At 39.5% G+C, this 144,179-nt stretch overlaps 1 protein-coding gene across 7 annotated transcripts; it reads right to left on the minus strand.

The window, feature by feature from the left end:
* Positions 1–5,577: 5,577 nt before the first annotated feature.
* On the minus strand, positions 5,578–103,423 carry ARMC3 (armadillo repeat containing 3). Of its 7 annotated transcripts, XR_005057946.2 has the most exons (20): positions 103,230–103,415; positions 93,798–93,914; positions 86,077–86,194; positions 83,612–83,737; positions 78,391–78,459; positions 77,997–78,172; positions 75,465–75,659; positions 74,141–74,324; positions 54,738–54,890; positions 54,534–54,639; positions 36,841–37,090; positions 18,789–18,925; positions 17,700–17,868; positions 15,209–15,309; positions 14,433–14,531; positions 13,913–14,008; positions 10,419–10,619; positions 8,392–8,554; positions 6,897–7,044; positions 6,703–6,819 (listed from the first exon to the last, which is right to left on the minus strand). XR_005057946.2 is itself a non-coding variant. In XM_037006041.2 (19 exons), the coding sequence occupies exons 2-19, from the start codon at positions 93,843–93,845 to the stop codon at positions 6,610–6,612; spliced, it is 2,499 nt and encodes an 832-aa protein (XP_036861936.2). In that variant the 5' UTR covers positions 93,846–93,914; positions 103,230–103,416; the 3' UTR covers positions 5,578–6,609. The 7 variants fall into 7 exon arrangements, 5 of the variants coding, with proteins under 5 accessions (XP_036861936.2, XP_036861935.2, XP_036861937.2 ...); XM_037006041.2 differs by lacking the exon at positions 6,897–7,044 and having other exon boundaries at positions 5,578–6,819; positions 10,521–10,619; positions 103,230–103,416; XM_037006040.2 differs by lacking the exon at positions 6,897–7,044 and having other exon boundaries at positions 5,578–6,819; positions 103,230–103,414.
* Between the last annotated feature and the right edge of the window lie 40,756 nt (positions 103,424–144,179).

Genomic DNA, 144,179 nt, shown 5'->3' on the forward strand with positions numbered 1-144,179 from the left:
AAGGAAACCAGCACTTAATCAGAGACAGCAGTGATTTTCTTTACCACACAACTCTTTAAAAAGCATCCAAATGAAAATGGAAATTAATGAAAATCCCCCTTTTGTCTTTAAAGTCAGTTAGTTGAAGGCATAAACACAGTCCACAAATATTTCTCATGCTATATCTGGGCTAGTAACTGCCAGCAAGGTGTATGTCAGACCTGAAATAGCTTTCCATCCTACTGGGGGAGATGAAAGCATAATAGCTAACAGTTGTTAACTAACTTACTATGTTTGGCCCTGCACTGAGCACATTATATGCACTATGCTACTGCTTGCTTCCAGCAATGTGACAAGGTTGTTATTACTGTATCCCATCTTAGAGACAAGGAAACCAAGACATTTGCTCAACGTCCCACAGTTAAGAATGGTGGAAGCAAGACTCAAACCCAGGTCTCTCAAGACTCCAAGGACCGTGTGTGCTCTGAACCACTGCATGATATTTATGTGCAGGCAGTGAGCATATGGAAAACTGCCAAAATGAGCGTCTAAGATGGTGTTGTAGAGGTCTTCAGGAGAGCAACAGGCATCTAGGGAAGCTTAGGGAAGAAGGTGAGGCTTGATCTGAATCTGGATTTGAACTTGTAGATAAAAGATTCATGTAGGATGATACTGAGGACAATTTCCCTACTTTCTCACCAATATACTTTTGTGCTGCCAGAGACAGAAAATTGGCCTCATGAGTCATTGAGCTGATCTACTGTAAACTTTCTTACGTAATTATAATTATAGATACATATAATTATACATGTAATAAATCTTTATATATTTATGTAAGTTTATATAAATATGTATTTTTTAAAGTATACATATAATTATAGGGATACTGGCTCTGGCAAGTTTCCATACTATTTTAGAGGTGAGAAGCTCCATAGAGCCTTGAATATTGTAAGAACTGATGATGCTATTGAGGAGACAAACCTCCACGAGTTTGTCTCGTTTCTGGATGTCTTACAAACAGAGGTTTCCTGACTGCCCTTTGTTCTAGACTGTTTCAATGATGTTAGCGAACAGACTTCTGCGATAGAGACCGTAGCTCCCTCTGGTGGAAAGGGTAGGCAACCTTTCACTGCATCATAAAAGGTTGGGTTCCCTAAGCCTGGCGTTCCTCTCCTGCATCCCAGCCTGCTGCACTTGCAGGCTCCATCTGGGTTGTCCCCGTGAGACTTGGGAGTAAGAAGAACTGGCACGCTATGCTGGCCATGCTGTGTGCTATGTCTCTGACCCAGGAGTCTCATGTCTGTGCCAGCAACTATGGAACTGTAGCAGTAAGCTTGCAACTGAGGCAAAACCTTTGACCCTTCCCACTTCAGAAGACAGGGAAGTTTTTTAGATAGGTCAAATTTGTCCTCGTCCTTATGGAAAAATAAGACATTTGCTCTGGCATCCATTGAATTAATATCGAGTAGATCCATTTTAGAGGCTGAGGAAGCCAAGGAAGAAAAATGCCTGTGTGAGTCTCCCTTACATGCTTAGACAAGGCTAAGTACAGCCCTTTCCATCTCCATACCCTCAAAATGCTCATCACCTGGAGCAAGTGTTGGCCCATGAGAAAATCTGACCCACACCGGTTTTAGTAAATGTGGTTTTATTGTCTGGGCATTTTCTATGGCTCCTTTTGTGCTATGATAGCAGAACTGAGTGGTTGCAACTGACACTCCATGGTCTGAGAAGCCTAAAAGTTTATTATGTGACCCTTTACAGAGACATTTGTTGCCCTGTGATCTGAAGGGAGAAACAGGTACACGAAGAATAAAGAATTGCCTCAAAACATGCTAAAGGCAGAGGTATGCAAAGAACATCATGTGAGCATAGAGAGCTATAAACACACATGTGCACTCACGCACATCACACATGTACCTCCCCACCCCAAATCATACACGTCTGTCCTTTGCATGCATGGTCCTATTTCATCCTCACAGAGGTTATGTTAGGCAAACAGATTGGGAACCTCTGGAGACAAACTATGTTCAAATTGAAAGCTTTGCCACTTACAGAGTGATTTTTGGGTAAGTTACTTCTCTGTGCCTCAGTTATGTAACTTGCTAAACATGGGTAAATACTACCTGTAAGTCTGAGGAGAGGAAATCCTGGGGCAAAATATCTCTAAAAACCGAAATCAGTCCAAGGGAGAAATAAAGTTTAAAACCCATTTATTGCTTACAAATGGCAGTCCAGGCCGTCTCTCTCTCCTGCTCCAGCAGAGGCAAGCAAGCAAGGACCTCCCCCTAACTTCTCAGTTACAGATAAGCCCAGGTAATTACCCACTGATATGGAGATGAACTTCTCTCCACCCCCAGGACATGCAAATGTACTAAAGCCAGGCGAGATATTCTGGAAATACTACAATTTTACCCGTACTACCTGTACATCACAAGGTTAACAGAAGGATTGGACAAAGGCATAGAATACCTAGGCTATAGTAAACAGTATGTAAATGCTTGTTACTGTTTCTCTGCATTTTCCAGAAGAGCACACTGGGGGACGGGGAGGTTGAGTTGTCTGGTCAAACTGAATCTCAGCTCTGACTCCTAAACCTGGGCCTTTTCCCACTCTTATTATATTGCCTCTCAATAATAAAGGCTTATTGAATTTGTAAGTGAAATCACCACAATAAAATTTCTTAACCTTTTCCAGCAATGCTTTTTATTTTTTAAATTGTGACTTGTCTGTTTATTGGCAAATAGTGCAGGTCTCTTGTACTGGGTGATTCCTGCAAGAGCGTTATTTGAATTCATTATATTAATATATTCACACCTGATACTTTGATGGCTATCTTTTGAAGTCAAGTCCATTTTTATTATTAAAATAATTATATTCATGGTTTTAAAAGCATAAGCTTATGCAAAGCTTTTGCTAGTGACATATATGACAATATTTAGGTAATTTTAATAAAGAATTGTGTTTTTAAATACCTAGCTCTAGGTAAGTTATTTAATACTGTTGTGTTAAAAGCATACCAGAAAATGGTGGTATTTTCCATATAGTGTTCAGAGTCAGTTTATCCTACTGTTAGTATTCAGTTGAGTTAAAAAAAACAATATGAGGATTACAGCCTCTTAATGGTTCTAAGGGACAATAAAATGCATCATCTCTTGAAACCCCCTGTGTCTTATCTCCAGATTACTGCCTTGGGCAGAGGAATAGAATGGTAATATCTTGCTGAGAAACAAGTTACTATTTAAAGAATTCTGTGTCAATAAAGAGAAAAGGTCAGTATTCATTTGATTTTACATATTATCTGGAGCTTCTAGAAAAGTATTTTCCATGAATGACAATGCTCCTTCTTTGACAAGGAAATAATACATTTGAAATCTGATGTGTACTTAATAAAAGTACAGCGTAAACTTGAATCCTTATTTATGATATCCACTCAAAGGCTGGAAGCCTGTGAAAAAGATTCTCTTTAACTGTCCATTTCTCCATTTTATTAACACCTGCATTTGAAAGTTAGGTATTAATTTTAATTAAATGTTTTGCTCTCCAGAAGAGAAACTATAGCTTTTAATTCTGACAGAATAATGTTACTTTATATAAATAATTTTGAAATCTCACAACTGCAACAGTTGCCAGAGTTTCCACAGTTTTCAAGTGATGAGTCAGGATTCTAACTCAGATCTCTTTAGTTCCAGATATTACCCCATATTTCTTGAGGGTTCTGACTATATAACATGTTATTCCAGCCCAAAGTTTGTAATTCCTGGAGGAGATCCTTAGCATTTTCTCCTTCTACTGTAGTGACTGAGAACGTCATGTATTTCAAATAGTGCAGCTACAAAATGGGGGAGCTGCTGTCAGCCTGAGTCTTTGAGTGGACTGTCTTTGAGCTGAGCCCCCTCTACTGACCTGTGTTTGACATGTAATGTGATTAAAGATTCTCTTAAACTACTGAGATCTGGGGGGTTATTACCACTGTGTAGATTTCCTGTTCAGATAATATTGAATTTGCCTGTTCTCCAAATGGATTATCTTTTTTTATTGATTTATCAAAGCTCTTTGTTTAAGGATGTGAACATTTTTGTCAGTTACATATGCTGCAGTTTTTTCCTCCCTGCCTAAAATTTTGCTTGTATTTTATTTTGTTGAACAGAAATATTTTTGCTTATGCTGTATTTTTCTGAATGGGAATTTAATACTTTTATGTGGCCAAACTTGCCACATATGTTCCTCTATGACTTCTAGTGTTTCTGTCATAAATAGAAAATATCTCCCCTTGGCAAGATTACAATGTTCCCATTGTCATTTTCTGAATAGTCTATCATTTCCTCATTGGACAGGAAAACTGCTTTTATGAACACTAAATCTCCACACCTATATATGAGTCTGTATGAGTCTGTTTTTTTCTATTTTTCTATTTTTATGCCTGTTCCATACTAATTTATTATTTTTCTATTTTTATGCCTGTTCCATACTAATTTATTATTGCTTTTGAACATACGTTCTGATACATAATGAAACAAATGCCTCTTTTTCTATTTAAAAATACTATTGGCATTAATATATATTCATTGTTCTTTATAAATTGTGCTATGTGTTGAGTTCCAGAAAAGAAGATGTATTGGGATTCTAACTAAGATCGTTCTCAATGTATATATTAATATGAGGAGCACCAAAATCTTTAAGTTACTGAGTTTTCCATCACGGAACATAGTGTGTTTACATCTATTCAGATTTCATTAAAATTTTATACTTTTTTTTGTATATTTTTTTTTAAATCTATTTCTAGGCATTTTGTAATTTTTGTTGCTATGGTGGATGTGTTTTCTTTTAACAATAGGTTGACTTATTATTACTAAGCTTTATGACTGTATGTTTAACTGGTAATACAGAATGAATAAACTTGAAAGAACTGTCAGAAATACAATTTAAACTCATTCCTGGTCAGTAATTAGCTAGAACCTACCTGAGACCTTATCCATAAGTGTCCCAAAGATGCAAAAGAATAAAAAGGGAGGAGGGGGACCATGCTAAAAAAAACATTGTGTTTACCTGGACCATATCACAATGGAATACCTCATGGAACTTTTGCCTCATTCTTTTGATATTAGACCACTGATCTATGAAAACTTTTTCCAGAACTTACTAGGGGGTTGTTTTTCAAAGACATGTCATTTTCTGTATTAAATTTGTCATTTGTATGAAGCTCCCATAGAGGAATTCCTCTGGTCTTTGTTCCTCTTGAGAAACTGCTTTGTGCTTTTATCTAGTGGATGCTATTATAAATCATGTAACTGATAGCATTTCCCTCTGCATTGTCTGCTAGAGAGCTTAGTGTCAAAATCTCACCCACCTCTAACAAATGCATAGGATTTTCATGGTATTTGAGTTCTAAGTTTATTCCTAGCCTTGTTGAACTTTCTTTCCTACAGTTATGCCTGTTACTCATTAATTTTTATCTTGTTGCATCATATACATCTTTGTAATCCACTTTAAATGTTTTCTGTATCAGAACAGACTTGAAAATGCTTAGACAGGTTTATATCCTATTATCCATGCTCTTGTTCATGAAATTGCACGATAAATATCATTTGCACACCATTTGATATAAAGAACTTTATTTTGAAATGAGGAAATACACATTCTTTGAAACTACAGATTGGTTAATACAGAATAATCTTAGCCTTAATTTCTAAAACCAAGCTCACTTTTAAAAACCCTCTAGAGAAATGGTTTCACAGGTAAACTTTAGACTTAAAACTTGACTAGGAAATACTTCATGAGACTCAGCATTTTACTAGGTTTTATTCGTTTTATTATTTGAAATGTGTTTGTTCCTTGTTTTGTGCTCAATATTGAAAACAATTCCTCAGCAAAGAATTTTCTCTAAATTCTACATTTCAAAATTTTCCAAAAAATGAGAATTTTTAAGTTTTATAAACTTAAAAATACTATTTTTGAGTCCCAGCATTAAAATGTGTAAAAGCAAATCAGAATTGTTTTCAACTGAAAGCAGATTTTCAAGTCGACATAGATAAGACAAAGACTAATACTGTTTACGGAAGTAGTTTTTAGAAATATTTTAGTTAAGATGAATTATATTAAATGATGTGCTTAAGGAGGCATTTTTAAAAACATGAACAAAAAATTTTTAGAGAGGGCTTTTAATACTAAAATCTATAATTATTCAAACTATTAGTAATCTTATTTTATAAAAGTGAGACAAGGTGACTGAAGATGTTCAAAACCATTGAACTTATTTAGCCAAGTGTTCCTGAAGCATTCTGGGCATGAAGAATGGCAGTCATGAGGTACCGTCCTGGGAGCAGCAGCTGGTATGTTTACATGACTCCCAAAGGGCAGGGCTGTTCCTTAGAGAACAGTGGGATGAATTAATTTTGACAATAATAAGCTTTACATGAGGGACAGTGAGCCGGATATAATCTAATCAGACTGAGCTCTTGCCAGAAGCCTGAAATCAGAACCATGACCAAGTTCAAACCAAGTGTTCTCATTTCTATACAGAGAGAACATCTCTAATACTTTTATTTAAAGAATAAAATCAATCGGTGAATTTCATTAAAAGAGCCTAAAATGATTTTGTTTGAATCCCTTTTGTATTCATTCAGTAGTTTAGAGAAATCTGTAAAGATCTGCCTCTCTACTACTTAGCTTCATCAGTCCTCCGGGGTGGAACATGAGGTCAACTATGTACGCTTCAGGGGCAGAGAACGCCCCCAGCACTCCCTCACGGGACTCATTCATCAGCTTCACTTCATTCCAAGCCCTGCCATACTCCCCACGAACCAGAGAGCATCCGATGCCAATTTTATCAGCCAGAGCCTGTGGGAGAAAACATGAGATCAACCAACAGTGAGGAGGGAGACAGATGGGGAAAACCCCTTAGTTGTAAGACCTACCTTAGTTGAAGGTGAAATATGCAACTCTTGCAAAGACATGCTTAGAAGGAAGCTGAAAACATATGGATTATTGTGAAAGGAGCCAATAAAATGTGATAAATTCCCTTGTTCCTCAAGATTCTGTAGACTCACAATCTCTGTGCAGGTTCTGCAGGGAAGTGACATTTTTCAGGCAGTTACACTGCATTGTAACAGTACAAGATTGATAATGTCATTGGAAAAAAGCTATTCCACTGGCTTTCAGCACTAGAGCATCTATCAATCTTTCCATGCTTCTAGGCTGCTCTTTGGGTGTGATATGCAGTGGGATTGAATGAAGGGATCAAATTAGTGGGGACCTCTTTCTAGCCGATTTATTTTGGGTGCTGTGGAGCAGGAGGAGCAGAATTGTGAGTGGCCGGTCCTTCTTGAGCTGCATGAGAAGGACAAAGTAATTTCAACATTCTGGGCAGGGCCACTGGTAACGATGGCATTGTTCACTCAGACGGGGGACACTAGAGAGGAATCAGGTTTAAGAGAAGGGATGATTTTTTTTGCACTCGATTGTATCCAGTGTCTGGATATATACCAGGAACTGAGAAAATGGTTTCTGAACAATAGACTGAATGTATAAAATCCCCGCCTTTTCCCAAATACCTATAAACCTCATTGCATCCATGTACATCTTGCCTCCAGTTTTAAGCTAATTCTATTTATAATCCAAATGCCAGTCCTCCCTATTTTCTTGGCTTTGTTGCTCTCTCCATATTTCTCTCCTGTCTTAAATCTATTAATTCAATACGGGTCATCCATACTTCTTACCCCAGCAATCTTCCAGTAGCTCTTCCTGTCTCCTGTCTGGCCCCTGTTTTAACTCATTCCCAATTCCGCTGCCTGAATGGTCTCTCAAAATCAGGTTACCGCTTTCCTCTTAAGAAATTTCAGTGGCTCCGCACAAATTTTAGGCTCAAGGAAACTCACATGGTGCTTTTGACCTGGTGCTTTAGCTTTCTCTCACCCCTGCTCTTTTCTTCATTCAGAGGAACTACGGTCCTTTCCTACAATGGACTGCTGACTCTCACACCTGTTATTCTGTACAAAATGTTTGCTTTACTTCAAATACTCTCGTCTTCCTTCTCACTGGCTGAAATCCTATGCAGTCTTTAATGCTCAGGCTACATATCACTTCTTTCCCTGAAATTTCCCTGACATCTCCTGGAAACCCACAAGTCTGGCTCAGGAACCCATGGCATGCAGCAGCTGTCATTTCCGTATGCTGTATTCCCGAACCAGGAAGAGGCCCTGGCCTAAGTACGTAAAGGATAAATGTTGAATGAATGTGCTTTGCATAGTCTGGTGAAAATGTATACACACACACATATATATCTCAAATATAAGTAAATCTAAGTGGTAGGATTAATATTATCCAGTTAAAGGTTAGGAACTGGCTCACTCCATTACAAAAAAGACAAAGCATTTTTACCTATTGGGGAATGAGGCAAAACTTCTTATATACCTTGAAAAGCAAAGCTCGGTGGTAGAAGATTCCTTTTTTGATCAGTCCAATTGGTACAACATTGGACTTCAGTTGAAATTTTAGTTCACTTACATGAAGTTCCCAGCTGAAATCATACAGTTTGTCTTTTGGAATTTTACCGCCCATTTTTTCTGCCACATACCTGTTGAATTACATTGACACCAAATCAGTCAAGCTTAATATCTCATTTTGGATGTTTTTAGTGTAACTACAGGTATGATTATAGGTGTGAAAACTATATTCCCTCTGATTTCTATTATTTCTTTATTATTAAAAATGCACTTACTATAAGTAGGTTAACATTATGCTACTGCATTCAAACCATCATATATGAACTGAAATTCTAACAATTTCATTCAACACAGAGAAAGATAGAAATTTTAGTTTTCCCAATATTTAAAACAAGATACAAATCAATATCACACTAAATTTGAATCAATGAAGTTTTAAAATTTTGTCTTACTCTTGAAACGTATTTCTAAATGTTTTAGTCTGAAGTCCAAGGCATTGTACTAACATATGGTCCTTCTTTTAAGTAATTCAAACTCACAGACAAGACAAACACATAGGAAGTCTTCCCATTAGATTCACAAATGCTTTCAAATTTTGTTATATTTTTCTTTTAATTTTTATTATATTTTTAACTTAAAGAAAAACATGGCATTATGTAACACTGAACTTAGAGGGGAGAAAGACAAAGAGGCAACAAGACAAAAGGTGAGGAGGCAGGGTGGATGCAGTGTCCTCTGCCTGGGGTTTCTCCTAATATTAGGCTCTTCCTGAAGAAGTCAGTGCACATACCTGCAAAATTCCTCTACTGTGTCTTGGAGTAAAGGCAGAATTGAAAATGTTAAAGAAAGAATTTCCTCTTGCTTTATGTGGAACTCAGCAAAGAAGAACAAGGGCGGGAAATGAGAAGAAGGGCAGGGGAGAAAGCCCTGGACTGACCCAGCCAAGAGTACGTGCTGGATGCATGGAACTGAAGGTGTGCAGACACATCTCCATATCTCTATCTTGGTTGCAGGCTCAGGTTAAAAAACCAATCATTTGGGAATGATGAAAAGCATTTCTGATAGGAACGAAGCATGATGAAATCTGCCAAATGTTGAAATGAGCTAAACCGGAGCTCTGCTTGAGTCATCACTTCTCAAGGACACCAGGAAAGCTTCCGTAGCCAAAAGTGCTCTCTTCCAGGTCTGACTGACAAGCAGTCAATGATCTGGCGGCTATGTTTCTTGCAGTTGTCACATCCAGGTTTGACGAGTGCAACTAACTTCTATTTGGAGTAGAGACAGGCTTCCACGGAGACAGCAGCTGTTGCACCTTCCAGGAGCTCACCTACTGGTTGGTGTCAATCACCAAGGCTATCCCCCCACTGCCAGTGATGCCTAATTCCTTACAGCTACCATGTCAAGGTCTCAGCTTTCTCTTAGTGCAATCAGATTAAATGCCCTAATTAAGAAGGCAACTTCGCTGGCTCCTGCAGAACGCTGAGCCTGCCCAAACCGCCATCTCTTGGAATACTCACTCCCCTGTTTCAGGACAACATGAAACACAAAGCGTCACACATACAAAATCAAAACAGGGGATGGGTGCTTGTATTAGAAAATAATTTGTGACTTTACAGATAATCAGCAGGAGGGCTCCTTTAAATAGTGTGCACCCCATATATCTAAGGAGCAATCGAATTTTTAAACTTTTGATTCATTCATAACTTCTTCAGAGTCACACTGAAAGATGCTTTTAATGGTTTAGCTGGAGAATGCATTTTTCTGTAAGCAATTTCCAGCTCCTAGCTGTGATTCTGGGTGGAAATATGACCTAAGACAGAAATTGAGAATTTTCTTCAATTCATTGTGTTTCTGCTTCAGAGCCAGAGCTGGAGTGCTGTAAAGTTCACTTTTGTTATGGTGTAGTTGTCTGAAAATTGGCTAAAAAATCGAAACCACTGAGATCCAAAGATATTTTCAGAAACTAAAAATGTGTATGTATATTAGACAACTTACTTGGCAAGAACCTCAATCTGTTCCTTAATATTGATAATGGGAAGTATTGTTTTAGTCACGTCAGACACATAAACACAGAAGTCAGGATCACAGGGAGGGTACCATTCTTTATCAGGGCTTTCTTCTCCAGTATATTTTGGTAATGCAGTAATCTCTTCTTCTTCCTTTACTTTTTCTTCTTCTTTTTTTCCTCTGCCTTTCCTTTGAGAATAAACAACAACAATAAAATTCATAAAATGAATGAGCATTAACTGTGCTCTGAGTTAATCTGAGGAGCATTACAGAAATAGAGTATGTTATACCTCAGTAGCCTTGTCATATGCAGTTTTCAAAATTTCAGTGACAGTGATAGAGTCTTATAGTCTCTATGTTATTCAGGAGAAATTTATTTTTAAGATAACACTACAAGGATTGACATATATTATGAAAATCATACATTGGCTTTCTGCACAATTGCTTAGCAAGATGTCTGGCACATCTAGGAATGTAATAAATATTTATTGAATTAGGAAAGAATAGGTTGACTCCTCAAGGAGCCAAGCCAGTCTCATATCATCTCTTGCTTTAGTTAAGGTTTTCTATTTTAAAGAAAAATTATCCAAAACACGGAAAAAAGCAAATCAAAATAAGGATGGCATGGAAGACTTTTCTAAAGTTTATCTAGGGAAATGTACTTAGTTCCATGTTTAGGAAAAATGAAATGTACTTAGTAAGCAGTAAAGATACTATTTAGTTAAAAGATACTCTTAGCTGAAATTTCCATACTTAAGTGGGGTTACTAGTTAACATGTAGATTTTTGTTTGGTAGAGATGCAAATTATTTCTGTCCAATGGAAAGATACACCCAGAGATTATAGTTTACTGTCCTGCAGGATGTTAACTAGTTTTTTTTTTTATGTAACTCAGTAAACAAAGCAGGTGAATTTCTCACTGAATGTGCTTTGCCTTAAATAAGAATCATTCGGCGTATAGAAGATGGTATCCAGTACACTGGGCTAAGCACATGAGGGCGGGCAATCATATTGCATGATTAAAAAGAGACAAGTTACTGGAACTCCTGAACTGTACTCTCCCACTGCTATAAATAAAAGTATTTCATTTGGAATTCTTTCCCATGAAGGCTGCCAAGTTGTGTTAATAAGGGCTTCCATACTTAGATGAATTTCAGTTCTAATGCAGAAACAAACACTTGGAAATTATAAAATTAACTCCTGTAAAATTAATCTCCAGAAAGAACATCAATTTATGAGTAAAGACAGCATAATTTTTACTTTTTTTGCAGTCTTTAGCAAAACCACCTTAGAAAAACAGGGATTTACTGTGGGGAGACAAACAGTAAGAATATTTTCTGTCTTCAAAGGTAGAGATAGGTAGGTAGGAAAGTGGAGAGAGATACTTGTCTGGCACCAGACTGTGTATTGGCATTTTCAAAGTTTAATCACTTGCTTTTTTTTGTACCATCAACTATTTGAATATATAAAGTATAGGGCAAGACTGGTAGGAAAAAAACAAGTCATGAATCTAGCCCATTTGGGGTTTCTGAGTAGCAGAAATGTTAAAGTATAAATATCAAAAATCTCCGGAGATGAACCAACTAGAAGGATATGAAATAGGAGATAGAAAAACAGTAAACTTTTACATGTGTATAATAAACTCATGTGCAATCAACCAAATATTTGTGAAAACTGGTCTGAATGAAAAAACTATAGTACTAATAGAACTTACAATGTAGTTCACAAGTAAGTATAGTAACTATTTAGTAAAGAGGAATAAAAATGCTTTGTAGCCTCTCACAAATACGTACTAAGAGACACAGATGTACTTGACAGCAGTTGGGCTTTAGAGCTGAAGTGTTGCTTGGAATTGGGGCCAGACTGGGTCCCATGGCAAGCCAAAGTCACATATAAGCTACAGTAATGGGTGAGGCAGTAACTGAAAGAAAGTCAAGAAGATAGCAAAGCAATTATAAATGAGATACATGCATGTGGAGAGAGAGAGAGAAAAAGAGAAAGGGAGAGCAAGAGACAGACCCTGCAAGTACCACCTCATCCCAGCTTCTGTCCCTTTGAGGATGGCTGCATTTCCTGCATTGGATTCTGGGAGATCCCTCTGTATCCCTGCAAGGGTTGTGTAGGTTTTGGCTCCTTGCAAGTGCATTTGTTGAGCATTTAGTCCGTGCCAGGCACTGTTCTATGTTCTTTCATGTCCTGACTTGTTTAATACCCTCAACTCCCTATGAGGGAAGGACTATTGTTATTTTTATTTTGCTGATGCTGATGATGGGAACTCAGGCAAAGAGAAGGTAACCAATTCGCTCAAGATACACAGTTTATAATTGTGGACCTTGCCAACAAAAACTTTACTGCACAAGTTGTTTCTGTTCTTTCGAATTAACATGAATGCCTACATGTACCAGCCGAGCACTGTGCTAAGTACTGGGGATGAAAAAAGAAATTATTCAAATGAGAGCATATTCTTATCCTCAAGGAGCTCTCAGTCCAGTAGAGGGGAAGCACAGAGAAGCCAAGTGAAGACAGGAAGGGAAGGAGGCAAGGGGAGGGAAGGGCAAGAAGTATCAGGGCTGGGATAAGAGAAGCAGATTAGAAGCAGAGATCAGAACTATGAGCAACAGGGACTGATGGCAGAAAATAGTCAGAAATAGAAAATAAACAGCTCTGAGGTCTGAGGAGGAGTACAAACCATTACTTACAGCTTAGGAGACTAGGGGACAGTTCAGAGGTGGATGTTTAATATGGGTGCCGTATAGCCTCTGACACCACAGTGGTTCTGAAGGGCTTAAGTCAACAAGAACTAGAGGGTCATGATGTGTGGCAGGAGGTCCAGATGGTTTTTTGAAGAATCCAGGAAAGTGCTCACAAGAGAAATAACGCATTTAAAAATACGTAAACATGTAGAAAGCACGTTTAAAATATGCTAGGCCTAAAAAGCATGAAACCACATTATAACTGTTTCTTTGAGTTCTGTCGAGCTCTATGTCTCCTTCCTCTTTCTCACTGCTTCCTGTAAGCAAGGTGGGGAAGGGATGCAGCGGCTTCAGGCGGGAGGGGACAACACTGTCCTCCTGCATGTGGCTCTGCCTGCAAAGGTGACCGCTGGAGGAGGCAGAGAAGTTCATTTTAAGTTGATCACTATGTGGGCTGGACTTCAAAATGATGGACAAGAGATTGCTGTTTCTGTTGTCGTTTTTTAATTAAAATGATTGTAGGACTTTATGGTGATCAAAGTCACCTCTGAGTTCTCACCCAAAGGCAGGAGAAGAAATTCCCTCTGGGTAGGTTTTAAAGAGACAGTGAGAGACAAAAATAAAGTTACTTTTTAATTACATTTCATGAGTCTTGCCTGATTCAACACACTGATTCCGTAAGAAAACCTTCCTATTTAAAAGCCATCTCTTCCCTTCCACCAACTTTATGGGGTTATTAAAATTTTATGTGATCACAGTTAGGAGAAGAATACAGTAATACGGTTCCTACCTGGATCCTTTCTCTTTAGTAGCACTTTTGCTAAGAGCAGTATTTCGTCCAGAGGTTGGTTCTGATTTCTCTTCCGTGGGAGATCCAAACCCAGCACTAAAATGATAACGATTTTTTCTTGTCATTTGAAAAAAACCAAACCAATTTCAATCACACAGAAAATAACAATATATTACATTTGCAAGGCATTTTGTAATTTATAAGGCATTTTCATTTCCATTATATCTTTGACTTTATGTTATGAGGCAGGGCACCAGGCATTATTCCATCTACAGATGAGGAAGCTAAGGGAGCTCACAGATGCCAAGTCATGTGCTCAAGATGTCACTGCAGAGTCACAGGCGACAGAAGGTAAAACCAGGCTTGCTGGCTCCACAGCCATTTAAAAAAGAAATTACGAAATCATGCTACTGTAAGAATATTAAGAATTAAATTGCCAAAAACTAAAACCTGATTGTTTTTTTTACTCCAAAATTTAGGAAAGAATTATTTGAGTACAGATGAAATATCATTTTCTTACTTGGCTTTTTCTTTACTTGCTGTTTTTAAGGAAGATGCAGAAGAAATACTTCGTCTATAACCAGCGTCTGATTTATCTTCCGTAGATGGAGGTGGAGAACTAAAATTTTATGTATTTGAAATTAGGAACAAATTAAAATTATTTGTCAATATTGGCAAATAAAACAGATTTTCTTCCTGAGAATTGTATTTGGGGCTGACTTTTAACAGTGACATATTATTTTAAAAGCACAAAGGAGAAGTTAAGACAAAAGAAGTATTATAAAACTTCTCATGGGCTAGGACAGGAAATATTTTTATCAAGTATGTTACATACAATGCATTATACAGATATATAAGGTATGCCCGACCATTTTAAAGAAAAATATTGAAGCATTAAGTTTTAGCTCTGCTATTTACTTATTTTATAAAAAAAATATTGGGCAGCAGTTGTACTCTCGCATACAGTTTTGGAAACTTGTAAACAGAATGCATCTTGGTTTATTTCTATCTACTTTACTTTCTTCAATTACTTCGTATCACCAGAAGGGTAAGAAGCACTGACAGCAGAACTACACATGGGACTGGCCAGTATCAGGGGGTCGAAGGAAAAGCCGTGATGGTGGTCACTCCGTGGTCTTTACTGGGTCAGGCTGTTTATGAGTCAATGTTTATTTTCACGGTGGCTCTAAATACAGGGGAGAAAGTTACCATACTGGGAATCTTTACATATTCATGATGAAGAGAGACAAAAAAGTTTGTGCTTCCCTGTATCCCTTCCCCCTGCAAAAGACTCACACATCAGAAGATTTACTGTTAACCAAGAGTACAGCACGTAGATCACTTGGTTCTTGTAAGCAGAGATCCTTCAAAGGCAAAAGTTTGGTGCCAGGATTTATCTGTAGATAATTTAGGGACCGAAAAATAATATCTACATGGGTTATATTTTTTAAAATGTCTAACTTCACACACACACACACACACACACACACACAGAGGAGAAACAGGAACCTCAAGTTTGTGGACTTCTTACCTTTGGGCAGCACCTATCCCTCCAGTTCCCCCACAATCTCTATTGCTGTATATTCAGCTTTTTCACACCATAATAATCAGTTTGGCCACTAAAAGTGTTTGAGTTTGCAAATCCACATATACACATAAGGTAGAACTTTTTGTCTATAGAAGTAACTTAGGTAAACCGATCACTAAAAATGTGAAGATACCTACAATTAGGCCAGACAGAGCCCTACACCAGGAGGGTTAGACCACATCACCTTCTGGGTTGGAAAAGATTTTTTCCAGTCACATTATAGTTAGATCCCTCTCCCACCCAGGATACTTTTCATGATCCTTTTAAAGTAAGACAGATCATGTCATGCTTCTGCCCAGAACCCAGCTACGGCTTCCCACTCCAATCAGACTGAAGGGCTAAATCCTTCCCCTGGTGTCTACCGCTTACACACTCTCTCTTTACCTCTTTGACTCAGTCTTTACTCCTCTGCGCCTTGGTTCACTCAGCTCCAGCTACATGGACTTTTCTGACTCTTAAATATGCCGAGCCTGCTCACCCCTTATGGCTTTGCACTAGTCACGTCCTCTGCCCAGACAGCTCTTCTCCCAGCCATCCCCACGGCTAAGGCCTCCCCTTCTTCAAGTCTTCGCTTGGGCATTGAGGCCTATCTGACTATAATTTCTAAAATTACAGTCACCAAGCCCAGTACTCCCCAGCACTGTGGAGCCCCTTATCCTGCCTCTTCTATACTCCCTGACCTCCCACAGCACTTATCATTTTGATCATGTGACATAATTTATTTTTTTGTGATATTTATTGTTTATTGTCTGTTTCCTCTCACAGGTACCACAGTAGTAGACATCTTTGTCTCTTGTTTACTGACCTATACAAAGCCTACACTACTAGAAACTTAACATTTACTGGATGAATGGATAGGATATTCTCCTTTATAAAGGATTTGTCTCATTAAATTTTCTTAAAACTCATGAACAAATACACTTAGTCACAATATTTCATCTGATATGTGGCAACATTTTTCTGATATGTCATCAGTTGTTCTGTTCTTCTCCTCATTTTTCTTAAGGCTTTATACCAATAATGTGCCAGTTGTTTTTCAATTTAAATGACTCGTGGTTGAATGAGAAGGGCTTTCTCAAAGTAGCGATTTCTCAGTGCTGTGTGTGCTGTGGAGGGTGGTGGCGGTGCCCAAGGAAGCAGAAGGAAGAAGCAGAGTAAGTTGACACTAGCTGTTCTCATTTTCCAAAATGTCCCTAATTCTGGTACCATGACAGAGTGTTCCGACAGGGATGGCTCAGCTCCGCGATTCTTTTACGGCCCTGTCTCCTCTGCTTCTGTGAAGCAAAGTGGTCAAGAGGGCTTGTACTGCCAGCCCTGCTCCTCCAGTTCCTTGGGTCCTGCACCTGCCGGCAAAAAGCGCCCCTGGCTTTACACTTCCAAGCGTGTCACCCATCAGGTGTGTCTCTTTGACAGTGCTTCCTGGGCGCTGTCGCCACTAGCTCCCCTGTGCTTCTCTGTAATTCTATTTGCTGCTTTTCATCCTTCCTCCAGCTCAGCTTCTGCCTGATCTCAGGGACTTTTAGGAACTCAAAGCTTTTTTGAAGTGTGTGGATCATACCTATTTCCCAGTTTTGCTTAAAATGGGACTTGTGGAGTCTTAAAATTTTCCCCGTTCTCCTTATTGCTTTTGGTTTCCAGAAGAAAGGAAGAAAATGCTGATTGAAACAGCAATGTCACAAAGTTCTTAAGATTCTAATTTTTAGCTTCCCATTTCTCTCAACATTAACACTGAGTTACACTATACAGTATATTGTTTTTAAAATCATGATCAGAAATGCAGGTAAGTAAAATATATTCTTCTACATTGTGTTTTTAAGTCCAGTATTAGAATTTGGTTACTTTCAATGAGGTTATAATTAATAAAGTGAAAGATGTTTACTTCTTATCATTAACACTGAGCCCTAGATGAAACAGAACCTCCAAAATGAAAATGTCCCTTCCTTTATATCTTCTGTGAAACTTGAGACTAGCATTAGTGAGCTGATTTAAGTACAAGTAATCTGGTTCTAGTTAAAACTGTACACAAGCCCAAAATCTTACAGCCAGACAAGTTAAGGATGAAGTTCTGATTCTCAAGTTATTGTCTATAAAAATATATATATTAGATGGTTATAAATAAATTTGCAATGTGATGGCATCATGACTGAAGAAGAAATCATTATCATACATACTAATATACAAATTTGTGTCTCCACTTACCTGGCCATAATCATAGAATCCATCACTAATTATGTTACTGGATGACAAACAGCCAGTCCGGCTATATTTCAGAGACAAGTGGTTGTTGAGCAATTTGTTATAAGCTGCCTCACTGAATTTATTTTTTCGACTTACTGATAGATTAATTTCTTCAAGGATATCCAAAGCCCTGTCAATAAAAGCAAAAACCATTATTTGCTTTATACAACCAATCCAATTTTAAGTTCCCATTTATATACCTAGCTAAGAGCCTGAATGAAGAATTGATATGGAAAAGTTAAAGCCATCTAGCCCTTTTAGGTGAAGTAATACTGACAGAATTATGAAGACAGATCAGTCCTTCTGAGAACATATGTGCCAGGTAATAATTCATATCCAAACAGTTGGAAAAAACACTTTCAGAAAAAAGTTCATTAACAGAAAAAGTAGCATTGGCCTCCAACTTTTTCAGCTAGCCAGGTGATACAAAGAATAAAAATAGTTAGAAATAGGTTAAATTAAAATCTGTCCTTAATCACATCAGCAAAACCCCTTCCAGGGACAAGGACATCTTTGGGGGATCTGTTATTACGGGCCCAAATGAACCTGCTGTGTTCATTTGAAAACCTGTCTGCAGAAACCAAAAACCCTATTTGCTGAATATGCTAAAGGCAACTAACTCACCTGCTGCTAGTAAGCAGAATAGACTTGGTGAGGTTGGTTTGGGGAAGGAGAGAAATGCAGATGGTAGTCATGCTTCACCCACTTCACTTTAGCTTTGCAAGTTGAGAGACAAATAGGATTGTGTTTAGCAATAGCAGAGGAAAGACAAAGAGAAGCATTTATCAAGATGAATAAGTAGAAAAGGAAATGGGGAAGATAATTTTGTTGACAGTGGTGAGGGAAATCTATAGGTAGGAGGGGTGGGGAATGATGTCCCTTCCCCTGGGCAGTCCCCACAGAGGTCAGACCCTTCCGTGGTGTGCACAGCTCCTGGGGGCTCTGCAGCCTGAAAGTGAAGTATAGACTCTGTTTGACCTTCCCTGGGCCTGAGGAGTGTGCTTCTAAATCTTCCATCTGAGCCAGAAATGTAACACAGCCCCTACTCACCCGAGCCGGCACAATTCCACAGCCGTGGGCTCATCACCAGCACACACCATGACTGCCCAGCTGACGTGCCTTCTCACTTCAACGTTCTTTGAGCGCAGGAGCTCTACAAGGGGCTCCAGTCCCCCTGAATTTCTTAACTGAAAGTAGAAACCAAAAATTTACACATTAAAAGTACATAATAGAGAGGCAGAGCCAGGATGGTGGCGTGAGTAGAGCAGGGGAAATCTCTTCTCAAAACCACATATATCTATGAAAATATAACAAAGACAACTCTTCCTAGAATAAAGACCAGAGGACACAGGACAACATCCAGACCACATCAACACCTGCGAGAACCCAGTGCCTCACAAAGGGGGTAAGATACAAGCCCTGGTCCAGCGGGTACTGAGTGCCCCTCCCCCCAGCTCCCGGCAGGAGGAGAGAGGTCTGAGCAGGAGGGAGAAGGAGCCCAGGACTGCTGAACACCCAGCCCCAGCCATCCGGACCAGAGTGCAGACACAGTGCATGCATGGGGCCCTGGATACTAGGGAAACAGGGCAGCAAGAACGGTGAGTGGGTGTCTGAGGCTGACGCAGGAGAACAAAAGAAAAGCGAACATCCATCTTTTTTTGTGGTTGTTGTTATTGTTGTTGTTGTTTTGTTGTGGTGAGTGCTTTTTGGAAGTCTTAAAGGGACAGGGACCCCAGTACTAGGGAAACAGGGCAGCAAGACTGGTGAGCGGGTGCCCAAGGCTGGCGCTGGAGAATAAAGAAAAATGAGATGCCATTTTTTTTTTTGTGTGTGTGTGTGTGGTCATTGTTTTGTTTTGGTGGGTGCTTTTTGGAAGTTTTAGAGGGGCAGGGTGGGACACTTAGTCCAGAGGTAGGGAATCCCAGGATATCTGGGCACTCTAATCCCCTGGGCTGCAGGGAGCATGGAGGCCCCTTATGGAGATAAATAGCCTCCCAGCCACTCCCCCTCCAATGCAACTCCACCACTTTGGAGCAGCAGCCTGACCCAGGCCACACCCACAGCAACAGCGGAGATAAACTCCATAGCAGCCGGGCACGAAGCAGAAGCCCTGTCTGCGTGCAGCTATCCAGCACAAGCCACTAGAGGTCGTTATTCTCCCAGGAGAGGAAGGCCACAAACCAACAAGAAGGGAAGTTCTTCCAGCCGTCACTAGTCCCAGCTCTGCAAACTATTCCTATCACCATGAAAAGACAAATTACAGGCAAACCAAGATCACAGAGACCAGAGAAGGAGACAGACCTAACCAGTATTCCTGACAAAGAATTCAAAATAAAAATCATAATGCTGACAGAGATGCAGAGAAATATGCAAGAGAAATGGGATGAAGTCCAGAGGGAGATCACAGAAATGAAACAAACTCTGGAAGGATTTATAAGCAGAATGGATAAGATGCAAGAGGCCATTGATGGAACTGAAACCAGAGAACAGGAACGCATAGAAGCTGACATAGAGAGAGATAAAAGGATCTCCAGGAATGAAACAATATTAAGAGAACTATGTGACCAATCCAAAAGGAACAATATCCGTATTATAGAGGTACCAGAAGAAGAAGAGAGAGGAAAAGGGATGGAAAGTATCTTGGAAGAAATAATTGCTGAAAACTTCCCCAAACAGGGGGAGGAAATAATCAAACAGACCATGGAAATACACAGAACCCCCAACAGAAAAGATCCAAGGAGAACAACACCAAGACACATAATAATTAAAATGGCAAAGATCAAGGACAAGGAAAGAGTTTTAAAGGCAGCTAGAGAGAAAAAGGTCACCTATAAAGGAAAAACCATCAGGCTAATATCAGACTTCTCAACAGAAACCCTACAGGCCAGAAGAGAATGGCATGATATATTTAATGCAATGAAACAGAAGGGCCTTGAACCAAGGATACTGTATCCAGCACGACTATCATTTAAATATGATGGCGGGATTAAACAATACCCAGACAAGCAAAAGCTGAGGGAATTTGCTTCCCACAAACCACCTCTACAGGGCATCTTACAGGGACTGCTCTAGATGGGAGCACTCCTAGAAAGAGCACAGAACAAAACACCCAACATATGAAGAATGGAGGAGGAGGAATAAGAAGGGAGAGAAGAAAAGAATCTCCAGACAGTGTTTATAACAGCTCAATAAGCGAGCTAAGATAGGCAGTAAGATACTAAAGAGGCTAACCTTGAACCTTTGTTAACCTCGAATTTAAAACCTGCAATGGCAATAAGTACATATCTTTCAATAGTGACCCTAAATGTAAATGGACTGAATGCACCAATCAAAAGACACAGAGTAATAGAATGGATAAAAAAGCAAGACCCATCTATACGCTGCTTACAAGAAACTCACCTCAAACCCAAAGACATGCACAGACTAAAAGTCAAGGGATGGAAAAACATATTTCAGGCAAACAACAGCGAGAAGAAAGCAGGGGTTGCAGTACTAATATCAGACAAAATAGACTTCAAAACAAAGAAAGTAACAAGAGATAAAGAAGGACACTACATAATGATAAAGGGTTCAGTCCAACAAGAGGATATAACCATTCTAAATATATATGCACCCAACACAGGAGCACCAGCATTTGTGAAACAAATACTAAAAGAACTAAAGGGGGAAATAGACTGCAATGCATTCATTTTAGGAGACTTCAACATACCACTAACCCCAAAAGATAGATCCACCGGGCATAAAATAAGTAAGGACATGGAAGCACTGAACAACACAGTAGAGCAGATGGACCTAATAGACATCTATAGAACTCTACATCCAAAAGCAACAGGATATACATTCTTCTCAAGTGCACATGGAACATTCTCCAGAGTAGACCACATACTAGCCCACAAAAGAGCCTCAGCAAAATCCAAAATATTGAAATTCTACCAACCAATTTTTTAGACCACAAAGGTATAAAAGTAGAAATAAATTCTACAAAGAAAACAAAAAGGCTCACAAACACATGGAGGCTTAACAACATGCTCCTAAATAATCAATGGATCAACAAACAAATTAAAATAAAGATCAAGGAATATATAGAAACAAATGACAACAACAACACAATGCCTCAACTTCTGAAAACGAAGACTGCCAGGGCATTCCTGAACACTATAGAGAATCATGCCCCATGGTTCTTAGATGAAGGAAAAATCACCAGCCCTTTATGGGACAGGCTGGGGGATGACCTACGCTGGGCAGACAAGAGGGAGCCCCTTCCGCCAGGGACAATCCCTATTTGGGGTCGAGTAAAAAATTGCCTGAAGGGACAGAAGCCAAGCTGCCGAGAGGCCATCCAAGAGGGGGAGGAAATATTAGAGGAAGTACGAGAAGAGCGTGCCTTCGCAAAGGCATCAGAAGGGGGATCTGAACAGGGACTGCCATCTGATGAGGATGAAGACGGGGAACTTTCGGGGGACGAGCTAGAGAACAGGTTTAATAGCAGAGTTAAACTAACCACAGAGACTCTTTACAGTGAGCAGTCTAATGCCATAATGAAAAAACAGGGGTACGCGGGCACTAGAGGACTAGGGAAGGATCTCCAAGGGAAAGAACAACCAATCCTTTTAGCAGGGAGACCGCCAAAGAGCCCGGAGGACCAGGATTGGGTTTTTCTTCAGGGCCACTGAGGGAAAACAGCCTATAGAAATAACATGGCAGTCAAAAAGGCCCGTGTGGGTACCTCAGTGGCTCCTCACCAAAGAAAAGAAGGAAGCAGCCCACACTTTAGTCCATGGAACACACCTATTTTTGTAATTAGGAAAAAGTCTGGCAAGTGGAGATTACTCCATAATCTCAGGGCAGTGAACAGACAGATGGAGCTTATGGGACCTGTACAATTAGGCCTTCCTCTCCCTGTGGCCCTGCCCAGAGGATGGAATTCAATAGTGATAGATATCAAAGACTGTTTCTGTCAAAGGTTTATTGCCACAGGGCATGGCTAATAGCCCCACCATGTGTATGTAAAGAAGGCCTTACAAACTGTCAGGAAACAGTTTCCCCTGATAATCATCTATCATTATATGGATGACATCCTTTTGTGTCATGAGAGCAGCAGGGAGCTAGAGACAACCCTCAGGGTCAGGGTATGGTGGAACGCACCCACCTCACCCTCAAGAATGCCTTATATAAACAAAAAGGGGGAATAGGAGAAGATTTTAGAACACTGGACAAAAATGGCCGCAGTGCAGCAGAGTGGCACAGCCAACAATCCAATCCAAAACACATGCCTAAAGTTTTGTGGAAGGATGTATTGGAAGGAACATGGAAAGGCCCGGACCCAGTGATAATCTGGACCCGAGGCTCGGTTTGTGTTTTTCCACAGGACCAGCAGAACCCCGTTTGGGTGCCTGAACGTCTGATACGCAGAGTGGAAAACCCCAGAGCAGAGGTACAAGATGATCGCACTGCTTCTGCTCCTGCCATGGATCCTACAGCAGGCGATGGCAGAGCCGAGCTGCAGCTGCAGCCACTGCCGCGCTGACTATCACCATTCCTACGGCAGAGACGCTGAATGGTCTGTCCCAGGCCACTGCCTCGGCAATGACAACGCAGAACGTCATCAACAGCCATTTTAAGAATGGGATGGCCTTGCTCAACCAATGCATGAACCTTCTTCAAGAACAATTGGACCTCTTGGGGGAGGTTTTGTCTGTGGGCTGCGTCCATTCTTATACAGGGGTGTATTACTGATATTCCTTTTCATAATTATTCTAAAGCTGCCAACTTGTCCAGACAGTTAGACAAGAACCACAAATTGGTCCAGTGAGCTTGACGAGCTCACCACTCAGCTACGGTTAGAAATTTTGAATGTTAGCTCCAAGAAGGTAGAGATGCTCTCTGTAGCTCAAATAGCTGAAGCTGTGTTAAACGCCACCAAAGCCTGGTCAGGTGTAGGTGTCATAGGAATATTGCTAATTGTGGGCCTCCTCCTGGTTGGGAGGAAAGTCTGTTCCATACAAAAACAGCAACGGGGAGAACGGAAGGTCCTGTTGCAGGCCATGGCAGCGCTAGAGGAAGGCATCTCCCCTAGAGTATGACTTAATATGCTGGATCAGTAGTCAAGGACGGGTAAGATCGGGAGCTGCGCATATCAACCTAAGACAGGGCGCAGACCTAAGCTGTCTGTTGCCTGAGGACGGGTAAGAATGCCGCAGACTCCGGATGACCTAAGACAGGCATGATCCCGACAGCCCTTTGGTTATAAAACAATAAAGGGGGAGATGTGGGGGCCCGGCCTATGGCCGAGGCTGAGCCCCACTCTAGCTGGACAACGCCCTAAAGATGGCGCCTGCTTCCTGCTCACCACCCTTTCCCCTCTTCCCTGTTGGGGATTGGCCCAGTAGACTTCCGTACCCGTGCACAGCTCGTGCTGCCCGCTTAGAGTGGCGTGTGACACCTATCCGCTTAAAGGTCACGCATGATACTGTCCCGGATTGGTTGGGTGACTGAATATAAGGGAGCCCCCAGGAGGGAGAGGAGCTTCCCGACAACTGCTGTAACCGCCGCGAGAGATTAGACAATAAAGCCTAGAGAAGAATCAAGACCTTGGGCATGTTGCTTCGGCCCCTGGAGGGTCGCGACAGTAAATATATATATTTGTGGGGTCAGAGGATCCTGAAATGGGTGAAGGTGGTCAAAAAGCACAAATTCCCAATTATCAGCTAAATAAGTCCTAAAGGATGGGGACTATAGTTAAACCACACTGTATTGTATATCTGAAAGTTGCTAAGAGAGTGGATCTTAAAAGTTCTCATCACAAAAAAAAATTTGTAACTGTAATGATGGATGCTAACTAAACTTATTCTTGTAATTATTTCCCATATATACATGTCAAATCATTATGTTGTATACCTTTAAGTAATACAATGTTGTATGTCAATTACATCTCAATAAACAATATTAACTAAAAAAAAGAATATTATTTAACCTTAAAAAAAAAGTACATAGGCGGGAGCCAAGATGGCGGCGTGAGTAGAGCAGTGGAAATCTCCTCCCAAAAACACATAGAGCTATGAAAATATAACAAAGAAAAATCTTCCTAAAATAGAGACCACAGGACACAGGACAACATCCAGACCACATCCACACCTGCAAGAACCCAGCGCCTTGTGAAGGGGGTAAGATACAAGCCCCAGCCCGGCGGGACCCGAGCGCCCCTCCCCCCGGCTCCCGGCGGGTGGAGAGAAACCGGAGCAGTTTTTTTTTTTGGTGAGCGCTTTTTGGAAGCCTTAGAGGGACGGGCCCCCGTTGCTGGGGAGGCAGGGTGGCGGGACCGGTGAGGAGGTGCCTGGGAACAGCGCCGGAGGACAAAGAATATCCCGCGTTTCTCCCTGCGAGACCTGGGGGCGGGTGCCTGAGACCGGTGCCTGAGGACGGAGGAGGTCGCGCGTTTTTCCCCTTTTTTTTTTTCTCTTTATGGCAAGCGCTTTTTGGAAGCCTTGAAGGGACGGGGACCCCAGTGCTAGGGAGGCACGGTGGCGGGACTGGTGAGCGGGTGGCTGGGACCGGCGCCTGAGGACAAAGAATATCCCCCGTTTTTCCCTGCGGGACCGGTGGGCGGGTGCCTGAGACCGGCACTTGAGGACAGAGGAAATCGCGCGTTTTTCCCCTTTTTTTTTTCTCTTTTCTGCGAGTGCTTTTTGGAAGCCTAAAAGGGACAGGGACCCCGGTGCTAGGGAGGCAGGGCGGCGGGACTGGTGAGCGGGTGCCTGGGACCGGCACCTGAGGACAAAGAATATCCCGCATTTTTCCCTGTGGGACCGGTGGGTGGGTGCCTGAGACCAGCACCTGAGGACGGAAGAAATCGCGCGTTTTTCCCCTTTTTTTTCTCTCTTTTTGCCAAGTGCTTTTTGGAAGCCTTGAAGGGACAGGGACCCCGGTGCTAGGGAGGCAGGGCGGCAGGACTGGTGAGCGGGTGCGTGGGACCAGTGCCTGAGGACAAAGAATATTGAGCGTTCCTTCCCTGCGGGACCGGTGGGTGGGTGCTTTTTGGAAGCCTTGAAAGGACAGGGACCCTGGTGCTAGGGAGACAGGGCAGCAGGACCAGTGCGCGGGTGCCTGGGACCGGCACCTGAGGAAAAAAAAAAAAAATCACGTGTTTTTTCTTTTTTTTTCCTTTCTGTTCCCTCTCTCATTGTTGCTGTTGTTGTTTTGGTTTGGAGAGTGCTTTTTGGAAATCTTAAAGGGGCAGGACAGGTCACTTAGACCAGAAGCAGGGAATCTGGGGATCTCTGGGCACTCTAACCCCCTGGGCAGCAGGGAGCACAGAGGCCCCTTACGGAGATAAATAGTCTCCTGGCTGCTCCCCCTCTAACGGGGCTCCACCATTTTGGAGGAACAGCCCCAGCCAGGCCAAGCCCACAGCAACAGTGGAGATAAACCCCAAAGCAACTGGGCAGGAAGCAGAAGCCCTGTCTGCGCACAGCTGCCCAGCACAAGCCACTAGAGGTCGCTATTCTCCCCGGAAAAGGCTACAAACCAACAGGAAGGGAAGCTCTTCCAGCGGTCACTTGTACCAGCTCTGCAGACTATCTCTATCACCATGAAAAGGCAAAACTACAGGCAGACAAAGATCACAGAGACAACACCTGAGAAGGAGACAGACCTAACTAGTCCTCCTGAAAAAGAATTCAAAATAAAAATCATGAACATGCTGACAGAGATGCAGAAAAAAATGCAAGAGCAATGGGATGAGATGCAGAGAAAAATGCAAGAGCAGTGGGATGAGATGCAGAGAAAAATGCAAGAGCAGTGGGATGAAGTCCGGAAGGAGATCACAGATGTCAGGAAAGAGATCACAGAAGTGAAACAATCCCTGGAAGGATTTATAAGCAGAATGGATAAGATGCAAGAGGCCATTGAAGGAATAGAAGCCAGAGAACAGGAACGTATAGAAGCTGACATAGAGAGAGATAAAAGGATCTCCAGGAATGAAACAACACTAAGAGAAATATGTGACCAATACAAAAGGAAAAACATTCGTATTATAGGGATACCAGAAGAGGAAGAAAGAGGAAAAGGGATAGAAAGGGTCTTTGAAGAAATAATTGCTGAAAACTTCCCCAAACTGGGGGAGGAAATAATCGAACAGACCATGGAATTATACAGAACCCCCAACAGAAAGGATCCAAGGAGGACAACACCAAGACACATAATAATTAAAATGGCAAGGATCAAGGACAAGGAAAGAGTTTTAAAGGCAGCTAGAGAGAAAAAGGTCACCTATAAAGGAAAACCAATCAGGCTAACATCAGAATTCTCAACAGAAACCCTACAGGCCAGAAGAGAATGGCATGATATACTTAATGCAATGAAACAGAAGGGCCTTGAACCAAGGATACTGTATCCAGCACGACTATCATTTAAATATGATGGTGGGATCAAACAATTCCCAGACAAGCAAAAGCTGAGGGAATTTGCTTCCCACAAACCACCTCTACAGGGCATCCTACAGGGACTGCTCTAGATGGGAGCACCCCTAAAAAGAGCACAGAACAAAACACACAACATATGAAGAAGGGAGGAGGAGGAATAAGAAGGGAGAGAAGAAAAGACTCTCCAGACAGTGTATATAACAGCTCAATAAGCGAGCTAAGTTAGGCAGTAAGATACTAAAGAAGCTAACCTTGAACCTTTGGTAACCACGAATCTAAAGCCTGCAATGGCAATAAGTACATATCTTTCAATAGTCACCCTAAATGTAAATGGACTTAATGCACCAATCAAAAGACATAGAGTAATAGAATGGATAAAAAAGCAAGACCCATCTATATGCTGCTTACAAGAAACTCACCTTAAACCCAAAGGTAAGCATAGACTAAAAGTCAAGGGATGGAAAAACATATTTCAGGCAAACAACAGTGAGAAGAAAGCAGGGGTTGCAGTACTAATATCAGACAAAATAGACTTCAAAACAAAGAAAGTAACAAGAGATAAAGAAGGCCACTACATAATGATAAAGGGCTTAGTCCAACAAGAGGATATAACCATTCTAAATATATATGCACCCAATACAGGAGCACCAGCATATGTGAAGCAAATACTAACAGAACTAAAGAGGGAAATAGACTGCAATGCATTCATTGTAGGAGACTTCAACACACCACTCACCCCAAAGGATAGATCCACCGGGCAGAAAATAAGTAAAGACACACAGGCACTGAACAACACACTAGAACAGATGGACCTAATAGACATCTATAGAACTTTACATCCAAAAGCAACAGGATATACATTCTTCTCAAGTGCACATGGAACATTCTCTAGAATAGACCACATACTAGCTCACAAAAAGAGCCTCAGTAAATTCCACAATATTGAAATTCTACCAACCAATTTTTCAGACCACAAAGGTATGAAAGTAGAAATAAATTCTACAAAGAAAACAAAAAGGCTCACAAACACATGGAGGCTTAACAACATGCTACTAAATAATCAATGGATCAATGAACAAATCAAAATAGAGATCAAGGAATATATAGAAACAAATGACAACAACAACACTAAGCCCCAACTTCTGTGGGATGCAGCGAAAGCAGTCTTAAGAGGAAAGTATATAGCAATCCAGGCACACTTGAAGAAGGAAGAACAATCCCAAATGAATAGTCTAACATCACAATTATTAAAACTGGAAAAAGAAGAACAAATGAGGCCTAAAGTCAGCAGAAGGAGGGACATAATAAAGATCAGAGAAGAAATAAACAAAATTGAGAAGAATAAAACAATAGCAAAAATCAACGAAACCAAGAGCTGGTTCTTTGAGAAAATAAACAAAATAGATAAGCCTCTAGCCCAACTTATTAAGAGAAAAAGAGAGTCAACACAAATCAACATAATCAGAAATGAGAATGGAAAAATCACGACAGACTCCACAGAAATACAAAGAATTATTAAAGACTACTATGAAAACCTATATGCCAACAAGCTGGAAAACCTAGAAGAAATGGACAACTTCCTAGAAAAATACAACCTCCCAAGACTGACCAAGGAAGAAACACAAAAGTTAAACAAACCAATTACAAGCAAAGAAATTGAAACAGTAATCAAAAAACTACCCAAGAACAAAACCCCCGGGCCGGACGGATTTACCTCGGAATTTTATCAGACACACAGAGAAGACATAATACCCATTCTCCTTAAAGTGTTCCACAAAATAGAAGAAGAGGGAATACTCCCAAACTCATTCTATGAAGCCAACATCACCCTAATACCAAAACCAGGCAAAGACCCCACCAAAAAAGAAAATTACAGACCAATATCCCTGATGAACGTAGATGCAAAAATACTCAATAAAATATTAGCAAACAGAATTCAACAGTATATCAAAAGGATCATACACCATGACCAAGTGGGGTTCATCCCAGGGATGCAAGGATGGTACAACATTCGAAAATCCATCAACATCATCCACCACATCAACAAAAAGAAAGACAAAAACCACATGATCATCTCCATAGATGCTGAAAAAGCATTTGACAAAATTCAACATCCATTCATGATAAAAACTCTCAGCAAAATGGGAATAGAGGGCAAGTACCTCAACATAATAAAGGCCATATATGATAAACCCACAGCCAGCATTATACTGAACAGCGAGAAGCTGAAAGCATTTCCACTGAGATCGGGAACCAGACAGGGATGCCCACTCTCCCCACTGTTATTTAACATAGTACTGGAGGTCCTAGCCACGGCAATCAGACAAAACAAAGAAATACAAGGAATCCAGATTGGTAAAGAAGAAGTTAAACTGTCACTATTTGCAGATGATATGATACTGTACATAAAAAACCCTAAAGACTCCACTCCAAAACTACTAGAACTGATATCGGAATACAGCAAAGTTGCAGGATACAAAATCAACACACAGAAATCTGTAGCTTTCCTATACACTAACAACGAATCAATAGAAAGAGAAATCAGGAAAACAATTCCATTCACCATTGCATCAAAAAGAATAAAATACCTAGGAATAAACCTAACCAAGGAAGTGAAAGACTTATACTCTGAAAACTACAAGTCACTCTTAAGAGAAATTAAAGGGGACACTAATAAATGGAAACTCATCCCATGCTCATGGCTAGGAAGAATTAATATCGTCAAAATGGCCATCCTGCCAAAAGCAATATACAAATTTGATGCAATCCCTCTCAAATTACCAGCAACATTCTTCAATGAATTGGAACAAATAATTCAAAAATTCATATGGAAACACCAAAGACCCCGAATAGCCAAAGCAATCCTGAAAAAGAAGAATAAAGTAGGGGGGATCTCACTCCCCAACTTCAAGCTCTACTACAAAGCCATAGTAATCAAGACAATTTGGTACTGGCACAAGAACAGAGCCACAGACCAGTGGAACAGATTAGAGACCCCAGAAATTAACCCAAACATATATGGTGAATTAATATTTGATAAAGGAGCCATGGACATACAATGGCAAAATGACAGTCTCTTCAACAGATGGTGCTGGCAAAACTGGACAGCTACATGTAGGAGAATGAAACTGGACCATTGTCTAACCCCATATACAAAGGTAAACTCAAAATGGATCAAAGACCTGAATGTAAGTCACGAAACCATTAAACTCTTGGAAAAAAACATAGGCAAAAACCTCTTAGACATAAACATGAGTGATCTCTTCTTGAACATATCTCCCCGGGCAAGGAAAACAACAGCAAAAATGAGCAAGTGGGACTACATTAAGCTGAAAAGCTTCTGTACAGCGAAAGACACCATCAATAGAACAAAAAGGAACCCTACAGTATGGGAGAATATATTTGAAAATGACAGATCTGATAAAGGCTTGACGTCCAGAATATATAAAGAGCTCACACGCCTCAACAAACAAAAAACAAATAACCCAATTAAAAAATGGGCAGAGGAACTGAACAGACAGTTCTCCAAAAAAGAAATACAGATGGCCAAGAGACACATGAAAAGATGCTCCACATCGCTAATTATCAGAGAAATGCAAATTAAAACTACAATGAGGTATCACCTCACACCAGTAAGGATAGCTGCCATCCAAAAGACAAACAACAACAAATGTTGGCGAGGCTGTGGAGAAAGGGGAACCCTCCTACACTGCTGGTGGGAATGTAAATTAGTTCAACCATTGTGGAAAGCAGTATGGAGGTGCATCAAAATGCTCAAAACAGACCTACCATTTGACCCAGGAATTCCACTCCTAGGAATTTACCCTAAGAACGCAGCAATCAAGTTTGAGAAAGACAGATGCACTCCTATGTTTATCGCAGCACTATTTACAATAGCCAAGAATTGGAAGCAACCTAAATGTCCATCTGTAGATGAATGGATAAAGAAGATGTGGTACATATACACAATGGAATACTACTCAGCCATAAGAAGTGGAAAAATCCAACCATTTGCAGCAACATGGATGGAGCTGGAGAGTATTATGCTCAGTGAAATAAGCCAAGCGGAGAAAGAGAAATACCAAATGATTTCACTCATCTGAGGAGTATAGGAACAAAGGAAAAACTGAAGGAACAAAACAGCAGCAGAATTACAGAACCCAAAAATGGACTAACAGGTACCAAAGGGAAAGGAACTGGGGAGGATGGGTGGGCAGGGAGGGATAAGGGGGGGGAAGAAGAAGGGGGATATGAAGATTAGCATGCATGGGGGGGAGGGAGAAAGGGGAGGGTGGGCTGCACAACACAGAGAGGACAAGTAGTGACTCTACAACATTTTGCTAAGCTGATGGACAGTAACCGTAATGTGGTTGTTAGGGGGGACCTGATATAGGGGAGAGCATAGTAAACATAGTATTCTTCAGGTAAGTGTAGATTAAAAATTTAAAAAAAAAAAAAAAAGAAAGAAAGAAAGAAAAGGGGGATTACTCCTTAACAGGATAAAACTATTGGTAAATCAAAGATCAACGCATGCTTTAAATATCCTTAATGTTGATCACTTAAAGGGTGTCAGATGATCAGCTATGGAGGTACTCTTTTCTGATAATATTCCTTTCTCTTAATTAAAAAAAAAAAAAAAAAAGCAGTTACTGTGTGCTGACCTCCAATGAGTTCTGCACAGTGGTATAGAGGGCATGTCAAAGTGTGGGCAAAGGGTCTGTTTGTTTCTACGCAGAAGATCAAGGCCTAGCTTGGATACCCAGAAAATGAACTAAGATACGATATGAGGAGGAGCTTCCGGCATCAGCACTCTCTGGAGGACTCGTGCCGGGGGATGATCATCAAAAAGCCTCCACAGGGATCCGGACGATGCTGCGGTTGTGGCTGCATCCAGCCCACCATCTCCTGGACTTGCCATGAGAAGGAGGAGGGAGATGTCTAGGCTGGCATGTGCATACAGTGAGACAACGAATTTGACCGGATCTGTCTGTTGGAACTCAACCAGGAGTTGGGAGGGGTGCAAGTTGTAGCACCCCAAAATCTCATGACTATAGACTATCTATGGTTAAAAGAACATATGGGATGTGAACAGATCCCAGAAATGGGCTGCTTTAATTTGTCTGATGGTTCAAGTACAGTTGGAAAATATCCATCATATCATAGATAAATTTTCACAAATGCCTAGGGTGCCTAAATGGTTTTCTTGGCTTCACTGGAGATGGCTGGTAATTATAGATTTGCTTTGTTTATGTCACCGTATTCCTATTATGTCAATATGTGTGTGCAAATTAGTTAGTAGTTTAAAACCTATACATACTTAAGGTACTATACAAGAAGATATGTCAAAGAAATAATCAATCCTCCCAAGTTTCCTTCATATGCTACATCTATAGCTTTTCTTCTTCCTTCCTAATTACAAACTTTAAATAGAATTCGTGCCTCATATCGAATTTACCGAGTATCATAATTCCTCCAGGTGGTAAAGATACCTCGAGACAAGTGCTGGGCATAGAAGCCACAGGGCATAAATCTGCAAAGAAGTAAAAAGCTAACCTTTGCAAACAATATGGCTTCTCTCTCACTTACCAACTTTACATTTCCCTGTATGGCCCCGGAAGATGACTGGTTAGCCAGAGACGGGTAAGATTCCTCAAGGGAGGAACAACCTAAGACAGGCACAGTCGCAGGGGGGCCATCAGGTGAGAATTTGGGGATCAACAGAGGTGAGGCTCAGAACCTCACCCCCCCTGTTTTGAGAGAAATCTTCTGCATCCGTGGATGTTTTGCTGCCCTTGTCTAGCCTGGATTAATACTTAGTCCATAGGCACACACCTGATCATCTGATCATCTACATTTGCCTTCTTACAGCACTAAACTATGTTTTCTACCTTTATCTTGCATCTACCTACCACTTCAGCATTTTATTAAAAATAAAAATAATAATAATAATAGGAGAAATGTGGGATCAACATATAAATCAAGTACAAAAATCAAATGAATATTCATATTTGACCTGATGGTTTATAGGTCATATTGCATGATCAAAACCGAAAGTTTCTGTGATGACTGCCCTTGTACTGTTCACCATGTAAGAATTTATTCACTCTGTAAGAATTCGTTCACCATGTAAGAACTTGTTCGTTATGCTTCAGAAGATTGGAGACTGACGAGAATTAGGCTTGAGATGGATTAATGATTGTACATTGAGCATTGACCCCCCTATACTGAATTTTATTGTTGTTAACAACCATTTGATCAATAAATATGAGAGATGCCCTCTCAAAAAAAAATAAAATAAAATAAATAAAAAAAAATAAAATAATAAAATAAAAAGTCAGATACCCAAAAAAAAAAAAAAAAAAAAAAAGTACATAATATAAACATTTGCACTTTTTAAAAAGTCTCATAATTTGATTGTTAAAAGGCTTTTTGTAAAAACATTTTAGGATGTCTCTACATCTAGATTCATTAAATTCAGAGGGAAAAAAATCTATCTTAAAACCTTACAGAAAGAATCCCAGGTCTCTGTTCAAAGTCATGAAGAGGTCACGATTTGACACAGGCAGGAGCCAGGAAGAGCCTCTCACTGCCTGCAAAGGGGGATGCCCCATGTTCTCAACACTGCAGGGTCACTTGGGCCCGTGGGGGCCAGAAGAATGGTCCCCCAAAGATGTCCTTGCTTCTGGAAGGGATTTTGCTGATGAAATTAAACTAAGGGTTTTGAGATGGGGGAGATGGTCTCAGATTATCAGGCGAGCCCAATGTACTCAAAAGCATCCTTGTAAGCTGGAGATTAAATGCCAGGAGCAGAGAAAGGAGGCGAGAGAGCAGAGGTGGGGGTGACACACTTTGAAGAGGGAGGAAAGGGCCACAGGCAAGGGATGCCTCGGGTGGTGAAAGCTAGACAGGGCCAGGAAACAGATTCCCCCCTGAAGTCTCCAGAGGAACACAGCGCTGCCAACACCTTGATTTTTCACCCCTAGGACCTATTTTTCAGACTTCTGACCTCCCACACTGTAAGATGACAGATTTGTATTGTTTTAAGCCACTAAATTGTGGTGATTTGTTACAGCAGCAATGGGAAACCAATGCATTCCCCAAGGCTCGGCAGGAGGGTGCAGGCAAGTGGCACCCGTGTCACTGGATAGTGCCGCTAAGTCAGCAGTGTGGTCAAAGTAATACTGAAGCAATTGCCTAGAGACACACCCATTTTGTCATCACTGAAATATGTCCTCTCTTCTTGTCTCCAAGGAGTGAAAAAGAGATGAAAAAGAACAAGTAAAGAATTGGACTGAACTACATTAATTATATTATTAAAAGAAATTACTCAAGTATAAAATTACTCCAATCAGAGAAAAAACAGGATTTGACAGAGCTCTTGTCTCACTGTCTGAAATGCAATGCTGTATTTGCTGAGCCTGGAGGACAAAAAAGAATATTCTATCAGTTTCTGCATATAGTATCTGAAGATGAGAGTTCTTATGGGATATGATCCACTTTCAGGCATTTTCTTTTCAAACACAGGGACCCTAGTAGGGATTATACTTTAGCACATGTAAATTGGACAGCTTGAAAAGTTTACTTGAAGCATATTATGTTTAGCAAGTCAAATTTCTGAACATCTTTATTTCTGAGTGTAATATAAGAGAGTGATCTAACTCCATGTGTTCTTTCAGCAAAAATCTAAGTTATTTCTTAATTCCTTCATTCATTTAACAACTGTTTATTAAGCATACACCGTGTGCCAGGAGTATATTAATGACATGGACACAGGGAAAAACTTCAGTTCCCATCCCTAAAGCCTCAAGGAGCCCCCAGTCTTTCCTCCAAAAACCATATGATGCAAAACACAGGGCAAGAGAGACATGTACAGGGTGTAACAGGACCATAGGGAAGGATGCACCCAAGTTTGAGGACCCAAGAAAGGCCTTGTGGAGGACAGGATGGCTGAGCTGGGTTCTGAAGGAGGAACAGTATTTTATCAGGCAGACAAAAGGGAGACTAGTTTTCCAAGCAGAGAAATTAGGGAAGTGTAAGTGACAGAACAAGAGAAAACTGACAGAAGTGCAGAGAGTATGGTCTTTCGGAAGTGCAACGTCACACTGGGAAGAAACTCTAGGCTTAGGGAGGCGAGTGTGGATCACGAAGAGCCCTGGCATATCATACTAAGCAGCCTAACTTTTACCGTGAGGCAATGGTGCACTGCTGGGGACTTGCAATAACATGATGAGGACCATATATTTGAAAGGTCAATCTGGAGGCAGGGTGGGGAGTAGGAGGTGACACAGGCTGGGAGAGCAGTAAAGAGTAAGCTGCCATATTCTGGGAAATAAACCGACTACTCTGCAAACTGCACAGGTGTTTGACAAAGACACTGTTATTTGTCACTGTGTTGCTGATGCTTAGAACAGTGCCTGGCACACAGTACTTGGTAAAGAAATATTTAGTGACTATCGTTCTGGCTTAATGGATGAATACCAATGAATTCAGTCAAGGGGAACAAAGAATGGGGAGAGACTAGACACCTCAGAGACAAAAAAGGTTTGTTAGTTGTCTGAGCAGATAGTGTAAGCCTGGGACATGGGCTCTGAACTCAGAAAGATGCATTCTCAAATTTCTGATCTACCAACTTATCAACTCCACTTTAAGCACATTATTTCTTAAGTTTCATTTTTCTCATCTATAAAATGGGGATTACAAACATATCTATTTCACATGGCACTAATTGCATGTTAACGAGCTTAGCACAGCAACTGGTGCATAGTAAGTGCTGAATAAATGTTAGCTACTGTTATTTATATTGAGGAGGGAGGAGCAAAGTCCCAGGCTGTTTGAATGAGTGACAAATATACATGAGAAAAGTGAGAGAAGAAGGGATATTTGAAGGTTTATACAAAATCTTTTCTAATAGGACCAATCACACTGTTATATGATGGACTTGTACAAAATGCAACTCTTTGTTTTAAAACTTTGAAATACAAAAGAAACCCAAGAGTATGTGCAACCCATATGTATAACTTAAGGCATCATAGTAGAAGGCACACCTGTTTGTCTACCACTCAGCTTAAATGGCACATTTCAGTGACCTCGAAGCCCTCTCCATCACATTCACCCCCTTTCATCACCAAGAGGCAACCATTTCCTTGAATTTGTGGTTAATCCTTCTCTTGCTTTTCTTGATACTTCTTACTTGTGTATACGTACGTATGTCTAAACAGCATATTGCTTAGCTTTGCCTATTTTTGAATGTTTGTATGTATTCTCCTGCAACTTGGTTTTGCTTAGTATTATGCTTGTTGAGATTCATCTCTATTGATGTCTGTAGCTCTGTTTGTTCATTTTCACTGATGTGAAATTCCATCTTATGAATATACCAGAAACTTATTTACCCATTCTCTTAACAGTTGGACAATCGGTTTGTTTCCAGTTGAGTAGATATTATAAACAATGCTTCCTGGTGCACAGAGGTAAAAGAGTGTCTTAGGAACATACTTAGAATTACCAGATTACGAGGTATGCTCATCTTCTTTGCTCGATAATGCCAAATTGTATTCCAAAATTTGCACCAATTTTTAAGGACTTAAATGATGGTAGTTTCAAACACTTGAAAATGTTTCAAATTAATCTACCAATAGGGGGGATTCTCAGAGAGATGAGAGAACAGACGTGACTAAAACGCTCACCTTTCTGCGGGCTTCAGCATCACACATGATGGCAGCCACCGTGAGAGCAGCTTTGCTCTGCACGACCGTGTTGGCAGAATGCAGTGGGTTGATGAGGGCATGTATGATGTCGTGACTCTGTATGTTCCCGCGCAGAGGCTCCTGCATCGCCATATTCATTAATACTGTAGCAGCATTCACAATGGCTCCATCTCGTTTACTGTACAATGTGTTTATTAATGGATCAATACCATCAGCTTCAGCAGTGGCACTGGGTAAATGAAGAAGAGATGAATGTCACTCATTTGAGTTCAAGAAATTTTCTTTGGAGCATACAACTGAGCTTATAAAACAAATGAGCACATAAGCACTATTTTAGAAATAAATTAATTTACAGTGTAATGAAACCAACAATGAGGTTCTGGTGATTTAAATGGAATCTGGGAAAATGCCAGGTAACAATTAATTAAAATAATCCTTTTCCACTTCTACAGCTTTTGGTTATAGAAAAATGTATGACTGTTTCTTAAATACCCCACTACAGCTGTTCACTTTTTAATGCAGTGATATTATAAGACCAGGACATTCTATACAAAGAAAGTTTATTAAAATATTCCCAACCAGTAGGAAACAGAATCTGAACCAGGACAAATGCATGAGCATGGGAACTCCTGATGAAAGCTGTAGCTCTTCAGCTCACCTTCTTTTTAAAAAGGGGCTGTTAATTTCAGGCAGAGGTTAACACATTTGAAGCCAGCAAATCATTTTGGATGTGAATGTTGCCTTTACAAATTAAACATCAAAGATCAAAGCCATGATATGGACATAAATAGATAATTTTAGAAATGTCAGAATATTCAGTTGTTAAATTTCCTATTTCTAGTATACAAAAACTAGTTATCTATTAACACATTAACATTTTCTCATAATTAAAAAGCCTAAATCTCCTAAGAACACCATCATTTCTATAAGTCCTTTTTTGGTAATCACCCAAAAAGCTCATAAAATAATAAAAATTAAAACGAAATCATTTTAACAAATGGAAGACAATTTACATTCTTTAATGTTTGGAAGTGCTTCCAGAAAGAGATGTTCTAAGCAAGAAGACATATAGAGTATTGTGGTTTTAAAGAAAGATCTAAAATCATGCATTACAAATTCATTTAAATTCTCATGGGAATAGAGTTACTCAAGACAATAAAACATACTTGAGACTCCAATAAGTTTATATTTGACACATTTTTTTTATTTAGGATCATATTAATAACGAACATTGAAAAAAACAAGTGATGTAATACGATTTACCCATAACCCTGTATTCTGATGAATTGAATTGAATTTGGTAGTCACTTAAATTTGCTGATTGTGAAGGAGAAGTGACAACTTCAAGAATGGAAGTTATCACAATCATCCATCAGAGAGAAGAATACAAATACAACCTCAGTATAGAGATTGGTAGCTCTCTGTGGAAGGAAGCTGTGACTGTCACACAGCCAGCTCTGAAGCACACCGAACAGCAGCAATCACGTGGGAATGAAATGACTACGGGGGCAGCTTTGGAGAATGAAGGACTCAACTGGTGTTAACCCTATAGGCATCCCCCACCTCTGGCTTATATAAATCTGTCTAGAAAACACACCATTGCTGATAACAAGGCAAAATCATTATGTTATTCTGTTTTTGCCCACATCCCAATCCTTGGTGTACATTTAACACTTCTGGTTCTGTCTCCCATTCTTTCTCTGAGAAGGCATTCCTTCTCACTAAACTTTGGTTAGATGATATCATCAAAATTTATTTATACACAAATATTGGAAGGAAGGCCCAGCATCTCACTATGAGAATCTGACTATAGCTTCTGATTTCCTTTCCTAGGAGATAAAATAAACACTCTCAAGATAATTTCACTCTCTTATGATTAAGTGACATGGTGGTCATTTGATTTTATGAATTAGGGAAAATTTGGAGGCTCTAATAGTTTATTAGAAACATCTCATTTGTTGAGAAGTTGAGATATTAACAATTTTTTTTAAACTGCCAGCAAGAAATTTAAATAATGCATAGATTAATTAATACATACTTAAACCTTTTCAAAGAAGTTTTTTGACTTATTTTTCAGACATTTAATCTAATTAGCTCCGTAAATCAAATACTTTGTTTTTTAATCATTATAAATATACCTTGACTAAAACTGCACAATTCCTTTGCCACTAAGTAGTTTATCCCTTTGAAAAGGTTCACTTTTTAATACATCTTGGAGAGTAAAGAAAAGGATACAATGGAGGTATTTAAATGGCATCCATCAAAGAAACCAGAAGTATTATAAGTAACTGTATACCAGCAAATTCTCAAAGGCTTTGTCTTTTGTCTGTCTCAGGGGGTTGGGGAAAATTTAAGTGAATATGTAGGACCATACTCCGTTGTTTTAGTTTCTCCCATTTATAAAAAAAACTTGGGTCATGGAAAAACAGGAATTTCCAGCAGATGTATCTCTGTTCACAGCCTTTCTGCTTGGGTTTTCCTGTGCAAAGGCATATTTTGCCTTTGTTCATTTATATCTTTACCTGGCACTCTTTTCTTTTATCTTTATGGAGGCAGTAATGAGAAGAACATAAAAACCTAGCTGTTTAAAAATCCTAAAATTTGAGTACACAGTAGAACATAGCTTTTACTAAATTGAACATAACTGACAGCAAACACTGAAAGAGAAATCATATATGCACAGCTGGGAGAACAACTTGCATTATGTGTATGTATCTGCCCATAATTTGCTATGTGCAGCTCTGTTTAAGTGTAAAAAGCATAAATGAGATTAAATTATTATGGTGGAAAAAACCCAGCTATTATTCTTACCTAAAAAAATCTAATTTCGGGCTCTCTTGTCCCCTCCTGGCGTGAGCCGGGAGCTCTGTCCTTTCACTGTATCTCTAAATAAAAGCCTGTACCTTGCTCTCCTAAAAAAAAAAAAAAATCTAATTTCATTTACAGAAATAGAGTGCAGAAAAAAAATCTTTTTTAAAAAAAGAATTGCATTAATTCCGTTTCAAATCCAAGACATTCTGTTTTATTTTCCCCTGTGTCTAATACATACACAAGCTGAAGCCTGTCATATTTTAAAAACACATTTCAGTTTCCTAGATAGTATAGCATTATCCAAATGAATGAGACAGAAGTCAAACTGCTTTGTTACAAAATCCAGAATTTTAGGGCCATATGTCATCACAATAATCTGAAAATATTTTGATATTTACTGTCATTAGCCTCTATCCAGTTGGAATTTAATCAAGTAAGAGTTTAAAATGTGAATTAAAAAAAAAACTAAGAACTAAATATGGGAATGTATAAAAATATGTTTATGTCATTTGGTATATGTAAATAGAAGTGTGATTTGACATGTCACGTGTATCCAATTTGTTACCAAGTCCTATTTTCCTCTTCCATGCCTCTCAGATCTCTCTCTTTTTTCCATTGCCATTTCTCCCAGTGAATCTAACCCAACATCCTCTCTTGTGAATTGATACACTCTCCTAACAGGGCTCTCTTCTCCTCTGATCCTTTTTCCATCTTACAGCTAAAGTGATCTCTTAAAATAATAAGTGTAATCATATTTCTTCCCTACATAAAACATTGGTGGTTTTGCATTGCTCGGGATGAAGCCCCAGATTTCTCCCATGGCCTCCAAGGCCCTGCAAGGGTCAACCCTGCCTGCATCCCCAGTCCACATGCCCCACTGCCTCTCCCTACTGCTCTGTGCTCTTTGCCTCTCCGGCAAGCAGCACTACGCCAGGCTCTGGCTTCCTAAAGGTATTCCCGTGTGCTATTTCCACTTCCCCAGGTTCCCTTCCCCCTGGATAATTCCCACTCACCTTTCAATGTTTGGCACAAGTATCTCTTCCTCAAGAAAGCATTATCTTGACTCCAAAGCTATTTTACCATTTGTTCCATTGGGTTCCACATATCACCCTATGTGTGGGCTCTGTTAAACAGATTTCTGCCCACGAAACCTTGATTCGTGTAACCAGCCTTTGCAGATGGATTAAGTGGGGACCTCCATAGTGCAGCAGAGATGAATTCTAAGAGGTTCCATCCCCCAAGAGACCATGGTATCTCTTTTTTAAATTAGCTTCAAGAATTTCTTTGCTAAAGATATATACAGTTCTTTTTGTTTTAAAAAAGTTTATATTTTGGCACAAATGTTCACAGCCAGAGAAAAGTAACAATCTTGAAATACTATTTTATAGTGTTTGTTATGGAAAGGAACTCAGCACAGAGTTTCTCATTTAAATCCCCAAGTCCTACAGTGAAAAAGCACATACAGCATGGGCACTAAGCTCACTGACAAGGAAAAACTTAATTACTGTATACAACTAGTTTCTATTTATGGCTCACTGAAAATACTATGCTACTTCACATCTGTGTGTCTTTGCATTTATGATCTATTTGCCCAAAACACCCTTCCTTACTCTCCGCATACCTCTGCCTGAGAAACTCAAGCTCACCCTTCAAATCTGCTCAAGGGTTCCTTCCTATACAAAATCATTCATGGCCATCACTGCCCCTCTATGTCAATCACTCCCTCCTGTCTGCTGTGTCCACACTTGGTACTGACTTGAGTAGATGCATGAGTCTTATTTATAGCCTCTAGTCCTGAGAAGATCAATATATTATAGTTGTCTTGAATCAAATCAAGGGGAGCGATGGAAAAAAACATTGGCTGGTGTCAAGAAGGGGTGAGAGAAAAGTACTCAGCTGAGCTTATGTTTGCAAAAAGGAATGGGACCCAAGAAATTTGGGATCTCCATGTGAATCACTTAGAGCTGCTCTTGAAATCAGCTTATTTCCTCCCCACCCCCAATGCTTTTCTAATTATATAGTTTCTAATATTCTAATTATATATAATATATTATACATAAGTCATTTTTATGTGGAGTTTAATAAATGAACTCTCACACTTTAGCCCACTTCTTGGGGAATCTATCTATTTCATCAATCAAAGGATGTCCATATTTTATCTTTGCTGACATCGTTGACTCTGTTTCTTTGGGTCATGTCATCAGATGACACTACTTGGAACCTCTCAGAATTCATCCCTGCTGCACTATGGAGGTCCCCATTTAATCCATCTGCAAAGGCTGATTACACGAATTAAGGGTGACCTTGGGCAGTACAGAAATCTGTTTAACCGAGCCCACACACAGGGTAATATGTGGAACCCAATGGAACAGATGGTAATATTGGCAATCAGAACCTTGTTTGTTAACAGTGATTACAACCATTCCCACCAGCATGACTTTTCATGTGTCTCCATGAGGTCTGTCACACCAAGGAAGACATATTGACAGCAGACACACTATAAGTGGTCAGGAGAGGTGTGTATGTGGCAGACTCGGGGCTGGCGTGTTCAAAGCTTGCAGGCTCCTGGTGAGGCTATACTGTTGCTCAGGGGTGGGACACTAGCCAGTATGATAAACGGGTCCCCTGCCTGTCACAGCCAGATTTGGAATGCTGGGAACAGGATTCCTCACTCTCCTTCCAGCCAGCTTCTCAACAAAGGTAATGATCCAAGAAGTTGAGTGTGTTTGTTAAATTGATCAATTTCTGAGTCCAAAACAACTACGACCAGGCTCCAGCTCCACAGCTGCAGAAGGCTGGGATATGTGCCCTCAAACTCTGGCCAAACTCCAGCATTGACAAAAGTAGCCAAGAATTTTCTCCTTTTAAAGAAATATTGTTTAAAGAAGCTTATCAGCAGTAAGGGAGTCACAATTAACTGCAGGCAAATACTTAAAATGAAGGGTTTTTAAGTATCATATAATCATTAAAATAAAATCCATCCACAGAAACAAATGTGTGAAGCTTTGCTTCCTATAGCAAAATAAGAAAAATGCAAAAGCACATTTAAAAGTATGTTAGACCAAATTGTTTCTATCATATTCATGTGTCTTAGGAGGCACGATTTTGAGACTGTCAGAGTGTGTTTTCTGCTACAGTTACCTTGACATCATGGCTTCTCACGAGAAAGCTGCTAGTTGAATGAGACTAGTACATGCTAACCCAGTGACTCCACCAATGGCGTATAAGGTTTTGTTACCAATTATGAGGCAGTTGCTCAAATGTAATTCTCTAACAGGTGACAATCCTTATTGACCTATCTGTTTCATATATCACTTCCATACGGCCCACCTTCTGTTTCAAAAGCCAGAATGCCTCCCAGTAACAATTAGGGCTGCTATCGGGAAAGAACAACTGTCTTCATCTCACATGGCTGACTTGTCTCTTGGTAAAATAGGAACAATGGTCAAGGTATTGGGATGTTTACAATAAATGGCTTCTGTGGTCACCAGCTATTTCTATATAGCCTGGAAATCAGTCTATTTCCATTTCTGTATATGACAAGGGACACAGTCCCAAAGGAGTTAGAGATACCGTGTGGATGATTTTAAATAATAAGGTTCCTGAACACTCCAGAGTGACAGCATGTCAAAGCCACGGCACTCGCCAAGACTGCCTTATTCTCACCAGCTCTAATGTTGCTGCCGCAGAGGGGGGCCCTCTTTGACAAGCTCTCTGTCATCCCCTGGCCCCTTTCAGAACCCCCGTGTCACGTGTGCTCCTCTCTATGACACCATGCTGTTTTATTTCATCTGTGCTGTTATCACTTCTGAAATCGCCTTCCTAAAATGACTCATGTATCATCTCTCTCCCTGTCTCCAATGTAAGTTTCATTGAAAGCAGTTTCATGGAACCTTTGTCACTCTCCCTGTGGTATCCCTACAGCCTAGAACACTGCTGAACACATAAGGAACGGCCAACTAATGGCAAAATAATTACAAAACCTTAAATTCATAGGTAATGACTTCCTTAACCTCTTGGATAAAATGATAAAAGTGGTAAAAGGGTGATCGCATCTAGTTCCTAGTGGGGATCTACCTAGTTCTAATTCCTTATGCTCCAGGCTCCCTATGATATTGAGAAACGGGTAGTCACGTAGACACACAAAATATCATAGATAATTAGATCCACTTTTTTCTTTTGCAAGTTATGAAAGATAAAATTTGGAGAGACTAAGACTTGCTCACAAAGCAAGTCAATCAACAGACCCAGGATTCAAACCACAGTATTTTGACGGTTAGTCCATTACCTCTTTTATACTTATCAACCTGAAGCTTTAAAAAATACAGTATTTTCTAGAAAAGCAAAAAGTCAGAATCTACTGGGTTCGCTTTATCATTCCTCAGAGAATGAAAGACGAGGCAGACCATTATGACATGTAGCCTAGTGGGAAATTCTTACTAACTGTTGGATACATTTTTTTTTTCTGTTTCTTATTCTCTTTATAGAAGGAGGGGGAAGAGGAAGAAAAGGACCAGGAGGAAGGAAAGAGGCAGGAGGAGGGATAACAGGGAAAGAAACCTGGGAGAAGGTGGAAGGAGGGAGCAGAAGGGAAAGGAGGGGATGAAAACTCACCCCTCCGAAGGTGTCTGTTGGACTTGCAGGAGCCCTGGCCATGCCAGTCTGGAGGATTCACAGAGATCAGCAAGGCAAAGGGGAACATTTTGGAGGAGTTCAGAGTCAGGATGATATTGGGCAGGAGGCAGACAGAAAAGTTGCAAAGGTGGAACTAAGAGTTTCAACTCCTGCACTCTCTTCAGATGGCAGAGCCGACTGCCTCGGTGGGAGTGTCCCTCCCCCCACCTCTGTGACCTTGAGAAGAGATTGTGCCTCTGTTGCCCTATCTGCAGAATGGACCTGACCAATATATCCTCAACCTCACAACACCACTTTGAGGATTTAATGGCATATTCCATTTTGAGTACTTAGCTTGGTGCCTGGCCCAAGCATCATTATCACCACCTGCTCAGATTCAGTGAAACACAAAAGCAGAGATTTTCCTATATCCTGTCTCAATTTCTTGGATCGTGGGAAAATACGGTATTTCCAAATTTGCATGTGTATATGAAATTTTCATTTTCTGACAAATTTTCAGCTAGATGGTCACACCTCCAACACCTGCAGGGCTAGAACTGGGGCAATTTCCTCAAGAATCCTACACAAGTTTTTTCATTTAGGTGCAATCAATGAGCAATAAAGACCGTTTCCAAAGGGAAGGAAAAAATCACAGAAATTATTTTAAAAAGTCAAGGATGGGTAAAAATGGAATTTATGTAGGTTTTAAGTAATGCTTCAATGTGAAAGAGAACATGAGAGAAAAATCACACTCTATATATAAAGGTATCCAAAGTGTCTGATAATTTCCTCTGAAGCTCAGTAAACTGGAAATTAAATCTGAGAGTGGTACAGCAACTTTAAAATAAGATTATGCAAACATCAGTCTTTGCTCTCCAGGTAATAAAATCAACATTGATAATTTTCTAGCATTTCATGGGATTTCCCTAGCCTCACAAAACGGGCGCTAATACAATTCAAACTGTATTTGAAGGTTGACTGGGTATCAACTGACATAAAACAGACGTAAAGGATCAACCTGTATTATTGCAAAATCCAGTTTTTTATTCTATATATTTCCCCAAAAGCAATAAGCTTTTTCCAATCTAACCTATGTCCTAACAACATTCTATCAGGCAGAAAAAGGAATCTAGCCACTAAGGGGTTAGAAATTAAAACTTGGTAGAAATGAACACTCAGTAAACTTTGATAGAAATAAAGCAAGAATAGTTCTTAAGTATCCCACAAATAGTCTTCCCATCTGTCTTTTCAATTTTAGGAGCCTTTTAAAATAGTAAATAACACTTTAAATAAGATCTTTGATGTATCATCCTTCATATAAAAGTTTGAAATATCCTTAATACAATATTTAACTTTCTAAAAGGTTATGAAACTAGTCCAAGTTATTTTGCAAGACTCTCATATTGTGAGCACTTCATTTCAAATGGGGTAGCATCTTACAACAATGTGATCTAAATAAGAAATGTAAAAAAATATTTTCTATAATAAAGTCAAGAACAAAAATCAACTTGAGTTACTACAATAACAATGAGATCATTCATGTTATTTAAGTGTATTATGTTTATCCTATATGGTTATATAGCACAGCAGATATTCCGCCACCAGAACAATGAATGTGTCAAAATATTTTGAAATGAAGTTTAAAGGGGATGAAGACAAGCACAAGCATCTATTAATACACATTTAGCATTACAAATATTCTCTCTTACAAGCATCACAGTGAAATGCTTTCCAGATCACAATCATTTAATAATGTTTTAAAATATTATTTTAGACACACCACAGAGTTTCCAATTAAATTAGATTGCAGGTCAGTAAAATACAGATCAATCCTTCCAGTACCTTTTGCCCCTCCCCCAACTTCCTTCTAATGTGCCGCTAGGGGTCAGTATGAAGACACAGTTCCTCTCGCCGTTTGAAAGGAAATGAAACTGGAAAAACATTTTCCTCGTGAAAAGCCCCTGTGCAACAAAGACAATTAATTTCACAACCTTAGCATTCTTAAACCCAATGCGTACATCACTCCATACCATGAGTGCACATTTCTTGAGACCCCATGTTAATTTTGTAAATCACAGTGGATTATTGCTATGGCCAATGTTTCTTTAATAAAAATGTATTCTGGGTGACAAGATTACTTATTCTAAGTGAATCCGTGGGTATTGGCCAAGATGTATGTTGTAGAACAGATGTTAAAATTTATTTTCAAAGGGTAAGAGTACACATCTCTAGCCATCCTGAAGGTATTTATCCCAGCTCTTCCTGTAGAGGGATGGAGACACGGAAGTGAAACGTGTGGTGTTCTGCCAACTTTGAGAGGTTTGGGGATTTTTTCTTCTCCTTCAAAACGACTATCATTATTCACTGCACTGCAACCGCAAGTGCACAATGTAATATAGGCAATTCTGAGGAACAGCATTTGTCTACACTTAAGTCTACAGGATAAAAGAAATTAAAAGAAATATTTGTGAAATACACATTACCTTCCCCCAATTCTATTTAATAAAATAGAATGAATGAAATCACTCGAAGTTGTAAAGAAAAAAAAAAGCCTTGAAAAATTGCCTTCTATACACACTTCAGAGATCAAACATGCCAAGAGGCCATGGAAGGGCGGGCCCCTGGGCGGGCCCCTCACCCTCCCCTCCCCCTCCCGGGCCCCTCCCTGACAATACTAACTAACGGGTAGGAAGTGGGGTCACTGCGAATAAGTGAGGTGCTGCCTTTACTTGAGGTTCTGTATTTAGTTCTGTATGTGGCACACCTTTTAAATATTTTCTCTACACATTACATGGCTTTCTCAGGCATGGGACTCCACGAATAATTCTAAGAGGTATTTAAATCATTCAGTCAATGCTTTATTTCTATGTTAATGAACAGAAATATTAATACTGATAACACCAAATGACAGGTCATCCACATATAATGGGGACGTTCAAAAGTTCCTAAGCACTCAAACACATTCATATAATTTGGGGGCATTCTGTCTTTCCCTGCAGTCCCTTGGGGTGTACTCCTTCCACATCTCCTCATTTCCTTTGTTGTGGTCCTGACGATGGGTCACACAATAGCAGCCCCTAGAGAAGAGCTCTTTGTCTCTGGCATGGTGGAGGCCAGCAGTGGCCCAGCGATCAATCAGTTTTCTTTGTTTTTTAAGTAACCACGATACGTGCGGCCATTTAAACTTTCTTGAGTCAAGAAGGGACATACAAAATAAAAAATAAAAAAGCAAAAATGGAGTTAATAAGATCTCTAACACTTAGCGAAATCACTCAGTTCTTCATGGGGATAACATGGAATAAGTATGAAGACTCAGTATGATCTATTTGTAAACAATACAAATTGATTTTGTATTTTCAATAGCAAAATCCATTTTTACTTATGTATTTATAGCTATTAAAGTAACTGTAGTTATTACTTTTTCCACTTTTATTTTATTGTTTTATTTCCTAAAATAATTGTACCTTTTGAAAAATATCTAGTCAACAACCATACTGTTTTCTGATCTTTTCATAGCCAAATATAGTTAGTGTTGGCAAAGGAGAATTAAAACCAGGAAACCCTTTCCATTCTTGGGATTACTTAAGAACTCTAATTCTGATCAGATCCAACAGATGGCAGTGATGTTATAAACTAATAGTTTAAAATATTCTCATAATATGTAGACTGCTCCTCAGAAGAATGTCAACCAAGCGTAATTCTCTCAGTACCGGCATAATGTAAAACTTTGATGTAACTAATTGGGTAGAAGAGTACAAGGTAAATATAACATAAAATTTAGTTGAAATAGTATTTCCTATTTCAAAAATTAACAACTTTCTTCTTTCCAAAAAGAATTACAAACTGAGACTTGTCAAAAGATCATCAGTGAACCAAGAAAGGATAATGGTGCCAAAATTTATTAAATGGATTACATTTTTATATAAAATTCATTATTGCATTTTGGTTTCCATTTTCATCTGTTTCTTTCTATGCAGGTTGTTTTAGCCTCCTCCCTTTCTATTTACTCACTTCAAAAATTACTTTTCCTTCTCTAATCACTTTAAATAAGTGAATCTAGCTGCTCTTGTCCTCTGATCCTATGCCTTCAAATAGTTATTTTTATTCTTATTTATTGCCTTTTCATATTTTTATCCACTTTAAGTGACCTTTACTCTGAAGATAATAAGGAATAAGTATGAACAGAAGCCTCTTGGGGCTAAGCCTCCCCTGCTGCTGCTGTGATCCAAATGATGGAAAAACAACACATCATGGGTGATCACTTTCTGTTTGTACCGATGGGCATTGGCTGATGTCAGAGAGCCCTGCTTTTTACACTGTCCTTTCACTTTTGGTTGTATTTTTGGTGTAAACCCCTTTTCCCCTGAATGCCTATATGGGACGAGCACTGTCCTAGATGCTTAGTCTGCATCAGTGAATTAAACAAACAAAGGTGCTCCCTTCATGGGTGCTGGCCAGAGGAGGAGGGGACAGGAAATGAATAATAAACCTAATGAAGGATTTATGTGGTATGCTAGGAAGTAATAAGAGCCATGAAAAAGGGCAGTAGGGAAGGGGAATTGAGAATGTGGGCACTGTAAACACTGTGGTCACTCACATTGGCCTGTTTGAGAAAGTGACATTTAAACAGATTTGCAGGAGTGAGGGAGTGGACCATGGGCATCCTGGAGGAGGAGGCCATCCCTTGCAGAGGACGGTCAACACAAAAGGCCAAAGGCAAAATACTACTGGAAGTTGGATGTACAGTTGACCCTTGAAAAAACGTGGGTTTGAACTGCTCAGGTTCACCTCTGTGCAAATTTTTTTCAGTAAGTACATTGGTAAAATTTTTGGAGATTTGTGACAATTTTAAATAATATTTTCTTTTCTCTAGCTTTCTTTATTGTAAGAATACAGCATGTAATACATGTAACAAAAAAAAATAGGTGTTAACTGACTGTGTATGTTATCAGAAGGCTTCCAGTTAACAACAGGTTTTTTTTTTGTATCATTAATCTACAATTACATGAGCAACATTATGGTTACAAGACTCCCTCCATCATCAAGTCCCCACCACATAACAGGTTTTTATTAGTTAAATTTTTGGAAAGTCAAAAGTCATAAGTGGAGTTTCGACTATGCAGGGGACAGAGCCCTCTTAACCCTACATGGTTTCAGGGTCAGTTGTACTTTCAGAATGTATTTCATGATCTACTTTACTCTTCATCATTTTACTCCCCAACACTGGCTTATTTATAAATACAGGGATTTGTGTTTGTTAACTTTTTTTTTAACTACAGTCTTGCTTATCCATAACTCAAATTACTGGAAACTTCATATATCCATAATATACATGCAAACTATCAGGAAAAAAGAAAAGAAAAGAGATGGCCTCTGAAGAACATTCCACACCCTGCAAACTTCCCAAGCCTCCAACATCGATGGACTAGGAGTGTTTTTCCTTGGTATGAACACCTAGCCTCCATTTTTATACCATCTCTTGGTTTAGAAGATGTAATTTGGCATATCAAATCCTTAATCAATTTCACTCTAAAGGCCTTAGTACTAAAGTAAAACTAATGTGCCAAGCAGTTATACAAAACAGAATGGCACTAGACATCTTGGCAGCATAGGTATAATTAAAGTTGAGTATGTGTTATAATTAAAAGTTGAGTATTGTGTGTACATTCCAAATTCACAAAATGTCTCTGATTCACTCCAGGACTCCCGAAAGCTAGTCCAAGCTATGTCAGGCCCAGAAGTCCCACGGACTACTACGATATGGAGCTGGTTTTCTAAATCCTTTTGAATCCATGAAACTGCAAATGTTTACGGAAATGGAACCCAGGATGAAAATGCCCATCTCCGGAGGCCTCTTGGCCAACCAGTGATGGAGACCTAACTGCACCCTTCATTGCGCCCCTGCTCAACATGAAACAGCCAGAGTGGTCATTGCCCCTTTTCCCCTGGCAGCAGCTAGGGTGTCCATCTGTAGAGGGGAGAATGAGACAGGGACTGTAGGCTTAGAGTAGGGTGAGGGCCTCCAGAAGAAACAAAACAAGATAATCCACTTTGAGATTTGCTCTGGCCTGCTGGGGGACCCAGCTTGTTCTTCTGACTTTACCCAAGTGCTGTTTTTCTTCCTCCAGCCCTAATCAAGTGATTTGCAACCTGGGCAATTTAACAAGCAAGCCCAAAACAAACAGAAAGGATTCCATCTTGAAAATAGATTGCATTTTAAAACCCAATTTGTTAAAAAGTAACTTTCTTAACATACTCTTTGACAAACAGATAATAACTCAGCCCACCTTGGGAGCAAAGCAGGCAGTCTTGAGTGATATGCTCCCAGACTAGGAAGCTGTTATCCTAGGAGGAAATCAGAGCAGTAAATTTTTTGTAAATAACCAGGAAGACTAATAAGAAAGTAATGTCTCTTCAAAGATAAACATTTTAGGACCATTTAGCAGGTGTACATCCCTAACCCTTTGTCTCTCAACTGCCTATAAAACCCCTAGGCAACACACCACCCCGGGGCTCTCTTGTCCCCTCCTGGCCTGATCCAGGAGCTCTGTCCTCTGGCTTTATCTCTAAATAAAAGCCTTGGCCTTGCTCTCCTAAAAAAATAAATAAATAAAAAGAAATGGCCTCTGAGCACCAAAACACCACTTAGAGAAGGGACCTCAGGCCCTCACTTAAGTGACTGAAGAAAAGAAGGTATTTAAAGAGATCTTTGGCAGGATTGGCCCTGCCAGTCAGCTCTACAGTGAAAGTTAATATGATCTGTCAAGAAGGAGTGGACAAAATGCATCAACACCTGAAAGGCAGTGCCACCCCGAAGCTACATGCAGAGGACGGAGCAAGAGCCTTCCTTTCCCTGACACCACCACCTCAAAGCATACAACAGCCTTTCAAAACGGTAACCGCTCCTCCTCCTGCCCCTAAAAAGTTTAATGAAAGTATGATCAGTTTTTAGAAGGCTGGGAGGGAAGGATATTAGAAGATTTTAATTCAAATTTATTACAAATTGTTAAAGATTTGTTGATTAAAGAAGCACATTTCCAAATATCCAGAAAACCTGAGTACCTAAGAAGCCTCATTTACAGAGAATATCAATTAGGCAAGATCTTTTGGCACCATTAGGTGATATAATATAATTAAAATTGAAAATCTTCCAAAGGGGTCTGATTATTTATCATCGCTACCAAAACCGATCATCTTAATATTTTATTGTATATGAGAGTGTTTTCCTTTGTAGCAATGCAAGACACATGAAAATCTAAATTCAGGTATTTTAGATGATACACTTTTTCTACATAATATTATATAATTCTATTTTTAGATTATAAAAATACTTTAACTTTAAGAAGCATTTGTCAGTTTAACAAAAAGAGTCAACATAAAGTATGTTTCTCCATCCTCTGGTTGATTTTTTTCTTACACTGAGAAAATTTTGATTTACCCACCAACTTACAAGCTAAAATCCTGGAAATTATACCAACATTATCTGTAATCATGACACACCAGTGATTACTCAGTTCATGAGATGAGCTTCCATCTCCAGAAGAGGCCCTGAGTTTAAGAATTAGAAATCTATTTTAGGCATTTTGAGACATAAATTTAGAAGGGGTTACATTTTAACGAACAAAATTAGTATTCACGGTACTTTATTGCATTTAAAAAAAAATTAGGCTAGCAATTATCAGGTATCCAAACAGCTACCCAATGCAATTGGGGGACATTATTAGCTCTGGTCTTTGCCTTCTTCTGGAACATACTACTTAGGTAGAAAAGCAACATTCTAACTTTCTAACCGCCCCCCATCCCCGCCCCCAACTCCCCCATCACCCAGCAACAGAGCAATGACGCAACCTCAGCCCTATAGCACTTTGCTAGGAAAGGTGATTCAATGGACTGTTTCTAAAAAGCTGGAAACATTCACCAATGCTGAGTTTAAGCTAACAATTTTTAAAAAGACAATCCAAATAGAAAATATTTTTTGAATTAAAAATAACCAGTCATCTTTGTGGTCTCTTCTGTTGTGGTCAGCCTTAGTAATCAATACTTTAGGAGGCTTGCTAGAAGGATCCACAGCGTTTTCATTCCCTTGATCGACTATAGAGTCTCTTTCAACTCCAGTCTTCAGCATTTGGCACAAATATGTCAAGACTGACTCTATTTCCTCCTCAAAAACATTCATTTTTAGTATTTTTTGCTTGAAAAGTCCAAAGGAAAAACTATATAGACCTCAAAGGACATCCATAAAACCACTTTCATTCATGTCCCATTTCCCATACCAAATGAGAATGGATAGGATATAACAGGTTAAAGAAATAACAGCCTTAAAACATTCATAAAAAATAAAACTAAATATAAAAATAAAGTTGGTAGTCATTGAGGAAATGTTTGGTATCATTTAGTCCTAAATGATCTTTGTATGACAAAAAGATGACATAAATAATTAAATTAAGAGAAAACTCTTAAGGCAGCCTCTTTTAGAACTATTTGCCATCCTCATTTTCTATGATTTTACATAAAACTGTGAAATGATAAAAGCAAGGCAAACTCACATCAAAGGAAGACATCTATGCATTCTGGAGTTCTATTAAAGCAGTCTAAATAATACATAAATCTAAATGCACTGGAAATAGAAATGTTTTAGTGTCACTGAAAAGATTTTGCACCAGCATGACTATACTGGGAAAATCACTGAACACACTATTTTCAAATTACTACCTACTAGGACTCAATATTCTAGAAATTTGTGTGCTTTCATCTAGATGATGATAATGATGCTGAATTTAGGAAATATCTGTGTCAAGAACTGTAGCTATTAATGAACATGATATTGTTTTGATGCTTATACATTTCTACTTTATTTTTATTGGGCATTGTTAGACTTTAAGGCATTTCATTAAAGTCTTATAAAATATTTGTGTGGGAGTAGAAAAATGAAAGGAAAAGAAAAGAAATAGATTAAGTATGTGAGGAGGATGGATGAGGATTTATTTCAAGTTAGGGAAGGATAATTTTAGTTGAAGTACCACAAAATAATAATACATGAAAATTAGTAACTAATATAATGTGATGGTTAATTTTATGTGTCAATTTGACTGGACTATAGGATGCTCTGATAACTGGTAGAACATTACTTTTGATTGTGCCTGTGAGGGTGTTTCTGGAAGAGATTAGCATTTGTATCAGTAGACTGAATAAAGATGGCCCTCACCCCGGGGGTGGACCTCATCCCATCTGCTGAGGGCCTGCACAGAACACAAAGGCAGAGGAAGGGTGAATCTGCTCTCTGCTCAAGCTGGAACAGCCATCTTTCCTGCCCTGGGACATGGCTACCTTAGTTCTCAGACCTTCAGACTACAGCTCAGTTGCACCAGTACCTTTACTGGTTCTCCAGCTTGCAGATGGCAGATGGTGGGACTTCACGGGACTTCCTCATTCCATGAACCAATTCCTATAATAAGTCTACTCATATATAGATATCTTAGTGATTCTGTTTCTCTAGAAAATCCTAGTAACCATACCAAATGAGACATAAGGAGGGTAAAAAATTGTTTATGAAAGTTGTCTTCAAGAAATTGCCTTTTTAAGCAATCTTATCTTCTGTAGAGGAAAGAACACAGACTCTGGATTTCAACAAAGGTGGGTTTAATTTCCAGCTCTGCTGTTTTAATAAATATGTGACAACTAGGTAACCTTGTACAACCTCTCAGTTTCCTCATCTGTTGACAGATTATCTTGATAATTAAATTTTCAAATGAATACAGAACACATACCACAGTGCTTGGAATACAAAGGACCTTCCTTTTTGACAGTCATAGTATTTATACATAATATGTTGATTTAAATTGACTTTTTTAAAATGTCTCTAGATTAACCTAGTGCTTATGTCCTTCTAAAAGTTATCTTTTAAACTTTTTTCTAGATCTATCAAATGTTTATATAATGTTGTCTTGGACAGTTCCAGCATTATCCAGTTTTATTTGTACTGGAAACCTTCCATAAGAGTTAGCCTGTTACCTGAACCAAATGGCCCACATATTTCCCCAGCAAGCCCAGAAACAAATCGAGATTTTCTAAGATCTTTGGAAAATAAAGATTTTTTATCTGATGACTTCTTTTCATATGGATTCCTGAGGAATAACCCAAGATAAAACATCTGAAAGAACATGTAAACATCCTCGTAAGACATAAAAATCAGACCATCTTGGCTTGTGGATACCCAGAAACTGCTGAGTGAGTCTTTTGGCACTTACTTTGCGTTAGCAGGATTACCAGTTGTCAGATTGGCCAGGGCTAAGGCTGCAGCTTCCCTCACCTCTTCACTGTCACTTTTGAGCAACTGAATTAACTGTGGAATCCCTACAGGAAAAGAAAGGTAAAATGACTCTACCAACATCCAGTGAACTAGAATATGGTAACCTAAAAATGTGCAAAATGGTTTTTTCCACTTGGCTTACCCTGATTATTGAAAAATTCTTTGCTGCCTGAATTCTCACACATTGCTGAAATAGCTTGGGAAGCAGAGATTTTAGTTCCATTGTTCTCAGAACTCAAAAGGGTTACAAGGCATTTTTCAACCCCTTGTTCATGAAAAAGTTTTCTATTTTCAGCTTTCATAAACAAAAAATAAAAAAGAAATCAGAATTTTGATGTAAAAACTGTGTGGGTATACCTACTTCCCCCCCAAAATATGCTAGGCATTCAAACTATTTGCCAGCTTTAGTCACAAAGAGTCTAAACTAAACAAAATATATACCTATTTAACCTTCAGAACACAATGAGAATGCAAAATGAATTACGGATATTGCCTTTTCTTCCTATTCCCTTAAATGATATCAATACTATGGCAAAGAAAATTCTATAATAAGAAAGAGTCAAGTTTCAGATTTAGCCATAAGTTATTTAACATCAATCATGTGTCTGGCATGGTGCTGTGTCACATGTGCTGTCTTCTCATCAAAGGCAAAATCCTGCTTATTTGATGTTTGTTTTAAATACAAAAGCTAACATTTGTAGAATGCCTAGGATGTACAAACTGGGAAACTGAATGAATGCTCAAGAGAAAGGAGAGAAGAGGAGAAAGTAAAACTGAGTAGTGTAATATGATCCCAAGTCTTAAGGAATTTATAATCTTATATCAGAGAAAGAATAATCATCTTTAATTTTATAATACAGGTGACATAATAAAAATTAAAATAATTATTAAATTGCTAAATTACCATAAACATAATCTAAACATACATTGGCATAGTTCTCTTTATTTGAAAAAAGAAAGTTATGATCTAAGTACATACCCTGATATTCACTCCATTATAGAGCACTAAATTAAAACCCAAATATTTTTAATGTTTTTTGTTTCCTAATTTTTTTCTCTTGATTTTGCTTGATTTTTAAATAAATGACAATCTTATTACTAAAGCAAATATTGCCTAAAACTAAATTAGAACATTAAAAGCTAATTTTTTTGTTTTGTGTTCTACAGTTAATTCTAAATAAATCATTTATTAAAAGCATGTGCTAGAGAAAAAAATTAAACGAAACTCAGTTTTAATTCCAGAAGAAGAACTGGAGAATAATCTGCAAAAAAGGAACAGCTTACAAATATTTTTGGCTAATTTATTTACAATTCCTTCCACAAACTTTGTTACAGATTTGATTCTCCATTAATTAGCCTTTATAAAGTCAATTTACATGATTAAAATAGAAGAATGTGTGATATGTGCTCTTAAGATGTTGATGTATAAGAGAAGAATATTGTTATACTAAAAAGGTCTGAAAAAAATGCTGATACTAAATTCAGATTATAACATCTACTTGCACTAATTCATTTACTTATACATATTTTAATTAACTTGGTTTCTTTTCAGAAATTATTGCAACTAGGTTTCCATTTTAAAGTATGTGATTTCTATTTTCTTTCAATAAAGATTTTTAAAAATCATCCCTTTCCACAGAAACAGTTATCACATTCAGATGTCACCATATTTGCAAATATTTTTGGCCTTTGTTCATCTGATACACACTGGCACAAACTAAGTTACTCACACTTCTGTTCATTCATCTTAAACCTATCATAAACCAAGCCCTGTAATCCTATCATTTTAATCCCTTGTTCCTTTCAGTTAAAATTGGAAAACAGGTCATAACTGTTTCATTAAAAAGCCGTGATTAGAGGAGCCAAGATGGCAGCGTGAGTAGAGCAGTGGAAATCTCCTCCCAAAAACACTTAGAGCTATGAAAATATAACAAAGAAAAATCTTCCTAAAATAGAGACCACAGGACACAGGACAACATCCAGACCACATCCACACCTGCAAGAACCCAGTGCCTTGCGAAGGGGGTAAGATACAAGCCCCGGCCCAGCGGGACCCAAGTGCCCCTCCCCCTGGATCACGGCGGGTGGAAAGAAACCCGAGCGGTTTTTTTTTTTGGCGAGTGCTTTTTGGAAGCCTTAAAGGGACAGGGACCCCGTTCCTAGGGAGGCAGGGTGGTGGGACTGGTGAGCGGGTGCCTGGGACCGGCACTGGAGGACGGAGGAAATCGCACGTTTTTCCCCTTTTTTTTTCTCTTTTTGGCGAGCGCTTTTTGGAAGCCTTAAAGGGACAGGGACCCCGGTGCTAGGGAGGCAGGGTGGCGGGACGGGTGACCGGGTGCCTGGGACCGGCGCCTGAGGACAAAGAATATCCCGTGTTTTTCCCTGCGGGACCGGTGGGCAGGTGCCTGAGACTGGCACTTGAGGACGGAGGAAATCACGCATTTTTCCCTTTTTTTTTCCTCTTTTTGGCGAGTGCTTTTTGGAAGCCTTAAAGGGACAGGGACCCCGGTGCTAGGGAGGCAGGGCGGTGGGACTGGTGAGAGGGTGCCTGGGACAGGCACCTGAGGACAAAGAATATCCTGCGTTTTTCCCTGCGGGACTGGTGGGCAGGTGCCTGAGACCGGCACCTGAGGACGGAGGAAATTGTGCGTTTTTCACCTTTTTTTTTCTCTTTTTGGCGAGTGCTTTTTGGAAGCCTTAAAAGGACGGGGACCCTGGTGCTAGGAAGGCAGGGCGGCGGGACTGGTGAGCGGGTGCCTGGGACCGGTGCCTGAGGACAAAGAATATCGCGCATTTTTCCCTGCGGGACCAGTGAGTGGGTGCTTTTTGGAAGCCTTGAAGGGACAGGGACCCTGGTGCTAGGGAGGCAGGGCAGCAGGACCAGTGAGCAGGTGCCTGGGACCGGGGCCTGAGGACAAAAAAAAAAAGCAAGTGTTTTTTCCTTATTTTTTTTTTAATTTTTTTTCTGTTCCCTCTCTCATTGTTGCTGTTGTTGTTTTGGTTTGGAGAGTGCTTTTTGGAAGTCTTAAAGGGGCAGGACAGGTCACTTAGACCAGAGGCAGGGAATCTGGGGATCTCTCGGCACTCTAACCCCCAGGGCAGCAGGGAGCACAGAGGCCCCTTACGGAGATAAATAGCCTCCCAGCCGCTCCCCCTCCAACGGGGCTTCACCATTTTGGAGGAGCAGCCCCAGCCAGGCCACGCGCACAGCAACAGCAGAGATAAACCCCATAGCAACCGGGGAGGAAGCAGAAGCCCTGTCTGCACACAGCTGCCCAGCACAAGCCACTAGAGGTCGCTATTCTCCCAGGTGAGGAAGGCCACAAACCAACAAGAAGGGAAGCTCTTCCAGCGGTCACTTGTACCAGCTCTGCACACTATCTCTATCACAATGAAAAGACAAAACTACAGGCAGACAAAGATCACAGAGACAACACTTGAGAAGGAGACAGACCTACCAGTCCTCCTGAAAAAGAATTCAAAATAAAAATCATGAACATGCTGACAGAGATGCAGAGAAAAATGCAAGAGCAATGCGATGAGATGCAGAGAAAAAGGCAAGAGCAGTGGGATGAAGTCCGGAGGGAGATCACAGATGTCAGGAAGGAGATCACAGAAGTGAAACCATCCATGGAAGGATTTATAAGCAGAATGGATAAGATGCAAGAGGCCATTGAAGGAATAGAAGCCAGAGAACAGGAACGTATAGAAGCTGACATAGAGAGAGATAAAAGGATCTCCAGGAATGAAACAACACTAAGAGAACTATGTGACCAAGCCAAAAGGAATAATATTCGTATTATAGGGATACCAGAAGAAGAAGAAAGAGGAAAAGGGATAGAAAATCTCTTTGAAGAAATAATTGCTGAAAACTTCCCCAAACTGGGGGAGGAAATAATCGAACAGACCATGGAATTACACAGAACCCCCAACAGAAAGGATCCAAGGAGAACAACACCAAGACACATAGTAATTAAAATGGCAAGGATCAAGGACAAGGAAAGAGTTTTAAAGGCAGCTAGAGAGAAAAAGGTCACCTATAAAGGAAAACCCATCAGGCTAACATCAGACTTCTCGACAGAAACCCTACAGGCCAGAAGAGAATGGCATGATATACTTAATGCAATGAAACAGAAGGGCCTTGAACCAAGGATACTGTATCCAGCACGACTATCATTTAAATATGATGGCGGGATTAAACAATTCCCAGACAAGCAAAAGCTGAGGAAATTTGCTTCCCACAAACCACCTCTACAGGGCATCCTACAGGGACTGCTCTAAATGGGAGCACCCCTAAAAAGAGCACAGAACAAAACACACAACATATGAAGAATGGAGGAGGAGGAATAAGAAGGGAGAAAAGAAAAGAATCTCCAGACAGTGTATATAACAGCTCAATAAGCGAGCTAAGTTAGGCAGTAAGATACTAAAGAAGCTAACCTTGAACCTTTGGTAACCACGAATCTAAAGCCTGCAATGGCAATAAGTACATATCTCTCAATAGTCACCCTAAATGTAAATGGACTTAATGCACCAATCAAAAGACACAGAGTAATAGAATGGATAAAAAAGCAAGACCCATCTATATGCTGCTTACAAGAAACTCACCTTAAACCCAAAGATAAGCATAGACTAAAAGTCAAGGGATGGAAAAACATATTTCAGGCAAACAACAGTGAGAAGAAAGCAGGTGTTGCAGTACTAATATCAGACAAAATAGACGTCAAAACAAAGAAAGTAACAAGAGATAAAGAAGGACACTACATAATGATAAAGGGTTCAGTCCAACAAGAGGATATAACCATTCTAAATATATATGCACCCAATACAGGAGCACCAGCATATGTGAAGCAAATACTAACAGAACTAAAGAGGGAAATAGACTGCAATGCATTCATTTTAGGAGACTTCAACACACCACTCACCCCGAAGGATAGATCCACCGGGCAGAAAATAAGTAAGGACACAGAGGCACTGAACAACACAGTAGAGCAGATGGACCTAATAGAAATCTATAGAACTCTACATCCAAAAGCAACAGGATATACATTCTTCTCAAGTGCGCATGGAACATTCTCCAGAATAGACCACATACTAGCTCACAAAAGGAGCCTCAGTAAACTCCAAAATATTGAAATTCTACCAACAAATTTTTCAGACCACAAAGGTATAAAAGTAGAAATAAATTCTACAAAGAAAACAAAAAGGCTCAAAAACACATGGAGGCTTAACAACATGCTACTAAATAATCAATGGATCAATGAACAAATCAAAATAGAGATCAAGGAATATATAGAAACAAATGACAACAACAACACTAAGCCCCAACTTCTCTGGGACGTAGCGAAAGCAGTCTTAAGAGGAAAGTATATAGCAATCCAGGCATACTTGAAGAAGGAAGAACAATCCCAAATGAATAGTCTAACATCACAATTATCAAAACTGGAAAAAGAAGAACAAATGAGGCCTAAAGTCAGCAGAAGGAGGGACATAATAAAGATCAGAGAAGAAATAAACAAAATTGAGAAGAACAAAACAGTAGCAAAAATCAACGAAACCAAGAGCTGGTTCTTTGAGAAAATAAACAAAATAGATAAGCCTCTAGCCCAACTTATTAAGAGAAAAAGAGAATCAACACAATCAACATAATCAGAAATGAGAATGGAAAAATCACGACAGACTCCACAGAAATACAAAGAATTATTAAAGACTACTATGAAAACCTATATGCCAACAAGCTGGAAAACCTAGAAGAAATGGACAACTTCCTAGAAAAATACAACCTCCCAAGACTGACCAAGGAAGAAACACAAAAGTTAAACAAACCAATTACGAGCAAAGAAATTGAAACGGTAATCAAAAAACTACCCAAGAACAAAACCCCGGGGCCGGACGGATTTACCTCGGAATTTTATCAGACACACAGAGAAGACATAATACCCATTCTCCTTAAAGTGTTCCACAAAATAGAAGAAGAGGGAATACTCCCAAACTCATTCCATGAGGCCAACATCACCCTAATACCAAAACCAGGCAAAGACCCCACCAAAAAAGAAAATTACAGACCAATATCCCTGATGAATGTAGGTGCAAAAATACTCAATAAAATATTAGCAAACAGAATTCAACAGTATATCAAAAGGATCATACACCATGACCAAGTGGGGTTCATCCCAGGGATGCAAGGATGGTACAACATTCGAAAATCCATCAACATCATCCACCACATCAACAAAAAGAAAGACAAAAACCACATGATCATCTCCATAGATGCTGAAAAAGCATGCAACAAAATTCAACATCCATTCATGATAAAAACTCTCAGCAAAATGGCAATAGAGGGCAAGTACCTCAACATAATAAAGGCCATATATGATAAACCCACAGCCAGCATTATACTGAACAGCGAGAAGCTGAAAGCATTTCCTCTGAGATCGGGAACCAGACAGGGATGCCCACTCTCCCCACTGTTATTTAACATAGTACTGGAGGTCCTAGCCACGGCAATCAGACAAAACAAAGAAATACAAGGAATCCAGATTGGTAAAGAAGAAGTTAAACTGTCACTATTTGCAGATGATATGATACTGTACATAAAAAACCCTAAAGACTCCACTCCAAAACTACTAGAACTGATATCGGAATACAGCAAAGTTGCAGGATACAAAATTAACACACAGAAATCTGTAGCTTTCCTATACACTAACAATGAATCAATAGAAAGAGAAATCAGGAAAACAATTCCATTCACCATTGCATCAAAAAGAATAAAATACCTAGGAATAAACCTAACCAAAGAAGTGAAAGACCTATACTCTGAAAACTACAAGTCACTCTTAAGAGAAATTAAAGGGGACACTAATAAATGGAAACTCATCCCATGCTCATGGCTAGGAAGAATTAATATCGTCAAAATGGCCATCCTGCCCAAAGCAATATACAGATTTGATGCAATCCCTCTCAAATTACCAGCAACATTCTTCAATGAATTGGAACAAATAATTCAAAAATTCATATGGAAACACCAAAGACCCCGAATAGCCAAAGCAATCCTGAAAAAGAAGAATGAAGTAGGGGGGATCTCACTCCCCAACTTCAAGCTCTACTACAAAGCCATAGTAATCAAGACAATTTGGTACTGGCACAAGAACAGAGCCATAGACCAGTGGAACAGATTAGAGACTCCAGACATTAACCCAAACATATATGGTCAATTAATATTTGATAAAGGAGCCATGGACATACAATGGGGAAATGACAGTCTCTTCAACAGATGGTGCTGGCAAAACTGGACAGCTACATGTAGGAGAATGCAACTCGACCATTGTCTAACCCCATATACAAAGGTAAACTCAAAATGGATCAAAGACCTAAATGTAAGTCATGAAACCATTAAACTCTTGGAAAAAAACATAGGCAAAAACCTCTTAACATAAACATGAGTGACCTCTTCTTGAATATATCTCCCCAGGCACGGAAAACAACAGCAAAAATGAGCAAGTGGGACTACATTAAGCTGAAAAGCTTCTGTACAGCGAAAGACACCATCAATAGAACAAAAAGGAACCCTACAGTATGGGAGAATATATTTGAAAATGACACATCCGATAAAGGCTTGACGTCCAGAATATATAAAGAGCTCACACGCCTCAACAAACAAAAAACAAATAACCCAATTAAAAAATGGGCAGAGGAACTGAACAGACAGTTCTCTAAAAAAGAAATACAGATGGCCAAGAGACACATGAAAAGATGCTCCACATCGCTAATTATCAGAGAAATGCAAATTAAAACTACAATGAGGTATCACCTCACACCAGTAAGGATAGCTGCCATCCAAAAGACAAACAACAACAAATGTTGGCAAGGCTGTGGAGAAAGGGGAACCCTCCTACACTGCTGGTGGGAATGTAAATTAGTTCAACCATTGTGGAAAGCAGTATGGAGGTTCATCAAAATGCTCAAAACAGACCTACCATTTGACCCAGGAATTCCACTCCTAGGAATTTACCCCAAGAACGCAGCAATCAAGTTTGAGAAAGACAGATGCACCCCTATGTTTATCGCAGCACTATTTACAATAGCCAAGAATTGGAAGCAACCTAAATGTCCATCGGTAGATGAATGGATAAAGAAGATGTGGTACATATACACAATGGAATGCTACTCAGCCATAAGAAGTGGAAAAATCCAACCATTTGCAGCAACGTGGATGGAGCTAGAGAGTATTATGCTCAGTGAAATAAGCCAAGCGGAGAAAGAGAAATACCAAATGATTTCACTCATCTGAGGAGTATAGGAACAAAGGAAAAACTGAAGGAACAAAACAGCAGCGGAATTACAGAACCCAAAAATGGACTAACAGGTACCAAAGGGAAAGGAACTGGGGAGGATGGGTGGGCAGGGAGAGAAAAGGGGGGGGGAGAAGAAGGGGGGTATTAAAATTAGCATGCATGGGGGGAGGGAGAAAAGGGAGGGTGGGCTGCACAACACAGAGAGGACAAGTAGTGACTCTACAACATTTTGCTAAGCTGATGGACAGTAGCCGTAATGTGGTTGTTAGGGGGGACCTGATATAGGGGAGAGCATAGTAAACATAGTATTCTTCATGTAAGTATAGGTTAAAAATTAAAAAAAAAAAAGAAAGAAAGAAAGAAAAGGGGGATTACTCCTTGATAGGATAAAACTATTGGTAAATCAAAGATTAATGCATGCTTTAAATATCCTTAATGTTGATCACTTAAAGGGTGTCAGATGATCAGCTATGGAGGTACTCTTTTCTGATAATATTCCTTTCTCTTAATAAAAAAAAAAAAAAAAAAAAGCAGTTACTGTGTGCTGACCTCCAATGAGTTCTGCACAGTGGTATAGAGGGCATGTCAAAGTGTGGGCAAAGGGTCTGTTTGTTTCTATGCAGAAGATCAAGGCCTAGCTTGGATACCCTGAAAATGAACTAAGATACGATATGAGGAGGAGCTTCTGGCCTCAGCACTCTCTGGAGGACTTGTGCCGGGGGATGATCATCAAAAAGCCTCCACAGGGATCCGGACGATGCTGCGGTTGTGGCTGCATCCAGCCCACCGTCTCCTGGACTTGCCATAGGAATGAGGAGGGAGATGTCTAGGCTGGCATGTGCATACAGTGAGACAACGAATTTGACCGGATCTGTACTGTTGGAACTCAACTAGGAGTTGGGAGGGGTGCAAGGTGTAGCACTCCAAAATCTTATGACTATAGACTATCTATGGTTAAAAGAACATATGGGATGTGAACAGATCCCAGAAATGGGCTGCTTTAATTTGTCTGATTTCTCTCAGACTGTTCAAGTACAGTTGGACAATATCCATTATATCATAGACAAATTTTCACAAATGCCTAGGGTGCCTAAATGGTTTTCTTGGCTTCACTGGAGATGGATGGTAATTATAGATTTGCTTTGTTTATGTCACCGTATTCCTATTATGTTAATATGTGTGTGCAAATTAGTTAGTAGTTTAAAACCTATACATACTTAAGGTACTCTACAAGAAGATATGTCAAAGAAATAAGCAATCCTCCCATGTTTCCTTCCATATGCTACATCTGTAGCTTTTCTTCGTTCTTCCTAATTACAACCCTTAAATCGAATTCGTGCCTCATATCGAATTTACCGAGTATCATAATTCCTCCAGGTGGTAAAGATACCTCGAGACAAGTGCTGGGCATAGAAGCCACAGGGCATAAATCTGCAAAGAAGTAAAAAGCTAACCTTTGCAAACAATATGGCTTCTCTCTCACTTACCAACTTTACATTTCCCTGTATGGCCCCGGAAGATGACTGGTTAGCCAGAGACGGGTAAGATTCCTCAAGGGAGGAACAACCTAAGACAGGCACAGTCGCAGGGGGGCCATCAGGTGAGAATTTGGGGATCAACAGAGGTGAGGCTCAGAACCTCACCCCCCCCTGCTTTGAGAGAAATCTTCTGCATCCGTGGATGTCTTGCTGCCCTTGTCTAGCCTGGATTAATACTTAGTTCATAGGCACACACCTGATCATCTGATCATCTACATTTGCCCTCTTACAGCACTAAACTATGTTTTCTACCTTTATCTTGCATCTACCTACCACTTCAGCATTTTATTAAAAATAAAAATAATAATAATAATAGAGGGAGAAATGTGGGATCAACATATAAATCAAGTACAAAAATCAAATGAATATTCATATTTGACCTGATTGTTTATAGGTCATAATGCGTGATCAAAACTGAAAGTTTCTGTGATGAATGCCCTTGTACTGTTCACCATGTAAGAATTTATTCACTATGTAAGAATTCGTTCACCATGTAAGAACTTGTTCATTATGCTTCAGAAGATTGGAGACTGACGAGAATTAGGCTTGAGATGGATTAATGATTGTACATTGAGCATTGACCCCCCTCTACTGAATTTTATTGTTGTTAACAACCATTTGACCAATAAATATGAGAGATGCCCTCTCAAAAAAAAAAAAAAAAAAGAACAGAAAGACTGGGAAAGGGGCACAGGAGAACTTTTTAGGGTAATAAAAATGTTCATTTTCTTGAAAAAAAAAAAAGCCGTGATTAATACTTCAGTCTCAAGTATGTGGCTTCTAAGATATTTAAAAATATATGCAGACCTTACTGGTTTTTCCTGAATAAACAAGGTCCAAATATTTTCTAGCGTCTCTGAACTAAAATGTTTAGATTTATGACAAAGACTTCCCTGATGGCTCTAAATCAACTTCACTAAACAGAACACTCTGCTCATGTATCCTATCTGGAAAATTGGCCAAAAGAATTAATTTGAAAAGACTAACTTTGGAGTATATAACTGTTGCATTCAAAAAACAGTATATATGCAATTATTGGAAAGACTTTAAAAATAATTTAAATACTGTGGGCAATTAGTTTCTCAACCCTGCTGGGAGTGTTCTCAAAATCCAGCTGTGTTCGCCAAACCTCAAAACTGCTGACTGCAGTGTGGCTATAATAGATGTAAAAGATGAATTAACATATTAACCAAGTACCTTCATTGAATTGCTACACCGATAAGTATTTATGTTTTAATTACTTAACTAATAAAGATGGCAAGGTCATTATGCTACTAATAGAATATATGTCCTTTAAAAATAACATTTGTTCAGTATCACTAAAATAAAAGGCATGAAGTTTTATAACTAAAAATAAATCTATATGTAATGATGCTTTTCCTCACCCATTCTTGAATGTTGCTATTGTGCATCTTTGCTCCTGCTGAGATGTTAATGTCAGTTCATAAACCGCGTCGCAACATGGTAATTAACACCTCCCTCCTTCTGGTGCAGGTCAGAGGCCTACTGATCTGGGCTCTCCTTGGTGGGGATGCCTGTTAAAATTCTACTCAACAAAACTTAAAGAATGTGTATGATATGTTTGCTTCAGCTGTATTTTTGACATGCAATGATGACGCATTACCTAGCCTACAATAGTTTTTGTGATGATGATGGGAAGTAAAAAGAAAATGTTGTAAATGAATACTGATGGCTACATTGTTCTTATAACAATGTAAGGAACATTTGTTCAAACCTACTTCTGAGTGGAGTTTTCTAACTATGGAAAATGATTTTAAAACTTCTTCGTGATTGTTTACTTTTAATACAGAAATAATGGGAGACAACTTTGTTAATCCTTATTAAGGTTTTTAGAGTTTACCACTGTTGCTAAAGAAAATAGTGCATGTCTGATATATAATAGGGCCTGTCGTATCAGGCTGGGTCTGGCAGACAGAGGTCAAGGCAGGCAACAGTTGATATAAGAAGAGGTAGACAAGGAGGAGGCTCAGCAAGATGGCGGTGTGACAGAGCAGAGGAAATCTCCTCCCAAAACCATATATATTTTTGAAAACACAACAAATACAACTATTCCTAAAAGAGAGACCAGATGATATAGGACAATAGCCAGGCTACATCCACACCTGCGAGGACCCAGGGCCTCACAAAGGGGATATGATACAAGCCATGGCCCAGAGGGACCCAAGGGCACCCCTCACCCCAGCTTCCTGGTGGGAGGAGAGGAATTGGAGCGGGGAGGGAGAGGAGCCCGGGACTGCTGAATACCCAGCCCTAGTCATCCGCACTGGGAGCACAAAATCCACACTACGTGATGTGCGAGATACTAGGGAAACAGAACAGTAAAATCTGTGAGCAGGTCCCAGCAGCCAGAGCCCCTGGGACAAAAGAAAAGCAAGTGCTTTTTGAAAGTCTTAAAGGGACAGGAGCCTCACCGCTAGACAGAAGCATCCCAGCACACTCAGCACAGCAGCTGGGAATCCTGGGGAACTCTGGGTGTCCTAACCCCCTGAGGTGAAGTGGAGCTCTGAGGCACCTCATGGAGATAAACAACCTCCCGCCTGTTCCCGCTAGGGCACAGCCCCACTACAGCAGAGCAGCAGCCTGAGGCTGATGACACCAACAGCAGCTCTGCAGAGCCACCTCTGCAGCCACCTGGGCCAGACGTAGAGGCCCCGTCAGCGTGCAGCTGCCCAGCACAAGCCGCTAGGGGTCACCGTTATCTCAGGAAAGGAAGGCCACAAACTAGCAAGTAGGGACTTCTCCCAGCTGACACAGGCGTCAACTGCCCATAACTAACTCTATCACCATGAAAAGGCAGAAGAATTTGATCCAGACCAAAATCACAGAGACAACCTCTGAGAAGGAGCCTGGGGAGATAGACTTAACCAATCTTCCTGAAAAAGAATTCAAAATAAAGGTCATAACCATGCTGATGGACCTGCAGAGAAAAATACAAGAGCTAACGGATAAAGTTGGGAGGGAGAACATAGAAATAAAATAATCTCTGGAAGGACTTAAAAGCAGAATGGATGAGATGCAAGAGGCCGTTAATGGAATAGAAATCAGAGAACAGGAACACAGAGAAGCTGACGCAGAGAGAGATAAAAGGATCTCAAGGAATGAAACAATATTAAGAGAACTGTGTGACCAATCCAAACAGAACAATGTCCACAGAAGAAGAAGAGAGAGAAAAAGGGATAGAAAGTGTATTTGAAGAAATAATTGCTGGAAACTTCCCTAAACTGGAGCAGGAAATAGTCACTCAAACCACAGAAGCACACAGAACTCCCAACAGAAGGGACCCAAGGAGGACAACACCAAGACACATAATAACTAAAATGGCAAAGATCAAGGACAAGGACAGAATATTAAAGGCAGCCAGAGAGAGAAAAAAGGTCACGTACAAAGGAAAACCCATCAGGCAATCACCAGACTTCTCAGCAGAAACCTTACAGGCCAGAAGAGAATGGCATGATATATTTAATGCAATGAAACAAAAGGGCCTTGAACCAAGAATACTGTATCCAGCACAATTATCATTTAAATATGAAGGAGGCATTAAACAATCCCCAGACAAGCAAAAGTTGAGTAAATTTGCCTCCCACAAAGCACCTATACAGGGTATTCTAGAGGGACTGCTCTAGATGGAAGCACTCCTAAGGCTAAATAGATGTCACCAGAGAAAATATAATCACAGCAAAGAAAGCAGACCAACCAAATACTAACTAAAGGCAAAAAATAAAATCAACTACCCATAAAAGCAGTCAAAGGAAACACAAAAGAGCGCAGAATAAAACACCTAACATATAAAGAATGGAGGAGAAGGAATAAGAAGGGAGAGAAATAAGGAATCATCAGACAGTGTTTATAATAGCTCAATAAGCAAGTTAAGTTAGACAGTAAGATAGTAAAGAAGCTAACCTTGAACCTTTGGTAACCACGAATTTAAAGCCTGCAATGGCAATAAGTACATATCTTTCAATAATTACCCTAAATGTAAATGGATTGAATGCACCAATCAAAAGACACAGAGTAATAGAATGGATAAAAAAGCAAGACACATCTATATGCTGCTTACAAGAGACTCACCTCAAACCCAAAGACAAGCACAAACTAAAAGTCAAGGGATGGAAAAAGATATTTCATGCAAACAACAGAGAGAAAAAAGCAGGTGTTGCAGTACTAATAAAAGACAAAATAGACATCAAAACAAAGAAAGTAACAAGAGATAAACAAGAACATTACATAATGATAAAGGGGTCAGTCCAACAAAATGATATAACCATTATTAATATAAATGCACCCAATAAAGGAGCACCAACATACGTGAAATAAATAATATTAACAGAATTAAAGGAGGAAACAGAATGCAATGCATTCATTCCAGGAGACTTTAACACACCACTCACTCCAAAGGATAGATCCAACAGACAGAAAATAAGTAAGGACACAGAGGCACTGAACAACACACTAGAACAGATGGACCTAATAGACATCTATAGAACTCTACACTCAAAAGCAACAGGATATACATTCTTCTCAAGTGCACATGGAACATTCTCCAGAATAGACCACATACTAGGCCACAAAAAGAGCCTCAGTAAATTCCAAAAGATTGAAATCCAACCAGCCAACTTTTCAAACCACAAAGGTATAAAACTAGAAATAAATTGTACAAAGAAAGCAAAAAGACTCACAAACATATGGAGGCTTAACAACATACTCTTAAATAATCAATGGATCAATGACCAAATTAAAATAGAGATCAAGCAATATATGGAAACAAATGACAACAACAACACAAAGCCCCAACTTCTGTGGGATGCAGCAAAAGCAGTCTTAAGAGGAAAGTATATAGCAATCCAGGCCTATTTAAAGAAGGAAGAACAATCCCAAATGAATAGTCTAACATCACAATTATCGAAACTGGAAAAAGAAGAACAAATGAGGCCTAAAGTCAGCAGAAGGAGGGACATAATAAAGATCAGAGAAGAAATAAATAAAATTGAGAAGAATAAAACAATAGAAAAAATCAATGAAACCAAGAGCTGGTTCTTTGAGAAAATAAACAAAATAGATAAGCCTCTAGCCAGACTTATTAAGAGAAAAAGAGAATCAACATGCATCAACAGAATCAGAAACGAGAAAGGAAAAATCACGACAGACCCCACAGAAATACAAAAAATACTATGAAAACCTATATGCCAGCAAGCTGGAAAACCTAGAAGAAATGGACAACTTCCTAGAAAAATACAACCTTCCAAGACTGACCAAGGAAGAAACAGAAAATCTAAACAGACCAATTACCAGCAAACTCATTCTATGAAGCCAACATCACTCCAATACCAAAACCAGGCAAAGACCCCACCAAAAGAGAAAACTACAGACCAATATCCCTGATGAATGTAGATGCAAATATACTCAACAAAATATTAACAAACAGAATTCAAAAATACAGCAAAAGGATCATACACCATGACCAAGTAGGATTCATCCCAGGGATGCAAGAATGGTACAACATTCAAAAGTCCAACATCATCCACCATATAAACAAAAAGAAGGACAAAAACCACTTGATCATCTCCATAGATGCTGAAAAAGCATTTGACAAAATTCAACATCCATTCATGATAAAAACTCTCAACAAAATGGGTATAGAGGGCAAGTACCTGAACATAATAAAGGCCATATATGATAAACCCACAGCCAACATCACACTGAATAGTGAGAAGCTTAAAGCTTTTCCTCTAAGATCAGGAACAACACAGGGATGTCCACTCTCCCCACTGTTATTCAACGTAGTACTGGAGGTCCTAGCCACGGCAATTAGACAAAACAAAGAAACACAAGGAATCCAGATTGGTTAAGAAGTAGTCAAACTGTCACTATTTGCAGATGACATGATATTGCACATAAAAAACCCTAAAGACTCCACTCCAAACCTACTAGAACTAATATCAGAATTCAGCAAAGTTGCAGGATACAAAATTAACACACAGAAATCTGTTGCTTTCCTATACACTAACAATGAACTAATAGAAAGAGAAAGCAGGAAAACAATTCCATTCACAATTGCATCAAAAAGAATAAAATACCTGGGAATAAACCTAACCAAGGAAGTGAAAGACCTATACCCTGAAAACTATAAGACACTCTTAAGAGAAATTAAAGAGGATACTAACAAATGGAAACTCATCCCATGCTCCCGGCTAGGAAGAATTAATATCGTCAAAATGGCCATCCTGCCCAAAGCAATATACAGATTTGATGCAATCCCTAACAAATTACCAACAGCATTCTTCAATGAACTGGAACAAGTAGTTCAAAAATTCATATGGAACCGCCAAAGACCCTGAATAGCCAAAGCAATCCTGAGAAGGAAGAATAAAGTGGGGGTGATCTTGCTCCCCAACTTCAAGCTCTACTACAAAGCCACAGTAATTAAGATAATTTTGTACTGGCACAAGAACAGAGCCAGAGCCCAGTGGAACAGAATAGAGTCCAAACATTAACCCAAACATACATGGTCAATTAATAAACGATAAAGGAGCCATGGACATACAATGGGGAAATGACAGTCTCTTCAACAGATGGTGCTGGCAAAACTGGACAGCTACATGTAAGAGAATGAAACTGGATCATTGTCTAACCCCATACACAAAAGTAAATTGAAAATGGATCAAAGACCTGAACGTAAGTCATGAAACCATAAAACTCTTAGAAAAAAACATAGGCAAAAATCTCTTAGATAGAAACATGAGTGACTTCTGCATGAACATATCTCCCTGGGTAAGGGAAACAAAAGCAAAAATGAACAAGTGGGACTATATCAAGCTGAAAAGCTTCTGTACAACAAAGGAAACCATCAATTAGAACAAAAAGGTATCCTACAGTATGGGAGAATATATTCATAAATGACAGATCTGATAAAAGGTTGACATCCAAAATATATAAAGAGCTCACACACCTCAACAAACAAAAAGGAAATAATCCAATTAAAAAATAGGCAGAGGAGCTGAATAGACAGTTCTCTAAAGAAGAAATTCAGATGGCCAACAGACACATGAAAAGCTGCTCCACATTGCTAATCATCAGAGAAATGCAAACTCAAACCACAATGAGATATCACCTCACACCAGTAAGGATCGCCACCATCCAAAAGACAAACAACAACAAATGTTGGCAAGGTTGTGGAGAAAGGGGAACCCTCCTACACTGCTGGTGGGATTGTAAATTAGTTCAACCATTGTGAAAAGCAGTATGGAGGTTCCTCAAAAAACTAAAATAAAAAATACCATTTGACCCAGGAATTCCACTTCTAGGAATTTACCCTAAGAATGCAGCAGCCCAGTTTGAAAATGCCATATGCACCCCTATGTTTATCACAGCACTATTTACAATAGCCAAGAAATGGAAGCAACCTAAGTGTCCATTAGTAGATGAATGGATAAAGAAGATGTGGTACATATACACAATGGAATATTATTCAGCCATAAGAAGGAAACAAATCCTACCATTTGCAACCACATAGATGGAGCTAGAGGGTATTATGCTCAGTGAAATAAGCCAGGTGGAGAAAGACAAGTATCAAATGATTTCACTTATCTGTGGAGTATAAGAACAAAGGAAAACTGAAGGAGCAAAACAGCAGCAGAATCACAGAACCCAAGAATTGACTACCAGTTATCAAAGGGAAAGGTACTGGGGAGGTTGGGTGGGAAGGGAGGGATAAGGCAAAAAAAAAAGAGGGGGGCATTACTATTAGCAGTATAATGTAGGGGGGCACGGGAAGGGTTGTACAACACAGAGAAGACAAGTAGTGATTTTATAGCATCTTACTATGCTGATGGACAGTGACTGTAATGGGGTATGTGGGGAGAACTTGGTGATGGGGAAGTTTAGTAAACATAATGTTGCTCATGTAATTGTAGATGAATGATACCAAAAGAAAAAAAAGAAAAAAGAAAATAAAGAAGAGGAGATTAGGACAAAGATACACACATAAGGAAGACCAAGTAAAGACAACAAAACATGGCCATCTACAAGCCAAGGAGAGAGGCCTCAGGAGAAATCAATGCTGCTAATACCCAAACCTCAGACTTGTAGCCTGCAGAGTTGAGAAAGTAAATTTCTGTTTTTTAAGCCACACACACACAATAAAAAGTATACACGCATTGTGCTTTCTCCTTATAGCACTGCTGATCCTCCTCCATCCCTCCAGGACCTTCTTTGCGCACCCAATTTCTGTTATTACTCTAGGCGCTAGCGTGTGAATCACCTATTTCAGGAATACTTACCTGATCTTGTCTGCATTACGTGGCCCTCCTGAGCGATCTTAGTCTTCCATCATCTAGCATGTTTAACACGGCATTGTGATTGCCTGTTTACTTGCCTGTTCTAGGTTCACTGATACTAAGTGGGGGCTCAATAACTAATAAATGAATTACTAAATAGGTCCAGAGGGACTTTAGTTCACTCATCATAACATACATAGGTCATTACAGTGCTAGAAGTGAAATTAGCAGAACTAGACCACCAGAAATTCTTGATTCAGTGCTCTTTTGATTATGTCATGTGATGGGTACTAAACTCACCATCCCAAGAGGGCCTGTGACAATCATTGAATGGCCTGATCTTATGGATGGACCAAACAAAAGTTGAGATGTGTACAAATTTTAGGTCTGACATTGTCCATGTCTTTCCATGACCTCTCTTTTGTTCTCAAATAGCTAAGAAGGATTGGGGTAGATGGAAAACAGAACTGAGTAGGTATGATAAGGTCTGGGTTCCACTGAAAAGAATACTGAATCAAGCAAATTTTGCCAATATTAAAAACCTTAATTTTACAGCCTGTCTTCAGATTTAGGATTCATAAGGCCTCTCTATATTATCCACAAAGCCCCTCTATATTAACTATGTACTGGACAGTGAAATTCAACTTACTGCAGTAAAACTTAGCCTTGAAGAATTCTGGTATGGGTTGAAAGGAAATGTTTCCCATAATACACACAGTCATATATACAGATGTGAGTATATATGTTTAGAATATAAGTCACTTAAACTAGTCAAAGCTGTCACATTTATAAGAGGAGTGATGTGGAAGGGGGAAATAAAATCACATCTTTTATTAAATAAAATACTCCAAATATACATAAATTAAAACTATAATTTCATCTTTGGTGCTTGTGATATAATTAATCTCTCATATTTTACAGATTCATGTCAACATAGCTTGCCAGTGAAATGAAAACTGTATTATGTATATACAGTGTGAGCATATTATTTTTCACAATTATATAACATGGCACTGCTAGTCTCTAGCTGAAAGTTGAAATTATTATATAGATATCATTCCAAATGTGCATTTATTGACACAATGTTTTCACTATCACAAACAATGCAGATATTCTCTAAAACTTCAAAATCAAGAGAAATAAAGGCTTAAAACTTAATTCAGGAATGAATTGCTTTAAAAAAGGATTATAATTCAATTATACTGTGTTTATTATATGTCTGGCAAAGCAATCTCTACTAATATTTACTCACTGGCATTGAGAAACTGGCATTGAATTTTGGCCTTAAATAGTAAATACAGCACCATTCTCAAATGGTCATTTAAAAGCAAACAAATACTCTAGTGTTTGTTAGTACTAATCAAAATCAAGAATACAAAGGGCCATATGTATGCTTAGTTCATAGCAAATGAGACATACGATCATAAGCTGCTTTGGTAATTGCTTTTGCTGCATTCTTCTGAATATCTGGAATTGTAGAGTTTTCTGCAAATGACAGGAGCTTCTTAATACCCCCTGTCTGCTGAATCAGCACCATTGTGTTCCTATCTTCAAGACAATTGGCTATCACTGCAAGTGCTTCTATATGAAGGTCATTCAATTCCTAATAATAAAAGCAAACACAACTTCAGAAAGTTGACCTAAAAGAAATTTGGAAATTATACTTCCCAAATTTTACTACAAGATGGACCAAGGTCACTGGGAACATAATGAAATTAATTTTGTTGTGACAGAGGCCAAGGAAACAGTTCTGTTTATTAATACATGATTCTCCCTAACCATTTGCCCCATCTTTTCACATTTTCTCTACTCCAAAATATTTTATAGATAATAAATAATTACTGGAAACTTAGAGTAGTGGTAGCCAAGTGAAATTGCTCATACAACCTTACTCTGACAACAATTTTAAAATGCAAAGAAAATATTTTTTGAAAAAGTAGACAGAAGCTGAAGGAAAGTATACTCCTTAAAATCTCCAACTGGTAAGGGAAGTGTGAGTCTGTGGCCTTCTTGCCTAAGGAATCTCCCATATCCCCACAGGATAGTGGGAAACTGCAGCTTTTTCTAAAAAGCTACAAATTTGAGGTGGAAATCCTTAAGGTGGGGAAACATATGAGGGGTGCCCCACTGTCCTGGTGTGCACACAGTGTTGCTTCTGATCAAGGAACTCCCCCCACAGCCAAGGGGGGTGGCAATGGGCCCAGGCCCATGGAATTCTGTCTTACCATGGTCTTATGATGGTCAATTTTTATGTTTTAATGGAGCTAAGCCATAGTATCCAGATATTTGGACAAACATTATTCTAAATGTGTCTGTGAAGGCATTTTTATATAAAAATAATATTTAAATCAGTAGACTGCATAAAGCAGATTACCCTCCATAATGTGGGGGTAAATTACTCTCCTTGCTTTACTAGAGAAAATCATCATAGACAAAGGTTAAAAGACTAATTCTAAGCATTTCAGGAACTCATGAAGAATATCCTAGACTCCTAAACAAAAATTTTAAATCTTAAATCTTCTAAACCAGAGATTAGAAAAAAATATTTTATAATGGCCTCTATAATTTGTCTGAGTTAATCATGTTGATAAACTATGTAGCAATAAGCAAATAAGTCCGTTATACCTACTATGCTTAAACATAATAAAATTTCATTTTTAAAAGTATCATACAATTCATATTCTATAACAACATCTAGAAAAGATGCATTTCCTCATAGAAAGTTAATGAGTGTTACAAATACCTTAGTTTCCAGGATCTTAATAAGGTGGTCCACACCTTGATTGTCTCTAAGCATTGCTTGTGACTCCTTATCATTTGTAATAACACCTAAGGTTTTAAGAGCCAACGACTGAATAACTGGATATTCTGACTTCAAGAGATCTAACATAGGAGGGATTGCATTAAATTCTTGAAGTGTAGTTCGACACTGAAAGTCCTGACATGAAATACAAATGATCAAATCAGTAATTTTTAAAACAAAATACCGTCTCAAGAATGAACTCTATTTTCTAACAACATTGTAAGTTATAATTTTCCCTTCTTTTATTCCACATTATCTTCCAAAATAACTCACAAACAAAATAAGCAGACTCTAAATTGACAACATCAAAATTCATTTTAACTATGCAGACACTGTCAAGAACAGGAAATAGACATCATCTATGCCTTTGCAGTATCTGTTGTTTCTTTACTATTCAGCAAATTCCTATTACTATAAAGAGCACTACAATAAAATCTATGTGTAATAAAATCCTTTTCATATTCTATACCCTGTTTCAAATAATATTTGATCAAATGAAATGATGGTATCAATTCTTTATTATCTTCATTAAATGGATTGTTTATGAAATCCTTATATGCTGTTGTCAGGCCCTGTGCATGCAAATTTACACCAGGTTTAGTTCAGACACATGACCTTTACTGAAGACACTGACAATTTCAAGGAGTCAATAGAGTCCAGACAAGTTGCTCTGCACTGTGTGTCTGTAATTCTGTGTGTGTGACTGGTGGTAGGAGAGAGAAACTGGGTAGGCAACAGAGAAAAGGCCAAAATCCATAAAGCCCCCAAACTGATTGTAAATTACATGACATTTTAAATCAAAACCATGGTAAACATAAAACACGATTAAAGGTGGACAAGGGTGCACTACAGCTTAGCTTTCCTCTACCCATCCTTCAACTGATCTCTAATGTTGAGCTTTCCTCAGGTATAACAATTGTAGGTTGCTGTTTGTTATAGGTTGAATTGTGTCCCCCCAAAATATATGTTGAAGTCCTAACCCTCAGTATCTCAAAATGAGACTTATTTGGAAATAGGTCGTTGAGGATGTAATCAGTTAAAATAAGGTCATAGTGGAGTCGGGTGGGTACTCAAAGGGGTCCTTTTAAGATCTGTGTCTTCATAAGAGGAGAGAGTACAGAGGGAGAGGTTGCAGCAGTACAGCCTCAAACCAGGGACCGCCAAGGACCAATTGCCGGCACCAGAAGCTCAGAAGAGACCAGGAAGGCCACAGAGGGAGCATGGTCATGCTGACACCCGGATTCCAGACTTCCAGCTCCAGAATGGTGAGGGAATGCATTCCTGTTGTTTTATGCCACCTAGTTCATGGTACTTTAATACACTGTTATTAAGTAGTACCTCTGGTATGAAGAAAAATGGGGGTAAGTTTTTCATTTCTGTTTGATAAGAAGTATAGGGAAATGGAGCTGTGAGGAGTCTTGAGATGACAAAGACATGGATAGGATTATTTATGTCGACTGGGTGAGGCAGAGTAACTGGAGAGGGAAACAACTGCGCTTGCTCTTCAAGCTGTCTCTTTAGGGAGGAGGGGGGAAACCCAGTGAGTGCCCAGCTGTGTGGCGCTGACGTTTGAGACCAGGGACCTATGCTCTTGCTGCCTTTCAGCATGAACCCACTTGTCTCTGTTTCTATACAATTTGTCTAGATACTCTGCCTCTCAATGACCCCTCCCTCCCTTTGCTGCACTCTCTCTTCCTTGTACACTGTACGGCTGGCTGTCCAAAATGGTGTTTCTCTATTTTTGGTTTATGTGAAGCTTATCAGATATGTGTGGGAACGGTTCAGGAACTGAGCAGGAAAAGAAGCAGAGCAGCACTGGGCTGACCTGCTGAGGAGATGTGCATTGGGTGGGGGGCTGGTGGGGGACAGAGGACAGGACAAGTGGGGGAGAGAGGACAAGACAGGTGGGGGAGGGGAAGGTAGACTGTTTCTTTTCAAAGCAAAGGAAAACATCACAGTGAGACAGCATCTTGCACTTGTGAGCAATGAGTTCTGTTCAGCGTACTCTACTCATAGGTTGTCACCAATAAATAAGTCTAATGCAAAATCTTGGTACACTGAATAGGGCATATATTACACCCAGTGTGCTTAGATCACCAAGGTGAGATCAGTAGGTAACTGCTCAGGGCCAAACCTAGTTCAACATGAACATTACAAATTTTCTGTTTCAGAAGAAATACATTTTATTTAGTATAATCTCATCTTAATTTGCAAGCCATTCTATTCTTTTAAAATTTAAATACACTCCTAAAATGCCCTTTCGTGGAAGATGTCTCTTACAAAAGGTGAAAACTGAAAGGTATCTACACTAAACTTCCACTTCTCTCCCCTGAATGATAGCTACTATATGGTGCCAAGAAGAACTGATAATTCAAAACTAGTGAGTTTTTAAAAGCTTTTTCCTTTTTTCAAAGGATTAGTAAATTCTATAATGAGCATTTGTCAAAACACATTTTTAGAAATTACTCATACCTGGACCAAGTTGTAAATGCATTCAATGGAATTCTTCTTCACATCAGGGTCTGGGCTGCTCAGCAGTCTAATCAGTGGCTCTAACCCACCGTGTTCAAATATTTGCACTTTGCCGGTATACTCTACAGACATGTTTGCTAGGCAAAGACTAGCGAATTCATGGATAACTACTTCTTCTGCATATCAAAAATAACACAAAAATTCAACCATTACTTTAAAACATGCTTGGAAACCAAAGCTCCACAAATCTTACGTTGGTTGGGGCCCAGCTTGGTTTGAGAGAGTTTAATGACAATTCGCATTTGACATTTCATAAACTATTTTCAGTAAGTTTAATCAAGTGTGAAAAATAAACCAGTCCTATTTTTGAAATAGATACAGGATGCAAAGTTACCTTCTGGCGCAAGCTGAGCAATAACAGAATTCATGACATCTAATTCTCTTAACAATTTTTTAATATCATCTACAAAAGAAGAAACAGAACACACAATGTTTATTAATAATAACAATGGCAATGTTGATTAGGTACTTCCTTATGAGATAAGTTCTATTATTATCTAATTTTGCAGACAAGGAAATTGAGGCTCAAAATCACACAGCAAATAAGTAGTGGGGCCATGTTTCCAGCCTGGGTCTGTTTCACCCTAGACAGACTATCTAGCTTCTGCTCCTTGATCACTGAGATACACTACCTTCCAAAACACTAGAAGAGATAATCATAAAAGTGCAAAATGTGCCTAAAGGACCCAAGAGTAGAGTTACTATGTCTCACATTTGTTTATTGTATAATAATAGTTCTTTTTTTGTTTTTTGGGAAGGGTATTTTTCAATTTTGATTTTAGTAAACTTGTACAGAATGCAAATAATGCAGCCTTTTTCAATTAATACATCATTTACATTCTATTTGATTATCACAAATGCCAAAAATGATTAAAGATAAGTATATTAATTTTTTTGAAGCTCATTTTTGTGTTATTTATATGAGCCTAAATAAAGTCTCATTCAGAGAGGTGTGCCCTTATTTCTGTACTGCCATCCTTAACCCCTTTTTCTGAGAAGTCAGGCATAGCTGCTACTTTAGTTTTGCAATTTCTCTTCTTGAACGATGATCTTTGTCTTTGAGTCAAAATTAGCATTACCAGAATTGTGGAAAAATTCACTTTCCAGAAGCTGAAGCAGATGGTTTCTGGATGATTTTGTCCTCCTTAACCATTGGACATACTTGGATTTTATCAGATGCCTTTTCATGTAGGACACAGGGAAGTAGCTCTTCTTCAACCTGTCAAAACTTCCTCTCTCTGCTTCTAATCCAAAGGGCCAGCAAACTTACAGCTAGCTACATGTACATGAACACGATGGAGATACAAAAGAAAAATCAAAGTGTAGTGTCCCAAAAAGAGGACATCACTTTACAATCAACATTTGTTTTTAAAAAAAGTGTTACCTCCACAGGATAAGAAATAATGGCCTTGATGTAGTCCTTAGATCCTCCCACGAGTTCTGAGCTTCAGACATGTGCACCTTCCAGGAAAGCGTGCTGGTATTCTCCTCTCACTCGGATGAGTCCAGTCTGTATCATTTGGAGTGATTTTTGTGAAAGCCAGACCAAGGTCCATTTTTACACACTTGATGAAAAGTATTTCTGGCCTTTTAGTTCACCGAGTACATTTTCCACCTAGTATTCAGAATAACCTTCCATGTACTACAAAGTTTCTGCTGTAACACAGACCATGAAGTCAAGAAGATTTCGTGCTCTGTATTCTCTCTGCTCCTCTTGTTTCTCTGCAGGAAGGATCTGCTCCCACGGAGAGAGGCCGCTGTGCTGCAGCTGTGTGTGACGCTGCAGCTGTGTGTGACACTGCACCTGGGTCTGCCCAAACAAGTTAAAACTTTCATCAGAGGTTTCTCTGTGCCACAAAATTCCTTTCCATATGTGAATTTAGCCCCAATCTGTTCAAAAACAGATCTAGTAGCTCTATCCACTAAACCATTTCCTTATGACTTCATGGATGATTCAGATTCCCTAGTAGATTTTGTAAATTGGTGGCACAGCTGATCAGCTTGTTAATATGCTTTTTGACACCAGATTGTTCCAAGAAACCTTTTCTTGAGGTTAAATCAGCACATATAATGGATAAGCTGCTACCTCTGTCATTTTAAACAAAATACTGATCTCTGGTTCCTTTCTCAACAGAGAACACTTTCTGATATGGCAACTGAATGGAAACTCTGACTTGCAGCTGGGCCACATGAACCCGTTCTAGCTAGACAAGTGGCACCAACAATTTTAGGTGCTCCAGGACTGCCAGCACTGTCACTTCATGGAGTACTTTCATGCAATCTGTTTTAATTGCATTCTCATTTTCACTTTAGGTTGCTTAGTATTTATTGACCATCTGATTTATTTTTGACTTTGTATACTCTTTTACATCAACCTTCTCCTGAATGGTAAGCTCTTCAGATTACCTGAAGTCATGTAAAGTCTGGGCTTCAAGGATTTTTATGAACTTTGTCTTTGAAATGAGCCTCTGTTACATGGCCTCATGAAATCAAGCACAAACTGGTGGGCAAAAGAAGACAGCAGCTCCATTTTGTCAAAAAGGTTTAACAGAGTAATTTAAATGCCTATCCTGGATGACCCCGGCTTGGCACAGATACAATTCATTCACTCCAGGAAAAAACAAGCAGCAGCAGTCAAGAACTTGTTTGCAAATGAAAAAGGCAAAGATGGTTCTCATAGCCATCCTTTTAGCACCTGGCATTCTGTTGGAACAGTCTGTTGGTCCATCCACTATGGTCATAGTAATATCATTAAGTACCTGAAAACCACATGAAGATACAAATTTCTGAAGAAGCATCAATTATTTAAGACTGATCAAAGATGATGATTTAATCATGCATTTGCAGAGGTGCATTTATTCACATATTAGTCTGGAAACATGACTATTCATTTACATCAAATGACTAATTGCTCATTTTTTGTTCCATGTTTCCTTGGACAAATATGAAAAGTGAAGCAATAGTTGCTAATGTGTTGGTTTCATTAACAAAAAAGCAACTTCACAAGCAGTTGAGGATGCCATGTGTTTTGTCCATGTCATTAGTTCAAATAGAAAATCAGATAATTACAATGATGGTTTGATTTTTTCACCCAATTCATGCAATCAAAAGAAATAAGATCAAGTGGACTCTTAGAAGTTCACTCATCTTATCTGAGACCCACGCACTCACTAGTGAACTTTGCAGTTGCAGAATTCACAAGTCCCAGCACTGGTCACAGCCCAGCTTACAAAGTGGGGTTAACAGGCCTCAGGGAGCCATCTCATTTAGAACCCAAATGCAACAGCAATTCTCAGTACTTCAGGCTCACAGGCTCCTTTAGAAACTCATGAAATTCAATATATAACCCTGCTTAGAAAAATTCTGCAAACAATTTGGAGGGCTTCACAAGTTATAAATTCCTCATATGTTAAAAGATGAGAATACTAAATAAAATGAATAATATAAATTAAAAACAAAAGTAAGCAGGAAAAAGTCATAGAAACCTAGATATTTCAATTAGAAAATACAAATATAAACAGGAAATTATAATTCCCCTCTCCAAATGAGATGTATTCTCCCCGAAAATCACGTAGAAGGAGAACATGGCAGCATGTGCACTGATGTTTAGGACCACAGAAGATTTGGTGAATAGAAAATCTACTAAACTATGAGTCAGAGAATAAAGTACTAATTCTTGCTCTGATCTTATTTCTTCTACTAACCACCTGCGTGACTTTGGGCAAGGAACCTCATCCTTTGAAGGATCTTTCCTATTTTTAAAATTAGGAGCTACAGAGGACAAAGTGGCAGGAAATTGGTGAAGGGGATAAAAAGGTACAAAATTCCTACTATAAAATAAATTAGCCACAGAGATGAAAGTACAGAATAGAGAATATAGTCAATAATATTGTATTATCTTTGTATGTTGACAGACGGTAAAGACAGTTGTCATGGTGTGCATTTAGTATTGTAAATAATTGTCAAATAACTATATTGTACACCTCAATAAAAAATTACAAAAAATAAGGAGTTGCATGAAAGGTCTTACAAAGCACTGCTGGTTCTCAAACTTTGTGGTGTGTAAGCAAAATAAAACATAAGAAATTTTCAAGTTTTCTCTTTTTTGGGTATAAATACATTCTACATAGTTCATCCAATATGGCAGAATTAGTACACAGGCAACCAGCAACCCCTGAGGTAAATTTATGAAGGCTCCAACAATACAAATGATTACTACCTTATTTAACTTCTCTGTACCGCAATTGCCTATATGTAAAGGCAATAATAACAGCACCAACCTCATTAAACTTTAATATATAAATAGCATGTAGAACAGTGCCTGGCACATTATGTTATATTAAGTGTTGACTAATGTCACCATAATCTAGTTGGTGGAACATCCACTCCCCGAAAACTGTCATCCTGCTGCCATCCCCAGAAATACTCCCAGAGTCCCTGCCTTACAGCACAGCCACCATTAGAGCTCCAGCATTTGCCACCAGAACACTTTCCCCTAACAAACGCGATGTTGTCCCATCTGAAACGTTCCCTGCCCCCTGCAGGTGCTATTTGTACAGTCTCTGCAGCAGAGGGTGTAATGGCACAGATGCCACACATAATTATCCTTCCCCTTCTTGTCCCATCCTCCATTCATAGCTATCTCTGAAGACACAAAGGCCACAGTCCCTGCTGGACACCCTGGAATAAGGACACCCCACTGTGTCACAGAGAGTCCAGGGAAGGTGAGGTGCAGGGGCAGGAAGTTAGGGGAGGATCTGTGCTGGTGCTTTTGCAGAGACAACAGGGAGGGTGGAAGGTATGATTTTAGCTATGCACCATGACAGAGAGAACTGTGTTTATTCTTAGCAGCCTAAGTTTCATGTTAGAATTCATTCCACCAAGAAGGTAATTTTTTATTACAAATTATAACTCTTTTGTTGGCTAACTCAAAAGCCTACCATTATAACATGAAAACGACTCTCAAATGCAAACCATATCCTGCTCATTAGTCAGGGGCTGCCTTTATTGGCATGGTTTTGGTCAAATTGATATTCTAACAGACATAATAGCATATTTTAATTAATACAAGATATATGAAAATATTCAAGCAAATAATAGGCCTGTTTTAAAGAATGAATATATGTCTAAGTTTATTTTCAGCAAATTATTATTTGCAGTTTCAGAAAAAAAAATGTATCAAAAAGCTTTACCCTGGGCTTCCTTCACTGTGAAATACATATGAAGTACAGCTTCTATATAGGCAGACAAATTATATTATACTAACTCAAGAAAAAATTATTTTAATCCTAAAAGACAATGGTTGCTTTTCCAATTTGTAAGACTGGACCATACTACAATATCAACTTTCACAGTTTTGCATGGATATAAGTGCACATATTTTTATATTTTAAAAACATCCCTTAAAATGTGAAATACACATTTTTGCTTTATGTTTAACAATTTTGTTAATAATAAAGTCACTTTAAGTAAAATTAAAATGAAGCCACCAAAAATTAAATTTAAAAGAGGTAATGCATGAGATTATCTGATTATTTTAAAAAGTTGATACTTACTATTAGAAGCCAGGATTCCACATATCATAGTAGCATTTCTTCTTACGATTTTGTCTTCATGAGTGAGTAGTTTAGTTAAAGGTTCCACAGCTCCAAGTTCAAGGAGGGTTGCTTTATTTTCCTCACCTGACATCACAGGTAAAATAAAATGCTTGGATATCATCAATCTCATCAGAATTTGTTGTGTCATTCCAATTTATTTGTCATCTGCCTTTCACATTCCTCTTTGCTTCCACACATCCATCTCAGACCAAACTGCAGAGCATAGGTATCCTGGACATGTGCTGCTCGCCTTCCCCGCTGTTTACAGAGCTGGCTTCCTCTTGCCATTCAGTTCTTAGCTCATACTGCACCTCCTGAGGGGGGGCCCCTGGCCACCCTAGCCAATGTTATCACTACATCTAGGTCTTCCTTATATCTCTTTATCATGCTTTATGGTATTCACACCACTTAGCAATCTCCATGCTTTGTTTGCTTACTCCACCATACTTTACTTTCCATGAGAACAAATACCTTTCTGTCTTATTCTCTCAGATCCCCAGTGCCTAGCACAGGGCCAGCCCCACACTGGCATAATACATTGCATAATTGCATAATTAAATATAAAAATTAATGCACACAGTCCCCATTGCAAGTTAGAGAGTATGTGGTGGAGGTTGAAGGGCTCATTTCTCACCTATTATGTCATGTGAGACATGCCTGCAGCAGAGCCACCAGGGTAACTGGTGACCCCTTAGCTGTGGCAAGAAGGCCCAGAACCAGAAGGTCAGTTAAGGCTAGAGTCTCACCTAAATGTAGAAACAGTTTATCCATCCCTGGATGAGGGGGATATCATTCTACCAAGTCAGGAATAATGTTTAGGTCCTGATTAATTCAGCTTTTCAATTCAACAGGCTATGAAAATATAGATTTCACTTTCAAAATTAATTTGAGAGTATAATAAAGTCACTTTAACTTTTTTTTTGCCTCCATTTCTTACAAAATTAAAGTATTTTGTACTTCAGGTCATAGGTTCATATTCTGACAACATAGTTCTTAAAACATAGACTATATCTTCCTGTAGCCCATGGAATTGCACTGTATCTAAATGGCCAAATCTGTCACCTGATAGGAATATACCTGAAATACGCATTGTTGACTATTATAAGCTTCATTTTCAAATCTTCCTTATACAATATTTGTCTTTTACTGAAATTCTAAAAGTTAATTTCTTATATGAAAATATTTTGTCAAATGAATTTAAATTTAAGATAAGTTTTAAGATACTTATGTCTAAATAAAAATACATTTTATATACAAAAAATATATTTTACATATATATTTCTTCAAATACTTTCTCTGTTCCTCCTTTTTTTCAGACTCCAGTTACACATGTTGGGTCAGGTGTTTTTTACTGATTGATTTATACCCTCATCATGAGTTGTATCTTCCTGCTTCTTCTCATGCCTGGCAATTTTTTATTGATTGCCAGACATTGTGAATTTTACCTAGTAGAGAAATGGGTATTTTCATATTCTCAAAATTTGTTCTGGGATAGTTACCTGGAAACAGTTTGATCCTTTCAGGTCTTGCTTTTCAAATATTTGTTAGGTAGTACCAAAACAGGCCTCAGTTAAGGGCTAATTATTTCTAACTGTTGAGGCAAAACATTTCTGTGTATTCTCCATGCATATTGAAGTTTTTCAGTCTGGCTGATGGGAACAGGCTCTGCCTCTGGCCCTGGCGTGAGCACCAGTCACTGTTACTCCTAATTCTGGTTGGTACTTTGACTTCAAGTAGTTCCCACACACCTACCTGCTGATCAGTGCTCAGCTGAACACATGAGTGCGACCCTTTACAGATCTCCTGAGTTCACTCTCTGTGCAACTCTTTCCTCCCTGTTACTCTGTCCTGAAAGCTCTTGCTTTCTACTATAAACTTACCCTTTTTCCCTATTTCTGTATTGTACTTGTGGGAAAGCAGACACTATGCACAGACCACACCTAAAAAGTGGGAAGTTACATTCTACCTCCTCAAGGGCAGAATATATAAATTGCTTGGAATTCTTCTACATGGAAGATTCATCTTTTCTTTCCCGTTTATTTATATCAGTATAGGCGCATGGGTATTAATTTATACTTTGGCTTATAATCCAATACTACTTTGTTTTGTTGCTCAAACTGTTCCAGCTTTGACTATTGGGAGATCTTTCAGCTCCTGTGACAATTACAATTTTTAAAACTAATAATAAAACCTTCAAAATGACAATTCTACGCAGTGACCAAATTACTCCTTAAGATCAAGTTAGGCACTCAGGGACATATATTACTTTCAGGTAATGCATTAAATGATATTCTGGTCGTCTGAAAAATCTCATCTAACAGAAAGTAAGTTAAAGACTAGAGAGTTAAATGCCCATTATGTAGTAAATATTTTAAGAAACTAATGAAATAGAAAAAAAAATAAGTTGGGGAAAAAAAACAAACCTTTTAAAGCAAATCTATAAATGGCTTCACATGCTTTAGCCAAAATTTCTTCTTCTGGAGAATTAAGCATTAACACCACAGTTGCTACTTTTTTGCTTTCAATCGTTAACGGATCAAACTGAAATGCAGAGAAAAAAATATCAGGTTCGCATGTGCGCTTTAAAAATCACATAAAATATGAATGATGTCTTGAAACTCAAAAAGAATGGAATCTTAAAAGGATGTGGTCACTGCCCACTAAGTGCACTGGAAAGTTTTTCTTTCAGAAACATCACTAACATACGGTTGTCAACACTGGTGGCTTTGGAATTCCTGGGGTATAGTGGGAGGAGCAAAACAGTTTCAAATCTGACAGATCTAGTCTCTCAACTTAGTCATGTAGAATCAAAGGAGTCACTTAAGCTGCTAGAATTTCAGTTTCCTTTTCTGTATAATGGGTATAACAACACCTATTTTCCCAAAGGATCAAGGAGAGAATTAGATATCATATATGTAAAGCACTTAGCACATTGTCTGGCACAAAATAGATGTTCATTAAATAACATATAATAGTATAATTCTTAGTGAATACACAAGAATCCTGTAGTAACTGTATATATTAAATGCCTGACAGTCTCAGTAATCAGTACCCGCTTTCTAACCACAATATTCTTTCTGGGAAAGCAGGAATTATATACATGAAACCACTGAAAAGCAATAGACAGTATCATATGCAGAATGTAAAACTGGATAAGATCTGAAACAAGGCAAATGGTAATATAAGGAAAAAGGATAGAAGTCTAGGAAGAGCCTGGAAACTCTTGGATAGCAAAAATGAACAATAACAAACTCATGACAATGTGAGTTTTCTTTAGTCAAAGAGAAATCAAATCATTACTACTATTTTTCTTCCATTTCCAGGAAGAGGGAGTTCTGCTTATGGCAAAGAAAAAAAATGAAATCAAAGCTTTAGCTGGCTCTGTGTTGGCCCTTCCCAAATGGACATCTTACTGTGTCTGGGGATAAAACAAAACACAAATGTTCAGTTTTAGATAGAGAATGGGGAGACAGACTACACTGAATAAGGAAGCATGACTGTGTGTGTTTGGAAGAGTGAAGAAGACAGAGAAGATGGCAGTAAGTCACGACCTGAAAGGGCACAGCTAGGATAAAAACTCCCGTTGCTGGGGAAATGGCTGTTGGATTTTAGGACACCATTATCTAATACCTGAACTGAAGTTGTTTGTTTGTGCATGTCCAACTCTATACCAGAAACTGTGGGAGTTACAAAAGTCATGTTGTTTGTTCTCAAGCCTGTTAGACTCTTTGTAGGGAGACAAATCTTCATTAAATTCTGCCATACACACCAGGCTTGTAGTGCCCGGTGACAGCACCACTGAGAAAAGACAGCATCTAGCAGAGCCCAGAGCAATGGTGAGGACAACAGCTGCAACACTGATCGGCGGGGCATGAGGACCTAGAAATCCACAGGAATTTTAAAGAAGGAATTCTGAAAGAATTTGGAAATTGAAACTTAAGAACGATCATATTTAGGTATTAAAGGGAAGCCCCAGAATGCCAGAGGACTTGAGGTCACTGAGCTACACATGTGGCTCACCGATCACACATTTTTTAATCTAAAAATTAAGGATTTGGATTATACCTCTTAGATCTTTTCCAGGTAGAAAAATTCTAGGATTCTATGAAGTACAAAAGCATGACAGAGATAATAAATGTTGGGATAAGAAGGGGGAAATTAATTTCAATTGGGATAAATGGAGAAAGGTGCATGGAGATGGTGGAATTTTAGACATGATTTGAAGAAGGAACAAAATGAAATAGGTTGAAATAAGAAGGAAGGATATTCAAATGGGGAAGAATAACCCCACGAGGAAGGTTTAAAATGGTGATGTATGTTGTACATATAATAGGAAGCAGAAATAATATTGAATAGTAATAATATTGAATAAATAAAATCGAATAATAAGTAGAGATGAGGCCTCAGTAAATGATCTAGACACTTCCTTCCCCTAACTCTCTACTGAAGATAATCAACAAAAGTCGGAGGATAAAGGATTATGACTCTAGAAATTTATATCTAGCTAAGTTAATGTTCCTGCATGAAAAAGTCATGTTTGGGCATTCACAAACTCAGCAAGTATATCAACGATATACTTAAATTACTTGGAAAAGACTCCAGCCAAAATTAGGGAGGACAAAACATAAAAACAACAGTGGTAGATCAATAAATATTTTACCTTTCACAGTAAAAAGTCTTATGAAGTGTTGACTTTTTTCCATTTTCTCACTCTTATTTCCTGCTGAACATCTCCACTCTGACTTTAATCAACTCACCAAAACAGTTCGAAGGACCACCATCAGTGATCATGCCACCTACCACTTCTAAAAGTTTAGTTTCATTTCTAGAGAATTAAAATAATAAAACTACACTTGAAACTACAGAAGCTTATAGTTTATTTTAATTGTGAGGCCTACATCTTTCTACATAAATTTTTATTTTTGTTCATGATGGTTTGGGTATTGCAAATCATTGTTGTTTTTTCACAGTTATATTTCTCCTACTTTCTCTATAACAACACTGAAGACACTGTGTTGTTTCTTTTGCACAACTACTTCAGGGTGTTGTGCCACTTTTTACTTAGTTGCCCAAACTAAAAACCTTGAAACACGTCTGTTTTGTTCTCATCTAAATGCCTAGGATGTAGAAGAATATTTGTATATGGTATGCACTCAATATTTGTCCATAAGCGAATTTCTTCAGGCTAAGGACTATGTTATTTATCTGCATTACCCAGAATAAACCTGGGATATGGAAGTACTCAACAAATGTCTATAAAAGAATGAATTAAAGTACCTCTGGAAACTTCTTTTTTAAGCTTGTGGCCTTAAAATGCCTTAATTGTGTACTGTCTGGTGATGTCAGGAAAGAAGGTTCAAAACCTGAGGTTCATGGAGCCATCAATGGGCTTCACAGAAATATCCTCCCATTAAAATTTTACATAAAACTTTTGGTGGGCATTTTTGTGGGGAGTCCACAGTTAGCATTCTACCCTCCTAAGACCCCCACTGAACCCTTGAGAATCACAGCCTTAGATAATCATTGCCATTTAAGACAGGTGCCCTAGCATCCTGGCTGGTTACTTTCTCCACCAACCCCATTCAGAACAGATTTCCCTTCCATTTTAGAACTTTCATTTCAGAGACCTCTAATATTTTAATATTTTTAAAGCTGTTTTATGAGCATGGGAATAAATATACTATGCTGAAACATGGATATGTTATGATCACACAGTGACTACAATCCTCAAAGGGGGAGAGTTAATGAAAATACATTTAAACAAAAACTATCATAAGCATCTTTTAATCCTACTTCAAGTGGTTTGTAAAACACTTCAGCATTCTGCTGTATCTTCTGGTCATCACTAAGAAAAGGTGAGATGAGGTACAAGAAGCTTAATAGGAAGATGGAAACTGTGAATTAGAATCTAGAGAGCTGTCAAAGGAGGAGAAATACCAATATTTGGCACAGAATGGAGAAACTTGGCATGACATTTGTTTCTCCTACAGAGCCTACAGCATTATAGTAATTTTTTATTTAAAAAGGCACTGAGAATAAAATGAGAGCTATAACAGAATGCCACACCAAATAAATAATCCTGTGCTGTAATTACATAGCCCATCTGCTTTCCCGTGAGGAACTCACAGTCAGCCATCAACAAGCTGGTTGTGAAATGATAATTTCATGCTCCATACAAATAAAAGATGAACCAAAATTATTTCCAAAAAGAATGAAAGAAAGGGGAAGCATTTTGGCTAAGTTTTGAATTTTAAGCTCGACTACAGAAACCACAGATGTACAGAGGTACTTTTATATCTCTGCTAAGGAAATAACTAGAAAATTGCGCTGTCCAATAGAACTCCAATGATGGAAATGTTCTGATTCTGCCTTGTCCAACACGGCAGTCATCTACCACCTGTGGTCATGAGTACTGGCAGTGTAACTAATGCGACCAAGGAATTGAATTTTTAATTTTATTTTAAAATTGTTAATGTTAATATAATTTTAATTATTATAAATTTAAGTAACCACATGTGGCTAGTGGCTTACACTATATTAGCACAGGTCTAAAAGAATACAAAATTATAAAGATGAACTTGGTGAAAAAAAGATAAATCATGACAGCTGAGAGATTTTTATGGTGCCCGTAAGTGTAAATAAAAGGCTTTTTCTAAATTTCTATTGGAATGTGTTTACTACATCAGTGTGGTCTCGGATCACAGGGAGTCAATTACACAAGAAAAGAGACAGAAAGAAGTCTAAACAGATGGGAGTAGACTGTACCCTGGTATGAATTTTTAGTAGAGAAAAATTAAATGTCAGTTAAAATCTGCTAAAAAGTATAAAGGATAAACTGAAAAAAGCTAAAATGGCCTCTAGGTTTGTTTATAACCTGAATCAAAGTAACAAATTTTTAGAGCAAAGTGAGCAAGCTGATAATTATTCATACAGCTTTGTATATTTATGTTACTTATGAATTTGCACTCCATTTTTATTGATTCATGACGTTTTGCCTATCTGTGATAAGGGAGAAAGATGGGAAAATAAGTTCCTGTGATGCTTCATTTCTAAAAAACCGTCTATGGAATTTTTGGTGTTCTATGACAAACAGTTAAAGGTTGTATTCTGAGGCTGATGGAGAGGGTCTGGAGAAACAAGTCCCCTGAAGTATCCCATTCTTCCAAGAAACTGGGTTTGGTTGCCCAGGTGAGGGACCGGTTCTGCTATTGTCCATTGCTATGATTCAATACCCAGCAAACTTAGCTCCCGATACGCATTTAACTAGAGACAAGGTGCTGATGCATTGACACCCACGTTCAGTTAACTTGATATGACTGGAGCCAGGTCATAGTCTCTTGAGTTTAGATACTATGGATTTATCCACTGAAGCTCAATTGCCTCTGAAATACTAAGATAAAAAAATTTCCACACTTACAAACTGGAACACCTGCCCATGAATCCTGACATGCAACAGGCTTCTGGGAACTTTAGTGTCTGGCTGGTCTTCACGCTGACATCCTTGCTTCCTTTGACAGTTCAGACTCCAGTTTTGCAGAATGATGAAACAGTACCTTCAACTATCCCACTAATAATAACATTTACTAAGTTCTTAGTGCCAGTCACTGTTCAAAGCATGTCAAATTTATCTAACCTTACCCCACCACTGTGAATGAATATGAAGTGGTTATCATTACATTCTCACTGGGCTGTGCAGAGATTAGGAAATTTGTCCCAGAGCATAGATGGTATATGATGGAATGGGGATTCAGACTCTGGCAGTATAATTCTGGTGCTTTTCCTCTTAGTCACTGAACATCTTGTTTTACACATTATGTCTACTAAGGCTTCTGTTAGTAGTTCCTTTACACAATCATTCCATAAGAAATCTGCCTTTTAATAAACATCACAACCTTTCAGCCAGACAAGGAAATGATTTTGGGCAGCAGATTATAGTTCTATAGGTCATTGAAGACAAATCTTCTCCACATCTAGGCATCTTCCTGGCTAGTGTTCTCTTTTTATGAGAAGGAATGGAGCTCAGTAAACCATATAAGCACATATTAATATATGTTTTGACAATGAGCTTACTAAGAAAAGCAAATAGGAGTTTTTTGTTTTGCTCCATATCACCAAACACTCTTCTTTCTGTCCACATTACCTGTTTTAACCAGAAAAATGACAGACTAATGAAAACAAAAATTTTTGGAAACAATGCTTTTAGGAAATATGTAAGAAGCAAATTGTCATTAGTTGACACAGAAAAGTTTATTTCCTTAAGCAGTTATATATCCATCTTTTAAATCTGGTTTTCATTTATAGTCTCTATAACGCACCTTTCATAGACTCTGAAGTAGTACATCTTAGAACAAATTCCACGTTCAGATACTTTCAATCATGGCATAATGATTTGAAATATTAAAATTTGCAAGATAGAAAAGTGGGCAGATATTTTAGTGCTAGTCTTATCAGCTTTGTTAACATTAAGTTAGGCAGAACTTTATGGAGGGGAGGAGGATGGCAGAACCCTGGAAAGGCAGTAGTCAGGGACCATTCGTAATTATTATACATGCCTTTGGCTCCCCCAATGCTACTGTAAACTAAGGAAACAAGGGCTAGATTTTTTTAATACTAGGATTGGAATTGTTGCTCAAGTCCTTGATTGCATTACCCAAGGACTAGAATACAGAGGACAATGCCAGCAAGACATTATGAAATTATATAAATTGTATTAGACAAATATATCTACTATTTAATGGTCCCCTAATTCTGATTTTAATTAGAAAGTGTTTACGTCAACTACTGTGTACATGAGTGCACTTTCTAATAATAAGATGTCAATAATGCTATTTTGAAGCAAAAACAGGTAATGCAAACCTAAGATGAAATGAAAAAATAAGAGATTTGGGACGTTTTAGGAGTATATCCAAAGGAGAGCAGCCAGAGTGACGAAACTACATCAAAAACCACAATGACCATCTCTGCAAGGCCTTCCTAGACCTGGGCAGGCAGGTGCTTCTGTTGCCTTTGTTCCCAACCATACTGAAGGATCATATGTAAGGAGCTACATGGGGATGTGTGTGTGTGTGTGTGTGTGTGTGTGTGTGTGTGTGTGTGTGTGTGTGTGTGTGTGCATGTGTGTGAGTCTAAAGGATTCCCATGGGAAAAACTTTATTTACTGAGTGTTAACTATGGGCCGGGTGCTAAGAACTTTTATGTGCTTTATTTCATCTTAATTCATACAGCAGCCAAATTGAGTTGGACATTACAATTCCCATCTAAGATAATAAAAAACTGAAATGATTTGGTCAAATTTGTCAACTTCACCAAAATAACACAGTTTTGTGAGAGGCAGAGCTGGGGTGTAGCTGGCCTTTGTAAGCTCGGTGCTCCAGTCCCGATGGGGAGATTCCTGCACTAAGCTCAGGTTCCCTCACACTGTAAAATCCTGAGAGTCTGTTGACTACACACATTTTTTCCCCATTCACATTTTACTTGAAGAAAATCACACCAAATCTCTGTTTCAAAAAGAGTTTCTAAACTAAAAATTGTCCAAGTTCCTTTTCTATTTTTAACATGCTCTTTCAGTAATTCATAAACTTTAAAGAAAGAAGATAAAACCATGTTTTTAAAATAAAGAGAGAGGACTTTGTGTTGTGGGGAATACATTACTCAAGCACCTGAAATAGAAAAATATGATGAACCCAAACTTTTTCTCCACAGACCTGGAAAATACAAGACTTCTGATATCCAAATGGTCATCTTCAGACAACCTTACATACATATCTAAGAGCTTATAGCATAACTTTCAGTTATTTTTGAAAATCCACTTGTATAATTAACATTAATGAGAGACTGGCAAATGTAAATTTAAAGTATTTAAAAGAACAAACCTAAACTATTTATTCATTAACATGGCTTATAAACATGCCATCCACATACTGGAAAAGCTAATAATTACTCCCTAATTGTGCTAATCATGTAATGGCAATGTTGTAAATGTTTGTTTATATAATGTTAGATTTCTCTGACTAATCTTATCATTAGTCAGACTTTGGACTTCTGCCACCATGTATTCATGTATATATTGGTACATGCCAAACTGAACAATTTATTTTTAAAACTGGTTGTTAACATGCTAGTAGTATTCAAGTCAGAAACTTACCACATCCTTAGGAGGAGGTTCTGCTTCCTTCTTTATCCTTTTACCCATTCTTGGAAAAGATGCAATCAATGGTTAAAGGCCTTTAGGAGGAGACTTATTTCCTCCTTTAAATTTTGCCTAAAAAGAGACCATGCAAGGCATGTAGAAATTATTGCACGTGTACTAATATGTTACCTCCATCCCTATGTCAATCTGCACATTTAAAGGAACTTAACTGATAGGATTTGGGGCATAAGTCCTGGCTTCTAGTTTGTAAGGAGGAGAATACATTGGTTACATAACTTCTATTTATCTAACAGGAAACAGTTTACCATGCTTATAGGTCACTTTCATAGGGCTTGGTTGGCTAACTCCAAATCACTCCTGAGATCTGCAAGAATGCTTTGCACAAAGAGAAGGATTTTTGTCTGCTTTCTTGCACTGATCTATCCCAAGCACCTAGAACAGTGGCACCTAGTAGGCATTCATATGTGTAAAAACCATTAGCTCTGTTTTGCCTGAGAGCAATGATTCTGTAAATATCTACCAACTCTGAATTAGCATTTGAGTCCTTTTCCTGGACAACAGAAAGTTTTCTCTAATGCAATCCATAGCTCAGTAAAAACTCATTGAGAATCTGAAGATATATATTCTGGTGAAATCAGAGATATTTCTTTTCCACTTGCTCTCACATGCTCATGCCTGTGTGGAAAAAAGTCAAAAGACTAGTATACAGAGTTGATATACCACAGAGAGGTGCAAAGAACTTTCCAAGACATTGGTGACTGTTAGGATAACCATAGAAATCTTTCAGGTTTTCTCCAATGAGAATTTGTGGGCTTATGTTTGGCATTAGGGCAATCTCAAATTCTAGGGCATATGTCAGCTGTATACTTCCCCTCTGTTAACTGTTATAATCAACATGGTAATAAAAACACAAACTAAACGCTTTCTTAGAGCATATTCTAGTCTTAAGAAAAATTCTGGGAAGTGAAAATCCTTGGAGAGAATCTACAATGTCAGGGTTGTTCAGATGGGTTGGCAAGGAACAAATGTTAACTCCCAGCATTAGAGACATTGACCAGAATTTATCATGTGTTAAAAAGTCATACGTTCATAGAAACTCACAGAGACTTCTGACAGACATCTATTTCAGGTCCTTAATTTCAGGTCACATAAATTTGAAGAGATTTGAGGGCCTGGGCAAGCTTACCTTGTGAGGCACTCCCTCACACTTTATCCACTAAATTAAAATGTTAAAATATACACACATCCCCCATTAAATATAATTTTCATCATGAAAAGTTTAAAAATTTTGCATTTTAAATTACTCAGCAGTTTGTACACTTGGAAATTCCGGCAAAGTGAGAACATTGTTTATAAGTGTAATTTTAATATTAATAAAAACATTTAACATTAATTTTTCAGCTTTCACATTTTAGAACCAATATTTTTCAAATCTCAAACATCTTTAACAGATGCTTGAAAAGCACATGGACCCTATACTTTATGCATCTAATGTTTCAGGCAGACACACAGAAACTATTCTGGACAAATGAAAATCTATCCTACAGATCAATCTATAGGAAAAAAAAAGATTTTATAGCTCTTTATAACCAATTCTAAGATATAGCAGCTTTGGCATACAAAAGAATTCTTTATGAATAATGTTCAAGAAGTAATTAGATTACACCTGCATAAAATTACTTTAAGTCATCCAATTTTTCATTCAGGAACTTATTTTTTCCATTTCAGGATAGTGGTTTTGAGTAATTGCGTATTGAAGAGGTAGAAAGGATGGAATAGCCTAAACATACAGGATTATAGTGATAGGAGCTGGTCCTAGGCAATGCCATGAAGTAGGAAACATTTTATTTGTGTTTTTATTACCATACTGATTATAACACTTCACAGGGGAGAAAGTATATGATTCACATAGGCCAGAGGCAATAAGCCTCCGAGATGACCCTTACGTTTGTTTTTTAAAAAACCTTTCAAATGCAGCATCACTTAAAATCAATGTGATACAACTACATTACCTTATTGTTTTATACTTTAAATATTTCTTTTCCTTTAAGCTACAGAAATATATTAAGAAAATAAATCCCTTTGACTTTTTGAAGCAAACTAAACCTGTTTTCCTTGACTATTTTGCCACTGGCCTATTTATGTTTTTTATTGTGCTAAAATAGACGTAAAATTTACCATTTTAACCATTTAAAGTGTACAGTTCTGGGTCTACTGTTCACTTATAAAGGTAATACATTTCATTACAGAGAATGCGGAAAGCAAGTAAGGGCATATAGAATTTTTTTTAATTACCCAGAGATAAACTAGGGGAGATAAGCACCAGGTTAATACAGTTCCTTTCTTTTTGTGTTTTCTATCATGATTTTATCATCCTATCTAGATTTCTAACCCTTATTCTCAACTTTCCCTCCTGGGACCATATTCCTACTAAATTTTTACATTTATGGGCAAGCTCATGAAATCTCAAGTCTTCATTAATTCCTCCAGTGGATCAGCATACCATGTCTCTTAAAGTAATATTTTAAAATCCATTTTAGCCAGTCTCCTATTGGTCAGCATTTGCTGACCATTTTCTGGCATTACTGACAAGGCTGCAGCCAACATCCTTAGATAGAAAATTTTCATCCACATCCACAATGGTTTCTTCAGGATAAATCCCTAGCAGTAAGATAAACGGCTGAAAAGATATGAACTTCAGCCACTGTGTATGAAAATAAACTGGTTTAAATGTGCATCTCCTTGGGTGCTGGAAAAAAGGGATTAAAGATGGCAGCATGAGAAGTGAGATTATATATAAAACCACATATAATACAAAAATATAATTAATACAACTAATCCTGAAAGAGCAACAGGAAAGAAGGCTGCGCCAGACTGCATACGCCTGGAGAAAAGAGCAGACCTCACAGAACAAGGTAACATACCAAAGCTGTGATCTGGTGGAACCCAAGCCCTTCCCCCACCCCAGCTCACCAGCGGGAAGAAGAGAAAAGGAGCAGGGAGGGATGGAGGCCTGGAACTGCTAAATACATAGCCCTGGATATTTGCTCTGTGAGCATGAACTGACAATTGCATGGTGCTCTGGTGATTAGTGGGGTTGGAAAGCTAAGACAGGCAGAATACCTGGAAAGATTGCAATTCTAGCCACTTGTGGAAAACAGGGATCCACATCCAGCTGCTCTGGGACAAAAGAAAGGCAGGCAGTCTGAGGGACTTTCTAAAAGCGAGAGGGCTGCTAAAGGGGCAAGGATTACACAGGGCTTACTGCTCAGGAGAAAGAACAGGTAAACAAAATTGTCCAGACTCACTCTGCCCAGCAGGTTGGGAACTTCAGGAGCTACAGGAGCTCCATCCTCCTGGCTGAATATGCAGCTCCAAGGCCCCACTGTCATATGAAGCCTGCTGCATCCTTTCCCAGCCAGCCCACACCTGGGTCACAAACCAAGGCCAGCCATAGGGAAGCCCCACCTAAAGCAACTATAAATATAAAGCATAGAGGCTTACACCTATGTTTTCAGCCCACTGGTTCTAGCAGTGGAGACAGGCATAACAACCAGGAAGCAGGAAACAGCTCTTTCCTCCCAGCAGGCACCAGCACCACTCCCTTGCTACCCCAACATTGCTCCAAGGGCTGAGCAGCTACAGAGAGTAGAGCTTCTGAGCACTAGAGGGCACCACATACAGATATGAAATGTCAAAGGAACCTGGTTCAAACAAAATTCCTCAAACACCTGAAAAAGGATCAAGTGAAACTGACCTTGTCAATCTTCTTGAAAGAGATTTCAAAATAAAAATCAGAAACATGCTCATGGAGGTACAGAAAAATATTCAATAACTCAGGAATGAATTCCAGTTGGAAATCCAGTCATTACAGAATACAATGGAAGGTTTTAAAAGCATATTAGATATGGTGAAAGAGATGATAAATGAAATAGAAATTAGAGAAGAGGAATTCAAAGAAGCTGAGGCACAGAGAGAAAAAATGATCTCTAGGAATGAAAGAATATGGAGAGAACTGTGACCAATCCAAATAGAACAATAGTCATATTATAAGGATACCAGAAGAAGAAGAGAGAGAAAAAGGGATAGAAAGTATCTTTTGAGTAGGTTATTGTTGAAAACTTCCCCAATCTGAGGAAGAAGATAGTCTCTCAGGCCATGGAGGTGCACATATCTCCCAACACAAGGGACCCAAGGAAGACAACACCAAGACATACAATAATTAAAATGGCAAAAGATCGAGAATAAGGACAGACTATTAAAAGAAGACAGAGAGAGAAAAAAGATAACATACAAAGGAAAACCCATCAGGCTATCATCAAACTTCTCAGCAGAAACCTTACAAGCCAGAAGGGAGTTGCATGATATATTTAATGCAATGAAGCAGAAGGGCCTTGAACCAAGAATACTCTATTTGGCAAGATTATCATTTAAATTTGAAGGAGAGATTAAACAACTTCCAGATAAGCAAAAGCTGAGAGAATTTAGCTCCCACAAACCATCTCTACAGTGTATTTTGGAGGGATTGCTATAGACGGAAGTGTTCCTAAGGCTAAACAACTGTCACCAGAGGTAATAAAACCACAGTAAAGAAAGCAGTACAATTACTTACTAAGCAAATGCAAAATTAAATCAACTACCCCCAAAATCAGTCAAGGGACAGACAAAGAGTACAGAATATGATACCTAATATATAAAGAATGGAGGAGGAAGAAAAAGGAGAAGAAAAAAAGAGAACATTTAGGTTGTGTTTGTAATAGCATACTAAGAGAGTTAAGTTAGATAGTAAGGAAGTTACCCTTGAACATTTGGTAACTATGAATCAAAAGCCTGCAATGGCAATAAGTACATACCTATTGATAATCCCCCTAAATTCTAAATGGTCTGAATGCACCAATCAAATGACATGGAATCACTGAATGGATTAAAAAATATAACCCATCTATATGCTGCCTACAAGAGATTCACTTCAAACCCAAAGACACACAGAGACTAAAAGTGAAGGGATGGAAAAAGATATTTCATGCAATCAATAGGGAGAAAAAAGCAGGAGTTGCAGTACATATATCAGACAAATAGACTTCAAAACAAAGAGAGTCACAAGAGACAAAGAAGGACATTAAATAATGACAAAGGGATCAATCCAACAAGAGGATATAACCATTACAAATATCTATGCACCCAACACAGGAGCACCTACATATGTGAAACAATACTAACATAATTAAAAGGGGAAATAGAATGCAATGCATTCATTCTAGGAGACTTCAACACTCCACTCACTCTGAAGGACAGATCAACCAGACAGAAAATATGTAAGGACACAGAGGCATCGAACAATAGATTAGAACAGATGGACCTAACAGACATCTACAGAACACTCCACCCAAAAGCAGCAGGATACACATTCTTCTCAAGCGCACATGGAACATTTTCAATAATAGATCATATACTAAGCCACAAAAAGAGCCTCAGTAAATTAAGAAAGATAGAAATTGTACCAACCAGCTTCTCAGAACACAAAGGTATGAAACTAGAAATAAATTACACAAAGAAAATGAAAAATCCCACAAACACATGGAGCCTTAACAATATGCTTCTAAATAACCAATGGAACAATGATCAGATAAAAACAGAGATCAAGCAATATATGGAGACAAATAACAACAATAATTCAACACTGCAAAATCTGTGGGACACAGCCAAGGCCATGCTAAGAGGGAAGCATATTGCAATACAGGCCTACCTCAGGAAAGAACAATCCCATATGAACAGTCTAAACTCACAATTAAGAAACCAGAAAAAGAAGAACAAATGAGGCCCAAAGTCATAGAAGGAGGGACATAATAAAGATTAGAGCAGAAATAAATAAAATCGAGAAGAATAAAACAATAGAATCAATGAAACCAGGAACTGGTTCTTTGAGAAAATAAACAAAATAGATATACCCCTAGTCAGACTCACCAAGAAAAAGAGAGAGTCTACACACATAAAGGGAATCAGAAATGAGAAAGGAAAAATCACTACAGACACCACAGAAATACAAAGAATTATTAGAGAATATTATGAAAATTATATGCTAACAAACTGGATAACCTAGAACAAATGGACAACTTTCTAGAAAAATACAACCTTCCAAGGCTGACCCAGAAAGAAACAGAAAATCTGAACATACCAATTACCAGCAATGAAATTGAGTTGGTAATCAAAAACCTACCTAAGAACAAAACTGTTGGACCAGATGGCTTCACCACTGAATTTTGTCAAACAATTAGTTAAGACCTAATACCCATCCTCCTTGAAGTTTTCCAAAAAGTAGAAGAAGAGGGAAAACTTCAAAACTAATTCTGCAAGGCCAGTATCACTCTAATACCAAAACTAGACAAAGACACCACAAAAAAAGAAAATTACAGGATATCCTTGATGAACATAGATGCAAAAATACTCAACAAAATATTAGCAAACCGAATTCAAAACTACATTAAAAAGATCATTCAAGATAATCAGGTAGGATTTATTCCAGGGATGCAAAGATGGTACAATAGTAGAAAATCCATGACATAACATTATCCACCACATAAACAAAAAGGACTAAAACCACATGATCATCTCCATAGACACTGAGAAAGCATTTGACAAAATTCAACATCCATTCATGATGAAAAATCTCAATGAAATGGGTATAGAGGGCAAGTACCTCAACATAATAAACGGCATATATGACAAATCCAAAGCTAACATCATACTTAACAGTGAGAAGCTGAAAGCCTTTCCTTTAAGACCAGAAACAAGACAGGGATACCCACTCTCCACTTTAATTCAACATAGTTCTGAAGATCCTTGCCATAGCAATCAGACAAAACAAAGAAATAAAAAGCATCCAGATTGGTAAAGAAGTTAAACTGTCCCTGTTTGCATTTGACATGATATTGTACATAAAAAATCCTAAAGAATCCACTCCAAAACTACTAGATCTGATATCTGAATTCAGCCAAGTTGCAGGACACAAAATTAATGCACAGAAATCTGTGGCATTCCTATACACTAACAATGAACTAGCAGAAAGAGAAATCAGGAAAACAATTCCATTTACAATTACATCAAAAAGAATAAAATACCCAGGAATAAACTTAACCAAGGAGCTGAAAGACCTATACCCTGAAAACGAAAAGACACTCTTAAGAGAAATTTTAAAAGATACCAATAAATGGAAACACATCCCTTGCTCATGGACAGGAAGAATTAATATTGTCAAAATGGCCATCCTGCCTAAAACAATCTACAGGTTCAATGCAATCCCTATCAAAATACAAACAGCATTCTTCAATGAAGTAGAGCAAATGGTTCTAAAATTTGTATGAAACCACAAAAGACCCCAAATGGCCAAAGCAATCCTGAGAAGGAAGAATAAAGCTGGGGGGATTATGCTCTCCAACTTCAAGCTGTACTACAAAGTCACAGTAATCTCGATAATTTGGTACTGGCACCAATCAATAGACCGATGGAACAGACTAGAGAGCCCAGATATAAACCCAAGCATATATGGTCAATTAATATACAATAAAGGATCCATGGACATACAATTGGGAAATGACAGCCTCTTCAACAACTGGTCTTAGCAAAACTGGACAGCTACATGCAATAGAATGAAACTGTATTATAGTCTAACCCCAGACACAAAAGTAAACTCAAAATGGATCAAAGACTTGAATGTAAGTCATGAAACCATAAAACTGTTAGAAGACAGCATAGGCAAAAATATCCTGAAGACAAACATGAGCAACTTTTTCCTGAAGGAATCTCCTCGGGCAAGGAAAACAAAAGCAAAAATGAACACATGGGACTACATCAAACTAAAAAGCTTCTGTACCACAAAGGACATCATCAGCATAACAAAAAGGCATCCTACAGTATGGGAGAACATATTTGTAAAACAACATATCCGACAAGGGGTTAACATCCAAAATACATAAAGAACTCACATGCCTCAACACCCAAAAAGCAAATAACCTGATTAAAAAATGGGCAGAGGATATGAACAGACAATTCTCCAAAAAAGAAATTCAGATGGGCAACAGGCACATGAAAAGATGCCCCACATCACTAATTATCAGTGAAATACAAATAAAAACCACAATGAGGTATCACCTCACACCAGTTAGGATGGCCAGTATCAAAAAGACTAAAAACAGCAAATGCTGGCAAGGATGCAGAGAAAGGAGAACGCTACTACACTGCTGGTGGGAATGTAAGCTAGTTCATCCTTTGTGGAAAGCAATACGGAGGTTCCTCATAAAACTAAAAATAGAAAAACCATTTGACCCAGGAATTCCACTCTTAGGAATTTGCCCAAAGAATATAATTTCTGAAATTAAAAAAGACATATGCACCCCTATGTTTATTGCAGCACTATTTACAATAGCCAAGATATGGAAGCAACCTAAGGGTCCATCAGTAGATGGATGGATAAAGAAGGTGTGGTACATATACACGATGGAATACTGTTCCATTGAATAGAAAGAAACAAATCCTACCATTTGCAACAAAATGGATGGAGCTGGAAGATATTATGCTCAATGAAATAAGCCTGGTGGAGAAAGACAAGTACCAAATGATTTCCCTCATTTGTGGAGTATAATAGCGAAGCAAAACTGAAGGACCAAAACAGCAACAGACACAGACTCCAAGAAGGGACTAGCAGCTTCCAAAGGGGAGGGGTGGGCAAGAGTGGGTGGGGAGGGAGGGAGAAGGGGACTGAGGGGTATTATGATTAGTGCACATGGTATGAGGGGTCTGGGGAAAACAGTGTAGCACAGAGAAGACAAGTAGTGACTGTGGAATCTTACTACACTGATGGACAGTGACTGCAATGGGGTATGGGGTGGGGGGACTCGATAACATGGGTGAATGTGGTAAACACATTGTTTTTTCATGTGAAACCTTCCTAACAGTGTATATCAATACCTTAATTTAAAAAATTTTTTTATGTGCATCTCCTTGATTACTGGAAAGGGGTCACATTTATCAACAGATTAACGATCATTTGTATTTTGCCCTTGTGAACTTTCAGTCTATCGTGAATGTTTTATAGTTAATTTTGAGAAGACTTAAAGGGGAGGAGGCCTCGAGCAAGTGGTGACCCAGTTCTTGAGTTCAGTCAAGTTACGGAACCTTAAACCCTCAGATCCTCGGCCGTGGCCTCAGTTTTGTCACCTGTTAAATGGAAGGTGGCCTATGAAACCCGCCCCGACCGCCTATAGCTCATAGGCAGGAACCAACGACCCCTAAGGAGCTAGCTGTTCGTTCCCTCAAGTCGCCCCAGAGGTCCCCACCCGCGGGACACCTTCCGCCTAGTTTTGCTGGAGTCTCTGCAGGGGTCCTCTCCACACGGCGACGGTGGCCGTTCGGTCGCCCTCCCGCCTTTACCTGCCCGCTGGGCCCCCAGCGCAAGGGGTCCTCAAGCCTCGCAAGCTGCAACCGCCGCGGCCCGCGCGCCTCGGAGTCCACTGTTTTCCCGGTTGCTAGGCGACACCGGGCCGCGCCTGCGTGCACCGCGGGAGCGCGCGCCTCCGCCCTGGAGCGCGCGCGCGGCAGCCTTAAGTGTTGTTGTCCTGTGGGGTATCCGGGTCAGTGCGGGAGGGGCTACGGGCATCTTCGGTTCCCTGAGCCCCGGGTTTGGGCAGGACAGACACTGGGAATCGTCCTCTTTCTAGTCGTTGAAGGCCATCCCACGTGAAAACTAAATCAGCAGGCAGTGCCGCGTCAGCTTCTGGCCAGAAGACTGGCCCTGGATTCACAAACCCTGGGATGCTTTTGCGTTCTCCCAACAGCAGGCCTCAGCCAGAATCTCTGCAGATGACTTCCAAACTGTCACTTTCTGCCCAGACTCCGCTAGGCTGCAGACCTGCATTACCAGCTTTCCATGCACAGGGTCTTATTGACCATGACTTTCCAAAAGAGTATCCTGCCTTTGATACATCCACACTTTGAACCTCCATTCAGTTTTCACACTACAGTGATGTGGTTAGGTACTACTACTAAAATTACTCAAATCCGTTGGCTATGGCTCAGCCTACACCTTCCTTGACAACACTGCCCCCTCTGATAACATGATGATACCTCATTCTTGAAACACCTATCGTGGTTTCTTTGACACTACTCTTGATCCTTCTCATATGTTCATGACCATTATTTAAGGTCTTTTCTATACAGCCTTAAATGTTATTTTCCAGGGATCTGACCCTGGTTCTCTTCTCATACTATATGCTTTTCCAGGGTAATCTTATTTATTATTGTGACTTCAACTGCCATATATACAGCTCCCTATCAGACTCCAATACTGAGATCTGGGCCCATGTATCTTTCCAATTACTGGAGTTCTACCTGGATGTCCATAGGCACCACAAATATCAACACTACCCACCTCAACCCATCATTTTCCCAATATAAACATGTTTTTTCTATTTATCAGGGGGTACCACCCACCTGTGTACCCAAGCACCAAGTCTGACAGTTCTGAGACTCATTCTCTTTCATGTACAGTTTTTTGGATTTCCCTAAAACTTTCTTGAATTTATTCTCACCTCTCCACTTCCATAGCCCAAGTACAGACTGTCATCGTACTTTACCTGATTTCATCTAACAAACCTTCTGATAGGTCTTCCATCCTTTTTGTGCTAGCTCCAATCCATCTTTTCCAGGATGATGAAATTAACCTTTGTAATTTGTCTCCTTGCTGGGTCCCAGTCATCCCACCACACACATGATGAGATGCAACAAGATTCTTAAAGTGGCATTCAAGACCTGGTTCTGGCGACTGCTTCCTACTGCAATAGCTTCTCCACTCACTCATATAAAAAAAAAAAGCAAACTGCTCGTAATTGTCCAACGTTGCCATGACATTTTATGCCCTTCACTCTCCTAGTCAGCCTGAAAACCATCAATTCATCTTCCAAATTTTGTTCTAAAGTCTCCAGAAAGTCGTCTTTGGCTTCTCCAGACATAGCAAAACATTTCTCATTTTGTGCTGTCACTGTACCTTATGCTTGCTCTATTTCACATGATACTGTAATTTATTTGTTTATATTACATCTCATGTAGGCCGTTTCTAAATGTTCTTCACTTAACTAACATTTGCTGAATGCTCGTATGAGCCAGGCAATTATGAAGTGATTTAAAGTGCATCATTAAATCCTGACCCATAACCCTGTGAGGTACCATGAAATAATTGGCATAAATGATAATTGGCTCTACTAATAAATGGTAGAGTCAGGACTTGAACTAAGGTCAGTTTGACTCTTATAGATATGTTTGGAATCAATGCATTATACCAGCTCATCCTATAAAAACAGTGTGATAAGACATTGTAAAGAGTTTTCATGAAATAACACTGCCATTTTGACTATTTTCTTACAGACTTAGCTGTTACTGTGCATGTATTTATTTTAATATATACAGTTGGATGGTTTTGACAGATGTTTACAGTTGTGGAACCACTACTCTAATGAACATACAGAACATTTCCATCATCCCAAATTTCCTTCCTCTCCCTTTGAAGTTGAATCTCTCCCTCCAACCCAGTTCCCTGGGAACAACTGATCTTTTCTCTCTCCCTACAATTTTGCATTTTCTAGGATTTATCATAAATGGGACTACATAGTATGCTGCCTATTGTGGCTGGATTCTTTAACTTAGTATAATGCTTTTGAGATTTGTCTATGGTGTTCATAGACATATCAGTAGCTTGTATCTCGCTATTGCTGAGCAGTATTGCAATGCATGGATATACAACATGCATTTACTGGTTGATGGACATTTGGGTTCATTCCAGGTTTGGACTGTTTTAAATAAATCTGCTCTAAACATTTATACACAAGTTTTTGTGTGAACATATGTTTCTCCTTCCTTGGGAAAATACCCAAGAGTGGAATTTCTGGGTCTTATGCCATGTGTATGTTTGATGTTATGATAACTTGCCAAACTGTTTTCCAAAGGAGCTACACTATATTTGCATTCCCACCAGCAATAAGTGAGAGATCCAAATGCTTCATATGCTCTACAACACTTGGTATTGTCAGGCCTTTTAATTTTAGCCATTCTATTGAATGTGTACTGTTATCTCCTTCTGGTTTTAATTTGTATTTCCTTCATGATTAATAATGATAAGCTCATTCTCTGTTCTTGTTAGTCATTTACTAGGCCTTTTCAGAAGTCTAGTGAAGCTCTGAGTTCAACACACATAATAAATCAGAAATCTACAGATCCAGACTGGGTTGCAAGAGATAAGATATCACTGAATAGCAGTCATAGGAACTCTCTGGTTCCCTAGCCTTTGTTTCTACTTAAGAATCTTAAAACTCTAAGACAGTCATTCTCTATCTCAGAATTATTAAATATAATTAGAAGCAATTTACCTACCTCACCTTTCTTGTAATACTTTTGTCCTCCACACTGTGCTATGGCAAAAACCACTTAGTCTGATTAGTACTCACAGTATGGGTAGGTTACAGGGAAGGCAAGTATAGCACCAAGAAGACAAGTAATGTCTCTATAGCATCTTACTGATGTACACTGATGTACACTGATGTACATAGCATGTACACTGATGTACAGTGATTGCAATGAGGTGGGAGGGGGCTCGATAATATGGGTGAATGTTGAAACCACAATGTTGCTTATGTGAAACCTTCATAAGATTGTATATCAATGATACCTTAATTTAAAAAAAAGAATAGAGGGGTGCCTCATGGGAGTCACCTGTAGTCTCTTAGAGAATAGTACATCCTAACTGGTGTGAGATGATATCTCATTGTGGTTTTAATTTGCATTTCCCTGATAATTAGTGATGTGGAGCGTCTTTTCATATGCCATTTGGCCATCTGAATTTCTTCTCTGGAGAATTGTCTCTTCATATGCTCCACCCATTTTTTAATTGGCTTATTTGTTTTTTGGGTGTTGAGACATGTGAGCTCTTATATATTTTGGATGTTAACCCCTTACCAGATAATTTGTTTATGAATATACTCTCCCATACTGTAGGGTGCCTTTTTGTTCTGCCGATGGTGTCCTTTGCTGTACAGAAGGTTTTTAGTTTGATGTAATCCCATTTGTTCATTTTTGCTTTTGTTTCCCTTGCCTGAGGAGATGTGTTCAGGAAAATGTTGCTCATGTTTATATTCAACAGGTTTTTGCCTATGTATTCTTCTATGAGTTTTACGGCTTCATGACTTACATTCAGGTCTTTGATCCATTTCAAGTTTACTTTTGTGTATGTAGTTAGAAAATAATCCAGTTTCATTCTCTTACATGTAGATGTCCAGTTTTGCCAACACCAGTTGCTGAAGAGGCTGTCATTTCTTCATTCTGTATCCATGGCTCCTTTATTGTATATTAATTGGCCATATGTGTATGAGTTTATATCTAGGATCTCTATTCTGTTCCATTGGTGTATGGGTCTGTTCTTGTGCCAGTAGCAAATTATTTTGATTTCTGTGGCTTTGTAGTAGCACTTGAAGTTAGGGAGCATAATCCCCTCAGCTTTGGTCTTCCTTCTCAGGGTGGCTTTGGCTATTTGGGGTCTATTGTGTTTCACATGAATTTTAGAACTATTTGTTCTAGTTTGTTGAAGAATGCTGTTGATATTTTAATAGGGATTGCACTGAATCTGTAGATTGCTTTAGGCATAATGACATTTTGACAATATTAATTCTTTCTATCCATGAGCATGGGATGCATTTACAGTTACTGGTATCTTCTTTAATTTCTCTCATGAGTGTCTTGTAGTTTTCAGGGTATAGGTCTTTCACCTCCTTGGTTAGGTTTATTCCTAGGTATTTTATTCTTTAAGAAGCAATTGCAAAAGGAATTGTTGTCTTTATTTCTCTTCTAGTTCCTTGTTAGTACATAGGAATGCAACAGATTTCTGGGTATTAATTTTGTATCCTGCAACTTTGCTGAATTCAGTTATTAGTTCTAGTAGTTTTTGGATGGACTCTTAGCATTTTTTTATGTACCATATCATGTCATCTACAAACAGTGACAGTTTCACTTCTTCCTTACCAATCTGGATGCCTTTTATTTCTTTGTGTTGTCTGATTGCCATGGCTAGGACATCCAGTACTATGTTGAATAAAAGTGAGGAGAGTGGGCATCCTTGTCTTAGAGGAAAAGCTTTTAGCTTTTCCCTGTTAAGTATGATGTTGGCTATGGGTTTGCTGTATGTGGCTTTTATTATGTTGGGGTACTTGCCCTATATACCCATTTTGTTGAGAGTTTTTATAATGAATGGATGTTGAATTTTGTCGAATGCTTTTTCAGCATCTGTTGAGATGATCATGTGATTTTTGACCTTCTTTTTGTTGACGTGGTGTATGATGCTGATGGATTTTCAAATATTATACCATCCTTGCATCCCTGGAATAAATCCTACTTGATCACGATGGATGATCTTTTTGTTGTAGTTTTGAATATGGTTTGCTAATATTTTGTTGAATATTTTTTCATCTATATGTTCATCAGGGATATTGGTCTGTAATTTTGTGTGTGTGTGGTGTCTTTGCCTGGAGTTAGTATTAGGGTGATGCTGGCCTAGAATGAGTCTGGAAGTATTCCCTCCTCTTCTACTTCTTGGAAAACTTTAAGGAGAATGGATATTGTGTCTTCATACTAAATGTTTGATAAATTCAGCAGTGAAGCCATCTGGACCAGTGGTTTTGTTCTTAGGTAGTTTTAGGATGACCAATTTAATTTTGTTTCTAATAATTGGTCTGGTCAGTTTTCTTCTTGGCTCAGTCTTGGAAGGTTACATTTTTCTAAAATGTCCATTTCTTCTCGGTTATCCAATATGTTAACATATAATTTTTCATAGTATTCTCTAATAATTCTTTGTATTTCTGTGGTGTCCATAGTGATTCTTCCTTTCTCATTTCTGATTCTGTCAAGTATGTACATTCTATTTTTCTCCTGATAGGTCTGGCTAAGGGTTTATCTGTTTTGTTTATTTTCTCAAAGAACCAGCTCCTGGTTTCATTGATTCTTTCTATTATTTTATTCCTCTCAATTTTATTTCTGCTCTGCTCTTTATTTTATGTCCCCTCTTCTACTATCTTTGGGCTTCATTTGTTCTTCTTTTTCTAGTTTCATTAATTGTGAGTTTAGACTGTTCATTTGGGATTATTCTTTTTTGAGGTAAGCCTGTATTGCTATATACTTTCTACTTAGCACTGCCTTCACTGCATCTCACAGGTTTTGGAATGTTGAACTATTGTTTTCATTTGTCTCCACAAAGTTCTTGATCTCTGTTTTAATCTGGTCATTGATCCGTTGATTATTTAGTAGCATGTTGTTAAGCCTCCATGGTTTGTGGGCTTTTTTGTTTTCTTTGCATAATTTCTTTCTAGTTTCATATCTTTGTGGTTTGAGAAGCTGGTTGGCACTATTTCCATCTTTTAATTTACTGAAGCTCTTTTTGTGGCCTAGTATGTGATCTATTCTGGAAAACGTTCCATGTGCACTTGAAAAGAATGTCCATTCTGCTGCTTTTGGGTGGAGTGTTCTATAAATGTCTGTTAGGTCCATCTGTTCTAATGTGTTGTTCAATGCCTCAGTCTCCTTACTTATTTTCCTTCTGGTTGGTCTGTCTTTTGGAGTGAGTGGCATGTTGAAGTCTCCTAAGATGAATGCATTGCATTCTATTTCCCCCTTTAATTCTGTTAGTATTTGTTTCACATATTTAGGTGCTCTTATATTGGGTACATGGATATTTATGATTATATCCTCTTGTTGGACTAACCCCTTTATCATGATGTTACTCCTCATCTCTTGTTACTTTGCTTTTGTCTATTATAAGTACTGCTACTCCTGCTTTTATTCTCCCTATTATTTGCATGGAATATATTTTTCCATCCCTTCATTTTTTGTCTGTCTATGTCTTTGGGTTTGAAGTGAGTCTCTTGTAGGCAGCATATAGATGGGTTTGTTTTTTTTTTTTATCCATTCTGTAACTCTATGTCTTTTGATTGGTACATTCAGTCCACTTACATTTAGGGTACATATCAATAGATATGTATTTTTTGCCATTGCAGGCTTTAGTTCTTGGTTACCAAAGGTTCAATGGGCAGCTTCTTTAGTATCTAACAGTCTAACTTAACTCATACAATACATCATTTCAAACACAATCTAAAGGTTCTTTTTCTTTTTCCTCCCTTCTCTTTCTTCTTCCTCCATCCACTCTTTGTATATTAGGTGTCATATTCTGTATTCTTTGTGTATCCCTTAACTGACTTTTTGGGTAGTTGTTTTAATTTATTTGCTAAGTAATTAATTGGTCTACTTCCTTTACTGTGGTTTTATTTTCTCTGGTGAGAGTTATTTAGCCTTAGGAGCACTACCATCTATACCAAGCAGTCCCTTTAAAATACACTGCGGAGATGGTTTGTGAGAGGTAAATTCCCTCAATTTTTGCTTATCTGGAAATTTAAATGATAATCTTGCTGGGTAGAGTATTCTTGGTGTGAGACCCTTCTGTTGCACTGCATTAAGTATATCATGGCACTCCCTTCTGGCCTGTAAGGTTTCTGCTGAGAAGTCTGCTGATAGCCTGATGGGCTTTTCTTTATACATGATCTTTTTCTCCCTCTGGTTGCTTTTAATATTCTCTCCTTGTACTTGAACTTTGCCATTTTAATTACTATATGTATTGGTGTTGTTTTCCTAGGTCCCTTATGTTGGGAGATCTCTGCACTTCCGTGGCCTGAGAGACTATTTCCTTCTCCAGATTGGAGGATTTTGCAGCAATTATTTCCTTAAAGAGACTTTCTATCCCTTTTTCTCTCTTTTTTCTTCTGGTACCCCTATAACACAAATATTGTTCCATTTGGATTGGTCTCACAGATCTCTTATTGTTCTTTCATTCCTAGAGATCCTTTTTTATCTCTGTGCCTCAGCTTCTCTGTTTTCCTGTTCTCTAATTTCTATTTCATTTGCCATCTCCTCTACCTCATCTAATCTACTTTTAAATCCCTCCATTGTATGTTTCACTTCAGATACTATATTTTCAAAGTTTCTATCTCTCTCTTGAAGTCCTCCCTGAAATCTTGAATACTTTTCTGTAGCTCCATGAATATGTTTATGATTTTTATTTTGAGATCTTTATCAAGAAGATTGGTGATTTCAGTTTCACTTAGCCTTTTTCTGGCATCTGCTGAATTTTCGTTTGTACAAATTTTTTTTGCCATTTCATTCTTCTAGTGATTCCTATGGAATAACTTTGTGTACGCAGCACCCTCTAGTGCCCAGAAGCTCTACTCTCTGGAGCTATGAGCACCCAGAGCAATGGCAGGTGTTGCAGGCAAGAGGCACCAGCGCTTGCTAGGAGGACAGAATTCTTTCCTGCTTCCCAGCTGCACCACCTGCCTCCACTACTAGGTTTCAGTGGGCCGAGTGTGCAGGGAGGAACCTCTGTGTTATGCCCCTGTAGCTGCCATAGGTGAGCCTACCCTCTGGCTGGCCTGGCACTATGGCAGGGGCAGCAGGTGTGCAGACTGGTGCCTGCAGGGAGGAAGGAGCAGCATGCTGCATATCGCAGGCAGTGGGGGCCTTGGGGCTGCATTGCCAGCCAAGGGGATGGAGAACCTGAAGCTCCTGAAAGTTCCCAACCTGCTGGGCTAAGTGTGTCAGGATGATTTTGTTTGCCCTTTCTCCTGAGCAGCAAGCTCTGTGTAATCTTTGCCCCTTTAGCACCCCTCTTGCTGTTGGGAAGTCTTTCACACTGCCCACCTTTCCTTTGTCCTGGAGCAGCAAGAAAAATTTCATTAAAATTTTGAAATATTTAATATGAAAACATTTTAAAGGATACAGAATCCACTCATTATCACAAAACATTCCAGTGTTGCCCTTATTAAAGATAAAAGAGTTTTTGTACTTACAAAATGATAAACCTATGAAGGAAGATTTAAAGGTCAAAGATCAAGTTATCTGATAATGGCCAAAAAAGTAGTTTTCATTCATTGAAGAAGTGATAATCTGCTATTTGCTTCTGTTTATGTAAACATAATTTCTGACCAGTGTGACAATAAAGAACATGAAAGGTTTTGATCAGGAATTACATGTAGCAGTTTTGAGCTGCAAATTATATATGTGTATAAAATATTCACAAAAGCAATCAACTTTCTCATTTAAAGGGAGAGTCTATTTAATTTGCAAATTTTTTGCACACTCAGTATTTAATATGTCTACTAATTTTTATTTTATTTTCTTTATCATACATATATAATAAAAAGAAAATACAATTTTTTTTTCACTAAGTCCTGTATTGACTGCCCCAAATTCCCTCCAAATTGTCTCAATGGGACTTACAAATATCATTTTCTGTATGTGTCATGTTGCAGAAAAATTTGAGAACTACTGCTCTGAAATTTTGCTGACCACTAGAAGTTCTGGATGAATCTATGGGACTTTGTCCCCAACAATCCTGGTCCAGTAACTTGACATTATCCGTACATATAGCAATTATCAAATGCATCTCTTAAACAATTTATGATGTGAACTAGTCCTATTTTCCCCAAATTCTTGCCCTTCTCCTGGGATTAAGGTATTTAAGCAGTAGATTAGCTATCAGAGGAGGTGATAAATATGATGAATTTTCCTACCCTACCACAGTTTAACACTTCATTGTCATCTGGCTTATTACTGAACTTCAGACTCAGTATCTTTCTCCCCTAAAGTCTGTTACAGTCTATGAAATTATTTGCTTGGCTAGGAGACATTTTTTCTGCTCATATTATGTATGTTTTAAAATCAGTACCCTTATGTACTGTCTCTGTCATGTGCTACCCATAAGTACTGTGGTGTTGGAAGCTGATTAAACCACATGATACCATCAACTATTCCATGTTAACAATGTGAAAATCTTAGAATAACAAATTACACTCAATTCACTAGATATGTTCCAAAAAATGTTTCAAAAATTTTTTTTGAAAAGAGTTTTTGAAACCTAAGTATACTGTGAGACCATTGAGAGTTCACTATTTAGACAAATCTAAGCATGTATCACTTTATATAGAAAACGAAAAGAGCTCTTCAGTAAAAAAAAATGATCTATTACTTATCTACTTTGTAAATCTAAATTTGCTTAAAGTGAGGGGGTACATCTGTATAATACTAGGTAAGTTATCATAATATGTTCCTTTTAATGTATTCTTTGAATTTACTTCCATTCAAATTAATTAGTCATATGGTTAATTATTGTAAATTACTTGAACTTGGTTGAACATAATTAATAAAAATGTGAGACTCATGTTGGTAACATTCAATTCAGTGTCAGCGGTCTAAGGAAACCCATAAACAATATGGAAACTTTTCACCTTTTCCAGAGCTTATGCATCCATTGTTTGCCAATGTGTACTGTAAATTGTTGTCACTTTTCTCAAAAGTAGATTGCCACAAGACAATGTCTTCCACACAGTGTATTATTTAAAAGTGATCTGCTTTTTTGGCTGCTGTTCAAGACTTCTCTTTGCCTGTAAATCCTCTTTATCTCATGCTATGGTTGAAATGAAATCTTGGCATGGTTTCAGTGCATTCGTCTTGTACTAGGAGAGAAAAACATTAAGGGCCCCAGAGACTGACCCTGCTGTGCACATGGTCATGAAACAGTGGGGAGCCCTTTGGGCTATTCAAAAGGGTAATGCTACCACACACCCACTGGGAAAAATAAGATGCCCTAACACTAAAGGCAGTCCCACTATAAAAAGATCATTTAAAAGTCTGAAAGATAGAGTTTCAAAGTTAACAGTGTTCATTGTGTACCTGATCTGGACCTTTAAAATTAGCCTAACTTAGAGGACTGGGTCCATAAATAGCAGTCATTTAGTTCTTAGTCTAGTTTTTACATTCTTTTGACTCTAAACTCAGTTCTGTAATTTGCACTATGGAGATATCTGATTGTGTGCTTGAGGTTGTGAGATTGAAGTGAAAATGAGGTACAGCACACTTAAAGAAAAGGAATGATAACAGGTCTGAGACATTATGTCCCTTTGAGAAAACCTCTCATTCTCAGAAGGATATCCCACAGTCCCACAGTGGCTTCTTTTATCACTGGCCAGCCTTCTACACAGAATAAACAGTAGGAATTACTGTCAAAGCCCATCCTTCATGAAGAGATTCCCCCAGTTTGGTTTCTGGCACTCAGCTTGTTTTAAAAAAGAAGCTGAGCCATGTGTCTGTTTAAGGAAAGATCCACTGAACTGAGAATGAGAGGGTTGATCAAAAATACAACCCAGATCAGAATCACCAGAATAAACACTATTGAATATAATGTGGTTGTGGGACTCTCCAAGAAAATCAGTGTGTTGATAGTAGAGGGACTGGTTCTCTGAGCTCTTCTCTTCACCTATTAAAAAGTAACCCAAGGTACATAAACTTCTGAGGCCAGGATCCTTGGTCTGATCTCTCCTTGGCTTTCTCTACCAAACCATTTTGACTGGGTCATGACTGATAAGGATTACTCTTAGAAAAGGAGGTCTGAGCTCAAGCCTTTCCAGTTTTTAGTTTCAAGTAGAGTATAATCTATGAATCTAATAAGTGAAATTATATCAATTGATGAAAATTATAACTCACAAGAGGTCAGAAATCACCTACAGTGTATGTTGAATTTTGACTAGACTTCAAACTTCAGGTCACCTTGAAGGAGTTAACAATTCCTTGAACAGCTGACTGCAGGTTTATTTTAAATAATGACACCTCTGTAAGAATAAAAAAACTCAAGAAGGCTTTCTGGGTAACTGAGTATTAGTTTCCTAAGGCTACCATAACAGAGTACCACAAACCAGACAGCTGGAAATGAGAAATTCATTCGTTCACAGTTCTTGAGGCTAGAAGTGTGAAATAAGGTTGTCAGCAGAGCCATGCTCCCTCTGATGGCTCAAAGGGAGAATCCCTCCTTGCCTCTTCTGGCTTCTGGTATTTGCTAACCATCCTTGACATTCCCTGGCTGGTGGGAGCATCACCCCTGTTGCTCTTCAGAAACAAGAAGGTGGGGGGACAAGCAGGACCAGCCTGTGATCCCCGGGGCTGAGCGAGAGGGCAAGTGTCGGCAGCTTGGACACCCTCCCCTGAGACCCAGGGAAAAACAAAACCACACCAAGCCAGGAGATGTGTCAGCCTCAAGGGCACAGCAAAACTCAGCTTTATTCCATCAGAGGCTTAGTTATATAGGGGAAGATAAGGAAGTAACAGAAACCAATGGGAATTGATTATCTCATCTGTCACTAGGGTCTTTAGGCAGGTTTCAGGTTAGGTGGGGAGGTGGAGTTAGGGCCAAGAGCACATGCGCGGGAAGCTAGTTAGGCCATGAACACGAAAGTAACAAGGGAGGATGGAAACCTCCAGTCTGTGGCCGTCACAGGCCTAAAAGAAGCAAAAGGTCCCAACAATTCCCCCTTTTTGTTTTATAAATGCTCTGGGATGTCCTGGCAGGCAAGGCCCCTGTCTTAGATTGTTCCCCTCTGGGGATCTTACCCTTCACTGGGTACCTTGCAGCTCTTCGGTTGTCCCAAGCTTACTCATCCTCCGTGGCCTGTCTTAGGTTGTCTCCACCTTGGAGATCTTACCTGTCATGGGTGCGGGGAGATAGTTAGGGGGAATTAATGGACACGGCCTCATCATAAAGTTCACAGCGATCATAGGGATCACTGGCTTCCGTGGCAACTCTCTGGTAATGTACCTGCACGCACATCAACTGAATTGATTCAATTCTTTTTTGGACAAACTGGATAATCTTGTTAATAATGCAGGGCCCAAAACTGAAAAGTAGGAGCAAAGGAAGGATAGGACCAAGGAGGGGCAGAATAGAGGGCAACCACCCATGTAACTCAGTCCAAAGAAAATTGGCTTGTAATTCTTTTCGGCGTCTCTCGAGGTCTTCTTGAAGTTGCTTGACCTTATTTTGGACTATGCTGGAGCGGTTCGCATAAAAGCAGCACTCTTCCTGTAAAAAGAGACATAAGCCTCCCTTTTCAGCTGTGAGGAGGTCAAGCCCCCTACGGTTCTGTAGGACTGCTGCCACAAGGGAATCCAACTGTGCTTGGAGGTCAAGAATTGTGCTGGCCACAGCTTGTATATCATCGATCATCTGTTGAGAAAGAGCTTTATAATAATGCAGAGAGGTTCCCAATCCTGCTGCCCCAGTGGCAGCTCCGGTGGCCACCTCAAGGCCTATAAGCAGGGGGATAACTTGGATGGCCCTTTTTGATCTACCTCCAATGTGGTCTACTCCAATGTCAGGGAAAGTTACAGCTGGAGCACAAAGCCCCGTCCAGTCTGTTGGGAGAAAGCCAAACACGTCTTCCCACAAATGAAGACTGTTCCATTAGGGGGACAGAGAAAGGTATTGTTCACAGTAATATTTTGTTGGCAAAAAGAATAGTGGATTCAACCTACATCTATCTTACTAGTATTATCAGTATGGGGGTCAGCTTTGAAGCATGGGCCTTTAGGGGAAAGAGGGTCTAGATAGACTCTAGAACTTGGGGGTAACAGCTGGCACTGGGGCTTGGTCTGTGACAGGTTAACAAGAAGAGCATTCATTGGCTTGTAATGGTCCCGGCCTCAAGCACAGCCAACAATCCTTAGCTAAATCAGGATTGGTTCTATTGAGTAAGGTAAAGGCAGCCTGTATGATTGATTGTGTCTCAGGATCAAGAAGCAATTCTCCTCTGATCTCCGGGAGACTAAGAGGGTGGTAAATTGGGGGATTTTGGTCTTCAATCAGCCTGTCTACCAGTTTTATAATTTTGGTACTGTTGAGCCTGATCTTGGACTCCACCCCCATCAGAGATGCCTATAGGGGCATATGTATTCCAACAGACTTGCTGTCCCCTATTCTTTCTATAGTCAGCATATTCAGCCTTGCCTTTTGTTAGAATCGCATACCAGTATGTTTTGTTACAGTGAGTGCAGGGGCTAACCTCCTGATAGCATGTAGCATAAATGGAGGCTTGAAAAGTGGTGCAAGGACACTCAGAGGGGGATTTCCCTTAGGAAGGTGAAGATATTTTGGGGCCTGGCCAACAATGGTGAGAGAGAAGTCTCCCAGAGCATCCATTTTCTGTCCCTTGCATAAGTGTAACTGCCCGTTGGCCATTAGGGCAGGTTTTGGTAGAAGTATAACAGTGTGCAGGGGGAGGGGCCTTGGAGTGAGCACAGGCTGTGCAGGGGTCTCCGATGATTTTTCATAGTATGGCTCTTGCTTGACCGGTATCTCCAAATCCTGTCCCTAGCTAATGGGAGATTTATTGCCATTAACAGGAAGACCAGCATCATTGGGTTCATTGCAGACCCTGAAAGAGAGAAAGAAGAGAGATATCCTCAGGAGGCGGGGGGTCTTCTGGGTCATCATTGACATCAGTGAACTCCCCGTCCTTAGGTGGGTAATACTTGAGATCCCTTGTGGGGACCCAGATCGGCCTTTTTTCATTGGTCAGAAAGACACAGCCGAATCCCCTTTTAGCTGTAATGAAGGGGTCTGGGCCCCTCCATTCTCCAGTAAGGGGGTCCTTCCATCAGGCTCTAATTATCCAATAAGTAACGGTTGTTGTCCACTGCTTTTGGAAGGGTGAGAAGTATTCGCCTTTGGCAAAATTTAAAATATTTAGAGTAAATAATGCCATCTTTAGTTGATCATGGGGGGGGAGTGTTCCCCCTTTTTGTTTTATTATTTGACATTTGAGGGTATGATTGTGTTTTTCCACGATTGCTTGTCCTTTAGGGTTATGAGGAATTCCAGTGGTATGGGAAATTTGCCATTTACTCAAGAATTCAGTGAAAGATTTACTAATAAAGCAGGGACCATTATCGGTTTTGATTTGATCTGGCAGGCCAAGAATGGCGAAGCACTGGAGAAAATGGCTTATGGCATGTTTAGATTCTCCCATATGGGCTGTAGCCCAACAAGCATGGGAGAAGATATCAACTGTTAGAAATATGTATTTAAGCTTCCCAAAAGGGGCAAAATGTGTGATATCAGTCTGCCAAAGGTTATTGGGCCTCAGGCTTCAACAGTTCACTCTGCCCTTTTGAAGCGGAGGAACCTGTAGAAAGGGCTGGCATGATTTACATGTTCTAATGATCTTTTTTAAGTCTCTGACGGGGACTTGAGGGAACCAATGGTGTAGTCCCCTCCAATTAGTGTGTGTAAGTTGATGAAAAGAGGTGGCCTCCTGTATCGTGTAGGCTGAAGCCAGTCGGTCTGCAAGAGCATTGCCCCTTGACAGAAAGCTTGGCAAGTCTTGATGTCCCCTTAAATGTTGTACAAAAAGGGGAACTAGTCTCTGTTTTAACAAATTGCGAGCTTGAATCATCAAAGGAGTGATGGGATTATCATCAAGTCTGATGTGTGCACCCACAAGGTTGGGCAGTAGATTGACAATGTAAAGGCTATCTGAAAACAGATTAAGAGGGCTTTGGATCTCAGATAGAGCTAAAACAACAGCATAAAGCTCTTTAAACTGGGCGGAGCCCTGTACCTCATGAAAGAGGGTTATGGCCGGAGGGCATTCACTTGTGCCAGGGGGGAACATTACCATAGAGGCTCCCCGTTTACCCCCGTCGGTAAAAACAGAGGGGAAAGAGGGGTCTGCCTCAGTGAGGAACATTTTTGGTGGCTGCCATGCCAGCTGGCTAAAAGAACTCATCCACTTATAGGGACCATAGTGACAGTCCACTATCCCCAGAAAGCTTTCCATGGCCATTGCCAATCTGGAATTATTTCTCTGTAGCCACGAGATATCATTGACCCAAAAAGGGATGATCAAAGAGTGGGGTTCACTTCCAAAAAGACGGACGGAAGGATCTCGTTCCTTGACAATGCAGTCGGCCATTTGATCCACCATAGAGTACACCCAGGGTGCTCCTCCCACAGATAGATGTATCCAATGTACGGGATCCCCCTTCTGAGCCAAAAGGGCAGTGAGGAGGGTCTCTCCCGCCATAATATAGAGGACCAGTGGCAAGTTTGGATTGTATCTTTTTAAGGCAGCATTATCAATGGCATGTTGAACTTTTGTTAATGTATCTGTATGTATAGGGTTTAAAGTCACTGTTGAAGCTAGATCAAGGCCTTTTAATAGGTCGAAAAGAGGGATAAGATCAGCTGTGGTTATAGGAATCCAGGGCCTCATCCAATTGATTTCTCCCAGCAATTTCTGGAGCTGTCGTAGCGTATATGTGTCCTAAATACATAACTGGGACTTAACAGGGAAGACAACATCTAATGTTAAAGTAGTCCCCAAAATTTTAAAAGGAGCTACCTGTTGAACTTTATCTGGGGCAATTTGAAAGTTGTAGTTTTTGAGCAGGGAAAGGCACCTTTTAAAGAGGTCATCTAATTTGTGGAAACAAGTGGCCCCCAAGATATCATCCATCTATATGTAAAAGAGTATGTCAGATTCCTCTCAGCTTGTTGCTGGCATTGCTCTTTATACAAAGCACACCACTTAATATAAAGGGGGCCAGGGAGAACCACCTGGGCAAGAGCCCTCCAACCTGCAGCGGTGTACGGATGGTGAGCAAGTCCCTGGAGGATGGTCTCAGTCCAAGGAGCATTGTGGCCGTCCTCAAGAACGGCCTTCTTTAATTCCTTAAGGTCACTTGGCTCCCAAGGGTACCAAGGGGCAGGGCAGTTACCTCCGGGGTTAACATTGACGGGAAATAGCTGACATGGCCTTGGGTTAGGTTGTGGGTGGAACAATGGATTCCCTTGAGGTTGGCAGCCAATAGGAGAGCCTAAGTCCTTATATGGGAGAGGAGCTGAAACCCCTGCCCATTGGTATGGGGGAAGGGGAGCTGATGGTGATTTGAAAAGGTTAGAAGGGGAACTAGCACCAGGAAGTGGTAGGTACAAGGGAGCCGTGGATTTGGGAGGCCAGGGGGTGGCATCAAAAGGGTAGAGGTCGCCATTGCCACGATTCTCATCTGACTCTTTATGGCTTTCTTGTCCTGCCGGCGTGGACTCAGCCTGAGGAAGGGATCAGAATCACCCTGGGAAGGGGCTCCCGACCTGGTGGTTTTCCTGTCTATTAAGTTCTTGGCAGCTGGCTTCTATGACTGAGGAGGGAAGCAACTCTTAAGGGCTGCTAAAGTGGGGAAGGTCCCCAGAGGGGGGATATCACCCCGATTAACTTGGGCTTTGTGTACGAGTTGCTCCACCCTGTCCCAAGTTTCCCAAACAAATTACTTGCAAGCAGCCATGGGGTGACCTTAACTAAGGTCTCCCAGGTTTTGATAGCTTGGCTGTCAGAGAGCTCTAGGCCTCTACTTTGGAGGAGGACCCTAAGGGATTCAAGAGAGGGATCAGGCTTGGAAGAAGAATGTCCCATATTTTATGGGATTACACTTACCCATAGTCTGATTAGCTCATCAGCGAAGTTCCTCATTCCTCACACGGGGCACCAGTTGTTGCTCTTCAGCAACAAGAAGGCCGGGGGGACAAGCAGGACCAGCCTGTGATCCCCGGGGCTGAGCGAGAGGGCAAGTGTCGGCGGCTTGGACACCCTCCCCTGAGATTCAGGGAAAAACAAAACCGCACCAAGCCGGGAGATGTGTCAGCCTCAAGGGCACAGCAAAACTCAGCTTTATTCCATCAGAGGCTTAGTTATATAGGGGAAGATAAGGAAGTAACAGAAACCAGTGGGAATTGATTATCTCATCTGTCACTAGGGTCTTTAGGCAGGTTTCGGGTTAGGTGGGGAGGCGGAGTTAGGGCCAAGAGCGCGCACGCGGGAAGCTAGTTAGGCCACAAATGCGGAAGTAATGAGGGAGGATGGAAACCTCCAGTCTGTGGCCGTCACAGGCCTAAAAGAGGCAAAAGGTCCCAACACACCCCAATTTCTGCCTCCATCTGCACTTGGACTTCTCTCCCTGCGTGTGTCTGTTTCTCTCTCCATGTGGCCCTCTCTTCTCTATGTACTCACATCCAAATTTCCTCCTTTTTATAAGGATGCCAATCATTGGATTAGAGCTCACTCTAATCCAGTCTGACCTGTTCTTAACTTGATGACCTCTGCAAAGACCCCATTTCTAAGTAAAATCACATTCACAAGTATAAGGGGTTAGGATTTACACATATCTTTTTGGGGGACAGAATGCAAACCATAAAAAACTATGTTATCCTTATTTGCTTATATGTAAATTTCCCTTAGTAGACTGTTAGCTACTTAAGAGCAGGAAACTTATCTTTACACTCTTAGTATCTAGCATAACATCTTAACTATATGTTAAGATATACAGATATATTTCAACAAATGTATATAGAAGGCAACCTAACTGAATTAGAACAATGCTTGCATTGTTAAGGATCAATTAGTAAAAAATGTAGGAGAAATAATAGAATCCTAAATAAATATTTCAATTTTAGGCTGTGAATCCCAATCTTTATATAATGTATCACTTAGAATACAAATTTTGGTTGTAAGCAGTAGAAAATCAACTCATACTTTTTTAAAATAGAACAAATTTTTTAGCTCATGATCACTGTTGGTTTCTGCCTATAAACATTTTCCAGATTGTAGCACAGTAAGTGGGAACCAGGAGGACCACAACTGTCTCACTGAACTGAAGGGATCAGAATTTTCAAAAGCCGGGGTGAGTAGAATTTGCAGGGCAGAATACTGGGGGAATAGGAACTGTGCAGAGCTAGCTAAAGCTCCAGAAACACGCAGGATCTGTTGAGTTTGGGCTGAATACTAAGCTGCTTGAGGAACATGCAGAACTCTATGAGGCATAAAGATAACACATTTTCTTTATCCATTCACCTGTTAATAGGCACTTAGGTCATTTCCATGCCTTGGCTCCACTTCTTCCTGTTGAATATATTTTTCTTCTTGCTAGAGGAGATTGTTTTGCAATGTGCCAACTTGGCTGAGCTGAACTACATTTCCCAGAATTCCCTTTCTGGTCTCTTTCTGGTTAGGATGCTCACACATGGTATTACTGATCTGTTAATGCATCTCATAGGGATAAAGCAACTGCAGGCAGGCCTGCAAACGTTCTACCTTTTCTTGGTATAATCTGGTATCATCCTGGTATTTTCCTTCCATATCTCTGACCTCTGAACCAGGTTCTCATGTTTAGCCCCGTGACACAGGGCTCATCTTCTGCAGGATACTGTCATCAGCAATGTTAGAGGTGACAAAAATGGGCGCAAGTTTCAGTCTCTCCTCCTGGGGTTCCAGCTGCTGTTTGTAGGTTCCATCCTGCTCGTGATCTTTCTACCCTTACTGCCTGCCCTGTGGACTTCCAGCTTCAGTATCAAATGCAGAAATAATAGTTTCACAAAGACTGCTTAATTAGCTGCCACAATTATATAAGGATACATATGTGTTCATATGTACAAAGAGATTTGGTTTACCCACTTATGCCATATATATGTATGATTTATAAACATGTTATATATTATTCATTATATGATATATTACATATAATAAACATATTATTTAAATATTTTATTATATATAATAAACATATATTATATACAATAGATATGTCTCAATATAATATAAACTATATTTAATATATATTGCTTATGAAATGTATTTTTATGATATATATAATTTATATGTCTATATATCATACATATAATTATATGGAAAATTGTAAATATAATTCAAAATTAATTATATATACACACACACACACACACACACATTACACAATATATATATGTAAGTGCTTACCTACTCACACTATATATATAGATCCCCTACTGGCCTGTCTCTACTTCCTTAATACACTGGAATACAACTACTAATTCATAAAAGGTCTTTTATAGCACTTATTCTTACATTTCCAGCTATGGCACTTCTCCGCTTTTCATACCTTAGAAGCAGTGCATAGTTTTGGTCTCCAACTGCCCCCATTGTTTTCTAGAACAATTATGGATTCACCAGTTTATGTATTTTTTTCTCTTTCTTCTATGGTTTGAAAAGTGTAGAATAAAGCTTCAGTGTAGCTCGTTCTGCTATCACGAACCAGAATCCTTTAATTCGTTTTTTTTAAAATAAAGTATCTGGAACTATTTTTTAAAAGACTTAGGAAAATATCAACATTTTAGGCAAGTCTCCTTCGTTTGGTCAGCATGAATTTATGAAAGGTTTAAATACAGAAATTTTAAAGGAACAAGGGTGAAGGCCTAACTTTCTGCATCTGAAAATCATTGATAGGTATATTGGTATAGTGTCAGAAATAGAGAACTTTCACACATTCTCAAAACGATGCATGAATTTATAATATAAGTATAAAGAAAATAGAATTTCTACCTATTTTAGGGGGAAAATATTGAGCAAATACTCTGCTTAAATGGCAAATGGCTTCTTCTGAGAAAATTTTAGTGTCTGCTTCACCTTAATTTTTTTCATGTCACACTAGCATTAACTTGGTTTTAGAGAAATAACTCTCTAAAAACTGTCTATCTGTGTTTGTGGGGGACTTGATAATATGGAGGAATGTAGCAACCACAATGTTGCTCATGTGAAACCTGAGCATAAGATGTATCAATGATACCTCAATTTAAAAAAAAAACTGTCCATCAAATCTTGAACTTTCAAATTCATAAAATACCTTGAACTATATTAAAGCATCATCACATAACAGAGTTCCTAGATCTTAATTAGCATATCACTTGTTATGTAAATGATGCTTCTGCTGTGCTGGACAAATGAATTCTAGAAAAACTTATTTCTTAAATGAGTTAAGTTGAATACTCTTTTTACTCTGTTAGTTGTCACTCAATTTTTGAATTATTTATTCATACTCTTTTTACACTATGACTAACAATGCAAGGGATAAGGTATATGAAGCATTTTGTAACCTATAAATCACCAGGAAAAGGTGAGGTAAAATTATTGTGACCCTCTGTTAACCAACCGCAGGGTCACTGGAGGTGCCATCCCTTACTAGTGTATCTGTTAATATTAAATCTTCCCCACACTGGAGGTGCCATCCCTTACTAGTGTATCTGGTAATATTAAATCTTCCCCGTCAATCTGCCTTTTACATTCTTAGGAGGAAATTATACCATAAAGTTTAAGTAACCAAAAACAGAATAAAATGTGCTGATGACATCTGAAGGCTAATATCTCCCTAAATCCCAATGTGCTTTTTCTTGGCCTTCGGTCTTAACACACAGTTAGGAAAAGAATAGGTTTGTCCTGAGCATCAACCCACTCATTCAAATATCTGAATAGTGATGAATTAACTTTATTCGGAGAGGCCTAGCCTTTGTCCCTGCTCCTGGGAGTTAATCTTTGTACATTTGGAATTTCTCCCAGAAGTGCGATAGGAATGGGTTGCTATTCATAGTTGGCCCTCAAACCACACTCAATAATTCGTGCTAAGATGTCTCAGTGTGGAGCCCAGCCCACACCAACAGTCTTAAAGTGAGGACTGGACACCCTTTAAAGATCAAACACATGATGAGAGGGTTGGGACTTTAAGCCTTGTGATACCAGTCTTACCGTGAAGGAGGGGAGAGGGCTGGAGATTGAGTTTAACTATGTGGTCTGTGATTCAATCAAACATCCCTGCCTATTTAATGAAGGCTCACTAAAAATCTCTGGACACGAAAGCTGGGGTGAGCTTCTTAGGCTGGCAACACTCCATGTGTGTACTTCCCTGCATGGACGCTGGGAGAGTTATGTATCCCTAAGGACATGGAAGCTTCGAGTCTGAAGTCCTCTCAGTCCCAGATTCTGCCCTATGCATCTCTTCCTTTGGTGCTTCTGATTTGTATGTTTTGCTATAATAAAATTCTAATTGTATATATAGTACTTCCCTGAGTTCTGTGAGTCATCCTACCATGTTATTAAACCTGAGGGAGTCTGTGGGGACTCCTGAATTTATAGCCAACTAGTCTGAAGTAAGGGTGGCTGTGGGGATGCCCAAAGTTGAGGCAGGTTTTGGAAGACTTGGGCAGACTTAGTAGTTTGGAGGACTGTGACCTTCACCTTAAGCTGAAGTGGATGGACTAGGATATTCAGGAGCCAAAATCAACAGGATGTAGTAATTTATTGGAAGTTGATATGGGAAGTAGTCATGGATGACTTAAGCTGCTTAGACGCAAATATCCCAGCCCTTTATTTCCCCTGTGCCTCTCTGTTCAGTGATTTCCTTCCAGTTCTAGTGGGACCAATGAGTGACTTTTCTTTTATTCATTCATTTATCAAATATTTATTGGATATCTATTGTGAACTAAGCAATATATTAACCCTGGTTGTCATGACCCTTACAGACCAATGAAGATAATAGCAAATAATTGCCCATATGAGCAGTGAGAACACATAACAGGTGCCTGACCTAGTCTTAGGGGTCAAGGAAGTCTTCCTAAAAGTAGAAGAGAATTTCTAGGCAGAGGGACTAGCATATGCAATAGCTCTGGGGCAGGAAGAAGTACATCATATTGGAAGAACTTGAATTTGACATACTTATAAACCGAGTTTGGAGATGTCCACCAAGAAGCTCTATTTATGGGTCTGGAGCTCAGAGAAAAGGTCAGGGCTGTATACTGATCTAGAAGTTGTTAATATGTAGAAGGTATCTGAATTACAAGGGTTGTGCTCTCATCTTGGGAGAAGGTGCACAAAAAGAAGCTCTAATAGAATGTTAGCTATATACTCTGATCAAACACATCAACCTTTTAGGGTTTTATCAGGGAGTAAGGGGTTGGGGCAGAAGGTTAGCAGAAGAGCCAGGAAAAATAGAACTTCACGGTTTCTTTCACATGTGGTCACCATCTTTCCCTTATGTTCCTCCTTCCTCCTCAAGCTGGAAGTTAGGGAAGGTTGCCATGGAAGTTTTAGGCATTGTCTGAGTGTTATCTGGAGATCAAACTCCTGCTGCTGTTGTAAACTGTCTTCACTGGGCTAGAGCTTCACTCCTTTTGCTAAAGTACAAACAGTAACTAGTTGCTGGGACTGACTTTCCTGTGAGGCAATGCATGTGTTAATTACTAGTGGGGGCAGAATCCTTTCACGTAAATACACACATCAAATCACCAGGAAGTACATTTATTTAAATGTCTTACTATTTTATATGTCAATTAAACCTCAATAAATCTAAAATAAAAAATAATAAATTCAGAATTTCCATTGTTTTGCCTTTTGGTTTTCTTTTGTGGGGGGCATGAGGATACTTTTTGCACATAAATATTGAGGTTATATTAACTTATTTTATTCTTGCATGTTCTACTGCCACTATTCAACAGGGCAAAGCGTTTCCCAGAAGTACACAATCAAGCAACAAGCTTTCCAGAGTCTTGTAGAGAATTAGAGAGGCTTAACCCCGTGGCTCCTGTAGTGTTCCCAGCCCATTTCCCAGCCAAGCCCTGTGACTCCATGATGACATGGCTTTTCATCACATTCAGATACATGAGGGGTTAGCTCAGATTCTATGAAATGAAACAAGTGATAAAACATGAAATACTCAGCCTCATTCCCTCGACACCAAAGGATTTCACTCTTTTCAGAACAGCGTATGACAAAAAAGTCAGTAAGCTATGGAAAGGCTGGGTTTCAGCCAATACCATTTTTTTTTTCCATTTTGTATCTTTAACCACTTAAATAGCTATGTGGCCATTCCAGTCCCATTATGACCTTCATTTGTCAGGTACTTGAAAATAGCTCCTACACTTTTCCCTCAAATAAAGGCACCCTACTGGGAAGGATGAACCAGAAAGGGACAGAAAGAGAGAGCCATCAGGCTCGCAGCAGGAGCAAGGCCATTTGCTGGGAGAGCCATTTTGAACTGTACTGTGGACTAGTGGCTCTCCTGCAGGAAAGGCCCTTAAGGCAGGCAGCTCTCCCAGCCCAGGCAGGGGATCCCAAAGGACAGGGCACAGAGGTGTGATTTAGTCTCTAGCTTGGCCCTGCTTACTTCTCTGCATTTCTGCTTACCCTCGCTCTGACCCTTACAGTGTGTCCCCTGTCCACTCCCCAATGCCCACCCCACCTGCCTGGTTCTAGAAAGACCATACACACATAAACCTCAGAGATAACGTTCCCAATTTTTTTTTCAGAAAAATACATAAAATGCTTGGCTGCTTGCTCCGCCTGTCATGCTCCTTGTTATGCAAAATATTTCAAAAGTATATGCTGTACAATCAGTTCTTCTTAAGCCGAGAGAAAACCGTTCCTGATCAAAATTGCTTATCACCTTCACAACATCCCGTGGAAATTGATATAGCTGAGAATTACTTACACATCATTACCCTACTCACACATTTAATAACCATGTGAAGAAAGAAAACAAATTAAGAAGCTCTTTGGCTTTAAATCGCCTTATATTTGAAATAATGAAAAATAAAGAGAAACATCCTTGAAATGTAGTTCAGAGACCAGCAGGGGGAGCGCTCACGCCCTACCACTCCATGTCAATTTCAGACCCAGCAGGAAGGGTGTACCTTGCAAATCCTTACCCTGGCATCTACTATTTGATTCCCCTAATAGGAAGAAGAAAGGCTTTCTCCACCCCCAGCAACAACAGCCCAGCCAGTGAGAGATTGTCATGACTCCACCAATGAAAAGCCACCATACTTCAAACTCCCAGTTTCCTCCAGTGGATTTTTTTGATAACAGCCTCTCACAACTCCTCCTTATCCCCTATAAAAAAAACATTCCTGTCGTTTGTTCTCCCTATTTGTCCATGGCTTTGCCATAGCTTGCTTGTCCTGAATTGCAGTTCTCTGCTATTCCTTAATAAACCCATTTTTGCTAGTAAAATAACTGCCAGTTTAAATTTTAAAGGTTAATAGAAATTAAATGAGAGCCAGAACAAATACAGATACACCCAATTTCTTAAGTAATCAGGGATGGCTTTCTTTCCCAAGCCTCCTTTCCCGGCATGATCCCATGAGGGTTTCTTCGTGTTTGTGAAGGTGCATAATCCAGGTTCATGGCCATGGCTCAAAATGCTCTAGCCTCCAATGGATTGGCTTTCAGTGCATCAGAGATATCCCCTTTCTGGATATATAAGTAGATCCACTTCAGTAAGGGAGAGCGAAGAAAACAAGGTTATTATAGTCGTGATATTAAAAGAAATCCAGGGGGATCTGGAGGGAGTTACTGTGGTTCTGTTAATGTGCCATCTCATCTGGATTCTAGTTAAACAAATATGTTCTTCATAAAAACTCATCCAAATGCACTCAAAGTCTGTGCATTTTTCTGTATATTTTATACTTCAATAAGTTTATATTTAAAACTTCCATTAATCTAATTTGTCTTTCAAAGGTCTGAGAAGTAGATGACATCCAGTCCATGGCAATTCTACCTAGAGGTGTGCTGCCCAATGTGGTATCCACCAGCCACAGGTGGCTTTTGAGTGCTTGAAATGTGGAGGGTCCAAATTGAGGTGTGCTGTAAGTGTAATATACAAACTAGATTTTAAAGACATAATCTAAAAAATATTAATAATTTTTATATTGATAACATGTTGAAATCCCATATTTTAGATACATTGAGCTAAATAAAATATATTACTAGTCTCACCTGTTTCTTTTTGTCTTGTATGGCTACCAGGAAATTAAACGTAACATATGTGGCTCTCACTATATTCTCACGGACAACGTGGCCCTAGAATTTCAAACTCTGCCACTAGGCTGGGTATGACGTCAGTTATTGCGGATCCTGGTTTCATGCCCCTACACCTGTTCCACTGCATATGTTCCATTCCCAGTGAAATATCACAGTAAATTTTATGTTCTAGAGAAAGAAGAACAAGTATTTATGTTAATTTGTAAAATTAGGGTGAAATACATTTGTATTTTTCCTGACTTTTTAAAATGAACACTCAACTAAATTGCAAATTAATAAGAGTAGTGTGAACTTTTCTTAACTTAAAAATAGTAAAAGTAACACTTCTAAAATGAACAAATTTGAAAAGTCATGATTCAGATCATCATTAATCCAGACCACTATAGCTAAGGGAAATAACATCCCCTCCTGGGTTTATAATATGTCTTTTGCCTAATGTTTCTGCTTTCTGATGGATATTTTGGGGGATAGATATTCAAGAAGCAGAAAACATTTTTCCATTAGCAGACACTGGTACAATAGCAGGCTCTTCAGATAGAAAGGTTGGCATTTTAAAAATTCACTCTGGATTTGTTAAGTGGTTTACAGCTGAGAAGCTAGATGAGCTGACTTTCCACTGTATGAATTTTAAAAAACACTCAGAGGCAAGCATCTCCCTAAGAATTAAAATATTCCATGGACCATGAAATCAGTACATTATCAAAATATATGCTCTTCTGATTATTATAGTAATCTAAAAATTGCTAATGATCTAATAGCATCTAAGTAAAACATAATTACAGATAATACATTATTTGATGTGTATTCTTCTCATTGGCAAACTCTGAAACTAGTTACATGTTTTTCCTAGAAAAATTGAGAATTGTCCCAAAAGTGTTAGACATAGTCAAGGCTAGATGTGCTTAAGTAGGCTTAGGGAAATTACAATTTTCCTCTGTGACAGCCACTGGGGAAAGATTTACCAATGGAAATTTGAGAAAATTGTGTACTGTAAGCAAGGGTGAGGGAAGGAGCACTGTAATTATATTATTCTGTTTGCAGAAGTTCTAATCCCCACTCTTAAACTCATTATTCCATTGCAAAGAGCTCACACTTAGAACATTTGTCCTTTTATAAGTAACCCTAACCAGTTTTACATTTAATAGCCCCTGGAAAAAGCAAAGACGGAGCATCAGGAGGACAAACATTCACTGAAAGCAGCAATAAAAGCAGACAAATTGCCTGTGATGTTGTGCTTGACTCAGAGGCTGTTCCACGTGTGTCACTATGGACAGCGTTCAGAACGTAAAGAGTGGGGGAAATGAGAGAAGGTGGGAAAAGGGAAGAAAGACTGTCAAGGAGAGGAGGAGGGATGAAAGAGAATGGAATGGGGCATCTTCTGGAAGTCATAAATAATACTGACTTGAATTTTTCTAATACTTGATCAAAATGGCACAAGTGTAAGTCCATCCAAATCCTTAGAATTTCTCTAATTGGGAAAAGCCAGTAGACCAATGAAACAGCCAGTTGTGAAAAGCAAAGTGACGAGTCTTTAGAGTCTCTTAAGTCAAGAATTTAAAATATATTATCCTTATAGCAACACAGAAACCATCTCCTCTAGGCATTTGCTGGCCTGCTTGCCAGCACGCATGCCTTCGTACCACCACTCTACGAGACTCCAACTTTCCCAATACTGGGGCTTAGTTGTGACTAACCCAACCCAGCTGATTTTAGTCAGTCAAGGGATCCTGTTTTCCAAGCCAGAGTTCTTGGTTCAGGAATAGACACTGATCAAGTCTGTGTAGTGACACACAAGAAGAGAATTTGGGGCTCTCTGTGCAGGAATTATGAGAGCTTCCTGTGAGGTGCTTGCCTCTCCCTTGACAGACATGAAACTAGTAGCCCCAGTTGTGACTGGCAGATGTCTGGAGACAGTGATGTGGCCCATTTTGAAAATGAAACTGAGTCCACGACACAGAGGGGAGACACAACTGGATCCCTGGTGGTATCTTTATTAAATCAACTTCATTGAGATATAAATAACATAAGATTAAATGTATCCATTTAAAATATATATAAAGTTTATACAGATTTTTTTAAAACTTTTTATGTTGAAATAATTTCAGACTTAAAGCTGCATGCTATGCTGATGGACAGTGACTGTAAAGGGGTTAGTGGGGGGGACCTGGTATAGGGGAGAACCTAGTAAACATAATATTCTTCATGTAATTGTAGATTAATGGTAACAAAAAAAAAAAAAAGCAGTTCCTGTGTGGTGATCTCCAGTAAGTTCTTCACAATAGTATAAAAGGCATATCAAAGTGTGGACAAAGGGTTTGTTTGTGTTTGTACAGAGGATCAAAGCCTAATTTGGCTACCCAGAAAATGAATTAAGATACAATATGAGGAAGAACTTCCAACATCAACATTCTCTGGAAGAATCTTCCAGAAGATGATCATCCAAAAACTTCAACAAAGATCGTGGTGCTGTTGCAGTTGTAGTTGCATTCATCCCACCGGTTCCTGGACTTGCCATTGGAATGAAGAAGGAGATATCTAAGCTGGTCTGTGCATACAGTAAAACAACAAATTTGACTGGATCTATACTGTCAGAACTCAACCAAGAATTAGGAGAAGTGCAAGTTGCAGCGCTCCAAAATCTTGCGACTATAGACTATCTACTGTTAAAAGAACATATGAGATGTGAACAGTTCCCAGGAATGTGTTGTTTTAATTTGTCTGATTTTTCTCAAACTATTCAAATTCAGTTAGACAATATCCATCATATCATTGATAAGTTTTCACAAATGCCTAGGGTGCCTAACTGGTTTTTTTGGTTTCACTGGAGGTGGCTGGTAATTGTAGGTCTGCTTTGGTTATGTAGCTGTATTCCTATTATGTTAATGTGTGTATGCAATTTAATTTGTAGTTTAAAACCTATACATGCTTATGTTACTCTACAAGAAGATATGTCAAAGAAATAATCTTCCCATGTTTTCTTCCATCTGCTACTTCTATAGCTTTTCTTCATCCTTCCTAATTACAACCCCTTAAGTAGAATTCGTGCCTCATATCGAAATTACTGAGTATCATAATTCTTCCAAGTGGTAAAGATACCTCAAGACAAATGCTGGGCATAAAAGCCACAGGGCATAAATCTGCAAAGAAGTAAAAAGCTAACCTTTGCAAACAATATTGCTTCTCTCTCACTTACCAACTTTACATTTCCCTGTATGGCCCCGGAAGATGACTGGTTAGCCAGAGACGGATAAGATTCCTCAAGGGAGAAACAACCTAAGACAGGCACAGATGCAGGGGGGCCATCAGGTGAGAAATTGGGGATCAACAGAGGTGAGGCTCAGAACCTCACCCCCCCTGTTTTGAGAGAAATCTTCTGCATCTGTGGATGTTGTGTTGCCCTTGTCTAGCTTGGATTAATACTTAGTCTACAGGCACACACCTGATCATCTACATTTGCCCTCTTATAGCACTAAACTAAGTTTTCTACCTTTATCTTGCATCTACCTACCACTTCAGCATTTTATTTAAAAATAATAATAATAATGGAGAAATGTGGGATTCACATATAAATCAACTATAAAAATCAAACAAATATTCATATTTGACCTGATTGTTTATAGTTCATGATGCGTGATCAAAACCGAAAGTTTCTGTGATAGCTGCCCTTGCACTGTTCACCATGTAAGAACTTATTCACTATGTAAGAATTTGTTCACCATGTAAGAACTTGTTCATTATGCTTCAGAAGATTGGAGACTGTTGAGAGTTGGGCTTGGGGTTGATTAATGATTGTGCATTGAGTCCCCTATACAGAATTTTATTGTTGTTAACAACCATTTGATCAATAAATATGAGAGATGCCCTCTCAAAAAAAAAAAAAAAAAAAAAAAGACATAGCTGCAGAGGAGTACCTAGAGCTCCCATGTACATCACCTGGCTCCCTAATGTGCCCCTCAAGGATTTATAATGGCCCTCTTTAACTGTCAGTGTCCACCTTTAACATTACCACTTCACGTAGAGCACTGTTCCATTTACCCTCTCCTGTCCTTTGTGCAACTGTCATCACATTCTCATTAATTTTGATATGCCTTGTCAATTATGTAAAAAATGATAAAAAATCAGAAAACAAGCCCTTAATAAGTACTAATGCATTTACTACTTCTGGTATTCTTCATTCCTTTACATAGAGCTGACTTGTTATCAGAAATCATCTTTCACCAGCTGAAGAAGAAACTTTTAACATTTTTGTGGTGCTCCTTTGCTGCTCCTAAATTTTCTTTCCTTCCTTCCTTCTTTCCTTTCTTCCTTCCTTCCTTCCTCCCTCCCTCCCTTCCTCCTTCCCTCCTTCCTTCCTTCCTTCCTTTTTCTGAACAATAGTTTTGTCTTTCAAAAGAACACATTTGCTAGATACAGAATTCTAGGCTGACATTTTCCCCTTGTAGCTCCTGTCTTCCAGTTTGCATTGTTTCTGATGAAAAGACAGTAACTATTTTCTTTTCCTTTAGTGTGTAATATCTACCACCCCTTCTCCCCACAGATTTTAATATTATATGTTCGTCTCTGTTTCTTAACAATTTGGGTCAATAGCTTCTCTTCCAGAGTATCTAAAATCAAACAACCCTCACCACCCAAAAGAGTCCATCTCTTCCTGGACCTGTCCTGCTCATAAAATATTTCTGTGTTTCCATTAATATCATTTTGACTTTATTTCTTACAAATGAATGACCTGACTATTATGCACAGACAGCATTCACACCTTTGCTGACCAGAGGTACTTCAAGATGAAGAACCTCAAATTTAAATTACTTCTTCAACTCTGAGAGCAAGAGAAAGATGGCTAATAATAAGGGAAGGAAAATTCAGGGCACAAACAATTCACAAATGCATCAACAGCCTAGATGAGAGGGTGAGGTCCCTTATACTTGGAATTTTTCCAATATGTGAATCACAGGATGCCCCTGACCCCTTATTTTCTTTTTTTACTTCTTTTCCAATGTAACTCTATAAAACATATTGTGTCAAGTGACAACCCCAACAGTTGCTGATAGTGTGTTTTGGTCAATAGGGAACTGTTTCAATATGGTTTGCTATACGGACGTGGAGATATGATTCTAATTACCCCATTTTTCTTTTATTTTCTTTTATTCAGTGACATACTTATCTCTCCAGATCTGGTTTCTCTGTGGTAGAAAAAAACTGTGCTCTAGAGTGATTTTTCTCTGTTTCTTTCTGTTTCTTTATCTTTGTAAGGGCAATGGTTCATCTACAAAAATTTCACTATTAAATTTTAGAAACCAAAACCTACTAATATGTATCACTTTCTTTCAGAGCTGTTCTATTCCTGAGAGCAAAAAAAGAGAGAGAGAGAGCTGACCTAGGCTCCTTGCTAGCTTGTAAAACCTTACATGATTCTTCTTTTCTTAATTTAAAAGGTGGCAAAATGATTTTTCTTTTTTTAATATAAAGGAAAGTGATTTGTCTGAGAAGAATTGTCAACAGATAAATGATCACAGGCCATGCATGATCAACATGCTTGAGCCAGGGTAATACATTGGTAAGTACCAGACTGAGAGGGAAACTCTAAGGGCTGAATCCTGGCTCTTAAACCTAATAGACATGTAACTTCGGGCATAGTCTTTTACCTCTCTGATCCTATTTGTTTATCTGTAAAAGGGAATAATAACATCTTACAGATTTGTGAGGGTCCTGTGAGCTAAGTTTTGGATGTGCCTGACATATGGTATCCGTTCATTTTATGTTACCTTTCATGACTCACCTTTCCCAAAACATAAACTATTTTGAGGAATAATCTTATACTGACACTTAAATGATTAATTTTTATCCTTTTGGAAATGAAGTTGATGAAAAAAATTGCAATAGAAATACCGGATGTAGAATCTTAAACTGATTTTACCATTTGTGTCTGAAGGGTCCCCACCAGTAAGATGGCAAACTTCCGGCTTCTCTTCGGGGTCCTCAGTTCCCGCCGGCCCCACCTGAAGCCCAATCACCTCTCGCCCCCCTCCCAATCCCAGCACCTAGCCAACAGCCAACAGCCCCGTAGAAGTGACACCTCAATCAATTCATGCTCCTTCCTATATAACCCAGCACCTTTCCCTAATAAAGAGTTACTCTCCGGTGAATTGCTGCTATGTGTCGCTCCTTTCCTTTCAGTGTCCAAATAGATTTATGTTACAATGGACCAGATAGACAATTATTAAATATTCAAAACCAGAATAAATCTGTGAAGTACTTTTTAAAAATGTTTTACTACAAATTTGTGCTGCTCATAACATGGGAAATAAACATGAAGAGAACAAATCTTCCCATTCATAAACATTTACCCAGAGATCCTCAATGTTTAAAGAAGCTATAGATAACTTCATCAGAAGTTTTGTGGAACATCTTTTCCCATTGACTTCAATTATAATTTCAAGGAAAAAATTTAGCTTCATCCCTTAAATTTTGTTTCAGACACATTCTTTTTGCAGGTCACATTACCTTGGGTTTGAGGTCAACTGAGTTCAAATAACCATCAATAGCAGAGCAGTTAAATAAGCAATGGTACATCTGCACAACCAGTGCCTGAAGTTGAAAATGACCCCTATGTGCTAATAGGGAAAGATGGCCCTAGGTTAAGTAAAAAAACCAAAGTGTAAAACAGTGTATAGTATGTAACCTTTTGTGTAACTAGAGGGAGAAATAAGAATATAAGTCTGTACCTGCTCTATGTACACAAAGTAATACTGGAAGGATGCATAGATGCTCCCCCATTTCTATTAGGGAGGAGAAAAGGGTGGATTAGCGCAAACATAGGAGTGAAATTTTTTTAATGTATACATTTTTATATCATTTTGAAAACATGATGGAGTACCTCTAAGAATAGTTTCTTAAAGGCCAAAAAAAAAAAAGTGCATAAAAATACTATTTAGAAGGAGGTGATAAAGCACTATATACTGCATGATGCTATTTTGAAAAATTGCAAATACGTGTTTATATGCTGTAAGTCTGAGGAGAGGAAATCCCGGGGCAAAATACCTCTAAAAACCAAAATCAGTCAAAGGGAGAAATAAAGTTTAAAATCCGTTTTTTGCTCACAAACTGGAATCCCGGGCTGTCTTTCTCCTCTGCTCTAGACGAAGCCAGCAAGCAAGCCAGCCCCCTACTCCTTGTCACCTCGCAGGTTCAGACACGCCCTCAGTTGCCCAGGTAATTACCCATTGACATGGAGATGAACTCCCCACCTCTGAGGTTATGCAAATACACTAAAGCCAGGCGAGATATTCTGGAAATGTTACAATTTTACTTACATATGCATAGACATATTGTGGAATTTTCACCCAAAAAGTAATGTGTGGTAAGACTTCAGATCACTTTTGCTTCCTTACTTATATTTTTCTGAATACCAAATATCTGTGTTTTTAAAAGAAACTATTAATAAAGACTGATGAAACTCTAGGAGTCATAGGCCGAAAAAGCATGGGAGGAAGAAAAAAGGATGAAAGTTAAATTCATACCCCCCTCTGGTCCTCTATATGTAACTTCTTAATTCTGGTTTTCCATAGTACTGATCACTTTTCAATATTCAATATTTTTACCTGTTTGTTTAATTACATAGAAAAAAATGTGGCATTTAGTAGGTGCTGAATAAATATTTGTTTTATGAATAATCACCTATGTCAGTCAGGCGGAAGGAAATCCCAGGGCAAAATACCTCTAAGAACCAAAATCAGCCAAAGGGAGAAGTAAAGTTTAAAACCCGTTTATTGCTTACAAACTGCAGTCCCAGGCTGTTTTTCTTCTCTGCTCCAGCAGCAACCACACCGGCCATCCCCTTACCTCTCAGGTACAGATAAGCCCTCTGTTGTCCAGGTAATCACCCATTGATATGGAGATGAATTTCTCCACCCCTGAGGAAAGATGCAAATGAACTAAAGCCATACTTCTTTCCACCACACTAAAGCCAGGCAAGATATTCTGGAAATGTTTCAATTTTACCCACAAACTACTTAGAGTTTCTTCAGATAGTCAGTCCTGTGCTGAATGATAGAACTCTTTTCATTGCATGGACATCCCTGTCACAGAATCCCTGTCACAGAAGCATGAGAATTTTTCTCACTTGTAATCTACAATTCTATATGCTAAAACAGTTCATTAAGTATTTTGGAGTTGTTCAACAACAGGAAAGTTTGTAAATACATTCTGAATGTTATTGCATGTCACTAAGGAAGGGGAGATTGAGCTTTCAAAGAAGAAAATCCAATCACCTTCCTTTTCATGCTATTTTTCTTTGTTCCAACCATCTCTCTTATTTTCTCTTTCATCTTGACATCTGTGTGTGCTGTAATGTCAATGGAGTTGGTCTTCCTGTGTCTGGGATCCCAGCGACCTGAAGTCACGGGAAGAAGGGCGTAGGATCTGAATGGGGGTAGACCTGGGAACTGACCCCTTTAGAAAAATGCCTTTTGTCCAAACGGATGCAGCAAAATCCACCTTGATTCTAGTAGTGTGATTCCCAAAAAGATAACAGAATAAGAATTGTTAAGCCATAACAGCAAGAATCCAAAAAGAGAGCCATTCTTGAGAGGGGTGCCTAGGAAATGTTCTAAGGTGCCATTTTCTGACATGGGTCTTGCAAAATATAAAGTTCCATGGTTATAAATAGATTTTATGTGAACAAAAGGGTTCTGTATTCAAATATATTTGGGAAACCCTGAGTTAGATATTGTTTCTTTAATAGAAGACTTCCCTGAGCTTTTAAGATGCTACCAGATATGAATCTCCATGAGGGGATTTCTGTTTGCAACATTTCTCCATTTTTTTGTTCTCAGAGTCATTTTTCTGTAGCTCATCATACAGGACAACTCTGCCAGTAGCACATTTTGGGAAAAGATGGAGTTAGAATGAGTAGGTCCCGAGTTTTCTGCCAAACAGCTTGGGGTTCAAGGCAGTACTGTAGGACCTAAGTTTTTAATAAGAAATCCTAAGTTAGCATAAGCACAGCCATCTTAAAAAGCCTAGAAACCGTTTCCTAAAAGTATGACTCAAGAGAAAGCTAAAACCGGGTGAGACCTTGAAAAACAAGTTAATCAATCATGAGCACCGACTGCAGTGACCTTTAGTCAGCCAACCTCAATCAGTTAATCATACATACCAAGCTTATCTTGTTGAAACCCACCCTAGCATTCTGAGAGTGATCTTATCTCACTGAACCCCCCAAGATGTGGCGCCAGCTGACAATTCATGTGTCTATAGAAAACCCTGTTACGTGCTTGTAGAACAATACTGTCCTCTTAAAAAATGCTATAAAAACCTCTGGCTCTAGCTGCTCAGAGTCCTTGTTGAGACCCGCTGTATCGGGCTAACACTTAGACCCCAGCTAGCTGGTTCCTGAATAAATTCCTCTTGCTTGTTGCACCAAGAGATGCCTTTCATAAGTGATTTAGGGCGGCGTCCTCCTCTGGGGAGAATCCAACATTTGGGGGCTCATCTGGGATCTGCGCTCACCCCGCTTCACTCCCAAGGCCGCTCTTGGAGGAAGAAGTAAGATTAGTGGCGCCTTGAGTTGTCTGTGTTCTGTTTTCTATTTTCCAGTGAGACCGGTCGAAATTCTGAAAAGGGTACCCTCTATCTGGCAGTCGTCCCGATCCCGTAAAGGGGTTGAGACTGCGGTTGGTAGACGTACTCGGAGTACCACAGGCTGCAACCCTGGGGGACGCCTCGGGGAGATTGGAGGGCCAGGGACGCCTGGTGGCCTCTCACCTGTTTTTCCGGCAAGGTGAATCTGATGAGATAGGTTTGATTTTCGGGCGCCAGGAGTATCAACCCTCCGATTCCTTTTGGTTTCTGATTGAAAATTTGAAGAAAACAAAAAGCGGCCGCTGTGTGTCTAATTTGTGTGTATCTTTGTTTTTTGTGTCTTTCACGTACCTAATAATTGTTGTACTGACATTGGGACAGACAGTGACGACCCCCCTTAGCCTGACGTTAGATCATTGGACGGAAGTAAGGGCAAGGGCACATAACTTGTCAGTAGAAGTGAAGAAAGGACCATGGCAGACTTTCTGTACCTCCGAGTGGCCCACCTTCAATGTTGGATGGCCCTTGGAAGGGACTTTTGATCTCCCCACTTTACTAGTGGTAAAGGCTGTTGTCTTCCAGGATTCATCTCAAGGACACCCGGAGCAGCAACCTTACATTGTAGTCTGGCAAGAGTTGGTAGAAAACCCACCGCCCTGGGTAAAGCCTTGGGTGCAGAAGAAAGTGGGCCCTCAAGTTCTAGCTGCCCAGACCCGACCTCAGGGCAAAGAAAAAGACACTACTACTAAAGTTCACCCTGACACTCAAGATTTGCTTATAGTTGATGATCCCCCTCCTTACCCTCCTGCCCCTACGGCACCTCCGGCCCCGGCATTGCCAGCCCCGGCACCTCCGGCACCTTCAGTCCCTGATGCCGAGGCACCGGGACTGGCTCCGGGACCTGCCCAGGGAACTCGGCACTGCCGGGGGACCACCTTGGATCCACCGGGTATTTACCCTCTCCGGTCTTATGGAGTTCCCATCCACGGGGAAGAGGGGGACCCGCCTTTCCAACCTCTGCAATATTGGCCATTTTCCTCTGCCGATTTGTATAATTGGAAAGCTAACCACCCGCCCTTTTCAGAGGAACCGCAAAGACTAACTGGTCTGATAGAGTCCCTGATGTTTTCTCACCAGCCCACTTGGGATGACTGTCAGCAGCTTTTGCAGGTGCTCTTCACTACGGAAGAGAGAGAGAGGATTCTCCTGGAGGCACGAAGGAACGTGCCTGGAACCGACGGGCGACCATCGCAACTCCCTCGTGACATAGAGAGGGGGTTCCCATTGACCAGACCCAACTGGGACTTTAATTCTCCAGAAGGTAGGGAGCGACTAACCATCTATCGCCAGACTCTGGTGGCAGGTCTCCGTGGGGCCGCAAGACGCCCCACCAATTTAGCCAAGGTAAGAGAGGTCAGTCAGGGAGCCACTGAAGCACCTGCAGTGTTCTTAGAATGCCTGATGGAAGCCTTCAGGCGGTATACTCCCTTTGATCCCACTTCTGAAGAGCATAGTGCTTCAGTGGCCCTTGCTTTTATTGGACAGTCGGCACCCGACATTAGAAAAAAGCTTCAGAGATTAGAGGGCTTACAAGATTTGTCGTTGAAAGATTTGGTAAAAGAGGCTGAGAAAGTGTATCACAAGAGGGAGACTGAGGAAGAGAAAGAGTTAAGGAAAGAGAAGGAAAGAGAAAGTAAGGAAGAAAAGAGAGACAGGAAGCATGAGAAGAATTTAACAAGGATCTTGGCCGCAGTAGTAGAAGGTAGAGGACGCCCACCTCCTAGTGGCAGAACTAGTAAGACAGGGCACCTGGGCAACCGGACCCCTTTAGAGAAAAATCAATGTGCGTACTGCAAAGAAAAGGGGCATTGGGTGAAAGAATGCCCTAAGAAGCCACCGCGGGGACCTCCGAAGAAGGTGTTGTCTCTGCTGGAAGATGAGGATTAGAGAAGACGGGACTCGGAGCCCCTCCCCGAGCCTAGGGTAACCCTGAAGGTGGAGGAGCAACCCGTTGAGTTTCTGGTGGATACCGGTGCTCAACATTCTGTACTGACCCAAGCTAGAGGCCCTCTTTCTGGCAAAAAGTCTTGGGTGTTCGGGGCCATGGGCCAGAAACAATATGCATGGACTACCCAAAGAACAGTGGACTTAGGAGTGGGACAAGTAAACCACTCATTCCTTGTCATACCGGAATGCCCCACACCCTTGTTAGGAAGAGACATCTTAACCAAAGTCGGGGCCCAAATATCCTTTCAGGCTGAAGATACCCGAGTGACTGATCGAGAGAAAAAACCTTTGGGCCTAAGTATTCTGTCCATAAGATTAGAAGACGAGTACCGCCTTTTTAAGGAACCAGAACCCTCCCGAGTTAGTCAGGAGTGGCTTAACCAGTTTCCAGGGGCCTGGGCGGAGACGGCGGGTATGGGGCTTGCTGTAAACCAGCCCCCAGTGGTCATAGAATTGAAAGCCTCAGCCTTACCAGTAACTGTGAGACAATATCCAATGAGTAAAGAAGCCAGAGATAGAATTAGGCCCCATATCCAGAGGCTCATAGAGCAGGAGATATTAGTAAAATGTAAATCCCCATGGAACACTCCCTTGCTGCCTGTAAAGAAAGCGGGAACAGGAGATTATCGACCAGTGCAAGATTTAAGAGAAGTTAATAAGAGGATACAGGACATTCATCCCACTGTGCCGAACCCTTATAACCTGCTAAGCTCTCTGGCCCCGGAAAACACCTGGTATACAGTCTTAGATTTAAAAGACGCCTTCTTTTGTTTGTGCCTGCACCAGAGTAGCCAACCGCTGTTTGCTTTTGAATAGAAAGACCCCTCCACAGGAACTACTGGACAATTGACCTAGACTCGCTTGCCACAAGGATTCAAAAATTCACCCACCCTCTTCGATGAGGCTTTACATCAAGACTTGGCCTTTTACCAAGCCTCCAACCCACAGGTAACTTTGTTACAATATGTTGATGACTTACTGATAGCAGCCCCTACTCAGGAAGCCTGCCAAGAGGCCACTAGAGCTCTTTTGACTGAACTTGCTAAATTGGAGTATAGGGCATCTGCCAAGAAGGCACAGATTTGTCAACAACAAGTGACTTATTTGAAATATTCCCTGAGAGAGGGGAAAAGGTGGCTTACTGAAGCCCGAAAGCAGACTGTAACGCAGATCCCGGTCCCCACTACTCCGCGTCAGGTTCACGAGTTCCTGGGGACAGCAAGATTTTGTAGACTGTGGATACCCAGATATGCCACCTTAGCCGCCCCTCTGTATCCCTTAACCAAAGGGGCGGCCCCATTTGTTTGGGGACCTGAACAACAGCAGGCCTTTGATGATATCAAGAAGGCCCTCCTGTCGGCACCCGCTCTGGCCTTGCCAGATGTGACTAAGCCATTTGTCCTTTTTGTAGATGAACAGAGTGGAGTGGCTCGAGGAGTGTTGACCCAACAATGGGGACCTTGGAGGAGACCTGTCGCCTACTTGTCAAAGAAATTGGACCCAGTGAGTAGCGGATGGCCTGCCTGTTTGAGAGTAGTGGCGGCCGTGGCCCTCTTAGTTAAAAATTCTGACAAACTAACGCTGGGACAAAAGCTCATTGTGGTTGCTCCACATGCGCTGGAAAGCGTAATTTGGCAACCACCCGAAAGATAGATGTCGAATGCCAGAATGACTCACTATCAAACCTTACTCCTAAATCACGATCGTGTAAAATTTGCCCCGCCCGCCATCCTAAACCCGGCTACTCTGCTCCCCAATCCGGGGAAAGAAGTACTCCATACCTGCCAAGAAATCCTGGCTGAAGAGACAGGGACCTGCCGGGACTTATGAGATCAGCCCCTGGAAAGACCAGGACTCCTGACCTGGTACACAGATGAGAGCAGTTATATCATGAGAAGTAAGAGGATGGCGGGAGCTGCAGTAGTAGATAACAACTGGATCGTGTGGGCCAGCGGACTCCCAACGGGCACTTCTGCACAGTGAGCAGAACTCGTTGCCTTGACTCAGGCTCTAAAAATGGCAGAAGGTAAGAGACTTAACGTCTACACTGACAGCCGATACGCTTTTGCCACCGCTCATATACATGGGGCTATTTATAGGCAGAGAAGGCTGTTAACTTCTGCCGGGAAAGATATTAAAAACAAACAAGAAATTTTAGAATTGTTAGAAGCCATCCATAGGCCTAAAGAAGTAGCGATAATACATTGCCCTAGACATCAGAAAGATGACTCTCCAATAGCTCAAGAAAACCGGAGGGTGGACCAAGCCGCAAAACAAGCAGCTCAGGGAATGAACATTTTACCCCTCCAGGTGCACCCGGAAGCAACATGTATCAAGAGCTTCCAGTATACACCCGAAGATCTCGCTCAGATAGACAAACTGAGGTTCCAAAAATCTTCACCCTTTGAAACATATAAGTCAAGAAATGGGAAAAATATTCTGCCCCAGAAAGAGGCAGGAGAATATTTGAGGCAATTACATCAATTGACACATTTAAAGGCCAAGAACCTAAAGGCCCTAGTTCGACACTCCCCTTATCATATCATTAGTTTAGAAAAAATGGCAGACGAGGTAGTGAAGAATTGTGTCCCTTGCCAATTAGTAAATATGAATAAACATCAAATGATATGCGGAAAAAAGCTTTGCGGAGATAGACTGGGAGCTTACTGGGAAGTTGACTTTACCGAAATTAAGCCTGCTAAGTATAGACATAAGTACCTTTTAGTTTTTTTAGATACCTTTTCAGGATGGACAGAGGCTTTCCCAACCAAGACCGAGACAGCCCAGACAGTATTCAAAAAGATACGTGAAGAAATATTTCCAAGGTTCAGAATCCCCAAGGTAATTGGTTCCGATAATAGACCTGCCTTCGTTGCCCAGGTAAGTCAAAGATTGGCCAAGATCCTGGGGACAGATTGGAAACTACATTGTGCGTACAGGCTCCAGAGCTCAGGACAAGTAGAGAAGATGAATAGAACTCTAAAAGAGACCTTGACTAAATTATCCATAGAGACTAGTTTATGTGATTAGTTAGTCCTCCTTCCCTTCGTCTTGTTTCGAGTCCGAAACACTCCCGGCCGTTTTGAGCTGACTCCCTTTGAAATAATGTTTAGGGCCCCAGCTCCTCTTGAGTCGGCCCACCTCCATGAGTCCCCCGAATGTGTAACTAATAAGTTTCTGCTTGAAAAGTTACGGGCCCTGGAAGTCGTACAGAGAGAAGTCTGGGCCAACATCCAGGAAGCCTATCGGCCGGAGGACTTGTCAGTGCCCCATCAGTTCCAGGTGGGAGACCCCGTCTATGTAAGACGACACCGAGCAAGAAACCTTGAGCCTCGGTGGAAAGGACCCTTCATCGTCCTCTTGACTACTCCCACAGCCGTGAAAGTAGATGGCATCTCCTCCTGGGTACACGCTTCACATCTGAAAAAGGCATCCCAGCCGGACTCGGATTGGCGAGTAACTCAGACTGATAATCCTCTTAAGCATCGCTTGTGTAAAAAAAAAAACTATGTTATTAGTAATTCTAATGCTCCTGCTGTTCCCAACCCCCCAGAGCCTTAATCCTCATGTCCCTTATCTGCTTACCTGGAAAGTAAGAAATGGGCAGACCCAAGAAGAGTATAATCACACCACCCATATTGCCCCTTTGGGCACATAGTACCCGGACTTATATTTTAACTTAGATAAAGTAGCTGACATAGACGGGATAGGTAAAAGAGACTGGCGGAAAAAGCAACGCCGGGTCTCTGTGAGTAAGAATAAATTTTATGCATGCCCAGGGTTTCGAACGGGAGTAGAGAAACAGAAGTGTAAGGGAATTGAGTCCGTCTACTGTGCACAATAGAGCTGTGTCACCTCCAATGATGGAGAAAAAAAGTAAGATGTGAACCCGCAGCTTACCCACGCCTCGCAGCTTATCCACCTCTCCTTTGTTAGACCATGTACTCGAGTAAAGTATAGCCCCGATTGTAACTTACTTAGACTCCAATTTACAGAACAGGGAAAGAAAGATCCCTGATGAGGAACAAGAGAGTTAACTTAGAAGTTGTATCTCCACCAGACACCCCCAACTGAAGTCCTTCTACGAGTTCGACTCAGTGTCCAGGCCCTCCCAGCCGCCCCAATAAGACCTAATACTGTCCTACGAGATCAGCTGCGTCTTCCAACCCCTACTCCGAAACAGTATCCCATCATTATGACTACTCGCCGCCAGCCC

Source organism: Manis javanica, chromosome 2 (genome assembly GCF_040802235.1).
Source record: "Manis javanica isolate MJ-LG chromosome 2, MJ_LKY, whole genome shotgun sequence".
NCBI classification, from domain to species: Eukaryota; Metazoa; Chordata; class Mammalia; order Pholidota; family Manidae; genus Manis; species Manis javanica.

Excerpts from the sequence above, each read along its gene's own strand:
- ARMC3 (XM_037006040.2), bottom strand. The coding sequence starts at position 93,845 with ATGGGTAAAAGGATAAAGAAGGAAGCAGAACCTCCTCCTAAGGATGTG. Across the intron at positions 54,891-74,140 it reads TACCAAAGCAGCTTATGATC|CTGAAAATAGAAAACTTTTT; the intron begins GTATGTCTCATT and ends TGTTTATGAAAG. Across the intron at positions 17,869-18,788 it reads GTGGAATTGTGCCGGCTCGG|GGCTTTGGATATCCTTGAAG; the intron begins GTGAGTAGGGGC and ends TTTTATTGACAG.